Genomic DNA, 117,887 nt, shown 5'->3' with positions numbered 1-117,887 from the left:
TTTGTATTTTCAATGTCAAAAACTTGAAATGGAAGAAGTATTATTAGTATTAGCATATTAATTTATTTATTCTAGACTACATAGGCCAATATTGGTTTTAAAGTCAATTAAAGAAAGAGTTGAACCCTAATGGTGGTGGAAGAGTTGGTGGTGGAGCAACCTGGACTCAGGTGTAGACATAACATAGAAAATGTAAATCTGAGATACTCAAACTAGTATGATATGTTATGTTTCTTATGGTATATTAATTAGTGGATGTTCATCATCCATTTTATATGATATGTTATGAATTCCAGTTCGTGTGATATGTTACGAATTGCAATTGGTACAATATATTACTAATTTGGGAAACGTATGATATGTTACGAATTTCAATTTGTTGTGGCTAGGTGGCTAACGACAACTTTAGCTAGGCTTGGGGTTAATGTTAGGAGGTTAAAGTTGCTAATTAGCTAAAATACGAAAGTTGTCCATGATGAGATTAGAACATACAACCGTTTACTATGTTACGTCTAGTGTATTAGACCAGGCTGGGTGGAGTTGACTGTGTAATTAGTTTCACATTTGAAATGGGAATGTTTACAGATGTTTTTTATGCTTATGGTTAACTGAGGCTATCAGGTAGGCTATTGGTAGGAAGTGAGTAATTGGTTCCACAATTACATTTCTATAATGTATTGATCTCGACCAGGGCTCTCCAACCCTGTCCTGGAGAGCTACCTTCCTGATGGTTTTCACTACAATCCTAATCTAGCTCCCCTGATTCTAATAATTAGCTGGTTGATCAGCTGCATCAGGTTAGTTACAACTGGGGTTGGAGCAAAAACCTACAGAAGGGTAGCTCTCCAGGAACAGGGTTGGCGATCCCTGATCTGGACTAAAAAGAAGTTGAATTACCATTGAATTTGATCAGTCCTTTTGTCAATCTTTCATACAGAAGGCTAGTGTAGCCTACCTAGTTAGACTGATCAGCAATCAAGGAAGGCTGATAGGACCAATTTGATCAATTACAACCTTCTACATCAGAGACCCCAAAGAGATGCATTAGCTTTTAAATTAACGTTAAAGTTATGGATAAAAAAACTATGTGATTGTGCTGTTTATTATAGAGACCATTGACTCTGAGTAGGCAATGATAAGTGTGTCCTCGCTGACCTCATATTGTGATACCTCTCTGTATAGCCTAGTCCTTGAGTCCCCGTATTTAGTGCCCATGTGGCATCCTGTCATGCTTTCGGCACACTCCCTTTAGGAGCCCTGCCATATATACAGATGCCCTGGAACAATGGCAGTGCCATGCGTCAGGATGCTGTGTCTTTTATTATGGTGCTGCTGGCCCCTGCTCCCTGAAGCCTTGTGGTAGCTGAGCTGTGACCCCAGGGTAGCGCCTATACAAAGGAGTGGGACACATTCCACATGCAGACACAGGCAGGGCTGCAATCCAGCCGAGGCTGGGACTCTGGATCTGTTCACACAGGGTGCCATTTGTTCAAGGACTGTCTCACTGGCATGAAAGAGAACATGACTGAGACAGAGGCATTATGAAGAAGTGGGAAAGGGAAGGTCAACAAATATCTAATACTCTGTATCTAATAGGCTACTCTTCCACAGTTAGGCCAATTGAACAGCAATTTGATTTAGTCAGTCATTGAACAATAATAAACAATTTTCTAATTTGGAGGAAGATGTTAGGCTAGCGCACCTTTAATGCAAGGGGCAGTAACTGATTTGAATTGTCAAATGTATATGTTTAGGGTGGTACAAACAGACTTCGGGGAGGTAACTATTGCACAGCGATGCATCAGACGCGCAGGTTTAAGTAGGTGTAATGGATTCTCTGGGGACCAGCCTACTTTCACTCGCATCATACTGGAGACCGCCTTGTCAAACCACAGGTTCATTCGCGCACAGCCTGCGCACGGGGGCATAGGCAACTGCTAAATAGTTATTGAAATGGACCTGAATGACTGAGTTGACAAATATGCCACCATTTTTGTTTTTTAGATTTTAAATGTAATATATTATTATGTGGCTATTTCCATTAAATCAGGAAATATGGATCGACTTGGTGAATGGAGTTTCAAACCGAAGAAGATGAAAGTGGAATTGGAGGATGGTTTTTATTTTGATTATGATGCGGAAGGAATATCTGATTATCAAGACCCCAATCAACTTTTAGCTGCTTTAAAACAAAAGGAGGAAGAAGTCCTTTTGGCGGCCCAGCTGGGAAATGCATTGCTTTTGGAAAATCGTCAGTTGAAAGAACAGAGCGACAAACTTAATGAACAGTATGCATACAAACTTGAGGTAAGAGAGAAGTGTTAAAAGCAGCCCCTTGTGTTGTACGAGATGCAGGTTGTTGTGGTCGCTCCAGTGAATGTGTAATATGCGCGCTTGTTCCTATCTTAAATTTAATGAAAACATGATTCACAAGCGCATCTAATTTAGATCTTGAAAAGGAGGACTATGCAATGAGTCAATTTATAAACTATTGTTAAATATTTATTTCGATAGGGTTTATTAAAAACAACATTTAGGGTAGGTTTTTTCCGAATTTCTTTACATTTCTCATAGACTATGTGACAGCAAATGTAATTAATCACTGAGAGAAATATAACATAATAGTTAAGTAGGATACTGGTTTCTACTTACCTCACTACTCTGGCATGTTGATAATCATTCCAGACAGAGCAAGTCATAGTATCAACCAATGTTTTGACTATGTTAACAGCCATTGATAGAATGTGCATTTCGCTGAACCTGCTACAACATCTGCAAAATGTGTACATTCTTTGAAAAAAAAGGCGCTATTGTAACGGCTCTCTTTCGGTGAGTGAGTTGACCAAGGCGCAGCGGGTTGTGAATACATAATGAACTTTATTTAACAAGACGAAACTAAACACACGAAGAACACTTGAATAATTTTACAAAACGAACTAGACAGACCTAAACTATGAACTTACATGAAACGAGGAACACATAAACAGGAAGGAACGAACGAGACGAGACAGTACCGTGTGGTGCAACAAACAGACACAGTGACAATCACCCACAAACAAACAGTGAGAACCTCCTACCTTAATATGACTCTCAATTAGAGGAAAACGCAAAACACCTGCCTCTAATTAAGAGCCATACCAGGCAACCCAAACCCAACATAGAAACGGAAAACATAGACTGCCCACCCAAAACTCACGCCCTGACCATCACACACATACAAAACAGAAAACAGGTCAGGAACGTGACAGAACCCCCCCCCCCTCAAGGTGCGAACGCCGGGCGCACCAGCACAAAGTCCAGGGGAGGGTCTGGGTGGGCATCTGACCACGGTGGTGGCTCAGGCTCCGGACGCTGTCCCCACACCACCATAGTCACTCCCCGCTTCTGTATTCCCCTCCCAATGACCACCCGCCAACTAAAACCACCTAAATGAAGGGGCAGCACCGGGATAAGGGGCAGCACCGGGATAAGGGGCAGGTCCTGGCTGAGGGACTCTGGCAGGTCCGGGCTGAGGGACTCTGGCAGGTCCGGGCTGAGGGACTCTGGCAGGTCCGGGCTGAGGGACTCTGGCAGGTCCGGGCTGAGGGACTCTGGCAGGTCCGGGCTGAGGGACTCTGGCAGGTCCGGGCTGAGGGACTCTGGCAGGTCCGGGCTGAGGGACACCTCCTGACTGTGGGGCAGCTCATGACTGTGGGGTGGCTCATGACTGTGGGGCGGCTCATAACTGTGGGGCGGCTCATGACTGTAGGGCGGCTCCTGACTGTAGGGCGGCTCCTGACTGGCGGGCGGCTCCTGACTGGCGGGCGGCTCTGGCGGCTCCTGACTGGCGGGCGGCTCTGGCGGCTCCTGACTGGCGGGCGGCTCTGGCGGCTCCTGACTGGCGGGCGGCTCTGGCGGCTCCTGACTGGCGGGCGGCTCTGGCGGCTCCTGACTGGCGGGCGGCTCTGGCGGCTCCTGACTGGCGGGCGGCTCTGGCGGCTCCTGACTGGCGAGCGGCTCTGGCGGCTCCTGACTGGCGGGCGGCTCTAATGGCTCGGGACAGACGGGCGGCTCTAATGGCTCGTGGCAGACGGATGGCTCAGAAGGCGCCGTGCAGACGGATGGCTCAGAAGGCGCCGGGCAGACGGATGGCTCAGAAGGCGCCGGGCAGACGGATGGCTCAGAAGGCGCCGGGCAGACGGATGGCTCAGAAGGCGCCGGGCAGACGGATGGCTCAGACGGCGCTGGACAGACAGGCAGTGCAGAAGGCGTTGGGCAGACGGCCGACTCTGCCCTGCTGAGGCGCACAGTAGGCCTGGTGCGTGGTGCCGGAACTGGAGGTACCGGGATGACGGCACGCACTTCAAGGCTAGTGCGGGGAGCAGGAACAGGGCACACTGACCTCTCGAAGCGCACTATAGGCCTGGTGCGTGGTACCGGAACTGGAGGTACCGGGCTGAGGGCACGCACCTCAGGGCGAGTGCGGGGAGAAGGAACAGTGCGTACAGGGCTCTGGAGACGCACAGATGGCTTAGTGCGTGGTGCCGGAACTGGAGGCACTGGGCTGGAGACACGCACCATAGGGAGAGTGCGTGGAGGAGGAACAGGGCTCTTAAAACGCACTGGAAGCCTGGTGCGTGGTGTAGGCGGTACTGGGTCCTGGTGGTACTGGGCTGGGGCGAGGAGGTAGCGCCGGAAATACCGGACCGTGCAGGCGTATTTGCTCCCTTGAGCACTGAGCCTGCCCAACCTTACCTGGTTGCATGCTCCCCGTAGCCCGTCCAGTGCGGGGAGGTGGAATAACCCGCACTGGGCTGTGTTGGCGAACCGGGGACACCATGTGTAAGGCTGGTGCCATGTAAGCCGGCCCAAGGAGACGTACTGGTGGCCAGATATGTAGGGCCGGCCTCATGACATTTGGCTCAATGCCCAATCTAGCCCTACCAGTGCGGGGAGGTGGAATAACCCGCACTGGGCTATGCACCCGTACAGGAGACACCGTGCGCTCTACTGCGTAACACGGCGTCTGCCCGTACTCCCGCTCTCCACGGTTAGCCTGGGAAGTGGGCGCAGGTCTCCTACCTGCCCTCGGCCCACTACCTCTTAGCGCCCCCCCCCCAAGAAATTTTAGGGTAGTACTTGCGGGCTTCCAGCCTTGCTTCCGTGCTGCCTCCTCATAACGTCGCCTCTCCGCTTTCGATGCCTCCAGCTCCGCCTTGGAACGGCGACACTCCTCTGGCTCTGCCCAGGGTCCTTTACCGTCCAGGATCTCTTCCCATGTCCAATCCTCCTTTTCCCACTGCTGCTGTCGTTGCTGTCCGTTAACCCGCTGCTTGATCTGGGTTTGGTGGGTGATTCTGTAACGGCTCTCTTTCGGTGAGTGAGTTGACCAAGGCGCAGCGGGTTGTGAATACATAATGAACTTTATTTAACAAGACGAAACTAAACACACGAAGAACACTTGAATAATTTTACAAAACAACAAAACGAACTAGACAGACCTAAACTATGAACTTACATGAAACGAGGAACACATAAACAGGAACGACCGAACGAACGAGACGCGACAGTACCGTGTGGTGCAACAAACACAGACACAGTGACAATCACCCACAAACAAACAGTGAGAACCTCCTACCTTAATATGACTCTCAATTAGAGGAAAACGCAAAACACCTGCCTCTAATTAAGAGCCATACCAGGCAACCCAAAACCAACATAGAAACGGAAAACATAGACTGTCCACCCAAAACTCACGCCCTGACCATCACACACATACAAAACAACAGAAAACAGGTCAGGAACGTGACAGCTATCTAGAACCTAAAAGGGTTCTTCGGCTGTCCCCACAGGATAACCATTTGAAGAGAGGGTTCAAAGAGTTCTCCTCTCTGCTGCCAATGACTGGAACGACGTTAGACAATCACTGAAGTTGAAGACTTATATCTCCCTCACTAACTTTAAGCGTCAACTGTCAAAGCAGTTTACTGGTCTGTACACAGTCCATCTGTAAATAGCCCATCCAACCAACTACCTACCTCATCCCCATATTTGTTTTTGTTTTTCTGCTCTTTTGCACACCAGTCTATCTACTTGCTCATCTTCATCTGCACATATATCATTCCAGTGTAAATTGTAATTACTTCGCCACTATTGACCTATTTATTGCCTTACCCCCTTACATAATTTGCACACACTGTATACAGATTTTTCTATTGTGTTGTTGACTGTACATTTGTTTATCCCATGTGTAAATCCGTGTTGTTGTTTTTGTGCACTGCTTTGCTTTATCTTGGCCAGGTCGCCATTGTAAATGAGAACTTGTTCTCAACTGGCCTACCTGGTTAAATAAAGGTGAAATGAAAAAATAAAATAAAAAACCTATGAAGAATCCTTTTTGGTTCCTTTTTGGTTCCAGGTAGAACCCCTTTCTCACAGATGGTTCTGGAACCCAAAAGGGTTCTACCTGGAACCAAAAAGGGTTCTCCTATGGGGACAGCCGGAGAACAGTTTTGAAACCGTTTCTAAGAGTGTACACGACTAATAAAATTGCATTTTATTTGCTATGTGTTGACATATCATTCAAGGTAAACAACATCAAACAAATAGTTGTGGAAATTACCAGCAGGGACACCTGAAGTCAGTCTTAAATTAATAATTATTTATTATCAGCATTCTGGAGAGGTTCCAACAATCTTAATGCACCATAGTCGGTCAGGAGCTCTGCCGGGGAAGTCCAGTTAGTTCTCTTATATACTGCTTACACAGACAAGTTATATTTGCGTGATTTACATTATTCATAATTCATCATTAATTCGTCATTAACGTTTGGTTCCTGTCTGTGACCGACCAATACCTCACGAGGCTTTTTCTCTCCAAGCTGAGACCTTGAAACTGAGATACCCCTTTCGTTTCTCAAAGCAATGTTCTGGGCGTACTGCCAAATTACTTTTACGATAGTGAGGATTCCTCCCAGGCACGATCAATCAGTCACTTGCATGAACCCAATCGAATTGGTTATTAGAAAAGCACAAACGTAACATTTTCCCTCACAGTCTTTACATCATGCAAGTCTTTATAATACAATGTATAAATAGGCAATTATAAAGCAGCGCAATTTCACCCAAATTATTAAACTTCAGGTTCACCTGTGGCTTGAGAAAGAATGAAAGGTTTTTAGGTAGGCCTTTGAAAATATTCACAAACATGTCATAGGTGGATGGATGGATCTAGTATTCTTAGGGGTCTACAGCCTATATGACCATCATCTAAGGAGGCTAGCACTTTCCTCTTCAAAGGAGATGTCATAAGAATGTACTGAGTCTGAGCTTCCCCGTAAAACAAAGACCAATGTTATAACACTGCACGTTTTCTCTGCTCTCTGAATAGCTCTTTTGTGTTTGTGTGATAAGCCTGAGTTCCACGCACCCTTTTCCCCTCACTGGGTTGCTAATTAATATGGGCATCTCATTAAAACAGCACAGAGATGTATTCAATAAATTGCTCCCTCCATGTGAGGAAAAGCATATAACTTTAATCCAATATCAGGTAGGGAAGGGTGTTACACCTGCAGTCTGCATCTTCCTCAAATGTATGTCTAGCTTCTCAGGAACAAAACAAGCACATTCTGTTGTTTGTGCACCTTCTGTACTTGTTGAGTCCCTGACGGGTCTAGTTAGAGCCATCTGCAGTTTGTTGCACCCTCATTCCCATTAGGCCTGACCTTGTAGTAAACACCACCGGAAGCATATGATGCCCTGTCTGTATCTGGAAAGTATTAATTAATAAATAGCCGTGGGAAGTAGGGGTCCTGAGGGTGCTGCGGCACCCCCTGATAAATCAAAATAAAATAAGTCATAATAATCACAAAATGTGTGAACTAGGCCTTTATTGCTCCTGTATGAGTGGGGGGGGGGAAATGTATTGTCCCCCCCGCCCCATGAAGTAATGTAGTTACGGTTGTCACCCAGTCGCTCAGATTTACAATGTTTCTCTTACTGCTATGCTGTATGGAATTTTATAAGCTTCCCAGAGAGGGCTGTAGCTTTCCTAGATCCAATAAGTGTCTTTAACAGCTGGGGATGAATCCACATTAGGAGATGTTTCAGAGACAGTTTTACTGCTGTCTGTGTGGATGGATAAATCTAATGTAGGGCTGTCTAGGCATCAGAGGTGCAAAAACATGGAATATTAAATAGACCAGTCACCAAACTGATTTATTGGTTTACTATTATGAAATAATTATAGTTTCTATTACAGAAAGTATATTACACACTTGTCATTATGTCATAGTCTAACCAGTCTGGTCTTCGGTGCTGTGTGCTCTGTAGAGTTTATAGTTACAATAAAAAGATAACTGAGGTGTACCAGACTTTTTAAATACCAATTATGCATCACCTAGCTTCAATAAGTACACAGTAATAACACAGCAACAGCTACTGTACAAATACTCTTAATGTTCTCTTTCAGTAATATCATGGATTAGAATGAAATAGCAGTGGCATCAGTCTCCTAATCACAGACCAAAGAGACCCCCATTGGCACGCATTCACTGTGCCCATCTGTTTGTTATGTGTTGCCCACAGGAGTTGGAGCAGGGCAGGCATGATCTGCGGTTGAAGCTGGAGGGGTGCCAGTCTGGGTGGGTGAGCCAGGTTGGGGACCTGGAGAGAGACATGAGGGATTTGAGTGGCCAGGTGGCCAGGCTGACCCAGGCCCTGACCGACGCAGAGAGGGACAAGACCAGGGCCCAGGAGGAAGAGACAGAACACACCCAATGCCTCAGAGAACAGCTCAGCACCGTGAGTACATACCACCCCTTCACACCTGGGTCATGTTCATTAAGCACCAATGGAAGTAAACAGACTGAAACTACATTTATTTAATTCGCTAGCAATGAGCCCAGCAAGGAAGGCTAACATTTTATCTCAATCTCTTAATTCAAAGACTCAATCATGGACACTCTTACTGACAGTTGTGGCTGCTTTGTGTGATGTATTGCTGTCTCTACCTTCTTGCCCTATATGCTGTTGTCTGTGCCCAATAATGTTTGTACCATGTTTTGTGCTACTACTATTTTGTGTTGCTACCATGTTGTTGTTGTGTTGCTGCCATGCTATGTTGTTGTCTTAGGTCCCTCTTTATGTAGTGTTGTCTCTCTTGTTGTGATGTGTGTTTTGTCCTGAATATATATATTTTTTATCCCAGCACCAGTCCCCGCAGGAGGCCTTTTGCCTTTTGGTAGGCCGTCATTGTAAATAAGAATTTGTTCTTAACTGACATGCCTAGTTAAATAAAGGTTAAATAAAAGAAAAGAAAGAATGCTGTACATAAGACCCTTTGTTATTTTGGTCATATAAAGTGGCATGTGAAAATATTTCTCTATTAAGGCAGAAGTAAATAAAAGCCCGTCATTGTAGTAACACATTAACCTTAGTGAAACGTAACCACTCTATGCCTGGGGTTAGCGCCAACAGCGATGAGGTGGGGTGTTACCCAATCTACCTACTGAAAATAAATGTACTGTACTAAGACTACCGCTGTAAAAAGCAAGGCCACAGATATTAGGTAATACATAGTAATAGTAGCTAAGTAATACACAGACAGTACATATAAGCAATAAAATGTAGATAAAAAACGAACCTGTGATTAAGTGAACCCACTTCAGCAGTTCAGGATCAGGTGAAAGGTCAGGATCTTATTACATGAATGTCATTAAGGTACATTGCCTAAAGGAAACCCATCTAGCTGGGAGGCTATAGGAGTGGATGCCAACATTTTGTAAAGAGGAGTAGGGAGTGGGACTGAAAGAATATCAACTCAATTTGAATGTGGTCTAGGTCTTCAGGGCAGGGAGACATCAGTGGAAATTGGAAAAAGACTCATATCTGAAATTGGTCTATGAATTGTATCTGTCATCACTGGAATTAATTGTATACTGAGCCATGTGGCTCTGAGCTGTAGAAGACCTAGACCACGTGATTGGAAAACCACAGCTGTCAGGCTGTGTACTCATGCTTCAATGTGACTCATGTTTACTTTATTATAACTATATCCACAATGATACCTAATACTAACCCTACAACACTTTTTTGTTGTTAAGTTGAGGTCCTGGGTTATCCCTATAAATGCTGTGTAGGTGAAAACCATAATACCTAAGACTGGAAGCTTTCCGTTGCAGTCAATTAGGTATTTTATAGTCTCTTATCAGTTTTGTAAGTACAGTAGAAGAACTGATTGGCTAAATAACAGGCCATTGTGTACTAGGCTAGCAACCTTGATTGGGCCGCTAAACTAGTTCTCTGCCAACTAACAACAAGGGTGTTGTTTTGCATTGTTGAATTTTATGATTGTGACGTAAACTTACAGTTAGTGAAACACATGACTAACCACCTGGACTCTGTGCTTGTCTAAAGTGTGGAAGTTGAATATCTAACTTCATTCCAGTGCATGGACATAAGTCAATGGAAAAAAGCACAACCTCCCTTTGACTGCTCAGTATTCTTCAGTTCAGATAGAGGAACCATGATCGTCACCACCCTGTGGTCAGAAGATGTAGAGGAAGAAGATGTATTTATCACTCACAGTCTCCCAGAATTCCAAAAGGGGCAGAAAACTTTATATTTACAGGAGCTCTCTATCTGAGTTCTGGAGGAGGAGGAAGTTGAGAGAAGTGGGTTCATTCTGCTGACTGGCTTCCACCATGGATGACTCTGAGTTCTCTGGAAATGTTAAAGTAAAAGAACAGCTAGAGAGTAGTACTTCAGAAGCTGTTGTTGTGGAGAGGAAAGGTTTGAAGAGTGTTTCTCTCGGTCCGGTCACTGACGTCTTCTTACCGGACGTGGTAGTGAACGGTGGTGGTGGTGGCACCCCTCTCTCCAGGTGTGCAGCACTGCCTGGCACGGTGAGTGTGTGTGTAAGAGAGGAGGGGGGGGGGGGTCGATGTGTTTAATATGTGAATGGTGGTTTGTATAACTATACAATCAGTGTACCTAAAGAGAGATTTCAATAGGGTATGTGTACAACAGTGTCTGAATGGGATTGTATGTGTGGTTGAAGTGGTTGAGGTGGTTCTATATTACCAGGGTCTGATGGGCCTAACTGTAGTGTGAGAAATTAGACAGAGCATGACAGGAATCAGGGGGAGGGAGGTTACCACTCAAAGAGCTTCGATATATCACCTTGACCACCAGGTATTAAACTAACATCCACAAAACAACCTATGGTCACACTACTAGGAAAACAGAAATCCCTTTCAGCTAATAAATATCTCTGGAGACCACTAGATATGCTTACTGTTGCTGTTCACCTCAGTTGTAAAGGAAGTGTGAAAAGTATGTTGATCTTTGCCAGTCAGAAACTGGTTCGTTATCAGGTTTTGCTGCATCTATGAAGGTTATTCAAACATTTGAGTGTGAGAGGAAATTAGTATTTAGACATCTGTGACTGACTGGCAGTGTCATTGTTTTTTTTACATTCTCTATCCTGTCAGCAGTTTTGAATGTGAACATGGAGATGATACAAAATAATTGATGGATCTTGGCCTCACTATTCTACAGAATACCTAATCCGTATTCATCTGTGAACAATGCTTCACTCAGAGTCTAGCATTCACTTCTGTTGGTTCTAGTGTACTTCATACAGATGTTCTGTGGAAGCTCAAGTCAAACACTTGCATTGAAATAACATGATGTACACATACTTTTGGCAAAGGAACATGTTACTCTGAAGGGAGTACGGTTGCAGTTTGATAAGCTGGAAATGAGAACAACTCTTGGTTGATTAAACATCTCTCTGTTTGTTAGTACCTTTTCAGAAATGACGTAATTATCCAATCTACCTTACAGGAAAAGGCCTTCAAGGAAATCATTTATTTTTCCAACATAAGGAAAGAAACAAGTGCACATGTCTCAAACAAGGAAGTGAATAATATTGCTTTTGATCACTGGTGTGATGAATCATGCCATTCTACAGGTGAAAAAGACATTCAACCTAAAAGGGTTTAGCTAAGGTTTTCAACTTTAGATTTAGACACCAATAAATTTACTCTGTAACCTGAAACACCCGCACTTTTCTTTGGCATTTGGCCAACAGGATATACTTTGATTTCCATAGTGATGGCACCTGTTATATCCCTCACTCCCGATTTACGTTTATGTAGAATTAGACACGCAATTTGAGGCCTCCTTTTTTGACCTTTGACTCAGACAGCGTCACGCCGTTTAGAGAGGGAAGCGCCAGGAAGATCTATCATTGGAGAAGATATACATTTATCACTCTTTCCATTGAGGGTTTTACTCCCATGATGCGTGTGCTAATGTTATCTATGAGTCCTCCCATCCCAGGGGAATGCTTTGTCCCACCACTCTGAGAGGGCCCTTGGGGTCTACTACTGCGGTAGGAATCAGCTTCTATGTGCATCATAGTTTAGACAAGGGAAGGCCAAGTCTTGTAGCTCAGTAGGGGGGTATTGTATTTGATTTTGTGTCCCTAACAAATGGAGCGTCCCTCTGTGGATTCCTAGTGGGCCGCTTGCTCCATTGTCCGTATTCGTTCCAAGATAAGCCGTGGACGGGACTCTGGGGCTGACTGACACAAGCATGCATCCTTGCCGCTCCCCCTACAGTGTGTGTCTACATGCCCCCTGTTTTTGTTTCTGTCCGTCAGTGCTCATTCAACTACACAAAATTAGTTCTACTTTGGAACCTATGGCACATATCCTTTTTAGTAAGGGAGAAAACTTTTACTTTCCTCAACTCTTTTGGTACACTCTTAGAAAAAAAGGTTCCAAAAGGGTTTTTCGGCTGTCCCCAAAGGAGAACCCTTTTTGGTTCCAGGTAGAACTATTTTGGGTTCCATTTTGAACCATCTATGGTAAGGGTTCTGCATGGAACTCAAAAGGGTTCTACCTGAATCCAAAAATGGTTCTTTAAAGGGTTCCCCTATGTGGACAACCAAAGAACACTTTTAGGTTCTAGATATCACCTTTTGTGTAGACATATGTCAATAACAGCTTAGTAAGCCATCTGGTAGTTAATGGAACAATGGTCCCACAGAGAGATGTTTCTCGTTATTTTGTTATGACGAAAACATAAGCACATGTGCTGGAGGCAAGAACCATTCCTTTGACTGTATTATGTGATCTTAGTTTTCCATTTGCAGCATAGCTAACAGCAACCAATAATACAGATTCACTTATTTAATATTACACTTCCTCGTATTTTGTCTATATTTTAGATATTTATCTCTGGATCTAATATCTAGTGACTTAAATGTCTCTACTATTTTAGTCTCAGGTATCTCATGTCTCCTAAACCTGGTGCCTCTTTCTCTTGCCTCCCCTGTCTATCTATGTATATCTAATACCTGTCTCTGGTGTCTGTCTGTGCTGCGGTCTAGGCGATGGAGGTGGAGAGGGCAATGACCAGTCAACTGCAGACCCTGAAACTCGAGCTCCGTCAGAGAGGCCCCCATAACAGACCACAGGATGAGGAGCTGCTCAGTGCCATGAGTGAGCAGGTAGGCTACGCACACGCACACACGTACACACACAGTTTTGCATTGCTATCCTTGTGGGGACCAAATAATTGATTCCCATCCAAAATCCTATTTTCTCTAACCCCTAACCCTATATCTAACCATAACCCTAACCTTAATTCTACTCCTAACTCTACTTGTAACCCTAAACCTAAACCTAACCCCTAAGACCAGAAGACTTCTGGTCTCCACAAGGATTGTTAAACAAAAAAACACACACACACACTTTGTCTCGCTCCCTGTGTGTGTCCAGGTGGTGCGTCTGTCCCAGAGGGAGCAGGCTCTGGAGGAGCGGCTGGAGAGTGTGTGTCAGGAGAACGCAGACCTACGGGACAGACTGGCCTCCCTACACACACGCTCAGCTCTACAGGACCAACGCAACCAGCAGCAGAGCCAACAGGTATACACACATAATTTAGTTTTGGTATCTTTCTCCTTGTTTACTCACTAATATCACGTCAATAGTGCACACTTGTCTAAGTGACTGTGACCCTCGGATACACTGTTGGTAATTGGGGTGATGTGCACTATTGGGGTGATTTTGGGGTGATTTTACACAGAGTGATGTGTAAAAGATGTGTAAAATTGCAAGAAAATTTGCTTTAAAACGGCAACATTTTCTTTGCACCCCATGACAAAATGTGTAGAATTGCAGGAAATATGCTTTAAACCTGCAAAATGTTCTCTCTGCCAACAAGAGGGGTGTGAACAGTTTGTGTCATGAACAGTGCTTGTGCACATAGAAATAGACGTGGTGCGCGCAAGGGGGGCCGGGGATAAAATGTTTGGGAACCCCTGATCAATGGAAAACTTTGCTTTACAATAGACTCATCCCTCCCATTGTCACATGTCATTTCAACGTGCATTGCTGGATTCCACACTGGCCGTAGTGGAGTTTCTGCACCAGGCTGGACTCTGGCATGTCAGTTTACATTTTTGACATAACTTTACAATAGCACTGTATGTTGATATTGTGCACATGTTGTCTAATATGGGATTTATGGATGACATTTGCATGTTATGTATACTTGTGTGTTTCTAGAGCTAGATTTGCAATACTCAGACTGATTGGGTCTGAATCGCATTGTGTTTGAATAATGTGGTTGATTTTAGATAACACTGACCAGACCTTATGTATCTCTCTTTGTGTGTGTTTCCCTCTGTATGTTTTTCTGTGTGTGTGTGTGTGCCCCTCTCTGTGTGTGGGTAGCTGACGGAGGCATGGCAGGAGGCTGCGGCTGCGAGGGGGCGTTCACAGCAGCTTCAGGTCCAGGTGGAGGAGCTGCAGGAGGAGGTCTCCCTGCAGTACAGGAGTAGCCATGGAAACACATCCCTACTGTCTGAGCTGGAGACCAGTCTGGACACCATGGGCTTGGGCCATGACAGAGAACAGGTAACACTATAGAAACTAGGAGACATGGGACAGAGGACCTAGGACATAAGAGACAGGGGGCATAGGACATAAGAGACATAAGACAAAGGCAATGGTTAGCACACTTATACTGGGTTAATACCCTTTGGTGCATGCATAGTCTTAGTACGTATCAGAGTTAGATGCCTAGATTATTGTGATATTTATCTTTACACTCTTAGAAAAAAAGGTGTAATCTAGAACCTAAAAGAGTTCTTCGGACATAAGAGACGGGGTGCCTAGGACAAAGGCAAGATTTAGCACACTTATCCTGGGTTAATACTCTTGGTACGTACATAGTCTTAGTACATATAGGAGAACCCTTTTTGGTTCCAGGTTAAACCCTTTTAGGTTCCATGTGGAACCCTTTCCACAGAGGGTTTACATGGAACCAAAAAAACGGGTTCTACATGGAACCAAAAAGGGTTCTACCTGGAGCGAAAAAGGGTTCTACCTGGAGCCAAAAGGGTTCTACCTGGAACCAAAAGGGTTCTCCTATGGGGACAGCCAAAGAACCCCTTTGGAACCCTTTTTTCTAAAACGTGTATACAGTATGAGGTATTAGAAAGATAAAGTGAAATATGCATTCAAAGTCCATTCCCGGTATGTAAAAGGAATTTCCAGGTGCACAAAAAGGATAGTAGTCTTTCAAAAATCTATCTGGTTGATTACAAGTTGCAACAGAAGGACACCAACCAGCACAGAAGCAGAGAACATGTCTAACTGGCCTTTATATCCTAATCAGACAGCACCAAATGTTCTTTAAACACCAGCCTCTTGGACACAGGCCCTTTATATCCTAATTGTAGGAAGTCAAAACAAAAAGGCAGTAACTTTGCCAGCTTCTACAGAATCGCACAGTGTCCATAGAATGTCATCAATACAATAGTGAATAACCAGTGTCCTCTGCCCTTGTACCTCCAGTCTGGCGTCAATCACTATCAACAGATATGAGAATAATCCATAACATTCAGCGTCAAGTCTAGTGACCGTCAGTCTGCACCTTGAGTGTCACAAATTGAACACTGGAAGTGATGTGTATTACATAAACTCCAAATATGCTAAACATTGTGTTGATCACTTAAGTATTCCCACTACACTGTAATGGAAGAATGATTCATAGCAACATAACATTCTGGATATGTTCTTGGTGACTCTGTGTGATGGTACAGTACCTACCTCTGTAAAGGAACATGTCTTACCTCTTGTGTCCTGTCTTCAAAGAGAAAGAAACGACTAGGGGAACATTATTTGCAAGAGCTTTGCCACTAGCTACTGAGGTGTGAACGTATTACAGCTCCTGAGTACAGGGTACAATTAGTAGAAAACACTGTGGTAATGAATGCTTGAAACCAAGCATAAAAGGTAAGAAAGAAAGAGACAAATTATACCACATTTTGACTGTCTGATTCTGTCATTATTTCAGTTTGTTTTGTTCCATACCAGGAAACTGATGTTTTAGTGCACCCATGAGTCACTCGCTAGCCTACATTTCCTGTTTGGTTGAACCACATAAACTAGATGGATCTTTCCACCGCTCACTGTCAGAGAGCACACACATTCAGTCAGGTTTTGTGATAAAGTGGTTATACCTATGGAAGGTTTTTTCCTATAGAACTCAGTAGTCTCAAAGAAAGAAACTGATCTTTGACTCATAAAAGCTCTAGGGAAAGACCGATTAGGTAGTGAGGTGAGGTACAGTGCCTTCGGAAAGTACTCAGACCCCTTTACCTTTTCCACATTTTGTTATGTTACAGCCTTTTTCTAAAATTGATTAAATAGTTTTTTTCCCCAACTCATCAATCTACACACAATAACCCATAATGACGAAGCAAATTTATAAACAATAAAAAACGGAAATATTGCATTTACTAAAGTATTCATACCCTTTACTAAGTACTTTGTTGAAGCACCTTTGGCAGTGATTACAGCATCGATACTTGTTGTGTACAAGACTACAAGCTTGGCACACTTGTATTTGGGGAATTTCTCCCATTCTTCTCTGCACATCCTCTCAGGCTCTGTCAAGTTGGATGGGGAGTATCTCTGAACAGCTATTTTCAGGTCTCTCCAGAGATGTTCAGGTTCAAGTCCGATCAGGTTCAAGTCCGGGCTCTGGCTGGGCCACTCAAGGACATTCACAGACTTGTCCCGAAGCCACTCTAGCATTGACTTGGCTGTGTGCTTAGGGTTGTTGTCCTGTTGGAAGGTGAACCTTCGCCCCAGTCTGAGTACCTGAGCGCTCTGGAACAGGTTTTCATCAAGGATCTCTCTGTACTTTGCTCTGTTCATCTTTGCCTCGATCCTGACTAGTCTCCCAGTCCCTTCCGCTTAACAACATCCCCACAGCATGATGCTGCCACCACCATGCTTCACCATAGGTGCAAGGTTTCCTCCTGAGGTGATGCTTGACATTCAGGCCAAAGAGTTGGTTTCATTAGAACAGAGAATCTTATTTCTCATGTTCTGAAAGTCTTTAGGTGCCTTTTGGCAAAGTCCAAGCGGGCTGTCATGTGCCTTTTACTGAGGAGTGGTTGGTGGAGTGCTGTAGAGATTGTTGTCCTTCTGGAAGGTTTACTTTGACAGAGAGCTCTCTACAAAAAAAAGTAACATTTTTACAAATTAATACAAATTCAATTAAATTAATTAAAACTTAAATATAGTCATTGCATTCACCTCCTTTTGTTTAGGCATGCTTAAATTTGTTCATGAGTAAAATTTGGTTAAACAAATCTCATAATAAGTTACATGCAAATAATAGGGGTTGACTTTATTTTTGAATAACTACTCCTTCCTCTGTCCCCTATACATACAACATCTGTCAGGTCCCCCAGTCAAGTATAGAATTTTAAGCACAGATTCAACTGCAAAGGCCAGGTAGCTTTTCAAATGCCTCATAAAGAAAGGCAGTAATTGGTAGATGGGTAACAATAACAAATCAGACATTGAATATCTCTTTAAGCATGGTCAAGTTAATAATTATGCTCTGGATGATGTATTAAACCACCCAGACACATCAACGTTAGTCATCTTTCTGAACTGAGCTGCAGGAAAAGAAGGAAACTGCTCAGTGATGTCAACATGATGTCATTGGTGATTTTAAAACAGAGTCCAATGGCTGTGATGGGAGAACAATGTTGTTGATCCATCCTCAGTTTAGTGACTTTGCAACAATGATCTAAATAACAGAGTGAAAAGAAGAATACAAATAAACAGAATACAAATATTCCAAAACATGCATCCTGTATGCAACAAGGCACTGCAAAAAACACGGCAAAGAAATACACTTTCTGGCCTAAATGCAAAGCCTTTATTCAATTCCCCCATTTAATTAATATATGCTCTGTTGTTAGAGGTTGAAAGACAGAAACACCACAGTCTACCTTACCTGTAAAGGTGCTATTGTGTTTGTGTCATACAATACCATGGACCGGTATAAGGACAGATGACGTTGGAGTTATGTCAGTGCTGTGGTTTTTGGTTTGCGTCTCTGTTGAGACATTGTTGTTTGAAGCCTGTGGCTGCAATCTGGGAGAGGAGTGGTTGGGAATGTTGAATGCTTCACAGATCACAGCAGGTAAGGTTTATTATTCCCACTGGGAAACCCACTTTTCCAGGAAAGTGCCTGTCAAAACAATGCAAGTGTTGTTTCCCCTAGTTTTAGTGCCTACACTGGTCATAGAGAGGGAAAGGGAAACGAGACTGGTGAAATCATGATGTTATCAGACAAAAAATGAAATAACCAAAGGATGAAACGAGAAGCACGAACAGAAGATGAAAATGAACATAGTCTACAGGAGAACCGACCTGAATATGAGATGGACAACAGGTACAGCAACAAGGTCAACACTGATACATAGATAACACTAAATCACCTCCACCTCTTACAGTCGGCTCAGCCCAGCACACGAGGGCTCATTGTTCAGAGTCCTCAGTACAGTGCCCGGGTTCTCACATGGATTGCCGGCCCTGACAACAAAGACCTGATTCATCCCCTAGGAGACAGAGACATTAACACAGCGATCAGGTGTCAGTCAAGCCTGCGTTCCATGGAGATTTAGATTTAGACACAATAAATGCAGTGGTGTAAAGTACTTAAGTAAAAATACTTGAAAGGACTACTTAAGTAGTTTTTTTGTGGTATCTGTACTGTACTTTATTTATATTTTTGACAACTTTTACTTTTACTTTACTACATTCATAAAGAAAATAATGTACTTTTTACGCCATACGTTTTCCCTGACACCCAAAAGTGCTCGTTACATTTTGAATGCTTAGCAGGACAGGAAAATGGTCCAATTCACGCACTTATCAAGAGAACATCCCTGGTCTTCCCTACTGCCTCTGATCTGGCGGACTCACTAAACACAAATGCTTGTTTTTAAATGATGTCTGAGTGTTGGAGTGTCCTGCTGGCTATCGATAAATTAAAAAAACAAGAAATTGTGCCACCTGTTTTGCTTAATATAAGGAATTAATTAATTTATACTTTTACATTTGCTTTTAGAACTTAAGTATATTTGAGCAATTACATTTACTTTTGATACTTAAGTATATTTTTAACCAAATACTTTTAGACTTTTACTCAAGTAGTATTTTACTGGGTGACTCAGAATCATTTTCTATTAAGGTATCTTTACTTAAGTATGACAATTAGGAACTTTTTCCACCACTGAATAAAATTAGTTTATGTGTTGCTGGCCTATTTGTGTGGGGCTCTAGGGGCTGGGGACTGGGCTGGAGAGAGAGCGAGAGGGTTTTTTCGGTACAATGAGAGTCAGTTTACAGCTCTGAATGTCCAGTAAATACCATGAGCTACTGTTTTATAACACAACACTCACCTGTCCTGTGTGTTCACTCATAGAGTGGCAGGTCAATAGAACACCCCAGGCTAGAAACTATGCCATCTAATGTAATTTTAACCTAATTTGTACATAACTAGTACCACAGACACTGAATAGTCTGTTTTAGTCGTGGTTACATTGGCTCATCTCAGTGTGTGTGGTTTGTGCACCACCTAGTGGTCATTTTGGTTATGAGTTCTTGATACAGCAGGAGTTGAATCCAAGACATTGGAGTTGCTTATATTGGACTCTGGTTTCAGTTCACTATATTCTCTCTTGTCCTCTCCCCTCCTTTAAAATCTCCCAGCTCCAGGAGGAGAATGCTGAGCTGAGGCTGAGGCTCGGAAATAGACAGGATGAAGAAGAGTTGGCCCAACAGGCCATCAGAGACAGAGATGAAGCCATAGCTAAGTAGGTGTGGTTTTGCCTTTATCGTTTAGTTATTTTCTGTCTTTATCGTTTAATTATTTTTACTCTTTGTAATTTCCGTCAATGTAATTTTCACACAGCATTTATCATTCTTAAAATGACATGTTGCATTTATACGTAGTTCATGCCATGTTATGTGTAAGTGTAAGATATGTCCGTGTGCTGGGTTGTCGTTGGAAAATTGCCACATTTGTTTGCTATGAAACTATGATGATGTCACTGTGACCTAACATGTGTTTGTCCCGCTGTTACATCATGGCAGGAAGAACCTGATGGAGGCGGAGCTGGTGAGGAGTAAGAATGACATGATGTGTCTGAACAATCAGCTGCTGGAGGCTATACAACGCAAGTTGGAGCTTTCTCAGGAGCTAGAGGCCTGGCAGGTGGGTTTCCACGGTCTCTCTGTCTGTCTCTGTTTCTGTCACCCCCTCACTCTTTCTCTGTCTCTCTTTCGCTCTCTCTCCGTCTCTGGATCTCTCTTTATCTATCTCTGTCTCTCCCTTCCTCTGCTCCTCTCTTGCACTCTCGTAACATATTAGGGCACTTTCATAAGCTCTGTGAAAATATTATTAAGCCTATTATCTTTAAGGCACCTCCTATAGTCAAAATGTAATCTAATCGCTGGTCACAGAGTCAGAACTCTAGTGTTCCATAGAGACTGCTCTTTAACTGTAGTATCCTCACTGGTGTTAGGGACACAGCAACCTTTAAACAGCCCTCTAAGTTTGGAGTGAAGGGATCTGAACATAACGACAGGTGGCCAAGACTAGAAGAGTCTCTCTACTACTCTAGTCTACTGCTGAGTCACGGTGCTAGTGCCAGGCCATCTGCTTGGTGACTACTTCCCTCTAGTGGTCATATGAAGACATGGCAACATATTCACTGTAACTGACCAGTTCAATAGAGACGGTTGAAACTTTCCCACAATTTCAACCTCATGCTATTAGAAGCTTATTTAATCTCTCGTTATATCCAGCTTTTGCATTTAAAATGTATGTAAAGTGTAATCCGGCTCATTATCAACAGAGGTGTAATGTTCTTACTTATTTTCTACAGGATGATATCCAGATCATCATCAACCAGCAGCTGAGGACCCAGCAGCAGTTGGAGCAGGTCGAGAAGAAGCCTGCCTCTAACCCCATGTCCTTCTGGAGGAGACCCAGCACAGCTTCCTCCACCAGGCCTCGCCGGCCCTCCTCCTCCCCCGCTTCCTGGACCTCAGAAGCTGGGCAAGAGAAGCCCCAGTCCCCCTGGAGAGACTGGCTTCGACGGGGCAAGGTGACACAGCCAGGCAAATAGTAAGCTGGAATGTCTGTTGCTTCACCTTGGAGGACTGGCACATAGCACAGAAATGTCTTGACCAGCTGGCCATTGAAGAAGGCGAGTCGAGTCATCAAGGCAAGAACAAGCTGGTGGAAATAACATTACTGAGTGGAACTATCAGTCTTGGTAGATAGAGTACCAAGCAGAACAGGACAGGCCGAATACTCAGTAATGTTATATAGTAGACTTCAGTAGAGTATTTGAATTCAAGACCATGGTGTGACAAGAGCCCTAATGGACAAAGAGTTATCAATAAGTAGACAGTAGTTTCCCCACTGTCACTGAGAATAACCTAAGAACATAAAAAGCATGTTAGAGCAGGTTAAAAAGCCTCTAGCATGGTAAATACTAGAATGGCCAGGGAGTCACACACTAGGATAGTAACTACTAGCATGGCCAGGGAGTCACACACTAGGATAGTAACTACTAGCATGGCCAGGGAGTCACACACTAGGAGGGTGAGAGTCACGACAACGAAAGATGCTTAGAAGTTGTGCCGTCTTCTGCCTTATAATGAAGTCATTGATGCCCGAGATTGTAAATGTATGAGTGAATGTCAATGTTTGAAAGAATACTGACAGTATTTGGTCAGACTAATTATTTCATCCAACCTTTACTTAGGTCATGTGCAGACAGACTGAAGGGACATGAAGTTGATAGAGTGACTGGACTCATAATAACACATAATGAATGTTGTAAATATTTAGGTTTTTAGAAACACAGAGGATCCAGATCTAAGTGGTATTCCACTCACTACAGTCTTTTCAAAATATGTAATAAGATTAAAAGTTGCCTGCTGTCGATGCAAAATGTTTCCATTATGTATTCATAGAAAACAGGCCTTAGTAGAACATAACCAAATACAAAATTGGTGCTCATAAATAAACCAATCATCTACAGAATGTCATGAGTCCTCATGTGAAATGTTGTGGGAACTAGATACATTATGAAATATGTCCAAAATGCATTTCATGCATTGTATTCTTACATTATGTGCCTTAGTTTTTGCCACACTACTGAAGCGGACATTTTGGGGGAAGGGTGCAATATAGATCAACTCTAACTAGGATGGTCATATAAGGTATTTTGATCAAAGTACCAGAATAATCTAATGGACCGAATGCATGCAATATTTTGTGAATACATGATGTAAGTTTGTCCTGTTGTTCATCAACATTTGCTAATTGTTTATTTTCATTTAGGTTTTTATTGACAAAATCAGAATGTCCTCAGATTATTTGATTTAGTAAAAAACACAGAACAATGTTGATTGAATGACTGAAAACTTCTATTACTTGCACCTGTTATTACAGAAGAAATATAGCTTACTTACTGTTGTAATATATGAATGTTATCAAAGTCCATGCATGTTGTTGTGTATCATGATGTATGTAGTTTATGTATTCTGTATGTAGATGGTGTTTATGTAAATAGTAAGTGACTTGCCTAGTTAAATAAACAAAAAATATATACTTAAAAATATATATATTAGTGAACACAGAATGTCCTTTACACTGAAAATAAAGTCATTTTTCATACAAGTACTTAATATGCTATTGCCTTTGATTGATAGTTTGCATGGACTGCATAAAATACTTTGTTGCATACATCACGTAGGCCTACAAGATACAGCTGGTTATCCACATTAACTCCATATAGAAGCATCTTCACCTTGAAAAAACATTAAATCATTTCAGGTCAAACTTGAAAGGTCAAGAATACATTTTAAAACATAATATTGTAACAAATTAAATTTTCTCAAAACTATATCTGCTATTTGTAAGAAATGTACTGTAGAACTATTCATATTTGGAATTATTTATTTCATCGGCACTGCATACCGGTAAGGCCCGTCTGCTAAATATTCTGAAATAACTTTGTACTTTTTTGGAAAGATAAACTTGAAATGAGCATGGTTTATTGACTCAACAACCAAAAACATATATCTAAGTTTAACTTTCTTAATGACCCAGAAAATCAATAGTTATTTGTGGTTGCTTATAAAAGTTGGCTGGCTAATTCTTCATCCTGCTTTGAAGTATACACTTCTGGCCTGGCCAGGCTCATTATAAGGGTGTGTATTACGCTTGGTTTACGTCCATCTGGCAGTGCCAAACAACCTGGATCTATACGTCTTGTTCTATTCTGTTTTGACACCATCACTGATCCTTAAAACAGTTTTCATATTGTTCACAGTTTCACCTGAAATAGTCTGGGATCTGGGAATCTGTTCAATGGTCATTTCAATTCTTGATATTTACCTATTGATTCTTGAAGAAAATAACTTAGGAATGCCTTATGAGGTTAGCACACCTGTCTTTATCACAACCTAAAGAATTTGAGAGGCGTTAAACATTTCCCCAGCACCATCCCTCAGCCGAACACCAAAAGATGTCGCAGGGATGTTGTTGGGTTGTTTTCGAATCGCAGACTATACATTCAAAGAATGTGGGGTTCAACAAGTGTTCTGCTAAGATCCTCAAAGTTCTTTGAAGAACCTTAAGGTTCTAGGCTCTGAAAATTGCCCTCAAAATGTTATTCGAGGAACCTCCTTAGTTATTGGGGGTTCTTGCAGGAACCTAGCTAACCAACTGAAACATTTGGATTTGAATTTGAAAGGACAGCAGGTGCAGGCACTTAACTAAAAAATGTAAAGGTCTCAATTTAAGGTAAGGGTTGTCTTGTATGATCTAAATTGATCGTTTTTTTTATGATGATACGATCTATCTTTTCATATTTGTGCAAATCTTTCTAAAACAGAAAATTAACAAAATTCAATGGGTATCAATCAACAAAGAGGTAAGAATATGTACGCTATAAGAATATGTTGAAGGCTACCTGTATTGGGTGCAGATGACTGAGCTGCTCACTTTTGTGTCTGTGTCTGCAGGTGTACAGACGAGGAGGCATACAAATGCAGTTCCCATTTATGCAGATCACATTCACCATCCTCCTCCCTTACCTCGTCAATGAATATCCCATAGGCCTCTACATTATGGACAAGGTGTGTGTATTAAAACCATTGTCAAAACAGTTTTTTTCATTCACATTCACCACAGAAAACAAGGTATGAATACTGTCATGTGCATGTTTTGTTAATCATCTGTATAAGTACTATTTTTTGAGATTCACAGACTTCCCCCTCCCTACACCTCTGATGAATATAACAGGAAACCTGTTCAATCACCATGCTCTGCTAAATCATTCTGGCTATGGATACAGAGAACATCAACACATTAACATCAACACGCCAGAGGATATACCCAATGGACTTGAGGCTCTGCTGGGAGTTTACCTAATATTTGGATTTTTTATTCTGCTTTGTCACTAAAATCATAAACACTGACAACTAAAACATTTCTAATAATAGTGGAGTGGGCGTAGTTCAAAAATGAACCCCAAAAGGTTCTTCAAAAGGTTCTACAAGGATCCATTAAAAACAATTTTAATGGGTTCTTCAAAGAACTTATAGGGGTTCCCTCACAGTTTCAATTTGAAGAACCCTTAAAGAACACTCCAGGAACTTTTTATTTTTAGAGTGTAGCTTCAATGTTCTGGTATGCAGCTAATGGGGCATCTCTCTCACAATAAGAGGTGTTTAGACAGGAACATGATAGGCAGTAAACTTCTGGCTGTGTTTTGGAGTGGGATAAAAGAATGAAAGCATACATGGCCTGTGTGGTTGGGCTTCAATCTCAGTCCTTGTTTGCTATTCATAGATTAAGTCAGTTGGAAGACAGAACACAGGAATGTAGGGAGGTTAATAGCAACAAGAAAAACACTGATATGAGGCTACTGTTGTTTATTAAAGATGGGTGTCAGGTACAGGCCGTGCTCTCTGTCTCTGATCGTCCTTAGGTGAAGCTATTGGCAGAGGGTCTGCTTGGATATCAACCCCCAGGAGTGGACTTAATAAAGGGGCAATCAGCAGTTTCTACATCTATTTTTGGACATATTATTTAATTATTTGTACCCATTGATTCTTGAAGAATATAACTTATAAATGCCTCGTGAGCTTAGTTTAACTGTCGTACCCCATCAGAACCCAAAATGTAAGCTTGTTTCACTCCAATGTTTGTAAACAAAGTAAATATTAACAAACACTTTATGGCCTCAAAACATGGTTAAAACTCTAATTTTCATATCATGGATGGTCAGTCCTTGCATCCATAGCTCTGTCTATGAATTTGAGAGTGGACCATCCCTCAGCTTTTTACCGAAACAATGGCAGGGAGTACTCTTTAGTATTGTTTCAACTGCTGATTGGACCATTAAGACAGTTGTGAAACCACCACAAGATAGATCTAGAATGATTGGCTGTGTGTGGACGGACCTAGATAAAGATGTTATGCTTACCTGCTTCATGATATCATTATCTGTTGGCTGTTAGCTGTTAGCTGTTTGTTTATCTTCCATTTATTGATGAAGATAGAGGAAGAAGATAGACCAACATATTGAGAAATGGCTGGAAGTAGCTTCCGCAGAATAGTCACTTTGTTAGCCACACTTGGTTTATTGCACCAAAAATATTGTGCCTCATCTACAAAGCAACATGCCATTGGAACCATACTGTAGATCTTAGCATATTTTTTTTATTTTGGGAGCATGTGAGCCAACGGTAGTGTCGGTAGTATAGTAGTATGGTAGTATGTTTTTGTTCCGACAGAGTAGCCAGGACAGGACCCACAAAGGGGCTGTGTTGTTCCTTTCATGGTGGATGAATAAAGGAAGTCCTTTTCCCTGGCAACTCCAGCAGACTAGCAACTTCTCTCTCTGTTCTGTCCTTCACATAGCTCAGTATCGGTCATGTGATCAGCCAGGGTTTCGCTGTCCAGAGCCAGCAGAGAGAGAGAGACATCTAAACTGCATATGTAACACAGCAGGTACCACTAAACGTGATCAGTCTAATAATAGTCTCTTGCCACCTCTGAACTTCAATTTTATGACTCATGTCATAGAATGCTTTGTTTACTATGTCAACATTACTTTCCTTAGTCCTTTCAATTGAATATGTTGCAATGACTGCTGTACCCCCAAACCAAATATACTTTATGAGGCATAGAGATCTCCATTCCTCCATGGCAATACTGCTGAAATAACCCCGAGGTGGGATCAACGATTAACACCCTTCAAACACACTATACTGCCCGTCTTATATAGGAAAAGCCATCTGAACTTCATATGTAGCAGGTACCACTGAACATGGTCAGTCTAATAATAGTCTCTCGCCAGCTCTACATATGTTGAAACTGAAGCTTTTGGACATCACACTTCCAAGATATCCAACCCTCTTAGAAATATAAATTATATCCCATTATCCTGACTTTCGTTTAGTAGGACCATCAGTCAGCCAACCAAAACAACGCAAATTACAAATACAGTGGTTTCGTTTTTCAACTGTATGAAATGTTGAACACTTGTTGCAATTTCAAAAGGCTGCATTTGACTCAGTTGAAAAAGTAATTTGAATAATCAACTGAAAAATTTATGAACACCATGCATCAATAACCATAGAGACGCTTATTCTATTCATATGCATATCTTATCTTTTTAATGTACATTTTATCCCCCTTTTTGGAGGAAATAATCTGAACAATGGACTGTGTACTAGCTGAAACTGTACAGTAGTTAATATCAATGGATCCATTCATGGTGGCTACATGTCAAATGATTTGATAGATATTTTGTTAGAGTGACATTGATATGTGGAGGAAGAGACACCAGTTGGCTGGTAAGGTGCAGGTAAGGTGAGACTCCAGTCTCCAGGGACTATTCTCTCCCATATTTACTATGAGATCCCAATCAATATTTCAAATAGAGGCTTTTGTAAGGTGCTACAAGATGTGTTTTAAACATGAGACTGGAAGTCTTAAAGTCACAGCCAGCATGCAGGAAACAGACTTGAAATTACTTATAGAAACAATTGCACATTTGATTCCTGTGTATTTCTATTTCCTTAATTGAAGATGACATATACTCTAGGCCTGCTGCTACTGACTATAATTCTACCTTTTCCTTATTTCTTTCAGTCTTCTTTGTCCTTCTCTGCTGACATAACATTTGTCACCTGCACCTATGAGGTGATCTCTTGTTGGTAATTGTTTAGAGGTGTTGTGGTGAAGTTGCTGATTGGTGGCCGGTAACATGGCCTCTTGGATTGCATATCAGGCTACCTTTACACTGGCACATGTACTGATCCCTATCCCAACATCCATTACCTTCTCATTAGGTAAAAAAAATACATTACAAAACTGCTGAAGTCCAACAAATATATTGTTGATAGTGTGAACCTCTGTGTGCAGATGGTAATTCCATAAAACAAGAGGAAAATATACAAAATTGATTATTGCTTTCTGAATTAAATCAGTAGAGATGCAAACCTTTATAAAACAACAACTATCTTTATTAAAAAACAGGTGATGTGCAGAACCTGTTATGGCTGCAGCCCGACGCCGGTACACCTATGACAACATCCCCCCACCCCCCCCACACTGATTAGCATCGCTAGCATAGCGTCACAATTAAATAGTAGCATCTAAATATCATTAAATCACAAGTCCAAGACACCAAATGAAAGATACAGATCTTGTGAATAAAGCCACCATTTCAAATTTTTTAAATGTTTTACAGGGAAGACAAAATATGTAAATCTATTAGCTAACCATGTTAGCAAAAGACACCATTTTTCTTTGTCCACCATTTTTTCTCTCCACCAGTAGCTATCACCAATTCGGCTAAACTAAGATATTGATAGCCACTAACCAAGAAAAAACCTCATCAGATGACAGTCTGATAACATATTTATTGTATAGGATAGGTTTTGTTAGAACAATGTGCATATTTCAGGTATAAATCATAGTTTACAATTGCACCCACCATCACAACTCGACTAGAATAAATACACAGAGCAACGTGTATTACCAATTTACTCATCATAAAACATTTCTTAAAAATACACAGCACATAGCAATGGAAAGACACAGATCTTGTGAATTCAGACAATATTTCAGATGTTCTAAGTGTTTTACAGCGAAAACACAATAAATCGTTATATTAGCATACCACATATGCAAACGTTACCCGACCATTGATTCAAGCCAAAGAGAGCGATATCGTTATCATCGCCAAAATATATTAATTTTTTCACTAACCTTCTCAGAATCCTTCCGATGACACTCCTGTAACATCATATTGCAACATACATATAGAGTTTGTTCGAAAATGTGCATATTTAGCCATAAAAAAACGTGGTTATACAATGACAATACTAGCAAAACTAGCCTGAAAATGTCGGTCGCCATCTTTCACAGTGATCTTGTCTCATGGATATCTATTCATAAACTTGACAAAAAAAAATATAAGTTGGACAGCTATCGAAAGACAAATTAGTTCTTAATGCAATCGCTGAATTACATTTCTAAAATTATCCTTACTGTGCAATACAGGGTTCGCCAAGCGAAGCTATACCAAACAAAATGGAGGCATAAGCGTTTAACATTTTTCGACAGAAACACGATTTATCATCATAAATTGTTCTTACTATGAGCTGTTCTTCCATCAGAATCTTGGGCAATGAATCCTTTCTTGGGTCTAATCGTCTTTTGGTCGAAAGCTGTCCTCTTGCCATGTGGAAATGCCCACAAACGTTCGGCATGAACTGGAAACGTGCCCAGCGGTTCAAAGTGTCTCAGAAAGAAATGCCTCAAAATCGCACTAAACGGATATAAATTGCTATAAAACGGTTTAAATTAACTACCTTATGATGTTTTTAACACCTATAACGAGTAAAAACATGACCGGAGAAATATTACTGGCTAAACAACAGGTTGGAAGGAGGCGAGTCCGACGTCCTTCGTGCGTCAGGCGCAGGCAGCAAAGGGAAGCTACTTGCACATTTTGCTGTTTTATACAGGCCCTGATTGCGCAATCGACTCAATTCAAAGCGTCACCACGTACTGACACCCAGGGGAAGACGTAAGCAGTGTCTGTTTCTCCATAGCATTTACAGGGACCTTTAAACCGACCCCAGATCAGGGGCAAAGATGTCTGAAATCTGACTCCCTGTCATGAAAAGTGCTGTAGAAGGAGTTCTGTTCCACTCAGAGACAAAATTCCAACGGCTATAGAAACTAGAGAGTGTTTTCTATCCAATAAAAATAATAATATGCATATTGTACGAGCAAGAATTGAGTACGAGGCCGTTTGAAATGGGCACGATTTAGCTAGCTACTCAGTAACGCCCCCTGCAGCCATAAGAAGTTTAACACTGCAGGACTAACACAAACATTAGCACTGTTCTGGCTGGACACAGGTGCACAATGCCCCCATTACTCCTCATTGCCCCAAAACACTGAGGCCTTCAGTTTGTCTGCTCCCAACCTGTTCCCCATTCCCTCTGTGCACTGCTATCCACCCTCTGTTTAATACATCTGTCATCTGCCTGGAGTTCAGGTGACAGCATTCAGTACAGATACAGTACTCTGTATGTTAGCAGTATTTAGTATTTTAGTTACATATTTAGTATTTAGTATTTTAGTTACATTTACATTTAAGTCATTGAGCGACTTACAAATTGGTGCATTCACCTTATGACATCCAGTGGAACAGCCACTTTACAATAGTGCATCTAAATCCTTTAGGGGGGGGGGGGGGGGGGTCAGAAGGATTACTTTATCCTATCCTAGGTATTCCTTAAAGAGGTGGGGTTTCAGGTGTCTCCGGAAGGTGGTGATTGACTCCGCTGTCCTGGCGTCGTGAGGGAGTTTGTTCCACCATTGGGGTGCCAGAGCAGCGAACAGTTTTGACTGGGCTGAGCGGGAACTGTACTTCCTCAGTGGTAGGGAGGCGAGCAGGCCAGAGGTGGATGAACGCAGTGCCCTTGTTTGGGTGTAGGGCCTGATCAGAGCCTGAAGGTACTGAGGTGCCGTTCCCCTCACAGCTCCGTAGGCAAGCACCATGGTCTTGTAGCGGATGCGAGCTTCAACTGGAAGCCAGTGGAGAGAGCGGAGGAGTGGGGTGACGTGAGAGAACTTGGGAAGGTTGAACACCAGACGGGCTGCGGCTAATTGGATTCCAATTAGCTGTTGCCAAGGCAGCCACTACTCTTGCTGGGGTCCAAACAGATGAGTACATCACACAATCACACCCTTAACACTGATGATAGAACATCACCATCAAACAAATGCATCTCTCTCACAAATGATCTGGGAAAAAATATACAACATTTCCCAACATAAAAAAAATCTTACATAAAAAGAAACATAGTTCCTTAAAAAACGATGTGTACATACTGGATTTCTACTCTACTGTATTCTTGCAGTAAAATAAAAACCTTTCCACCTCTATCTTTTTGTGAAAGCATCAGTCAAATGTTGTCTTTTTAACAGTGTTCCTTAGTTTCTGAAGCCTAAGCAATGCCTCAGAGCCAATAACATAGAGATGTCAATGAGAAGATAATGATTGAATATTCTGCAAGATATCATTTGATGTAGCGTAGTTGCCTGAAGCTAGGAAAATAATTAAACGTTAGTGATTTAATATATTAATGGACTCAATGACTAACATCTTAGAGAGGAATATTCATAAAAGTACAAACATTATGTAAATAATTATATGAGGCTTGTGAATGTTTTTAAATGAGCTTGATATAGTTTCAATGAATATGCATAGTTTACCAATAATCCAACCCTTAAAACTTTTTAATAATTAATACATTTAATAACTACTGATCTTATTCTTCATTTCCTTTGTTCTCACTAAACTCAAATGGAAAGTACATGATCCTTCTAAAATATTTTTCTTACACAGCCAGAACTGCTATGCTTTCCTTTCAGAATAGATATTACAGAGACAAATAATGTACACACATAGACAAATCCAACAAAACAATGGTAAAAAAAGCCAAAACAAACACATCCCTTCATCACGGAGTCTCCTTGGGATTCAGGAAGCCCTTTCTTAGACACACCATTAGAAACAGGTGTAGAATAACGTTTTTGGCTGTTACATAAATAGTCCTTGTCCCATCCATCGTCCCATCACACATAGTCTTTTCTCTGGAACCCGGGCCCACTTGGGGCAGAGTATGCCATCTGTGAGGGGTTGTACTCCCGAGGGGAACAGGAGAAGCAGAGGAGGCTTCCCCCGAGGATCATGAGGGCTGGGGCCCCCCAGCCAATGTAGAGCGCTGCCCCTAGCTCTCTGCGCTGTGCATCAGTCAGCAGCGGGTTGTAAAAGTCCCTGATGATAGTGTTGGCCGACCAGGACACTGGGATCAGCTGCATGACTCCGGACACAATGAAGAACACCCCAGAGATTATCATGACTTTAGCTTTGGATGCCTCGTCCTCGATGCAGTTGGTGCACTTGGCACCGGCGATGGCGATGAGCACTGCCAGGATGGCCAGGAGGATGGAGATGACCGTGAGGGCCCTGGCGGCCTGGAGGTCTTGGGAGAGAGCCAGCATGGAGTCATAGACCTTACACTGCATCTGGCCTGTGCTCTGGACAACACAGGTCATCCACAGGCCCTCCCAGATGATCTGAGCCGTGACGATGTTGCTGCCGATGAAGGCCGTTACTCGCCACATGGGCAGGGTACAGGACACGATGGCAATGATCCATCCTAATACGCATAGAGCGATCCCCACTAACTCCAACCCTGCAGACATGGTGGTAATCCTGATGTTACTGGAGCTCCTTCTGTGTTCCGTTCAGTGCTCCATGTTCCGTCACACCTGAGAGACCTGAGAGGATCTGACAGAGGATCTGTGAGAAAGAAAGAGACCAGACAGAGCCAGAGACAATGACACCAACTAATTTAATTTAGCCTGAGTACCTGTGAGTGTGTGATGTGTAATGTGTGATGTTCTGGTATCCTTTATATCCCAGATCAGCTGACGGGAGGAGCCCTGGAAGGTCCAAAAAAATGCTTATCTGTGACATCACAGTGTGGGATTAAAAGTAAAAAACAATAATAATTTTCAAAATCTGCAAGGAGTTACTAGCCAGAGGGAGGGTATTATCTTGCTCCCCATATCACTGCGAATCTCACAGTGTTTGAAAGTCACTGTTTTTAAAATGCTTAAACTTTTGATGATGTCATTGGGTAGAACCGTTTAACCTTTTAAATAAATGCGCAGTTTTTACATAATGTGCTGGACATAATGAAAATGAGTGGTGGAATTGCCCTTTACTCATTAATAGATTAGTCCTAATCTTGTCTCCTCAGAGCAATCACTCTCTCACGAAATTATTTGAAGCAGATTGTAAAAGAAGAATCCCTGACCTCAGTTCCTTTGCAATAAGCTATCTTGTTCATTCTATTTGATGTGGTCTAACGGCCATGTATGTCTATCACTAACTCCAGTGCCCTTGAATTCCTTACAACTGGAGTGTCTCCCCTAATTATGCCCCAGAAACTGGGATAATAGTCTTTCCCCCCAACAGTTCATGACCCAGTGTTGATAACTCACTCCGACCTCCATCGTGCTATGAATCGGACCCATTGTTCTGGGGGCCATTTTGAAATGGCTGAATAGTGGGGGGCTGACAAAGCAAGGTTTCTTGTTATCTAAGGGTCAACAGATATGAGAGTCAGCCAGGTACATAGCAGCTATGAAAGACAATCCAACTCAACACATCATTACCATAGATACCCAAGGATCAGTGAAGGAAAATGCCTGTTATATCCTGATCTGGGCAGAATGAATGACACAGAGGCAGTTAGCCTACGTCTTTTTTTGGCAGTAGATTCAAACATATTTTTCTTAGAAACTGCATAGCTAGTACCACAGGACTAAGTGGCACTTCTCATGTAGCAAAGCACTTACTAATGTTAATGAAATATACTGTATAAAGTAACATACAGCAACAATGTATTTTTCTGTCATCGTATTAAAATATTTGAAGAAAAAATGCAAGTATTATGAACCAGTTTTTATTGTGAAATTGACACACTTTAAACATCAAAATACTTTATATTTTCACACTTAACGAAAGATGCTAAACTGTCAGTATTTGGCATATTGTTATCCAACATATGCACAACATAAGCTGTTATTAATTCACTCTATAGAATATAAAATCTAACAATGCAGATGGTTTTAATTAAACTCCTTTCAAATATTAAGATTCTAAAACAAAAACAAACCTATATATGTTTTAAATAGGCATACAGTATGAAATACAAGTACATCAAGTCCAGTTTGGTGTTGCTCCTCTTCAACAGAGCACCATCAAAAATGATCCACTAAAAAGCAGTATTTTCTTCATGTCAAAACATATAACAAAATAGTTTCAGTAGAAATCACCCCCATTTGATATGTTCTGGAATTCAAAGTTAGTATCAGATGTCCTTCATTCACTGTCGGAAAAACGTGAGCAGAAAGTAGCTGCTGCCAGATATCCAGGTCAGTTCAAACATAATCTCTTTTGTCATAGCCGCTAGGGGCCACAGACCTGGTTGGGGAGTACACCATCCGCGAGGGCGGCCCTGCATACCTCTTCTCAGGCTGTGGGGGGCAACTACAGCACAGGATGCACCCCCCGATGAGGAGAAATGCGGCTGCTGCCCAGCCCAGGTAGAGAGCCCCACCAATCTCCCTTTTCTGAGCCTCAGGAGTGATGGGACTATAGAAATCCATGATGATGCTGTTAGCTGACCAGGACACAGGGATCAGCTGGGTCAGGGATGCTACGATGAAGGCCACCCCCGCTGCGATCATCACCTGGGCCTTGGCCGTCTCGTCCTCAACACAGTTGGTACACTTAGCCCCCACCACGGCCACCAGCACCCCCATGATGCCCACAACTATAGAGACGATTGTGAGGGCTCGGGCTGCCTGCAGGTCGGAGCTGAGGGCTAGCATGGAGTCGTAGACCTTACACTGCATCTGGCCCGTGCTCTGCACCACACAGGTCATCCAGATGCCCTCCCAGATGGTCTGAGCCGTGATGATGTTGACCCCGATGAAAGCGGACACCCTCCACATGGGCAGGGCGCAGGACACGATGCTCAATATCCAACCCAGGGCAGCCAGGATCACCCCCAAGATCTCTAGTCCCAACACAGCCATTCTGTTGTTTTACCTTCCTTTGTAAGCAAGTCTACATGTGTCTTCACTCTCTTAACTGTCTCAACTTCACACACAAAAGGGTTTCACTGTCTGCGTTCGGCTTTGGAATTCTCAGAGCTATCTTTATAGCACTCCACCAACAGAAGGTAGAGTCTCATGGGGATTGGCCAAGAAGGTTTTCAACTGTTTTTTCTTTTCTTTCTTCTCAACAACCCCCAGAAAAGGCTTTGGCATGTGAACGGTTTGGCTGCACAGATTAATGATTGAACGGTTGGGCCATGGTTGTTCCCCCACTGTTTGGGCTGAGGGGGAAGGTCAATAAATGGCCAAAGTACCGATGCTAAATAGTTAAAGGATAACGAACAGGTTAAGAATAGACAAGTTAATAATTACAAGTGGAGGAATTGGGAATAACATTAACTCATGTGTTCGTTCAACAGGTGTCTACCAGTGTACAATTATTTTCAGGTCAACAGAAATATTTAGCTCTCTATGGAGCGTTAACCTCTGTGTCTTAATGCTAACCCTGAGAGAGAGCTGCCTAGGAACATCTGTGGTAGCCTACTGTATACAAGCACTATTGGCTAGTTTCCAACCCAAATACCCTGATGAAAGCATAAGCTGAATTGCATTGGTTTTAATAATCAATATATTTTTAAACAAACTTCCATTGACCTATAGAAAAAGTCGCTTAATATTGTTTCATCTGGTTTCCAACACCAGCAGCAGGGCTCTGAAGTTCATAGTAAATTATCTCTTGTTTCTGTCTGCCATTGAAGATTGATGACAAAAAGTGAGAATCCGTTATCTTTTGTCTTTGATTGGCTGACAGATTTAGGGATCAAAGTTAGACAAGTTTCTATCAGCACAGGAAGTTCCACACACAGGCACTTGACTTGGTTATAGACGAGTGCACAAGTGAACAGATTGACTATCACAATACAGCTATTGGAGGCTATGTTTGTTTGTACAACACTCTGACGTAAATAGGAAGTACTTTAAGTCTATGCTATAAGACTGTCTTAAAAGTATTTTCCCTTATCTTGTTCTTAGACTAGAATGTAAATAAAGCCATTGTCTTATCTTTAATAAATGGGAGCATTGTGAAAGAAATTGGTTCACCCTATGATTACAGTGTGGGTTTACTTCCCCTCCTTATCAAAATGGCTGTTTTTTGTCGGGCTCAGTTTCACTCTCCCAAATGGAACAAAAGGGACAATGTTGCTGCTCACATTTGCATTGAAATCATAAACCGTATTGTGCGGGGTAGAGGGGCTGAGTTTTCTAGATTTCAGGTGATATGGACCTGCAGGCATTCCTGCCCAATATTTTGGTCTATTTCTTTAGACCCTGTGTCTTCGATGGGATGTCCTGTCCTGTCTCAGTGCTCTGTTGGTAGACCGACCTTATTAAGCCAGATTTGTCCTTAAACGTAGGCAAGACTACCTCTCCTCACTCACATAACATTCCTGTGGTGACATCCTCTGCGATAAGACCTTACTTTCAGATGGGAATGGCCCTGCTATAAGCCAATTAAGCAAAGAAAAAGAAGTTGCTTGTATACTAACATTAGTTAGCGCAATGCATGATTTCCTCACATTATGAAATCAAGAGTGAACTTATCTAAATTTTGTATCACCATTTGCAGTCATGTGCAAGAAAATTCTGAGTGGGCAAAAATAACTTAAGGTTAAATGGAAATGTTATTTAATTTTTTTTATAAACTAAATTAACATTTTCATGATCTACATCGTCATCATTGAGTAACATTCATGTAAAATTTAGTACAAAAACTATTTCCGAACAGCAAAACATGAATAAGATATTTCTCTAATCCTACCATCTACATTTACTTGAATCTTCTATAAATGCATGTCTCAAACTCTACAGAAATCATATATATAAAACACAATCTAGCATTAATCGGCAATCGTTCATACTGTATTTATTCTTCGCTAACCCTATAGTGTGCAGTCAGGAAAGGGGGTTCGCTAACACTAGTTATCCCCTTAGTCCCATCAGTCTCAAGGTGCTGTCTCTATACTAAAGCCATTGGACACACTTTCTCTCACACATAGTCCCTCCTCACATATCCATTGACAGACATGGGGTATTTGACCGCAGAGTAGTTCACCACCCTGTTGGGTTCATACCCAGCCTCGCTAACACCCTGGGGTGCTTTCAGGGGGCAGGAGCAGCAGAGCAAAGCTCCCCCTAGGAGAAGCAGACAGGAGGCAGCCCATCCAAAATACAGCGAGTTCCCAAACTCCCTCTTCCCCGTCTCCTCCATCATCGGGTCATAGAAATCCAAGACGATAGTGTTAGCCGTCCACGATACAGCCGTCAGCAGCAACAGCCCTGCCATGATGAAGGTCACCCCGGCCCCCAGCACCATGCGAGGCTTGCTGCCTGCGTCTGAGCTGCAGTTGGTGCACTTGGCCCCGGCTACAGACAGGCTGATGCCCATGATGCACAGCACCATAGAGACGATGACCAGGGCACGGGCCGCCTGTAGGTCCACAGGGAGTCCAAGCATGGAGTCGTGGACTTTGCAGTGCATCTGGCCCGTGCTCTGGACAGAACAGTTCATCCACAGGCCCTCCCAGATCACTTGAGAGACGACGATGTTCTGGCCAATGTAGGCGGCTACTCTCCACATTGGCAGGCCACAGGCCACCATGACCCCTAGCCAGCCTGACACACAAAGGATCATACCCAGGATCTCCAGGCCGGCGGAGGCCATCTCTGGAACTAGTCTCTCCCTGTACCTAGGTGCTCTGGTCCTGGTCTGTGGCTGTCGTCTCTCTTTGTCCTTGGTGCTTTGATCTGGGGCAGTGGTCTGTCCCTGATTCTGGGCTGTCGTAGTCTCCCCTTGTCCCCTGGTGCTGGGCTGTTGTCTCTCTCGGTCCCTTGGTTCTCTGGGCTGGTGTTGGGCTGCAGCAGTCACTCCCTATCCCTAGGTCTCTCAGTTCTGGTCTGGATAGAAGGTGCTCTGTGTCTCAGAGCACAGCCCACTAAAGACGATATCAGATCTCCTTGGCTCAGAACGCCCTGGATAATACTTTAGTCAGTTATGGAGAGAGGGGGAAAGAGAAGAAGAGTGGGATAAACCGATTATTCCTTTCTTTATACTGCTAAGAAGACTGTAAGGTGGAGTCAGTTTACATTCAAATAACACCAAACGCTGAATCACCGTCTCTGCATAAGAGAGAAAATGACAGGCTTTGTTCAGTCAGTTAGACAGACACATTATACCTCTTGGGAAAAACTGCTCTGTTCAGAACAGGCCTGGCACTGAACATGTGTCTCTCTCTGCCTGTTTTGTTCAATAAAGTTTGTCTTAAACCATAAAAAACATGTGACCTGAACAGGAAAAACTCTAGTATCCCTATCACTATTTGCCCTTGTTTGTTAGTGTGCTCACTCAAGTTGTAATGGATGTTCTCTGGATGTAAATACAATTATAAAGGGTGGCTCTGTACACTACACTTATCAGACAAACAACTCTCCTGTCCTGGTAGGGTTGTTAGCATTGGCTGGGCAGCTCTATGTGATCTATAGCCCATTATAGGCCCTTGTCTCACTAACAAGGGTCATCATTGGGGTCATAGGTAAAAACAGGGGTCACTGCTTTCTCATACATGATAGTGAAATCCACACCTAAGAACACATACCATCTCACTTGGATGATCTCCACTACAGGTTGTTGGAAGGCTAGAAAATTATCATCACTGAATTATCACCGAAAGTCCCTGGATTACCAAATACCTTATGAAATCTCTGTTTTTTGTGAGATGCAGAATGTCCTTGTCAGATCAGAACGGGGAGGTTGCAGCCAGAGTTGTTTATGGGTGTGTATAATGTTTTTGCAGCCAGAGGGAGCAATGTGAAGTACTGGTACAGTTAAACTGTACTGAACATTATCATCCTGTGAGTGTCTTACTGAATAGCTGTCTGTCTGTCTGTCGAAATGGTCCAAAGAGGATCTGGTTTACACCGGATCTCAGGTTGACCCTATTGCTGTTTTGCTTCCAGCACGTTGTATAAAGCTCATTAAATGTGGTGTTAAATGCAAACTACAAAAATAACTGTACGAAGGGGAACTGAGGAGTAAAACGAGACAATTGATCTCTGTTTACTGAAGAATTCAGTGCTGTGTGAGGATAAGCATCAATAACACAAGCTTTGTCATGAAAACTGAAGCTACGATTAAGTTCAACATAATTATGTTGTATATATTAGCTCCGGTTACTGTAATTACTATAATATTCGCAAACAAAATATGTGTGAGCAGCTTTGTGACTCAAAATGAATCAGAAATGCATAGTTTCGTTGTTGCAAAATGCCTATTTTCCTAACAATTGGCAGCAGCCTTGTACCAGTCTGTGGTAGCGTTAGGGAGACTGGCTATAATCCTAGACTCATATTACAATACAAAAAAACTTGTCCAGGAACACCTAGAGAAGGCTCCCCACAGACAGAACACCTCCTGGAAACTGGTCTAACCTGCTCCCGTTCCCATGGCAGGTGAACAGCTGGGAAGTGTTTGTGCTTGTTCCCTTTCCAGGGAGAACTCTTACCAAATACCTGCTTCAAACATGATGACTCCCTAAATTATACCAATAGTAAACATTTCATTTCCACATAAATAAATGTGTTGGTCAGTCGCAACTGAATGGTCAGAAAATAACTTGTATCCTAGAGTACAGTCCTTCATAGTCAACAGTTAACTTCCTCCACCACATGATGTGGTGGAGGAAGTTAACTGTTGATGTGGTACTTCAGTTGCAGTCTGTTAGGGTGGGTTGCACCAACATGGATTAACTCCTAAACTAGGTTAAATCATGTTTGAAGCAGGTATTTGGTAAGAGTTCTCCCTGGAAAGGGAACAAGCACAAACACTTTCCCAGTTGTTCACTTGCCATGGGAACGGGAGCAGGTTAGACCAGTTTCTAGGGTTACAGGTGCCTGGCTAGCTCGTCACTACCTCCTGCTCATGTATAGATACACTACAATATACACACCAGGCAGCTGCCTGCCTTACATTAATAACTAACAATTATAAACTGGATGGTTCGAGCCCTGAATGCTGATTGGCTGACAGCCGTGGTATATCAGACTGTATACCATGTGTATGACAAAACATTTATTTTTACTGTTCTAATTACGTTGGTGACCAGTTTATAATAGCAATAAGGCACCTAGGGGGTTTGTGATATATGGCCAATATACCACAGCTAAGGGCTGTGTCCAGGCACTCTGCGTTGAGTCGTGCGTAAGAACAGCTCTTAGCCGTGATATATTGGCTGTGTACCACACCTCCTCTGGCTTTATTGCTTAAGTAGAGACTCGCCTTCTGGGAACAGGTAACTGCAAGGGGGAGGGAGGGAGAGTGGAAGGTACACTGAAGGAAAAAAGGGTTACAAAAGGGTTCTTTGGCTGTCCTTATAGGAGAATCCTTTTTGGTTCCAGGTAGAACTCTTTTGAGTTCCAAGTAGAGCCCTCTGTGTAAAGGGTTCTTCAAAGGATTGTCCTATTGGGACAGCCGAAGAGTGTAGGGAGTGTAGGAAGGGAAAATCTTCCATTTTCTTGGTGACTCTTTTTCTTCTAATATCTGAAATAATGAAACAACATAGAGGAAAAACTATAAGTAACCAAAAGTAAACAGAGAGAGAACTTTGGGAGAAATGTTTTTCTCTGACATTCCTGTACTCTAGTACATTCACAGTTAAGGTAAGGTTCCAGAAAATAAATAACAGAAAATCACTGGAGGCAGAATTCCTCACTCTCCCTGTCACTCCCTACCTATTGCACAACCCAGGCTGTAACTGTTGGTGTCTCTGATGCCACAACACACTATGGCACATCTCTCAGCATTAAAAAAAATGAAAAAAGTGATCACTGCCTCTAAATTGATCCCTTATAAAAAATATGAAATTACAGGGGGATACATTCAGCATGTGAGTTTAAAGGAACTTGTTAGTTGACTGTGTCTGGAGGATAGTCACCTACATCTTCTGAGAATGGTAAAGATTCTCTTGATAAGAAATAAAGTATTATATCAACTCTTATTACACCTGAATCGCCTTTGATTTAATTTACATGTCATGATGCATGTTATGCTCTGTCAATCTAGAACCACATGAGTCATTGAATGTCCCGTGCTTCTAATGGTTTCTAGGTAACGTGAGATCTTTGTTGCATGCTTGGATAACCCACTGAAACTGTGACTCTGTCCCCTTGAGCAAGACTCTTGGTCACAGAATAATACATCACAGATCACACACAACAACCTACCCCTAACTCCTGCCCAACCACCCTCCCAGATACACACACAGATATCCGTATTTGTAGGAGAAAATCACACATTCCAGTTTCATCAACCATTATACTGATACCAAATACAACTTCTCCCATAGTAGCATCAGGGGGGTGCAACATGCCTTCTAACCTTAAGTTCACACCCACAACAATGACAATATCTGAAAATAGTACTATTGAGCCTCTATATAAGCTAATTCACACTTTTAAGAATTATAAAATGTGTGGTTGGGTGATACCAGCTAGTATTATATAAAAGAAGCCTTGATTTTTGAATCACTCATTCAAAAAGGTACAGTAACGATGTTTGACTATCCAACCCCAGGCGTTATAGTTCTATGAGCACTTCACATAGGTTGTGTTTACACAGGCAGCCGAAGTCTGATCTTTTTATAATTGGTATTTTGACCAATCAGATCAGTTCTGAAAAATATCTAATGTGAAAAGATCTGATGTGATTGGTCAAAATAACAACTGGTGGAAAAAAATATCTGAATTGGACTGCCTGTGTAAACACAGCCATAGTGACCCAGCCAGTTTACTCGGTTGTACTTTTATAATCCAAAGCCAGCATCTGTTAGAGTGTGTGAGGCCCAGGTATGAGGCCCCAGCCTGCCCTCTGTTCCTGTTGAAACTTGTAATGTATTACCCCCCCCCCCCAAGACTTACTCACAGGTGGATTGAACTACCTGTAATGTGAAATAACTTAGCATTAGTTCCAAACTGTTTCATTCACAGTGGCAATTTTCTACTTAATCTGCACCATCACTGTAGAATCAGCTGGAATTTAGCTCAAAAACTATTTTCACATGCCAAAATGAGTTTAATTTCGATGTCACGTTCCTGACCTGTTTTCTTTTGTCTTGTATTTATTTAGTTGGTCAGGGCGTGAGTTGGGTGGGTTTGTCTATGTGTGATTTTCTATGTTGGGATTTTGTGTTCGGCCTGGTATGATTCTCAATCAGAGGCAGCTGTCAATCGTTGTCCCTGATTGAGAATCATACTAAGGCAGCCGGGGTTTCACGTGTGTTTTGTGGGTGTTTGTATCTCGTGTCAGTGTTCGTGCCACACGGGACTGTTTTCGGTTTTGTCACGTTTGTTGTTTTTTTGTATTTGTAAGTGTTCAGTTTCATTGAACAACCCTGGTTTAGACAAGAGTAGTAGTTGTTTTTGTGTCTTTGTGACCAATTGTCACGTTCTGACCATAGTTCTTTTGTATTTTCTTTGTTTTAGTATGGTCAGGGCGTGAGTTGGGTGGGTTATCTATGTTTTGTGTTTCTATGTTGGGTTTGTCGTTTGGCCTGATATGGTTCTCAATCAGAGGCAGGTGTTAGTCATTGTCTCTGAGTGGGAACCATATTTAGGTAGCCTGTTTTTGTATTGTGGTTTGTGGGTGATTGTTCCTGTGTTCACATTTTCGGGACTGTAGCGTCTTTGTAACAGTCCTGACCTGTTTTATGTTGTTTTTATGTGTTTATGGTCAGGGCATGTGTTTTGGGTGGGCAGTCTATGTTATCTGTTTCTATGTTGGTTTTGGTTTGCCTGGTATGGCTCTTGATTAGAGGCAGGTGGTTTGCGTTTGCCTCTAATTAAGAGTCATATTTAGGTAGGGCATTCTCACTGTTTGTTTGTGGGTGATTGTCTCCTGTGATGTCTTCGTCGTTGTCGATGTTATTCACTTTCGGAGCTGTTTGGCTGTTCGTGTGTTTTGATGTAACGTTCCTGTTCGCGAGTTTACGTTTGTGATGTGAGTTTATGTTCAGGTTCCGTTCTACGTCGTTTTGTTATTTTGTAAGTTTGTTAAAGTGTTTGTTTTTTCGTATTGCCATCTTCATCAGTTCATCGTTGTTATAAATAAAAAGATGGCTTATTTCCCTGACTCCGCATTTTGGTCTGAAGATCCTTCTCTCCTCACTTCATCCGAGGATGAGGAAAGCGACAGCCTTAACAGAATCACCCACCAACAAACAGAGACCAAGCGGTATGGGAATGCTCGACGGCGCAACAAGAACTTCTGGACTTGGGAGGAGATCTTGGACGGTAGAGGACCTTGGGCTCAACCAGGGGAATATCGCCGTCCAAAGGAGGAATTGGAAGCAGCGAAGGCTGAGCGGCGCTGGTATGAGGAGGCAGCGCGACGACGCGGTTGGGAGCCCGTGAGTCAGACCAAAAAATTTCTTGGGGGGGGGCACACGAGGAGTGTGGCAAAGCCGGGTAAGATACCCGAGCAAACTCCCCGTGCTTACCGTGGAGGTAGAAGGCGTCGTACTGGTAAGAGACCGTGTTATGCGGTAGAGCGCACGGTGTCCCCAGTTCGCCTGCATAGCCCAGTGCGGGCTATTCCACCTCGCCGCACTGGCAGGGCTACGGGGTCCATTCAATCTGGTAAGGTTGGGGAGGCTCGGTGCTCAAGAGCACGTGTCCTCCTTCACGGTCCGGTAGACCCGGTGCCACCTCCATGTACCAGTCCTCCGGTGGCAGCCCCCCGTACCAGGCTGTCTCTCCGGGTTCTCTCTCCTGCTGTTTCCTCCTCTCCAGCGCAGCCGGTGCCTAGACCACGCACCAGGCTGTCTCTCCTTCTCCTTCCTACAGAGCCATCCGTCTCCCCAGCGCCATCTGAGCCATCCGTCTCCCCAGCGCCATCTGAGCCATCCGTCTCCCCAGCGCCATCTGAGCCATCCGTCTCCCCAGCGCCATCTGAGCCATCCGTCTCCCCAGCGCCATCTGAGCCATCCGTCTCCCCAGCGCCGTCTGAGCCATCCGTCTGCCATGAGCCTGCAAAGCCGCCCGTCTGCCATGAGCCTGCAAAGCCGCCCGTCTGCCATGAGCCTACAGAGCCATCCGCCAGACAGGAGCCGCTAGAGCCGTCAGCCAGACAGGAGCCGCTAGAGCCGTCAGCCAGACAGGATCTGCCAGAGCCGCCAACCAGACAGGATCTGCCAGAGCCGCCAACCAGACAGGATCTGCCAGAGCCGCCAACCAGACAGGATCTGCCAGAGCCGCCAACCAGACAGGATCTGCCAGAGCCGCCAGCGAGCCATGAGCAGCCAGAGCCGTCAGAGAGCCATGAGCAGCCAGAGCCGTCAGAGAGCCATGAGCAGCCAGAGCCGTCAGAGAGCCATGAGCAGCCAGAGCCGTCAGAGAGCCATGAGCAGCCAGAGCCGTCAGAGAGCCATGAGCAGCCAGAGCCGTCAGCCTGCCATGAGCGTCGAGAGCCGTCAGCCTGCCATGAGCGTCGAGAGCCGTCAGCCTGCCATGAGCGTCGAGAGCCGTCAGCCTGCCATGAGAGTAGAGAGCCGTCAGTCTGCCATGAGCGTCGAGAGCCGTCAGCCTGCATGGACCTGCCAGAGCCGTCCAGCCAGGACCTGCCAGAGCCGTCCAAACAGGACCTGCCAGAGTCCTTCAGCCGGGATCTGCCCCTTGTCCCGGTGTTGCCCCTTGTCCCGGTGCTGCCCCTTGTCCCGGTGCTGCCCCTTGTCCCGGTGCTGCCCCTTGTCCCGGTGCTGCCCCTTGTCCCGGTGCTGCCCCTTGTCCCGGTGCTGCCCCTTATTCCGGTGCTGGTCCTTATCCTGGTGCTGCCCCTTGTTCCGGTGCTGCCCCTTGTCCCGGTGCTACCCCTTGTCCCGGTGCTGCCCCTTGTTCCGGTGCTGGCCGTTTATTTAGGGGAGGGTAGTGTTAGGGTGGTCATTAGAAGGGGTAGACAGAAGAGGGGAGTGACTATGGTGGTATGGGGACAGCGTCCTGAGCCGGAACCACCACCGTGGTCAACTGCCCACCCGGACCCTCCCCTGGACTTTGTGCTGGTGCGCCCGGCGTGCGCACCTTGAGGGGGGGGTACTGTAACAGTCCTGACCTGTTTTATGTTGTTTTTATGTGTTTATGGTCAGGGCATGTGTTTTGGGTGGGCAGTCTATGTTATCTGTTTCTATGTTGGTTTTGGTTTGCCTGGTATGGCTCTTGATTAGAGGCAGGTGGTTTGCGTTTGCCTCTAATTAAGAGTCATATTTAGGTAGGGCATTCTCACTGTTTGTTTGTGGGTGATTGTCTCCTGTGATGTCTTCGTCGTTGTCGATGTTATTCACTTTCGGAGCTGTTTGGCTGTTCGTGTGTTTTGATGTAACGTTCCTGTTCGCGAGTTTACGTTTGTGATGTGAGTTTATGTTCAGGTTCCGTTCTACGTCGTTTTGTTATTTTGTAAGTTTGTTAAAGTGTTTGTTTTTTCGTATTGCCATCTTCATCAGTTCATCGTTGTTATAAATAAAAAGATGGCTTATTTCCCTGACTCCGCATTTTGGTCTGAAGATCCTTCTCTCCTCACTTCATCCGAGGATGAGGAAAGCGACAGCCTTAACAGTCTTTGGTTGTTTTTGTCAGTTTATTGTTTTTGTTTGTTCTTTAAAAGTATTCAATTAAATATGAATACACACCACGCTGCATCTTGGTCTGACATTTCTTACTCCTCAGACAAGGAGAACGAAGACTATCGTTACACCAATGTCATGTGATCCTGGGAGTATTGTGGGCCCTTTATTTTAACTGCATGTGTCTCAACAAGCCTTTTACTTGTCACACCCAGAACAACAATAACAATCTCTGGAAATACTACTATTCGGTTTCAGCTGCCTCTTTTTATTAGGAGTTCCACAAGAATGAGATCAACATTACACCATAGAACCAGATGTATGCTGTTTGAAGCAGCACAGCTGATGTTTGACTACATGTTTACTACATGATCTGGTGTAGGACTCCTGATCCTAAAATAGTGGACCCTCTGAGGCCTATCTGATCCCCAGTGCTGGGAGTATAATCTCAGTTTGAAGGCGATACGCTCAAAAACAATCTCTCCTCCTTAATGAGTAGTACCTGAGTGTGGTACTAAATCTCCTTGGGTTGCTCCATGCCAGGGTATCTTTAACGTGCTACCTGCCTGGGTAAAATAGAGGCATTGTTCCTAAAGGTAATTTTAGCTCGCTAACAGTGGCCTCTTTCATATATGGAAACAATCTGTATCTCTCTCTCTCTTTCTCCCCCCCATTCTCTTTACAGTCCGACAACTGTGATCACCTTGGTGTTGTTTGTGGCAGGTTGAAGACAGACCCGTCCACAGAACTAACCAGTCAAACTCCTCGTCCGTCAAAGCAGACACGTCCTCCAGGCGAACGGAAGAACGACAGTCTATAGCCCTCCAACCCCCAAGGACTGACATCACCTTGTAAGGTCAGCTTTCAAGTATTCTTTTTTTCTCTTGGCTCTTTACAAAATGGTGGATGAACTGAACGACTTGTCAGCTGTGAATCTATCAACTGCTCAGGTGACATAAAGAAAGATTTGATTGATTGGTTGGTTGATTGATACTTTAACAGACATGGCTGGAGGGGAGTTCACTTTTTCTTTCTTGAGAATGAGTAGAGTAACAGGACAATCGTTCACTGACTCAATACGTTAGTCTTTATCAGACTGTACATTTATGTGCAATTGTAAGGTTCAAATTTGTGAAATAGCTTTAATGTAATGCTATTTTTTTGGTGTGGGATCGCCCCCAAAATGTTTAATTACGTCATAATTTCTAAATCAACGTTTGTACCGACAGATGTAGCCTATTGAATATTATTATAGAATATGCTAAAATGCATCCTCCAAATGCAACGTCTGCCTATGCCCACACGCATATTGTCTCAAGAAAAGTTTTATTTTTTATACCCTCAAACACCGTTACCCTTATCTAATTTCAAAATGGGCCATCATCACTGTCAATCATGAATGATCATTTTTCACATTTTACCAGTGAAATGTCCAAGCTGCATCTGCAAGCTCTCAATCAGTTTCATGGGAATATGCATTTACATTTTCTTGAATGACTGTTTTGTGAGTGAATTAGAACAGAGGGTGTTAACAAACAATTAGCCTTTCTTGCATTTTGTTTCAATCAAAGCATACTGTAAATCCTGCCTAGTGGTATCCACTGTTGAGTTTTGGCTGCATGAGAAAAGAAATGCGATTATTCAGCTTCAGCTAACCATCCTAAAATCTCACTACAAATGAGGAGGTGTTATAGGCCTACAATGCTATGCTATTCTATTTGGTTATGTTATTTAAAATACTAATTATTATGTGATCTTGCTAGTAATTGATTCAACTTAATAATTTTCAATAAATATTTTTACCAGCTCCGTGTATTCTCAAATTGAAAAAGGTGAGGGAGCGCTGTTTCCTTGTGTTCCTGCAACCCTACACCCCTGATGAAATGAAACTTTAGTTTAAATAGTTGTACTGTTTCTGTAAGGGAAAATAGATTATCTCTTGGAAAGGGAACATGTCTTTATTCTTTTGACAATGTCACAAGCCTGGGAAACCAAAGACCACCTTACATATTTGCTGTTGCAGTCTTCTAACATATCTATGTGAGGGATTGTAAAGTCAAGCAGGAAAATAATAAGTTACAGTAGGACCTATGTATTCAAGGGGATCTGTAGGATGATACACTGGTTTTTCACATAACTAAATAAGTGAATATCTTGGTGTATTCTGGCATTATTTCAAGTCAATATGATCTGATGGGAGTCCCAGAGCTGCAAAGGTTAGCCATGGGGTCAAAGGTGAAGAGTGAATGTCAAGTAATAGATAGCCAAAGTAAAATAACATTTTGTTAAAACTCTATAAACTAAAGTGTTGGCTCTATATAGAGCCAACCCTTTCATTTGAGAAATTAAAGGGCTCTGTTCATATTAAGAGGAAAGAGGTTGGAACTCATTTCAATATAATTGTGTAAATGTCAGATTCTAATTTTGATATTTGAGTTTGATGTAAAAGTAGAAAATCCTTATTCACAGATTTTCTCAGACATGAACAGATGCTTTTCTATTAGTTTCATTCCACAGAATGTAGTGGCAGCATGAAACAGGCAAAAGAGAGAGAATAATAGTGCAACCCTGATACTGAGTTGATATTTTAAGGGTGTTGGCACACACGATTCCTCTTAAGTTTGGCTAAAACTATTTGAACAATGGTGAGTCACAATGAGACTGTTCCACTTGTACCATTTAACTGACAAGAGAAGACAAAAACAGAATTACGACACATGCCTTGAGGGAGAAGCGGCAAGTCATGTCAAAGGTGTGTTGGAGCGTTTGTGTGCCAAGCCCCTCCCAAGTCAGGTGTATAAAAGCACCTGCTGCCACTATGGCTTAAATATTGACACTTGGATATTTTTCAAGCAAGACATACCAAGCAACTGATTTCTAAGAAGACACTCATTTTCGGCAGATTTCCTTCATCAACTCCTCCAGGACTTAAAGAAGAAGAAAAGATGGTATCTGCTGGGTTTCAGATGTTGGGCACAGCCCTGGGCATCATTGGCTGGATCGGGGCCATCGTGGTCTGTGCTCTTCCTCAATGGAAGGTCACAGCCTTCATCGGCGAGAACATAATCACAGCCCAAACCACTTGGCAAGGCATCTGGATGAACTGTGTGGTCCAGAGTACAGGTCAGATGCAGTGTAAGGTATACGACTCCATGCTGGCACTACCCCAGGACCTCCAGGCCGCTCGTGCTCTCATCATCATCTCTATCATGATGGGCCTGGTGGGCATCCTGCTCGCCGTGGCCGGGGGAAAGTGCACCAACTGCGTGGAAGATGAGAGGGCCAAATCCAGAATAGGCGTGGGCTCGGGTGTAGTCTTCATCATCGCTGGCGTCCTGTGTCTCATCCCTGTCTGCTGGTCGGCCAACACCATCATCAGGGACTTTTACAACCCCATGCTGACCAGCTCTCAGAAGATGGAGCTGGGGGCTGCGCTCTACATTGGATGGGGGGCCGCGGCCCTTATGATCATGGGAGGAGGGTTCCTCTGTGCCAACTGTCCCCCTAAAGAGGACAATTACCCCACTAAGTACTCAGCTGCCAGGTCCACAGCACCCAAGGACTATGTTTGAGGAGTGGGAGAAACGTCAGAAAGAGAAAGAAAAGCAAGAGAGATTATTAAAGACAGAGCGAGACTATGTATATTTATACAGGTGCTGTGCAGTGTGATCCTTACTGCCTCACATTGTGATTTTGTGATTGTTCGATCATGTTTGTATGATATCACAGCTTGGTTCCACTGCTAAATGAAAAAATTCCAATGTATTTCATTAAAGACAGACTTCCAGACATTGGCACTTGTATAAGTAAGAAATGACATGATGGCATGCAACACACCCAGAAAAGGGAGTGGATGGACAATGTCAGCTAATACTCCTTCTGACGTATATTCACAATACATAGAATGAATGGGAACTAGCCAAAGCTATTATTTGAAAACATGTATAAAATATTTCAAAATGATCTGAATGGGTTTCCCCTAACGTTTGCATTGAAAGTGTACATTTCATTCATCATTTTGACTAAATATATTTTTTAAATGTGTGTGATTCAGAAAATGTGAATTTCAATGGTGATAATACTGTAAATAAATATTTTTATTCAACTTCAAATGCACTGTCTCATGTTTTCTTTGACTGTACATGAGCAACAACCTTTGATCATATATCAAATGAATGAATCTCTATCCCCTCTCAGCGAGCCCCTCAGCGAGCCCCTCAGCGAGCCCCTCAGCGAGCCCCTCAGCATGGTCATGCTTATTCTTAGCTCTTCAGCCACACCCCACACCAACCGTCAAACTGACTATTTCATTGAGAAATCACAGAGTAGATAGATTAGACTACTATTTAGTAGACTATTTCACCTTAAGAGTAAACATCTCTATTCTCTTTTAAATATGTACCATATATACCCTCTAGCCATGCTGAAATGTAGGCCTAACATTTCCTACAGGAGCCTAGTTTGATAACACTCACCAAAATTGGTACATTTAACATAAGGGGAAGAAAAAAAAACATATTGATGGCTAGATAAGACCTGAGGTTGAGAAATGCTTTGCCTTTGGAATGGGACTGTTACCTGAGAATCCTTCATTGTCCAATGACTCCCCCTATAGGAATAGAAACATAGAACATTCTCATAAGAAGTAAAAACAACATTCTGTTACATGGTCCCCATCGCTGCTAACTACACCCCACTTCATTTTGTATTTTGGCAGTCTCAGTGAAAACATTGTGTGTCCTGATAGAAGTGTACATCAGTGTGCAGTCATAAAAAACGATAGTTTTAAACACCTCCAAATAACACATTTCCTAATAACCCAACTCTTTCTTCCCAGCCTTCTTGTTAAAACTCCATAGTCAGTTTCCAAGTCATTCTTTGATATCAGTCCCATAGTAGTGAGTCAGAAGGAATAGCTGTTTTGTTTCTGCGTCAAGTGGCCATATGACCGTGAAGCTGCTCTTTTCTCTTAGGTCAGCACTGCTAGAGGTTATTGGGCTTCTGTCTGTTTGTGTATAAACATCTCTCAGCAAATGGGAGCAGAGCAGGGAATTTTAGTAACACATACCTGCATCATATCTGTTTTTAACACATTACAAAATCTACCTTCTACAACACAACTCTAAAAATACTGGTCTCTTTTGTGTGAACCATCTCTGAACACTTTGGGAATAGCTGGACTCCTCGGGATCTGTCCGTACTCAGGTTGGAGTGTGTGATACTCAGGTTTGCGTGTGTGAGACTCAGGTTGGAGTGTGTGAGGTCAGGAACAATCAGTTGACAGTGTGTGTGTGAGGAACTATTTAGTCAAGATGGTTTCCCAGGGGATCCAGATCATGGGAATTGTCATGTTGTTGATCGGCTGTTTGACAGTCATCATCGTGTGTGCCCTGCCTATGTGGAAGGTCACAGCCTTCATCGGAGCCAACATTGTCACAGCACAAACCATCTGGGAGGGAATGTGGATGACCTGTGTGGTGCAGAGCACGGGCCAGATGCAGTGTAAGGTCTACGACTCCATTCTGGCACTACCCCAGGACCTCCAGGCCGCCAGAGCCATGATCATCATCTCCATCCTGACCGGTATCGTCGGCATCTGCCTGTCGATCGCTGGAGGGAAATGCACCAACTGCACAGCAGAGGAGGGATCTCAACGTCAACAGTGAAGAGGCGACTCCGGGATGCTGGCCTTTTAGGCAGAGTTCCTCTGTCCAGTGTCTGTGTTCTTTTGCCCATCTTAATCTTTTATTTTTATTGGCCAGTCTGAGATACGGCTTTTTCTTTGCAACTCTGCCTAGAAGGCCAGCATCCCGGAGTTGCCTCTTCACTGTTGACGTTAAGACGGTTGTTTTGCAGGTACTATTTAATGAAGCTGACAGTTGAGGACTTGTGAGGCGTCTGTTTCTCAAACTAGACCTCCCACTCCTCTTTCTATTCTGGTTAGAGACAGTTTGCGCTGTTCTGTGAAGGGTGTAGTACACAGCGTTATACGAGATCTTCACTTTCTTGGCAATTTCTCGCATGGAATAGCCTTCATTTCTCAGAACAAGAACAGACTGAGGAGTTTCAGAAGAAAGTTATTTGTTTCTGGCCATTTTGAGCCTGTAATTGAACCCACAAATGCTGATGCTCCAAGATACTCAACTAGTCTGAAGAAGGCCAGTTTTATTGCTTATTTAATCAGAACAACAGTTTTCAGCTGTGTTAACATGATTGCAAAAGGGTTTTCTAATGACCAATTAGCCTTTTAAAATGATAAACTTGGATTAGCTAACACAACGTGCCATTGGAACACAGGAGTGATGGTTGCTGATAATGGGCCTCTGTACGCCTATGTAGATATTCCATAAAAAATCTGCAGTTTCCAGCTACAATAGTAATTTACAACATTAACAATGTTACTGTATTTCTGATCAATTTGATCAGAAAGAATTTGCTTTTCTTCCAAAAACAAGGACTTTTCTAAGTTCTTGGCATTCTCTCAACCAGCTTCACCAAGAATGCTTTTCCAACAGTCTTGAAAGAGTTCAAACACATGCTGAGCACTTGTTGGCTGCTTTTCCTTCACTCTGCAGTCCAACTCATCCCAAACCATCTCAATTGGGTTGAGGTCGGGTGATTGTGGAGGCCAGGTCATCTGATGCAGCACTCCATCACTCTCCTTCTTGGTCAAATAGACTTTACACAGCCTGGAGGTGTGTTGGGTCATTGTCCTGTTGAAAACAAATTATAGTACCACTAAGCGCAAACCAGATGGGATGGCGTATCGCTGCAGAATGCTGTGGTAGACATGCTGGTTAAGTGTACCTTGAATTCTAAATAAATCACCAATAGTGTCACCAGTAAAGCACCGCCACACCATCACACCTCCTCCTCCATGCTTCACGATGGGAAACACACATGCGGAGATCAACCGTTCACCTACTCTGCGTCTCACAAAGACAGTTGGAACAGTTGGAACCAAAAATCTAAAATTTGGACTCATCAGACCAAAAGACAGATTTCCACTGGCCATTGCTCGTCTTTCTTGGCCTAAGCAAGTATCTTCTATGAAGCATTTATTTGGGCTGGAATTTCTGAGGCTGGTAACTCTAATGAACTTATCCTCTGCAGCAGAGGTAACTCTGGGTCTTTCTACCCTGTGGCGGTCCTCATGGGAGCCAGTTTCATCACAGCGCATCATAGCGATGTTTTTTGTGACTGCACTTGAAGAAACTTTTAATGTTCTTGAAATGTTCCATATTGACTGACCTTCATGTCTTAAAGTAATGATGGACTGTAGTTTCTCTTTGCTTATTTGAGCTGTTCTTGCCATAATATGGACTCGGTCTTTTACCAAATAGGGCTGTCTTCTGTATACCACCCCATACCTTGTCACAACACAACTGATTGGCTTAAACATATTAAGAAGGAAAGAATTTCCACAAATTAACTTTTAACAAGGCACACTTGTTAAATGAAATGCATTCCAGGTGACTACCTCACGAAGCTGGTTGAGATAATGTCAAGAGTGTGCAAAGCTGTCATCAAGGCAAAGGGTGGCTGGCTACTTTGAAGAATCTCAAATATAAAATATATTTTGATTTGTTTAAAAAAATGGTTTACTACATGATTCCATATAGGTTTGATGTCTTCACTATAATTCTACAATGTAGAAAAACCCTTGAATGAGTAGGTGTGTCCAAACTTTTGACTGGTACTGTATATAAAATATACATATATTTTTATATATTTTCCTTTATTATTTTCCCCTAACCCTACCAGCCCTCCCCTAATTGTAGTATACTAATGGACAACAACACCTAAGCTCCCACTTCCAGCTTATACATACTATATACATTTCACAGACACAGTATATTTTACAATAGTTATCTTTTGTTTGTTTTTAGTCTCATCCTTCAGCTCTACTCAACACCTCCCATCTATCTCTGAACACCATCCAGTTTTGATTTGTATTTTCCATATATTTTTCAACTGTGCTGTGATGTTTCACAAAAGTTCTGAACCTTTATATTCTCATAAACTCTGCATATTGTAAATGAAAGATAATCATGAAGCTAAGAGTATTATTATACTATTGATCAATTGACTATGACTTTTTTTTAAATCAGCCAGCAGTGCTATTTGCAGATTTTGCTCCAGGTAAATGTTGCAATTCTTCAGCCATTCCTGAACCTGCGACCAAAAACTACATATGGACAGTACCAAGACAAATGATCTAATGATTCTGTCTCTTCGCAAACAAAATCTGCACAGCTGGGATGGTTGTATCCCAAATATATATAACATTCTATTGGTTGCAAGACTTTTGTATAATAATTTAAATAGAAAAACTCAAAGTTTTGAATCCAGCATAGTTTTGTGTATCAGTTCATAAGCCACGTGCCTACTATTTCCAATCCATATGGCACAGCTTAAATGAAACTGGTATATATTTTGTTCATCACAATTTTCTTTAAACATTTTTGTCTATAATGTAGGGCCGACAGACATGTTCCTTACTTCCTCCCCCTTCCACTTGCCTCTTCCAGTTTTGTGATAATGCTGTAATTAGTTGGTTGTAATTTTGAGTAGAGCAGACATTTCCATATATTTATGTTAACTGCATGTGTGCCATAATGTCTGAGATGTTGTTTATGTCAGTGCAATGTTAAAGATCCACTTAATTCAATTCAATTTAAATTAGGACACTGTGCTCAAAGGACTTGTCTGACAGTTCTTATAGCGAAAACAGTGAGTGTTGTAATCACAAAGAACTTGAATGGGTTTGTTGAGTTAAAAGTAATAATGTTGTGAGTTATTTTATAAGTGTAATATTGTTGTTTTTTAAACACCTGTTTTCTCAACCACTAAAGTACTCTGTTTATATCCATCAATGTAAACTGAAATCCATTAGGTTAGGAATATATCAATGGAGTTATGTCTCCATTTTGGCACTGTTTTAACATTGTTCATGTGATTTAAAACAATTGTATGATCATTGTAAATAAACAGTACAATATCATCCGTCTGTATTATCCATCTATTTATGAAAGTGCAACAATTAATCCCTAAAATGTGTACTTTGACTGGAGTTTTAGTGAGGAGAATTATCTCTCTGTTGAGGTAAAACACTTGAGCCAGTACCAGTACATACACCACTATATGCTCTGCTCTGCTTGGTGGGTAAACCTTGACCTATTTAGAATGACTTGTGAGATGCTCGATAACAATCAGAGATGCAAGTTGACTTGGCAATAAAACAGTAAGCGATTTACACAGGCAGCCCAATTCTGATATTTTTTTCACTAATTGCCCAATCACATCAGATCTTTTCACATCAGATATTTTCAGAGCTGATCAGATTGACCAAAATACCAATTAGTGAAAAAAGATCAGAAATGGGCTGCCTGTGTAAATGCTGCCTCTAAAACATCTGTAGCCTATTGACATTGTTAGGCCTATTACATTAGGTTTCAGTCAGACCTACTGATTCGTCTATCACATCAACGGGCCAATCCGCACAGCACCAGATAATTGTTATCAAGTGCGGTTAATCTAGACCCCACAGGTGCATACAAACCGCTTTGCCATGGCATGGTCGACAGGTACAATCATAGGCTACACGCTTTCTGTCATACAGTACACACTTGTATTTTTTGTTATATTAGGCTACCTGGCAAATATCTTAGGCTAAAATGCTTGGCTAAAATGCTTGCTAATTTCCATTCATGAGCAATGTTAGCTAGTTAACATTAGCCTTCTACATCTAGCTACATATTGAACTTCCATCTCAGGCCAGGGGGACAACAATGTATGAATTAATGGTTGGATCAGAATTATAATCATTCGCCATTATAATCATTGGCCAGTATGGAGAATTAAGTAAAACCACAAGTCCAAATCCCCATCTCCAACCATAGCTAATTTAGGAAAGGTTCAATTTTAGCTAGTTGGCAAGCTAGCCACCGGAGAACAAAACAACAAGATGCATCAATTCATGTTTTTCTGTCAATGACGTATGCTCTCAATGGGATTTGATAGGGGCTCGCTGGCTTCGCTTGCCTTCAATTCTACGGGCGGCAACAATGTCATACTTGTTTAGACCAGACAGCATCAGATATATAAATGGCCTACACATAGAGAGATAGGGGCACTGTTTCTCTCGTTCGTATGCTTTCTCCTGTGAGATACATTCAGCCTCTTGCGAATTGAAGGAAAATTATGAAACACAGACACAATTATTTGGTTAGTTTAAAAAACAAACACCTGTCTTCCCTTGGAATCTGTGAATACACTCCACTGTATGGATATAGACTTGCTACAGTATGTTCTGTATACACATTTCTCCTCTAGCCACTCCCAGTTACCACACATTTAGATATTGTTCTGACATGCTTTGTTTTGCTTCTCACTTCGCTGCTAAAAATACATTGAAAATTTAATAAACCAGAATAGTTTTACTAGTGAATTCCAATAATTGATTATGCAACAGTGAGCCTGCAATGGAAGGTCAGTGATTCAGTCACTCAGTCACAACATTGAGATGTGATATATCTCGTTAACTTGACATGAGCTTGACTTTACTAAATAAAATGAGATACAAATGAAATGTATTAATTTCCGTGACTGAGTAGCTTTTCCCATCAATGTTCCTATTAGATAAATATCACGGGATGTTTACAATGGTAGGTGGCATTGTTAGATTTGTCATAGTTTTTGTCATGTGGGTGGCAGACAGTTCCTTCATCATTTGTCATAATAGAACTATGCTGAGAGAGGGCATAAGTATATACCACTAGACAGCAGTAGTGTGTCATCAGTGTATTTGATGGAGGGACATGACTGAGGTGTTGCACTATAATGCAGGTTTCTTTGAATAGAAAGAGAACAAACCGTGAAACAGTCATTCAGAGTGAAACAATTATGCTAAAGTTGATACTGGGCGGAATATTAGGATCATTTGATCATTCAATCTTACTGAATATAAATGAACTGTCTTTGTAACACAACTGAATATAACGTGACAATCAATGATTTAGATATTAGACTTTATCTTAACACAATAACAAAGCACCTAAGGCTAAGATAATTTACTGGTGAGACAAATTAGAAAAATCACTAAAGGAAGGGATGTCATTTTAAGCTCTTTCAACATTTTCTGCATGAGAACGGCATAACTCGAACCCCTCTCTCTCCCAGATCGACAGATCTGATAGCATGGGAACATAATACTGCTTTCTCACAGCTTAGTGTGAACCAACCAACTCACTCCAGTCTTTTCATAAACCATCATTTATTATTTAATTGATTTAGATGCTATGAGAGTGGATTGATTTAATTTCAAAGTTTTTACATTTCAAATAGTTTTTATTCCATGAGTGATATGAGTGAAATATGAGTGAAATATAACAGCTGTCCATGTATATGTAATGAATTTTTAAAATGTATGATATGTTTTGAATTCTAGCTAGGTGGCTAACATTAGTTAAGCTAGGGTTTAGGGTTAAGTTTAGGAGTTAGGTTAAAGGGTTAAGGATAGCTAAAAGGGTTAGGGGAAGGATAGCTAATATGCTAAGTAGTTGCAAAGTAAAATGCTAAAGTTGTCTGTGATGCGATTCGAACTCGCAACCTTAGGGTTGCTAGACGTTTGCGTTATAAGTCCACTTACCCTACTTTTGTTTTTGCTTTAAGTAACCATCTGTCTTATGTAACCATACCAAACGTAACATATCATACTAATATCAGTGTCTTGGATTTACATTTACTATGTTACGTTTAGTCTATGAGACCAGGCTGCTTAATCATATCTATCTCACATGTGCCCTCCTCCTCTCCTTCTTCACCCCTCCTTGGTAGGCTAGGTCAAAGCCTGACATAAATATTTCTAAATACTGTAGTGGTTTGGCGTCTCCATGTTTGAACCATTTTCCCAACACCATGTGCTCAATGTATCTTAAGCATAATCTAAATGGCTCTTGTGATTAGATGGGGGCTTTTGGGGTGAAGACATGTTCTTATGTGTTTTGAACATGTCACCAATACCATTTTCCCTAAATTACAAGTTGTTGACAGTTTATTGTAACCTGCAGATGATGAAATGCAACATGATCAGACTGCAGTGAGTCACTTGTGGAAACAAATAACACATTGACTAACTGGGAGTGGAACGTTACTGTCATCATAACACATCCTATCCTAGCATTTTTGAAGTATAGTATTTCCCAATGTTGATACACTGTGTCAGTAAAACCGATTTTCTAATTTGTAAAATATATAGGCCTGCCCATACGTGTATTCACATTTTCAAAGTCACAATGAAGGTTTGGGATTGAGCATTTTGACAGATGGTCATGCCTTCATGGAAGTGCCAGTTTCAGTGTCCATTGATGGTATTCGGTGGAAAGAAGAGTGACCATCTGAACTCCAGGTTGTTTTGAACCTGTCGCATATGAAAGAGAGCTTTCTGAAGATGACAGTATTGAGTTAAAGATTGTCACCACTCCTTCAGCTCTGTTTGAGTGTCACACAGTATCTACAGCGTGACAGTCTGACAAATCTGGTCTGTCCCGAACAACTCACCTCGTGACAGGAAACCACTCCTCATGCACATTCGTCCTCCTCAGCAGGCTCCAGTTGTTTCTGACCTAGGCAGCCAGACTTCTCTTTCTCCCACTCCAGACACAGACTCTTGCCATGGGGAGAATTGGCAAGGAGGTGTTGGGCCAACTGCTCAGCTTAATCGGCTTCGTGGGGGTGGCAGTGACCAGGGTGGAGGGTGACCACGTACATCGGTGATAACATTGTGACAGGCCAGATCGTGTGGGACGGCCTGTGGATGAACTGCGTGATGCAGAGCACGGGACAGATGCCATGTAAGATAAATGACTCAGTGATGAGGCAGCAAGGGCCTTGGTCATCATCTCCATCATCTTCAACTTTGTTGGCCTGATTGTCACCTTCATCGGGGGCCAGTGCACCAGCTGCCTGAAGTCTGATTCCTCCAAGAGTAAAGTGACGATCCTTGGAGGCATCCTGCTGCTCATATGTGCTGTTCTGGTTCTCTTCCCTGTTTGCTGGTCAGCGGCGTTCACTATCTCAGACTTTAATAACCCTCTGACCATCGAGACCCAGAGGAGGGAGATAGGAGCCTCCATCTACATCGGCTGGGGCTCCACAGCGCTGCTCCTCATCGGGGGGTTCATCCTCTGCACCTCCTGTCCGCCCCAGAAGATGTATGGGTACCCCAGCTATTCTCAAGGAGCGCCCATGTACCCCTATCCATGCCAACCAATGGTCCAGGCAGGGCCCTATGGGAGAGTTTACACCCCAACCAGCAGACCCTACTCAGGGACAGGGTCGTATGCACCAAGCAAGCCGTATGCAGCACCAATAGTATACGCTTTACCTGGATGGCCTGGACAGTATCTGTAACAAAGTGAAATGGAAAGAGGAAAGTTCTCCCTGAATATTGACTGGTATTCTCGACCTTGATGTTGTCAAGCTATTGTTTTGCTTAGCTTTGCCTCTGCAGAGTTTAATTGCACCACCAATATGTACTTATATCATGTACTTTTGTCCACAATGATATGTAGATATTGTTATTGATGAGAATAACATGTGTTTTTGCACCTGCACACAAGAGGAATAATCTGTTCTTTCAAATGTTGACAATGTAAATCCTTAAGTATTGACTTCTAGTATGTAAGCTATGAGAAATTGTTTGATAATGAGAATGGATGTAGCGTAAATGTTAATTTTAGCAGCAGTCTCTGTTTTTCTCCCACTGTGCAATTGATGCCGTTGTTTTGTAAACAGCTGTTTGGTCTATGAATTGTAATGTATCGGAACACAAAAACAACACATTTTTCTGTAAATATTTTTACCAAAAATAAACACACTTTATGATATAATGTGAAGTCTTAATGTGTCTTTGTGGAAAAGTTGGGAAACAACAGCTGAAATTTCAAATGTTCATGAACTATGAGCAATAATCATACCAATAATCAAAGCCTATGCATTTTCTAACTTACAATTCATGTTTTAAAAGTTGATTTTGAATTAAATTCTCCCTTAAATCATGAATCTAAAAGTCTAAGCCAATAGGGGCAGTGGCGGAAAAAGTACCCAATTGTCATACTTGAGTAAAAGTAATGATACCTTAATAGAAAATGACTCAAGTAAAAGTGAAAGTCACCCAGTAAAATACTACTTGAGTAAAAGTCAAAGTATTTGGTTTGAAATATACTTAAGTATCAAAAGTAAATGCAATTGCTCAAATATACTTAAGTATCAAAAGTAAAAATATTAACAATTTAAAGCTAGAAGGCAGAATTGTTATGTTTGGAAAAAATAACGTTCCCAATGTAAGCTGCCTATTTCTCAGGCCCAGATGCTTGAATATGCATATAATTGACAGATTAGGATAGAAAACACTAAAGTTTCCAAAACTGTGAAAATATTGTCTGTGAGTATAACAGAACTGATTTTTCAGGCGAAAACCTGAGGAAATCCAACCCGGAAGTGCCTCTTATTTTGAAAAATCCCTGTTCAATTGCCTGCCTTTCCTTCATTTAAAGCGATATCAACCAGATTCCTTTTCCTATGGCTTCCTCAGGGTGTGAACAGTCTTTAGACATAGTTTCAAGCTTTTATTCTGAAAAATGAGCGAGATTTATCAAATCGCGTCAGTGGATAGCTGAATGTCCTTCGATTAGTTCATGCGCGCGAAAGTTGTAGCTCGACATTTTCTTTATCTCTTTTATTGAATAGTTTACCGTCCAGTTGAAATATTATCGATTATTTATGTTAAAAACAACCTCAGGATTGATTTAAAAAAACGTTTGTCATGTTTCTACGAACTTTACGGATACTATTTGGAATTTTCGTCTGCCCTTCATGACCGCTCGAGCCTGTTGATTTCTGAACATAACGCACCAACCAAATGGAGGTTTTTGGATATAAAAATAATATTTATCAAACAAAAGGAACATTTATTGTGTAACTGGGAGTCTCGTGAGTGCAACATCCGAAGATCATCAAAGGTAAGCGATTAATTTGATTGCTTTTCTGACTTTCGTGACCAATCTACATTGCTGCTAGCTGTTCGTAATGTTTTGTCTAGTGATCGATAAACTCACAAACGCTTGGATTGCTTTCGCTGTAAAGCATATTTTCAAAATCTGACACGATAGGTGGATTAACAACAAGCTAAGCTGTGTTTTGGTATATTTCACTTGTGATTTCATGAAAATAAATATTTGTAGTAATTTCTTTTAAATTTGGCGCTCTGCAATTCAGCGGTTGTTTATGAGAATGATCCCGTTAAAGGGATCCGTGCGCCAAGAGGTTATTAAGCAAACCAGATGGAACAATTATCTTGTTTTTTACTTAAGTACTTTACACTACTGATTGGGGTGGAGTGGGTACTAAGCTAACATATTAAATATTTTTAAGATGTTGATACCATGGATCATGTAGTTATTTAAATTGGAATTTTAGGACCCCTTCAGGTATCAAAAAAAAATATTAGAAAATATTGCATTAGGCCTTTTTAACTATAGCCCATAGAAGCATATAGAATAACACATTCATAAATGGCAAAAAAAGACAGTAAAAAAGAAATCATGAATAAAAAAGTGTTGAAGTGTCTGTGCTATATCTAGAAGATATAAGAAAGCTCAGGAAATATGTATATATATATATTTTACACATATTTAACCCCTTTATTTTTGTTGCCACAAAACTACCTCCATGCTTCTTCTATTCTTTTGTATGGGTTACCTTAAGAAGAGTCCCGTGACACATAGTTTGAAGCCCAAACAGTTTGGACTCCCAAACAAAATGGCACATCAGCGTTACTGACATCAGACGAGTCCCGTGGGGCTTGTAGGGGTTGTAGAGCAAAACGGAGAAGTCTCATCTTTCCATATTAGTTTTGTAGGCCAAACCGTTCGGACGCTACTGACATTTTCATGAGAAGCCCAATTTTAGGGATGTCTCATGGGCTGACAAACACCGCTGTAGCTCGGCCACCTTCCACCGCAGATGCGGAAGGTCGACAAAATATATCTCTAGCTTAAACTGATGGATTTTGATGGGGTGGGATGTTTGTATATTTGGAGAGAGGAGATATGAGGTAGCTTTTGAGTAACCATGCTATCGCCAAAATCAACAGAAATGACCAGATACGTCATTATGTAACTAAAATAGACTCTTAAGGATTTTAAGGGATAAACATCTTTTAGTTACATGATGACGTATCTGGTCATTTCTGTTTATTTTGGCGATAGCATGGTTACTCAAAAGCTACCTCATATCTCCTCTCTCCAAATATACAAACATCCCACTGGGCACACACTGGTTGAATCTACGTTATTTCCATGTCATTTCCATGTAATTTCAATAAATGATCAATAGATGTTGAATTGACGTTCGTGCTCAGAAGGATAGTTTTGAGATTCTAAACTGTAACTCAAATAGGTTGTTTAATTAGATTACCAACAGCTTTCTTTAAAATCAAGGTCTCTTAAATCTGTATCGGCTTAAAGGCAATGTTCTGTAATGTGTTTATTTAATGTATTGGTTTATTACATGAAAGAAATGGGTTCAGGATCAAAACCAAGAAAACCAAGTGAATATAGGCCTAAACTTACTTCTGACTATGACAAATCACAATTCTGGTGGTATTAGCAACTTGACTAGAGGAAAACATTTTTTGCAATAAACAATGTCATCGTGAAAACGTGGAACAAAATTAGTAGCGTCGAACTTCCAGCCATGACTAATTCAAGTGGCATTGTTGACAGCTTATGTCTCTACCATAACCTGTGGGCAGACAGGCCTAACCTCCCAGCTATCCAGCGTTCACTACAGAGGCATTGGTTTCGTTAGCGTGTCCAAAGAGATTGATTGCGCATCTCATCGAAACCGGTCGTCAACCACACATACCGACCGGTGAAGTGAAAGAATCTGGTCCGGCTTGAAAATTACCATGTCAACTGGTTTCAGGTCTGGGGGAAAGAAGTTGACTCCACCCTTTCAGGAGCAGAGAGATCCATATAACTTCAGGGGATGTGACTGAGCCATTAGTTAACAACGATTACAACCAAGCTGAGCTGACCTGCGTTGACTCTCCTCTACAACCTCTGCCTGAGCTTCATTGATTTTACAACAAAAACAAGAAGTCTTCCAAATGGTGTCGATGGGAAGTCAGATGCTGGGCTTCGCCCTGGCTATCATCGGGTTCCTGGGGACCATCATTGTGTGTGCCCTGCCTATGTGGAAAGTCACAGCTTTCATCGGAGCCAACATCGTGACTGCTCAGGTCATCTGGGAGGGCCTGTGGATGAACTGTGTAACCCAGAGCACGGGACAGATGCAGTGCAAGATCTACGACTCCCTTCTGGCCTTACCCCAGGACCTGCAGGCTGCCAGAGCTCTGAGCGTCATTGCCATCATCGCGTCATGCTTCGGCATCCTCCTGGGAATTGCTGGAGGAAAGTGCACCAACTTTGTGGAGGATGAGGCTTCCAAAGCTAAAGTAGCCATTGCCAGCGGGATCATTTTCATAGTGGCTGGCGTCCTCATCCTCGTCCCTGTCTGCTGGTCCGCCAACACCATCGTCAGGGATTTCTACAACCCCCTGCTGGTCGAGGCCCAGAGGAGGGAGCTGGGGGCCTCGCTATACATCGGCTGGGGCACCGCAGGGCTCCTGATCCTGGGAGGGGGGCTCCTCTGCAGCTCCTGCCCACCCAAGGAGGAGCGTGACGACTACCCAGTGAAGTACTCACAGGCAAGATCCACAGCTACCAGCAGAGCTTATGTTTGAGCAGGAAACTGTTGCAAGAGAGACTATAAATTATTTGATTATCTTTGGTAATCCTCTGTGATTTGAAAATACCCTGCAAATTACTGCCATTTTCAAGTCTTGTTCTTCTGCATTTTACATTTTGAAAGTGATGTGAAATCAAAACAGAATGAATCTATGAAAACAAATGTACTGAGTACTTCAGGACTTTGCAAGAAAAAGACAAGACAGAACTCTTGCCCATAAGAGAAGTAGTGCTACTGTATATGCTGCCTGTAGGGATCATCTCATGAGTCATGAGGTGATGACTGAAGTGAATTGAAGCCATTCCCATAACCCCAACTTCTCTTTTGCTTTATATGGACACTGTACCAGAATGATAATATTGATATTCATGCAAGAACATGGGCAATATGATGTGAGAGTTAAACCATAGGTACAGTATATATGTATGATTCACTTGTCATAACTTTGTACTGTAGATCACAGTATGTTTTGCAAACATACAATATACGTTCATTGATTATGTCTAAAGAACTTATTCAATTATTTTTTTAATAAAAAGTTTCCTACAAAGTTTATACATTGGTCTTAACTGTCTTTTTTTAATAAATAGACTCCAAGTTACTGTGATTTCCTTTTTCTCAGCTGAAATCTTAGATGTCTAATAGCATAGTATTTAGGTGAAATGACCTGCTGATGATCCTTCCTCACTGCCTTCTGTTTGAATGACACCAAAAGTGGTTTTGGAAAGTGGGACTTTACATCCCATTGATTCGAGTAAGAAAGTGAGGAAAATATTTAGTCCTGTCACACAATCCTGAGAACACTGATTTCTTCTAAGGATTTGAAATAAATGTACCCCATTATACCCTCTGAGACATTTACGTAAGACTGGCAGTGACAGATTGACACCATTTAGTTTTCTAAATCTTTAAGGTGGGGCAAGAATGCACAGATGAACCAGTTACCCAACTTACATCCAGGGAGATAAGAAAACAGTTCTGCTATTTAAACTGGCTTCCTCTCAGAACCATGTAGAATTTAGGTCTGCCAGACAACATTAGTAAAACTGGTAGAACCTGGTTTGTTTTCATTGTTGAATAGACAATAGTCCCTACTTTCTGTAACTGTGAAGCATTAAGAACAGTATTACCTTTTCACCCCTGAAACTACATCGTAATTCCTTGTGACATGTTTTGGTATACTTGGCACATCTACTTCTTGTGAAATTGACACACTTTTTACATACTGTACATTACATAATGCTTTAGTTAACAGTGCACATGGAGAAATATGTTGTATGACTTTAAACAGATTAGATTATCTCTCGCTCTCCCCCCCCCCCCCCCTCTCTCTTCTGTCCATTGGTGTGCCAATGCAATGTGAATGTCTCCAAACCGGTTGGGGCATACTGCATGCTCTGGATACACTCTAAGCCAGTGAGAGTAAAGCTTGGCATAGGTGTGTCAGCAAAGTAAAACACATCACTGTTGTTTTTTAAGTAGAGAATGTGTAAACTAAGAAGGTATGATGAGTTATAAAATCCTCTCTTTTATTTTCTGCCCTCCCACAACTATCTATAAACTTAATTCAGCACTATTTGCCATCTATTGCTGATAATGTCAAATCCCATTGAAAGTTTATTTTGCAGTTTGAGCTTTTAAGCTGGTGAATTTTCTGGCACATACCTACATCCTCGTTCCTCATCGTGTGTTTGAACAATAACAGCTTTTGTAAACCGATCTACCATCTCCAAAAAGGAGAATAAAATGACACACTCACCTTTATTGTCCACAGAAAACAAAAAATCCTGTAAGGTTGGTATTCTTTGGCTGGCTCTCTGTTTCTTATAACAGCCAGTAACACTCTTCTTTCTCGTTTTCAAATGTACATAAGCACTTGATCACCTTCCAATATTAACTTGGAGACACAAAGAGTGAGTCGACGAGTAGAGCGAGACAGAATCACTGCATTCAGAATGGGTTCCATGGGCATGCAGATGCTGTGCAGTGCTCTGGCCTTGCTCGGCTGGGTGTGGACGATCATTGTCTGCGGCGTGCCCATGTGGAGGGTCACAGCCTTCAACGGAAACAACATAGTCACCTCGCAAACCATATGGGAGGGCATCTGGATGAGCTGTGTGGTCCAGAGCACGGGCCAGATGCAGTGTAAGGTAACTGACTGCTAGCCCTCAGCTCCGACCTGCAGGCTGCCAGAGCGCTGGTCGTGGTGGCCATCGTGGTAGGAATCGCCAGCCTTGTCATGGCGTTCGCCGGGGGGAAATGCACCAACTTTGTGGTGGAGGAGGTAGGCTAGGCACAGGTGACAGTGGGGGCAGGGGGGGTGCTCATCATCAGTAGGTTCCTGTGTCTCATCCCTGTATCCTGTATCCTATAGCTTCATCCAGGACGTCTACAACCCGCTCCTGGTAGATGCCCAGCAAAGGGAGCTGGGGGCCGCGCTCTACATCGGCTGGTGGGCTGGGATCCCTGGTTACTGCTCCCATAGTAGGATGAGAGGGGGCTTAGTCTTCAGGGGGCTAAGTCATCAGGTTACATCAAAGCAGCAGGTTCTGTGGTAAGCCTCTCCACCCCAACAAAGACCTACATTTAACATGACAGTTCATGGGACAAACTGGTCGGCATGAACATTTCAAAAGGTATTGGTGGTATAAGGTATATGGACAGACAGTGGAATATGAAGGTAAGGTTCCAGTGGAAGGATGTTGTATGCACAGACAGTATACTATGAAGGAAAATATGCACAACTTTGCTTAGCCAGGGAAACACTACACTCTTAGAGAAAAGGGTTCCAAAACAGTTATTCAGCTGTCCCCAAATCAAATCAAATTGTATTGGTGTAACGCTCTGGGTGTCGGGAGTGTGAAGTCAGGTACAGGAACAACAGAGAGTTCAAAATAGTGCTTTTAATGCACACACGGTAAACAACGGCCCCACGAAAACACTGGGTGTACAAACAAATGCCCCATACACGGGGGACGAAAAAACAGTCCAATACACTCTACGAACGAATAAACAATACGTTCGTCTGGTGTCGTAAAGGCGGGACAGTGCATCAGCCTTTACGTTTTGGGTGCCCGGTCTATAGGAAAACGTAATCCGGAACCGGGTGAAGAACATGGCCCACCTTGCTTGACGTGGGTTCAGTCTCCTAGCTGCCCGAATATACTCCAGATTCTGGTGGTCGGTCCAGATGAGAAAGGGATGCTTAGCCCCCTCAAGCCAGTGTCTCCACACCTTCAGAGCCCTGACCACCGCTAACAACTCCCGGTCCCCCACATCATAGTTACGCTCCGCTGGGCTGAGCTTCCTAGAGAAGAAAGCGCAGGGGCGGAGTTTTGGTGGCGTACCCGAGCGCTGTGATAGCACGGCACCCACCCCAGCCTCGGACGCGTCCACCTCCACTATGAATGCTAGAGAGGGGTCCGGATGCGCCAACACAGGTGCATCCGTGAACAGCGCCTTCAACCTGTTGAAAGCTCCGTCCGCCGCTGCTGACCACCGCAACCGCACCGGGCCCCCCTTTAGCAGTGAGGTAATGGGAGCCGCTACCTGGCCAAAACCCCGGATAAATCTCCGGTAGTAGTTGGCAAAACCCAAAAACCGCTGCACCTCTTTTACCGTGGTCGGAGTCGGCCAATTAGGCACGGCCTTAATGCGGTCACTCTCCACCACCACCCCCGAGGTGGAAATGCGATAACCCAGGAAGGAGACAGCTCGTTTGGAGAACACACACTTCTCAGCCTTGACGTATAGGTCATGCTCCAGCAGTCTACCAAGCACCTTGCGTACCAGAGATACATGCGCGGCGTGAGTAGCTGAGTAGATCAGAATGTCATCGATATACACAACCACACCCTGCACGTGCAGGTCCCTGAGAATCTCGTCTACAAAGGATTGGAAAACAGCTGGAGCATTCTTTAACCCATACGGCATGACGCGGTATGCGGTACTAAATGCGGTTTTCCACTCGTCTCCTTTCCGAATACGCACCAGACTGTATGCGCTCCTGAGGTCCAGTTTTGTAAAGAACTGCGCTCCGTGAAATGATTCCACCGCCATAGCGATGAGAGCTAGTGGGTAACTAAACCCCACTGTGATGGCATTTAGACCTCTATAATCAATACACGGACGCAAACCTCCCTCCTTTTTCTTCACAAAAAATAAACTCGAGGAGACGGGTGAGATGGAGGGCCGAATGTACCTCTGTCCCAGAGACTCCGTGACATATGTCTCCATAGCCAACGTCTCCTCTTTGGACAAGGGGTACACGTGACTCTTGGGAAGCGCAGCGTTTACCTGGAGATCTATTGCACAATCCCTTCCCGGTCGATGGGGTGGTAATTTCGTCGCTTTCTTTTTACTGAAAGCGATTGCCAAATCGGCATACTCGGGGGGAATGCACACCGTGGAACCCTGGTCTGCACCGATGGAAACTCCCAGACACCTTCCAGAACACTCCTCTGACCACCCCTGGAGAACCCCCTGTCTCCATGAAATACTGGGATTGTGCCGGGCCAGCCAGGGAATTCCCAGCACCACTGGAAACGCAGGCGAATCAATAATATAGAGACTGATACGCTCCCTATGATTCCCCTGCGTCACCATGTCCAGTGGAACTGTGGCCTCCCTGACCACCCCTGACCCTAATGGCCGGCTATCTAGGGAGTGTACGGGAAAGGGAGAATCTATCGGCACAAGCGGAACGCCCAACTTACGGGCGAGTCCGCGATCCATAAAGTTCTCAGCTGCACTTGAATCGACTAGCACCCTATGCTGGGAAGAGGGGAAAAATTTAAGAAAAAAAATCAAGACAAACATGTGACCAACAGGGGGTTCTGGGTGAGTTTGGTGCTGACTCACCTGGGGTGATCGAGAAGTGTTCCGCCTGCCATCTCGACTCCCAGACGGACCCCCCCAGCACTGATCGGCCGTGTGTCCTCTCCGACCACAGCTGGTGCAGGGGGGACCTCCTCCTCCGATACCCCTCGGCGCGGCCCCTCCCAACTCCATCGGAATGGGAGCCGAGGTGCTGGGTGGTGGAACGCACAGGACTCTCTCCGAACGCCCGCGGGCAGCCAGCAGATTGTCCAGTCGGATGGACATGTCAATTAGCTCATCAAGGGAAAGAGCGGTGTCCCGACACGCTAGCTCCCTGCGGACGTCCTCCCGGAGACTACACCGGTAGTGGTTAATAAGGGCCCTGTCGTTCCACCCCGATCCCGCGGCCAAGGTCCGGAACTCCAGCGCGTAATCCAGCGCTCCTCTTTTCCTGCCTGAGATGGAATAGTCGTTCTCCCGCCGCTCGGCCCTCTGGGGGGTGGTCAAACACGGCACGAAAACGGCGGGTAAACTCTGGGTAGTGCTCCTTCGCTGAGTCTGGGCCATTGCAGACTGCGTTCGCCCACTCCAGAGCACGACCCGTTAGGCAGGAGACGAGGACACTCACCCTCTCCGCTCCCGAGGGAGTGGGTCTTACGGTGGCCAGGTACAGTTCCAGTTGGAGTAAGAACCCCTGGCACCACGCCGCCGCTCCATCATAATCCCTCGGGAGCGTAAGACGGAGCGCGCTGGAGCCGGGTGATGGAGAGTCCTGAGCTGGGGGAGCCGAAGGTGGAGAGAGGAGCCCACTCCTCTCCCATCGGTCCATTCTCTCCATCATTTGATCCATGGCCGATCCGATCCGATGGAGGACGGTGGTATGGTGGAGAACCCGTTCCTCCATCGATGGGAGAGGGTTGTCCGCTGCTCCTGCTGACTCCATTTTCTAGGTGCGGGATTCTGTAACGCTCTGGGTGTCGGGAGTGTGAAGTCAGGCGCAGGAACAACAGAGAGTTCAATATAGTGCTTTTAATACACACACGGTAAACAACGGCCCCACGAAAACACTGGGTGTACAAACAAATGCCCCATACACGGAGGACGAAAAAACAGTCCAATACACTCTACGAACGAATAAACAATACGTTCGTCTACTCCCGATACCAAGGTACAAAATGATCAATCCCGCACAAAGAAACGGGCGGGCTGGCTGACTAATAAAGCCCAACTAATTACAATCACCTCAACCCAGGTGTAACCAATAAACACATAAGGAGGGGGAGGAAAAGAGTCAGTGGCAGCTAGTAAGCCGGCGACGACGACCGCCGAGCGTCACCCGAACGGGAAGGGGAGTCACCTTCGGTCGGAGTCGTGACAATTGGTCACATACACATGGTTAGCAGATGTTATTGCGAGTGTAGCGAAATGCTTGTGCTTCTAGTTCCGACAGTGCAGTAATATCTAACAAATACCTAATACACACAAATCTAAGTAAAGGAATGGAATAGGAACATATAAATATACGGATGAGCGATGACCGAGCGGCATAGGCAAGATGCAATTGATGGTATAAAATACAGTATATACATATGAGATGAGTAATGCAAGATATGTAAACATTATTAAAGAGGCATTATTAAAGTGACTAGTGATCCATTTATTAAAGTGGCCAATGATTTCAAGTCTGTATGTAGGCAGCAGCTTTTCTGTGTTAGTAATGGCTGTTTAACAGTATGATGTCCTTGAGATAAAAGCTATTTTTCAGTCTCTCGGTCCCAGCTTTGATGCACCTGTGCTGACCTCGCCTTCTGGATGGTAGCGGGGTGAACATGCAGTGGTTCTGGTGGTTGTTGTCCTTGATTATCTTTTTGGCCTTCCTGTAACATCAGGTGCTGTAGGTGTCCTGGAGGGCAGGTAGTTTGCCCCCGGTGATGCATTGTGCAGATGCAACACCCTCTGGAGAACCTTGTGATTGTGTGTGGTGCAGTTCCGTACCAGGAGGTGATACAGCCCGACAGAATGCTTTCAATTGTGCATCTGTAAAAGTTTGTGAGGGTTTTAGGTGACAAGACAAATTTCATCAGCCTCCTGAGGTTGAATAGGCGCTGTTTGACCATTTCAGTTTGGAATGGTTCCCTCTGTTGAAAGGGTTCCACATAGAACTCAAAAGGATTCTACCTGCAACCAAAAGGGTTATTCAAAGGGTTTTCCTATGGGGACAGCCAAAGAACCCTTTTAGGTTTTGGTTGGTAATTTTGTGTATGCCAGTGTATGCCACTATTTTGATGTATGTAAATGTTATTTGTTTCTTGAAGTATTGCATGGCAATGCAAATTATATTAGTCAGCACGTTTATACTGTTGTATGTCCTCTTTTAGTACAAAATCAATTTTTCCATATTTCAGGTGTGTGTGTTGATTCAGTACCCCCACTGATGTCCTTGTTTTCCCTACGCATTCATCATCATCATAAAACTCTCTCTGTGAGATAAAAAACAGTACACTGAGAAAACCTGTTTGACAGGATCTGGTGTCAAATAACTACACCCAGGCTTCAAATCCAATGACTACATCACAGCCTGTAGGGAGGAGGTCAGAGAACTGGCAGTGTTGTTCCAGGACAACAACCTCTCCCTCAATGTGAGCAAGACAAAGGAGCTGATCGTGAACTACAGGAAAAGGCCGAACAGGCCCCGATTAACATCGACGGGACTGTAGTGGAGCGGGTCGAGAGTTTCAAATTCCTTGGTGTTCACATCACCAATGAACTATCATGGTCCAAACACACCAAGACAGACGTTAAGAGGGCACGACAACACCTTTTCCCCCTCAGGAGACTGAAAAGATTAGGCATGGGTCCCCAGATACTCAAAAATTCTACAGCTGCACCATCGATAGCATCCTGACCGGTTGCATCACCGCCTGGTATGGCAAGTGCTCGGCATCTGACCATAAGGCGCTACAGAGGGTAGTGTGTACGGCCCAGTATATCACTGGGGCCAAGCTTCCTGCCATCCAGGACCTACAGTTGAAGTCAGAAGTTTACCTACACCTTAGCCAAATACATTTAAACTCCGTTTTTCACAATTCCTGACATTTAATCCGAGCAAAAAATTCACTGTCTTAGGTCAGTTAGGATCACTACTTCATTTAAAGAATGTTAAATGTCAGATGAATAGTAGAGAGAATGATTTATTTCAATTAGTATTTGGTAGCATTGCCTTTAAATTGTTTAACTTGGGTCAAACGTTTCAGGTTGCCTTCCACAAGCTTCCCACAATAAGTTGGGTGAATTTTGTCCCATTCCTCCTGACAGAGCTAGTGTAACTGAGTCAGGTTTGTAGGCCTCCTTGCTTGCACACGCTTTTTCAGTTCTGCTCACACATTTTCTATAGGATTGAGGTCAGGGCTTTGTAATACCTTGACTTTGTTGTCCTTTAGCCATTTTGCCACAACTTTGGAAGTATACTTGGGGTCATTGTCCATTTGGAAGACCCATCCTGACTGATGTCTTGAGATATTGCTTCAATATATCCACATAATTTTCCAGCCTCATGATGCCATCTATTTTGTGAAGTGCACCAGTCCCTCCTGCAGCAAAGCACCTCCACAACATGATGCTGCCACCCCCGAGCTTCACGGTTGGGATGGTGTTCTTCAGCTTGCAAGCCTCCCTCCTTTTCCCTCCAAACATAACGATGGTCATTATGGCCAAACAGTTATATTTTTGTTTCATCAGACCAGAGGACATTTCTCCAAAAAGTACGATATTTGTCCCCATGTACAGTTGCAAACCATAGTCTGGCTTTTTTAATGCCGGTTTTGGAGCAGTGGTTTCTTCCTTGCTGAGCGGCCTTTCAGGTTATGTCGATATAGGACTCGTTTTACTGTGGATATAGATACTTTTGTACCTGTTTCATCCAGCATCTTCACAAGGTCCTTTGCTGTTGTTCTGGGATTGATTTGCACTTTTCGCACCAACATACATTAATTTCAAGGAGACAGAACGCGTCTCCTTCCTGAGCTGTATGACGGCTGCGTGGTCCCATGGTGTTTATACTTGCGTACTATTGTTTGTACAGATGAACGTGGTACCTTCAGGCGTTTGGAAATTGCTCCCAAGGATGAATCAGACTTGTGGAGGTCTACAATTTTTTCCCTGATATTTTGGCTGATTTCTTTTGATTTTCCCATGATGTCAAGCAAAGAGGCACTGAGTTTGAAGGTAGGCCTTGAATACATCCACAGGTACACCTCCAATAGGCTAATTGACATCATTTGAGTCAATCAGAAGCTTCTAAAGCCATGACATAATTTTCTGGAATTTTCCAAGCTGTTTAAATGCACAGTCAACTTAGTGTATGTAATCTTCTGACCCACTGGAATTGTGATACAGTGAATTTTAAGTGAAATAATCTGTCTGGAAACAATTGTTGGAAAAATTAGAGTAGATGTCCTAACCGACTTGTCAAAACTATAGTTTGTTAACAAGAAATTTGTGGAGTGGTAGTTTTAATGACTCCAACCTAAGTGTATGTAAACTTCTGACTTCAACTGTATATGTATATAACAGAGGAAAGCTCAAAAAACTGTCAGAGACTCCAGTCACCCAAGTCATAGACTGTTTCCTCAGCTACCGCACGGCATGTGTTACCGGTGCGCCAAGTCAGACAGCTTCTACCCCCAAGCCATAAGAGTGCTCAACAATTAATCAATTGACCACCGGACTATTTACATTGACCCCCCCCCCCCCATTTGTTTTGTATACTGCTGCTACTCGCTGTTTATTATCTATGCATAGTCATTTCACCCCTACCTCCATGTACAAATTACATCGACTAGCCTGTACCTCCGCACATTGACTAGGTACCGGTACCCCTGTATATAGCCTCGTTATTGTTCTTTTATTGTGTTACCTTTTGTAATTTTTTTACTTTAGTTTATTTGGAAAATATTTTCTTAACTCTTTCTTGAACTCCACTGTTGGTTAAGGGCTTGTAAGCATTTTACGGTAAGGTCTACACTAGCTGTATTCGGCGCAGAGAAATAAAGAGAAATGAAGTTTGATTTGATTCAATGTGTTTTTCGACCAACATATACAATTGAAGGCATCCAGACATTGGGTTTACTGTATGTTTATAGTGACAGTTATTATTGTAAAGGGGCAATCAATCCACTCTTAAAATCTAAATCAATAAAATAAACAATTATGGTTGAGTTTATGAAAAGACTGGAGTGAGTTGAGTTGGTTCACACTAAGCTGTGAGAAAGCAGTATTATGTTCCCATGCTATCAGATCTGTCGATCAGGGAGAGAGAGGGGTTCGAGTTATGCCGTTCTCATGCAGAAAATGTTGAAAGAGCTTAAAATGACATCCCTTCCTTTAGTGATTTTTCTAATTTGTCTCACCAGTAAATTATCTTAGCCTTAGGTGCTTTGTTATTGTGTTAAGATAAAGTCTAATATCTAAATCATTGATTGTCACGTTATATTCAGTTGTGTTACAAAGACAGTTCATTTATATTCAGTAAGATTGAATGAACAAATGATCCTAATATTCCGCCCAGTATCAACTTTAGCATAATTGTTTCACTCTGAATGACTGTTTCACGGTTTGTTCTCTTTCTATTCAAAGAAACCTGCATTATAGTGCAACACCTCAGTCATGTCCCTCCATCAAATACACTGATGACACACTACTGCTATCTAGTGGTATATACTTATGCCCTCTCTCAGCATAGTTCTATTATGACAAATGATGAAGGAACTGTCTGCCACCCACATGACAAAAACTATGACAAAGCTCCTGACAATGCTACCTACCTCCCTCACTAACTTTAAGCATCAGTTGTCAGAGCAGCTTACCGATCATTGCACCTGTACATAGCCCACCCAACTATCTCACCCCCATATTGTTATTTATTTTTTTGCTCCTTTGCACCCCAGTATCTCTACTTGTACATTCATCTTCTGCACATCTATCACTCCAGTGTTTATTTGCTAAATCGTAATTATTTCGCCACTATGGTCTATTTATTGCCTTACCTCCCTAATCTTACTACATTTGCACACACTGTATATAGACTTTTCTATTGTGTTATTGACTGTACGCTTGTTTATCCCATGTGTAACTCTGTGTTGTTTGTATCGCACTGCTTTGCTTTATCTTGGCCAGGTCGCAGTTGTAAATGAGAACTTGTTCTCAACTGGACTACCTGGTTAAATAAAAGTGAAATAAAATTAGAAAATACCATTGTAAAAATCCTGTGATGTTTATTTAATAGGAACACTGATGGAAAAATCTGCTCAGTCATGGAAATTTATACATTTAATTTGTTTTGTATATCACTTTATTTAGTAAAGTCAAGCTCATGTCAAGTTAATGAGATATATCGCATCTCAATGTTGTGCTGACTGAATCACTGACCTTCCATTGCAGGCTCACTGTTGAATAATCAATTCTGGGAATTCACTAGTAAAACTATTCTGGTTTAGTAGATTTTCAATGTATTTTTAGCAGCGAAGTGAGAAGCAAAACAAAGCATGTCAGAACAATATCTAAATGTGTGGTAACTGGGAGTGGCTAGAGGAGAAATTTGTAAACAGAACATATTGTATCAAGTCTATCTCCAATAATCATTATGGTAGTACCCCAAGTTCCACTGTAAAATAGATTATCCATTACTGGAGTTTTCATGTGAAGTGGCAAAGATACTTCATAAAAGGTTTTCTATCAATGGACCATCCCCCCCTTAATGTCCAATAGGGAACAACCCCTTGTTTACTGCAGTTGGCAAGACATTGGCTAATGGAACCGGGCAAAGCCAAAACATAATTCAGACAGGGCATGTTGTAAGTGTCAGAGATACAGCATTATTCCAATTACAGAGTTTATTCATTTTAAAAGGAATTTCCTAAAAGGATATTGATGTGGGATCTAAAAGTGTGATAGGCAACAAACTGAGGGGTAAAATGAACGGTTTCTGCCTTATACAAGCTGATTGGCCTCTACTCCCCAAACAGCAACATCCCTACTCATCTCTGTCCTGTAGTGTGCCTGTTAGGAAGAACTGTAGGGTGGACAATGTCCAACCTAGAACCACACAATGCATCATTGCATTGGCGTTCCTTTCAGTCAAACAGACAAAGTGCATAAACCACAGTGCTTCAGCATGGACAATTGGGAATTCATGGACTTATTGACTATGGAACAAGCGGTATCTTGTATTGCAGCTTGTATTGCAGGGTTTTGGGTTCGATTCCCATGGTAGAGCAGTACAAAAATGTAGGGAATCAGTACTGTAAGTAGATCTAGATAAGAGCGTCTGCTAAATGACCAAAACATTTTTCGTTGTTGTCTTTGTAAAAAAAAAGGTGTGGTAATTGCTAGGTTGTAATCACAGCGATAAAAGAGCAAACAGCCATGTTGAGCATATTTTTCCCTTTCTTTTATCCCCAGTTCTGTGCAAGCTGTAGCCCCCCCCCCCCCCCCCCCCCCCCCCCCCCCCCCCCATGGCTGTGGAGGAGCTGGGCATCATCTTGTCTATGGTGGGCCTGACAGGCACCATCCTGATCTGCGCCCTGCCCATGTGGAAGGTCACAGCGTTCATCGGCACCCACCTGGTGGTCATGCAGGTGTTCTGGGAGGGCCTGTGGATGACCTGTGTGTCTGAAACCACGGGACAGATGCAGTGTAAGATCTACAACGCTCTTCTAGACCTGTCCCCTGACCTCCAGGCGGCCCGGGGCCTCATTGTCATCAGCATGGTACTGGGCTGCCTGGCGTTCCTCGTCTTCCTCCTGGGGGCTAGGTGTACCAACTGCCTGAGCCATCCCAGGGTCAAAGACTGCATGGTGCAGGCCGCAGGGGTCACCTTAGCCCTGGCTGGGTTAAGCACCATAGTGGCTGTGTCCTGGACAGCCCAGTCTATCATTAGGGAATTCTATAACCCGCGGGTCCCTGAGGTGCTGAAGAAGGAGATGGGGGCGGCCATTTATGTGGGCTGGGTGACCTCTGGGTTCCTGTTCTGTGGAGGAGGGGTGCTGTGTACCAGATATCCTCCAGGGGGGAGAGAGGGCAGGCATGGTTCCAACAATAGGTACACCCTGGCTAGGATGCCCACTCACACTCACAGCAGCTACGCCATAAAGAACTATGTGTGAGAGGGGAGTGCTTTATTTGCCTGTTAACTTCAGGTAAATCATGTTGGCAGGTGTTGGCACTCTGAAGAGACATGTCACAGCATGTCTTTCCATCAGAACATTGTAATTTTGAACATTGCATGTGCATGTCTGGTCGTTCAGTGTATTGTCTGACTTTGATGCATTTAGAATTGCCCTGGAACTATTTGATACAGTAGCTTTGGTGGAAGTTATTAAAAATAAGATAATATTAGTTCATTATTGTTACAAAATAAGTCTGGCTTAGGTCATTGTAGATATTCAAATGTTCACTATCACCATGAAAGATGTTTGTTGAGGAAATATCTGTTATTGAAATATAATCACTGAAAATCAAATCAATGTTTTTCACATTTAATTTTGTGACTAGAATCTGCGTTAAAAGAAAATAGATACAGCATTTTAGAGGGCAGAAAATCATGTTCTTTGAATGATTTGTGATATAATATATATAAATAAACATTTTGATTCTAAATTACTTTTGTTGCATCTTTTCTATTTATCTTATTGGAAAAAGGTGTATCAAAACTGATTAGAAGGGAGATCATTGAACATTCAGAATTAAGTGTGAAAGACTCGGTGAGGCACACAAGGCTTATTTCCTACAAGATCACAAAGTCAGAGGCTGAAGTCAACAGAAGACACAGTGGCATCTTTGTTATAGTGGCTGTGGTGAAACTGAAAAAGAGGGATTGTTGTGAAACCATGGCACAGTAAACAGAAGGAATCCCCTTTATTCCCCAGCTGTAGAGCTGCACTGCTGCCCCACGCCCTTTTCAGGAATTCGGGAGGAGTGGTTTCAAATCACACAGGCTAGACACACACACAAGCACACACTCACACAGACACCCCACCCTGCTGTGCCTGCAGCTGGTTAAACCCTGCTGTTAGGCCTCTTCCTGTGAGGAGCTAAGCTCAGCTCAGTCATGAAGCGGCAGTTGGAGCTAGCTGCATTGGGCCTGGGCATTACAGGCTGGCTGTGCGCCATCCTCACCCGCTGCCTGCCCCTGTGGAAAGTCAGCGGCACTCTGGACAACTCCACAGCCACGCTGCCAGCATACTGGGATGGGGTGTGGCTGGAATGGAACCACTGGGACCTCAACCATGACGGTAGCCTCCACTGCTCCTTCTACCAGTCTTTGTTATCACTCTCTGGAAACTTCCAAACATGGAGAAGCTTGATCATGGCTTCTATAGGTGCTGGAGCTTTTGCTGTGGTCATCAGTATCATTGGAGAGGTGTGGTTTCCGAAGAGGAATCAGGTGAAAGTTGTCTCCGGTGTGGTGTTTGTGCTGTCTGGAATACTGCTGCTTGTCCCTGTCGCTTGGACCTGCCACCACACTAATAAGCCACTGGAGGGCGCTGTGGTGCTGAGGAGAGACTGGGGAGCTGCTCTGTACATAGGATGGATCTCCTTCTCTCTGATGGTAGTAGGGGGAGGGTTTCTCAGTACTAGATGCCTCATGTTCCAGCAGCAGGATGAGTCAGAAAGAGGGAGTTACCCTCCAGGTTATCCTGGGGCAGAGCAGGAGCCAACCAACCCCCTGGATACTATCCACAGGACTGCTTTTAGACACAGCCAGTATGCTCGGGCAACAACACGGCCTTCATGAGAAGATGCAATCACTCTGAGGGCCTTGAGTGAGGAACCTTCCACCTTTGAATTATTCTTCTGTGAAATTCTACCTAAATTGCATGTGTACTAGGTATGAATGGATTTCTAGGTACTATAGACAATGTTAGAAGTAATTCTTCTACTGCAATGAAGCACTTTGAAAGATGTTGAAGAATTTATAATAGGGGTAAAGGAATAGCACTACCCATGGAGAGTGAATTGCGCTTTCAACTGTAATATTTGGGTCTGAAATGTCAAGTTGCTTAATTTTTGTATTGGTGGTAAGGGTTAAGCATCTAAATGTTACATTGCCTTCAGAAAGTATTCACACCCCTGGACTTTTTCCACATTTTGTTGTGTTACAATAACCCATAATGTCAAAGTGGAATTCTGTTTTTTACTAATTAATAAGAAATGAAAAGCTGAAATGTTTTGAGTCAATACGTATTCAACCCGTGTTACAGCAAGCCTTTCCTTCTTAATGCGTTCGAGCCAATCACTTGTGTTGTGACAAGGTAGGATTGGTATACAGAACATAGCCCTATTTGGCAAAAGACCAAGTCCATGTTATGGCAAGAGCAACTCAAATAAGCAAAGAGAAATAACAGTCTATCATTACTTTAAGACATGAAGGACAGTCAATCCGGAATGTTTCTTGAACGTTTCTTCCAAGTGCAGTCGCAAAAACCATCAAGTGCTATGATGAAACTGTCTCTCATCAGGACCGCCACAGGAAAGGAAGACCCAGAGTTACATCTGCTGCAGAGGATAAGTTCATTAGAGTTACCAGCCTACCGAAATCTGCAATTAACTGCACCTCAGATTGCAGCCCAAATAAATATTTCACAGAGTTCAAGTAACAGACACATCTCAACATCAACGGTTCAGAGGAGACTGCATGAGTCAGGCCTTCATGGTCGAAATACTGCAAAGAAACCACCACTAAAGGACACCAATAAGAAGACGAGACTTGCTTTGGCCAAGAAACATGAGCAATGGACATTAGACCCGTGGAAATCTGTCCTTTGGTCTGATGAGTCCAAATTGGAGATTTTTGGTTCCAACCACTGTGTCATTGTGAGACGTAGAGTAGGTGAACAGATGATCTCCGCATGTGTGGTTCCCATCGTGAAGCATGGAGGAGGAGGTGTGATGGTGCTTTGCTGGTGACACTGTCTGTGATTTATTTAGAATTCAAGGCACACTTAACCAGCATGGCTACCACAGCATTTTGCAGCAATACGCCATTTACATTTACATTACATTTAAGTCATTTAGCAGACGCTCTTATCCAGAGCGACTTACAAGTACATACATTCATACTTTTTTTGTACTGGCCCCCCGTGGGAAATGAACCCACAACCCTGGCGTTGCAAGCGCCATGCTCTACCAACTGAGCTACACGGGGCCGTGTATCTGGTTTGCGCTTAGTGGGACTATCATTTGTTTTTCAACAGGACAATGACCCAAAACACACCTCCAGGCTGTGTAAGGGCCATTTGACCGAGAAGGAGAGTGACGGAGTGATGCATCAGATGACCTGGCCTCCACAATCACCCGACCTCAACCCAATTGAGATGGTTTGTGATGAGTTGGACCGCAGTGAAAGAAAAGTAGCCAATAAGTGCTCAGCATATGTGGGAACTCCTTCAAGACTGTTGGAAAAGCAGTTCTCATGAACTGAGAGATTGAGAGAATTCCAAGTGTTCAAAGCTGTCATCAAGTCAAAGTGTGGCTACTTTGAAGAATCTCAAATATAAAATATATCTTGGTTTAACACTTTTTGGCTTACTACATGATTCCATGTGTTATTTCATAGTTTTGATGTTTTCACTGTTATTCTACAATGTAGAAAATAGTACAAATAAAGTTAAACTCTTGAATGAGTGTCCAAACTCCAAACAAAGGTGTCCAAACTTTTGACCGGTACTGTAAATCAGCTTGAAAATCTATGGCAAGACTTGAAAATGGCTGTCTAGCAATGATTAACAACCAACTTGACAGAGCTTGTAGAACTTTTTCAATAATAAATGTGCAAATATTGTATAATCCAGATGTGCAAAGCTCTTAGAGACTTACCCAGAAAGACTCACAGCTGTAATTGCTGCCAAAGGTGATTCTAACATGTATTGACTCAGGGGTGTGAATACTTACATAAATGAGATATTTCTGTATTTAATTTTCAATAAATTTGCTAACAATTATAAAAACATGTCTTCACTTTGTCATTATGGGGTAATGTGTGTAGATGGGTGAGAAAAACAATCAACAAAATGTGGAATAAGTCAAAGCGTATGAATACTTTCTGAAGGCACTGTACAATTTCTGCTCGAGTAATGTCAGTAACAAATTCTTGATATTGGCCCTTTACCTGCATAAACTTGGCATAGGGATATTGATTCAGTTTTTGGAGAGACTATACCATAGTAATCACAAAAATGAATAAAACAATGAAATTATTACATTTTTATTTGCACTTGTTTATAAGGAAAGACTCATTATGAAAAAAATATATAAATTAAGGGGTTATTATTATTAACTATTAATAATAAAATATGTCTTCATAAATATGGTGAAATGGCACACTGGGTAAAATGAAAGGCAGGGTCAAAACCATAGTAATTAGTTGAGTAGAAGTTGCCTCACAAAAATAACTTAATTCAATTATATAGAGCCATTTTTTGTTCATAAGCAAACGTCACATTCAAGTGGTGCACACGCATGATCGCAGCAAAAAGCCCTGGCAAGATAGCTATACACTGATGTCAGGTCCTTGACAAACTTAGCAGTGAGTGATGACCATGAAAAAACACAAGACTGATGGCTATAGCTATGTTCAACAAGTACATTATTCTTCTGGCTTTATCTAGCTCCATTTGTGATATTTTACCTTGCCTCGATGACTTGCTAGGTAATCAATCCTCCGATGATGTAGACGTTAACCATCTGATTACGTGTTTATTAACTTGCACAAGCTGCATTAGATGTTGCATGGGTCAATATAATGATTGCAAATGGTTTGTCAGTGTTTGCCAAAACTCATAATATGAAGTGAAAAACTGGTCAATACCTGACAAGTCTCAAACTTGTTTTGTAAACTAAAGAAATACAGAGCATCTCATTGTTTGAGTTCAGGTTTCCATCAACTTCCAGCTAAAGCATCATGCAACTTGCAAGAGGTCACATCCAGCAATCGACACCCAGAAGCAAATCAGCTGTCACGAGAGACTATACATCCAGTAGTTGTACGTAGGGCAGGCTAAAATATATTCTTTTCAGTTAAATAATTATCTTCAAATAAACAGAGGCTGGAAATAAGAAGGGATCCATTGATATTAGAAATAGAGGTCTCTTTAATGAAGGGTTTGCAGTTTGTGTGGCAACGGTGGTGGTAAGATAGTGTATGTATGTAGTCCTATAGTGCTCTGTGTGAAGGTTATTCCAGCCTCTCATCTCCCTCTTCCACATCCTTCAGACTGAGCACCTCCAGGGAACCTTTACCTTTCGTCTCACAGCGGATCAACTCATCTATCTCCCTGAAGCAGCCTGGGTCCACCAGACATACCTGGAGGATGGAGGGAGGGGGAGAGAAATATATATAGAAAGAGGGGGGAGGGAGAGTGGTTGTTGTTGCATTACTTGAACTATTTACTACTCATAGCGTATACAATGTATTACATATTCGTTTGTATATGTCTAGATAAGACATAACCATTTTAGTTAGGAGCAGGGGTGTCAAACTCATTCCATGAGGACCTAGTGTCTACATGTTTTTGTTTTTTCCTTTCAATTAAGACCTAAACAACCAGGCGAGGGGAGCTCTTCACTAATTAGTGACCTCAATTCATCAATCAAGTCCAAGGGAAGAGCGAAAACCCGCAGACACTCAGCCCAGCGTGGAATGGGATTGACACATGCGCTTTAGAGACACACGGTGTAGGACAGTATACACCAGAGGGATCTCTCTCACCATCTCTAGCTGGTCGTCAAAGTCTTCACTTTCCACCACCTTGAGGAGAGGTTTGAGTTTCTCCTTCAGCCTCTTGCCCTCCTTGGCCGGCAGCACCAGCCTCAGCCTCATGTGGGCCCTCTGGATCTCTATGGAATCCTTCAGCTGCCTGATCACCTCCAAAGCCTAGGAACAAACAAACAGCTGTTAGATTCATTTGCATTAGCATACCAAAGACTGTAATTTGTTGGTACGTACTAAAAGCCATCCATGTAAGTATTCTGGTTTATGTAGCTAAACAACATACAGGTTCAGAATGTTTGATATGAGAGATCAAACTCTTCACATTTGAAGGGAATAATTTATGGCTAAATCTTGCCACTGCTTGTATGCACAGTATGCACAGTGAGTGAGCATTAAAAACAAAGCCGTTCATTAATGTTTCATTGCCAATATTAAAATAAGGAAAATGTCTAGACTCCAGTGTACTGTAGCAACAACACTGTGTCCCAGCTCTACCTGCTGCTTGGTGCTCTTGTTGGCCTTGACAGAGTAGTGGATATCCTTCATGGCCCTCTCTATGAGGTTGACTGTGTATGGTCGCTTGGTCTCTGGGTTCACACACTTCTCCGCCACGATGGTTGCAATGTCTCTGAAACTCGTCTCTAACAGGCTCTGCCTCTCCTTGTCTGAAACCTGGAGTTCTCCTGTAGCTAAAATCTGACCGACAAAGAAAAAGACAAATACAGAATAGGCAAATATCACAGCAATACATAATGTTGAATGAATGTGTGTAATATTAGTTACTGGTGGTTGTATTTGTCAATGTATTTACTTGTTTGCATATCTCTGTCAGGTCATCTGTTCCAAAGGCTTTTGACAGATCATCTTTCTTGGCAACCTGACCCTTGGAAACATTATTGAAAACAGAGCTGGTCTGCAACACTTCATCCAGGTCCTTCTCTCTGTGTAATTGGCAAATGGAAATGGCATGGAGATGCATGAAGTGTTTAAATTAAGTTTTGCTATCACTGTCTCTTAATCCTGGTCTTGGGGACCCAAAGGGGTGCACATTTTTGCCCTAGCACCACACACCCGAATCCACAAATTAAAAGGTGTGACAATGAGTTGGTTAGTGGAATCAGATTAATAGTGCTAGGGCAAAAATGTGCACCCCTTTGGGTCCCAGGACCTGGATAGAAGCACTGTGCTAAATGCTTTCAATACCTAAAACCAAATATTGTATGAACTCTGACCAGCTACTGGATTTGGTTTTGGGGGAGGTCGATGGGGTGTCCCATTTTTTTATTCAAAAGATGCCAGGTGTAGGCGCTTCAAAAGTCCAACGAATCAGTGAAGCAAAACACATGGCACATAAGACTGTTCGTCAGATCCTCATTATTCTACAGCCTCTCGACACTGGGTAAGAATGATGCACGATACAAGGCCAGTGATAGGTCATGACGCCTCCGAAACAGCACAATTTGTTTATATACATATTTAGTTACATTCGGAGCTCATTTAAATACATCAAAGATGAAAACATACTACCATTAGTCTGACATACTCGTAGTGTTTGATATGTGCCTCGGTGGGTATCAAACAGATCAAGCTAGCTAGCCAAATTCCTTAAAAACACTTACGCTCCAGATCTCCAGCTCATCACTTTATTTTTGTAGCAGGCGATTTCAAATCGTTTTCCTCCCTTTTTCATCCTCACCACCGCCACATTTGTGAGTCGGATCTGGTTTGTTGGTGTAAATATAGACATATTTCTGCTTTACAAAACAGAGTAATCTGTCAGTAAAGCGATAAATTTCTTGCAGCGTTGGTGTGATATGAGTTTCACAACAATTCCGCCGGACTGAAACACATACTAGGTACAAAGGTTCCGACTTTTTGTTGATCTTCGATGAGGTTTAATATGTTGCATTGCCGTCACCTACTACACTGGAGTACAACTCCCTTATACTTCACTTGAAAAATAAATAAACAAATACCCCACCATCTAACTTTACCCTCACAAAAAATACAAAAATAACAGCACCCTACTCCACTATTTAAATCTATTTAGTCCTACCTCATGCCAACAACCTCAAAAGGATGGGACATCACCACTTAACACACCCTGTAACTCTTCTGATGTCAAGTCTCGCACACTCAAATACTTCTTCTGCAGCTGCCACCACAGCTTCAATTTTCTGCGACTTACGTTCTCTCCCTGCAGTACAGTTGATAACCATTGCTATATATGCTAAACATCTAATTTTACTGAAACATATCACTTGTTGGCCTATCCCTCTGTACTGGTACTGGTCTACTACTCATACCACTCCTCTCAGGATTTCTCCCCCTTGACCCATATTCCTCTACTTTCTTCACTGCCTCAGCATATGACAACTTCTGCACTACTCTAACCCTAAAAACCTCAACCTGCCTCTCTCGCACGGGACATTTCTGATCCCCAGCCCCATGGGCGCCCCTACAATTAACACATACAGTACCACTACTTTCCCCAATGCTACACATTCCTTTGTCTCATGCCCTTCTGCACACTTCTCACACCTAGAAACCTTCCTCCTACACACTGCTGCCACATGCCCATAAGTAATGTATTCGGTACAAAAGCTCGTACAGGAAAACTTATATCCTAACATCACTTTGTCAGGCAAATACTCAACATCAAAACTCAAAAGAACAGCCAATGACTCTTCTGTTTCACCACTCTCGCCACCCTGTTTGCGTCACACCAAACGACAAGCATCACGAACACTGGGAATCTTCCCCTTCAGCTCATCAACTTTAACATTTACTGCTACCCCAATAATCACGCATTTCAATGGCGCCCTTTTCTTGAGAGCGAAACAATTCACATTTCTTGCGCCCATTTTTTTAAAGCCGAGCTCCTTCTCCCTCTGATCAGCAGAAACAAATAATTATCACAAGACCACTTCTGGTTACCCTCACCGATTCCACAGTACCCAACTCTGTTTTCATCCACCCTGAAACCACAAATGGATCAGCCAAAATGTAAGGGTCCACTTTTTCAAAAAGCTTCACTCCTACTGTCACAGACTTTATTCTGACCCTCGAAGCAAGCCTCGGGCTCCGAAAACTTCACCACACCTACCACCTCCGATACTTCGCACTCATTCACTTCCATTTCTCCTCCTGTCTTCAGCTCACTCTGCTTACACTGTCTACCATTCTTCTTTAACATACCATCTCTTGTTTCCCCGACATTTTTAAGACTCAAGCTCACCATCTTCCTCCCTTTCTCTCTTAGACCTCCTCTGCCTCTTGCTTTCCCTCCATTCCACCTCCATATTCCAAGTGCACGTCTCCTAATGATAATACAGCACTTCTCCTGACATATATCTTATTCTTGGTTTCTCAAGGGATGCCATTTAACCTGCTGTCACAATCAGCACTAACCCTTCGGGATGTAGCGCTCAATAGTGCATCTCACTTATAATACAGCTGCTTGGTCTTGTTGTTATTCTTTATCAAAAGCTACCGCAACACTTTTCAATTTCAAACAAACGCGTTCTCAGCCTTCCTTCTCCGACGTGCTCCTTCAACGTCCTGTCTCCCTTTGCCCCTCTCTCCTTACCGTTTTGGTTATTTTGCGGCTTCACTTCAAGAAATACACTTCCACCATATTTGCAATTGTCTCACATGACCGAAACAAGGTGGTGCGCTATTTTTGTTGGTGTCTGAAGGAAGCTGTTTTGTAATTGTTGTTCTTCTTTGAGACTACACTCATAAGGTGCATTGCCGCCACCTACTCTATGGGTTTTAAAAACTACCCAAAAAACTAAATGTTTTAAATGAACAAATTCATACTAATTACCAAAAACCTAAACACGAGCCAAATTCAAACAAAAACTAAAAACAGTCCGATTTAAATGTCCCTACGCACGCCTGTTTTGTATATATTTTTTTACTTTTACATTTTATACGGTACCATAACGGCTGCTACTGTTAAAAATATGATTACTTTTAATGTATTAGACAAACTAGATACTTTGTATAAAATAACGCTTATAAATTAAGGGCGCTTCATAAATTCACTCCGGCTATCTACTCCGATTTCAGAGCACTCGTCTGAGTATGCCAGAGCACAGAATAATTGATGAATTTACAAATGCCCAACACCACTTCAATATGGCCAGTGTCAGTAAACATCGGCAAAACAAGCCTATTTAAATTGTTGCCAGCAGCAGTTAAGTCACCAATGCTCTGGATAACATAAAAACAGCATAATCAGCTCTGCTAGGGTGACTAAAATGGTCAGTGAGGTGTTCTCTCATTTATGTCTGGAAGCAGCTAGCAAGCTAGGCAATGTTAGCTTGGATGCTTGACTGCCGTTGACTGCACTCTGGCAGTCAAGATTGAATATATGAACTCACCCTAAATTGTGTTCATTTTAACAGATTGGATTTTGCCAGCTAATGAGAGAGGCAGACTATCCCAGCGTTGTAAGTCTGCTTTAACTCGTGTGACTAGGCTTGCAAAGTTAGTTTCATGGAGGGTAGCCAGAGTGTGTTATATTCACACCTAAATAGGAAAAGCCAGAGGGCGACAGACAGAAAGGCAGAGCTCCATGGGGCCTTTTGCTTGGCAGCAGGGTTAATTAGAAAACATTCACTTTTCTGAATGTTCAATTTGTAACCTGAGAATGATCCAAATGTGTTTCAAATATGCATTGTTATCAACAGAGTTCACAGGGTTAGTGATATATAATAGTAGATAATCTGAAATACAGTTACACTTTGTGCTCTTCACCAGCTCGATGGAGTCCAGTGAACGATGATGATAATTTTAAGGCCAAGGAAAGTGGTTCTATCGCAAGAGCAAAAAGGAGCGGGGACATAGGTCAACCTTGACGGGTCCCTCTGGGGAGGGGGAAGTATTTTGAATGTTGAGAGTTGGTGTGTACGCTAGCCGTAGGAGCAGAATAGAGCAGTCGTATCCATGAGATGAAATTAGACCGAAAACCAAATCTTCTCAAAATCTTAAATAAATAATCTCACTACACCCGGTCCAAAGGTCTATTGCCAGAATTGAGTCCACCAGTTCCTGAAGTTTCAGTTTTCTTTGTTTGACATAATGAGCATTGTAATAAATTATCTTTCCCTGTAATACAGCTTTGAAAGTCTCCCGAAGAAGAGGGCGAGGTATCATAATTTTTATTTGTTTCAATGAATACATCTATGTTGGTCGAAATAAAGTTACAGAATTCTTTGTTAGACGATAAGGCCAATCTCCAACTCAACAGTTTTTTTTGCATTCGGAGTAAGAGCTAAGTCCAGAATGTGGGGGGAATGGTCCAAAATTACTATCGCAGAATATTCTGTAGTTTTAACTGAGGGGAGAAGGGCTCTATCTCAGAAAAAAGTAGTCTATGCGCGAGTAGGCTTGATGAACATGAGAAAAGTAAGAGAAATCTTTTGTGACAGGGTGGAGGAAGTGCCATAGATCAACACAACCCATTTGGGTCATGAATGTAGTACCAATCTAGTATAGTTGTTAACACGTAGGTGCGTTTCTTGAAGAAATGCGATATCAAAATTCAGGCTGTTCAGATGTGAAAATACTCTGGCGTGCTTAATTTGCCCCCCACAACCGCGAATGTTCCATGTCACAAGTCTGACTGGAAGCCCCAAAATACCATCCTGACTTGTTGTTGAGCTAGACATTAATCTTCATAAGAGGTGGTCAAATGAAAAAGAGAGATTGAGAGATGAGCAGCATAAAAAAAATCCCCCCAAAAAGCAGAGGACACGAATCTTTGGATAATGCAAACATAAACCACCCCCCACCATCCCGAACATTCCAAACATACACAAAAATAAAAATGATAGTACAATACACTTCAACAGAGAAAAAAAGGAAAAATACAAATCCTAACCCTTCATTATGAACGAGACGAGCAGCAGGAATTCTCTCTTACTCAGCATCCATTGATTACTCTACAGGTGAGGTCAAACCGACCTAGGAAAGAAGTTACATACGCCTTTGAAATGAAATGTGTCAGTAGGCAAGTCTACAATTTGGGTTTCGTTCCCACTTTAAACAACAAATATAACCTTCAGCTTCAGTTATTGATAGACGTGAACAGCGATCGGTGGCATTTCAATGACCATAAAATGAATGTAGTCCACTAGGTGTCGCCACAGGGCTGAGTAATGAGAAACACTTGAAATGAACCAGTAGGCTATGAAAAGGATCGGCCCCTGTGTTGGTAAATTGTTAAACGTCCTTAGGAGGAAACAATTCAATAAAAGTATACAAATGGATATGTACAATTTAAGCAAACGAACCGTGGGTCTAAACTCTTCAGCTAGTGCAACAATGAAACAATAGCACAGTTGGATGAGAAGTGATAGTATTAGACTCCAATTTCGATGTGGAGTCAAAGATAAAGTGAATGTAACTGAGGACCGTCTGTGACCAACATCATCAATTATGGCCAACTTCAACCACAGTAGTTCAGAATGTCCATTAAAAAAATTTGAGTAAAAAATAAAATAAAAAAAACAATATTAATCAAGCAGATCCCAAATGGAAAATGTATATACACAATTATCGGTGGACAGGATCGGTCTCTAACTAGCTAGTAACATCAGTATCCAAAATGACCTAAAGGCTGCCAAACTGAAATGTAGGCTATAGATTGCCATTAGTGGTGAAGCAAGTTCAAAGAAATCAAAATGCTGCGCTTTTAACAGCGAAGTGACACAGAGACGGGGAGGATAAATCAGCCCAAAGCTGATTTTTTATTTTTTTTTAAGGGGTGGATCAGCTTAATATTGCGGAAAGATTGTTGCTTCCATCAATGTAATTGTCTGCATCATTTCCAATCCCCCATATATTTTTGTGTAAATATATATCCATATACATACATATACACATATATATATACACATATATACATACACATACCTATATAGACATACATACTTCTTTTAGAATATACCTTTATTATTCCCCGCAAACCCTACCCCCAATTGGAGTAAACTAATAAACAATAACACTTAGGCTTCTACCTTCAGGTTATATATCTTATACACATTTTACAGACACAATCTATTTTACAATAGTTATATTTTGTTTGTTTTTAGTCCTTCCTCTATTTCTGATGTACATCCAGTTTGATTTCTATTTGTAACTGTGCTATTTCACAAAATTTCTGAACCTATATACATTTTACAGACCCTGTATGTTTTACATTGGTTATCTTGTTATTAGTCCCACCCTTCAGCTCCATTCAACCCCTCCCATCTATCTCTCAACACCATCCATTTTGGATTTCTATTTGCCATATAGTTTTCAACTGTGCTGTGATGCTTGACAGAAGTACTGAACCTTTCTATTCTCATAGCTTCTACAGATTGTAAATTAAAAATAAACATTTTTGCTAAAATAATGATTATATTATTGATTGATTGACTATGGCTTTTCAAATCCCCCAGTATTGCTATCTGCAGTGTTAGTTCTAGGCAAATGTTGCAATTCTTCAGCCATTCCTGGACCTGTGACCAAAAACGAGCTACATACGGACAATACCAAAATAAATGATCTAATGACTCTGCCTCCTCACAGCAAAATCTGCAGAGCTGGGAAGATTGTACCGCCATATGTATAACATTCTATTGGTTGCAAGAATTTTGTATAGTAATTTAAATTGAAAAATTTGAAGTTTTGAATCCGGCGTTGTTTTGCGTGTCTATTCATAAACCATGTGCCATGGAATGGGTACATCAAAAATCTCTTCCCAACTATTTAGCAATTTATATGGCACAGCTGTCAGTTTTTTGGTCCTTAAATGAAATTGGTACATGTTTTTATTTATCACACTTTTCTTTAACCATTTATGTTCTTTAATACAGGGCCGACATACAAGTTCCTTCCTTTTTCCCCTTCTACTTTTCTCTTCCATTTTTGTGGTACTGCTGCAATTAGTTGGTTGTAATTTTGAGTAGAGCAGACATTTCCACATGTCTGTGTTAACTGCATGTGTAACATAACTCCACCAGTCCTATTTATGATATCATTCACAAAAACTATACCTTTTTTTTGTTTTTTATTTATTCGAAAAATACGTTTTCTTTAATCAATTAGTATATTTGAGTTTAACCACAATATTTGTTGTATTATTTGTTCTGCAGGTGGATTAAACTGAAATTGCAACCAACTTTCTAAGGCTTGTTTAAAAAATAACGATATTTTGGAGATTATTTCCTTTTCAAACAACCGAAAGTGAGCAGGTGTAATCTGAACAAAGGTGTAGGCAAAACCATAAGCAAATGGGTAAACTCTGATATGACTAAAGAGGTAATCAGGGTGATTTTTTCCACAAATAGACAGCTATTTTCCTTTCCATGGTAGCAAGATCTTATCTATTTTTGCTAACTTTCTATAAACATTTATTGGAGTGAGATAATTTCTTTCTTTTGGGATTTGTATACTGAGTATGTCCACATCTCCGTCAGACAATTTAATTGGTAAACTACACGGTAATGTAAAATTTGAATTTTTTTGTGATACAATACGTGATATTTATCATAATTTGGTTTTCATCCAGAGAGGTTAGCAAAATTATCTAGATCCTCTATGAGGCTATGGAGAGATTCTAATTGTGGTTTTAAAAGAAAACCTGACTCATCAGCATACAATGACACCTTAGTTTTTAAGCCACGGATTTCTAGTCCTTTAATATTATTGTTTGATTGTTCTAATTTTAACAGCTAACATTTCGATGGCAATAATAAATAGATATGCTGATAGTGGAAAACCTTGTTTTACTCCTCTAGATAGTTTAAAACTGTCTGACATGTAGCCATTATTTATTATTTTACACCTAGGGTTGCTATACATAACTTTAACCCATTTTATAAGAGATTCCCCAAAATTGAAATATTCTAGGCATTTATATATAAACTCCAGTCGTACTTTATCAATAGCCTTTTCAAAATCAGCTATGAAAACCAGGCCTGGTGTCTCCAATATTTCATAGTATTCTATTGTTTCCAGTACTTGTCTTATATTGTCCATGTAAAAAACCTGTCTGATTAGAATGAATAATATCTGACAATACTTTTTAAATTCTATGCGCCAAGCATTTTGCTAGGATTTTTGCATCACAACACTGAAGTGTAAGAGGTCTCCACTTTTTTTAAATAGACTGGATCTTTATATATACCACTTGGGTCCTGTTTCAGTAATAATGATATCAGACCTTCTTGTTGCGTGTCCGATAATTTACCATTTATATAGGAATGGTTGAAACATGCTAATAATGGACCTTTGAGTATATCAAAAAAAGTTTTGTGTACTTCAACTGGTATGTCATTCAGCCCTAGAGTTTTCCCAGCCTTAAAGGCTTTAATTGCATCAAGAAGTTCCTCCACTGTAATTTGGCCTTCACATGAGTCTTTCTGTACAGATGTTAATTTTACATTATTATTAGGGGGGAAAAACATACAATTAGTTTCAGTTATTGGAGATGGAGGAGAATGAAACAAAAACATATTCTTAAAGTACTTTACTTCCTCTTTCATAATACAATTTGGTGAATCATGTGTGACTCCGTCATTTGTAACAAGTTTCAACACATTTTTTTTGGTAGCATTTCTACATTGATGATTGAAAAAGAATTTGGTGCATTTTTCCCAATATTCCATCCAGTTCGCTTTATTTTTACTATATATTACACTGGATCTTTCTTGAATAAGTTCCTCAATTTCTTTTTGTTTTTCCTCTAACTTATTCTGTGCCTCTATGGTACAGTTTTTATTGCGATCTAACTGTACTGTTAGTCCTTCAATTTCCTTTGTTAATATGGACTCTTTTGATCTGAATTGCTTTTGTTTTATAGATGAGTACTGAATTGCATGGCCTCTAAAGGCACATTTAAAAGTGTCCCATACAATAAGGGGATCTGCTGTACCTGCTGCTAGCCCCTGCTAACTGCTTGCTAACCCGGTCTGCTAACTGCTAGCTTGTTAGCATCGGCCTGCTAACTGTCTGAATCGCCGGGTCCCCAGTCAGCCCAACCACTCACTGGACCCATATGTTCACTTGGCTACGCATGCCTCTCTCTAATATCAATATGCCTCGTCCATTACTGTCCTAGTTAGTGATTACTGTCTTATTTCACTGTAGAGCCTCTAGCCCTGCTCAATATGCCTTAACCAACCATGTTGTTCCACCTCCTACATATGCGATGACATCACCTGGTTTAAACGTCTCTAGAGACTATATCTCTCTCATCATTACTCAATGCCTAGGTTTACCTCCAATGTACTCACATCCTACCTTACCTTTGTCTGTACACTATGCCTTGAATCTATGCTATCGAGCCCAGAAACCTGCTCCTTTTACTCTCTGTTCCGAACGTGCTAGATGGCCAGTTCGTATAGCATTTAGCCGTACCCTTATCCTACTTCTCCTCAGTTCCTCTGGTGATCTAGAGGTTAATCCAGGTCCTGCAGTGCCTAGCCCCACTCCCACTACCCAGGTGCTCTCATTTGTTGACTTCTGTAACCGTAAAAGCCTTGGTTTCATGCATGCATGTTAACATCTTATATGTATATACTGTACTCTATACCATCTACTGCATCTTGCCTATGCCGTTCTGTACCATGACTCATTCATATATCTTTATGTACATATTCTTTATCCCTTTACACTTGTGTGTATAAGGTAGTAGTTGTGGAATTGTTAGGTTAGATTACTCGTTGGTTACTACTGCATTGTCGGAACTAGAAGCACAAGCATTTCGCTACACTCGCATTAACATCTGCTAACCATGTGTATGTGACAAATAAAATTTCATTTGATTTAGAAGCCTACTCCCTAAGTTTGTTTTATTCACTGCTTTAGCACACTCTGCCAACCCGGATGTCTTAGCCGTGTCTGAATCCCGGCTTAGGAAAACCACCAAAAACCCTGAAATCTCCATCCCTAACTATAACATTTTCCTCCAAGATAGAACTGCCAAAGGGGGCGGTGTTGCAATCTACTGCAAAGATAGCCTGCAGAGTTCTGTATTACTATCTAAGTCTGTACCCAAACAATTCGAGCTTCTACTTTTTCACCTTTCCAGAAACAAGTCTCTCACTGTTGCCGCTTGCTATAGACCTCCCTCTGCCCCAGCTGTGCCCTCGATACCATATGTGAATTGATTGCCCCCCATCTATCTTCTGAGCTCGTGCTACTAGGTAACCTAAACTAGGACATGCTTAAGACCCCGGCCATCCTACAATCTAAGCTTGATGCCCTCAATCTCACACAAATTATCAATGAACCTACCAGGTACAACTCCAAATCCGTAAACACGGGCACCCTCATAGATGTCATCCTAACTAACTAACCCTCCAAATACACCTCTGCTGTTTTCAATCAAGATCTCAATGATCACTGCCTCATTGCCTGCATCCGTAATGGGTCTGCGACCAAACAACCACCTCTCATCACTGTCAAACGCTCCCTAAAACACTTCTGCAAGCAGGCCTTTCTAATCGACCTGGCCGGGGTATCCTGGAATGACATTGACCTCATCCCGTCAGTAGATGATGCCTGGCTATTCTTTAAAAGTGCCTTCCTCACCATCTTAAATAAGCATGCCCCATTCAAAAAATGTAGAACTAGGAATAGATATAGTCCTTGGTTCACTCCAGACCTATCTGCCCTTGACCAGCACAAAAACATCCTGTGGCGTTCTGCATTAGCATCGAATAGCCCCCGTGATATGCAACTTTTCAGGGAAGTTAGGAACAAATATACACAGGCAGTTAGGAAAGCTAAGGCTAGGTTTTCCAAACAGAAATTTGCATCCTGTTGTACTAACCCAAAAAAGTTCTGGAACATTGCAAAGTCCATGGAGAATAAGAGCACCTCCTCCCAGCTGCCCACTGCTCTGAGGCTAGGAAACACTGTCACCACCGATAAATCCACTATAATTGAGAATTTCAATAAGCATTTCTCTACGGCTGGCCATGCTTTCCACCTGGCTACCCCTACCCTGGTCAACTGCCCAGCACCCTCCACAGCCACCAGCCAAAGCCCCCACCATTTCTCCTTCACCCAAATCCAGATAGCTGATGTTCTGAAAGAGCTGCAAAATCTGGACCCCTACAAATCAGCCAGGCTAGACAATCTGGACCCTCTCTTTCTAAAATTATCTGCCGAAATTGTTGCAACCCCTATTACTAGCTTGTTCAACCTCTCTTTCGTATCGTCTGAGATTCCCAAAGATTGGAAAGCTGTCGCAGTCATCCCCCTCTTCAAAGGGGGTGACACTCTAGACCCAAACAGCTACAGAACTATATCTATCCTACCCTGTCTTTCTAAGGTCTTCGAAAGCCAAGTTAACAAACAGATTACCGACCATTTCGAATCCCACCGTACCTTCTCCGCTATGCAATCTGGTTTCAGAGCTGGTCATGGGTGCACCTCAGCCACGCTCAAGGTCCTAAATGACATCATAACCGCCATCGATAGACATTACTGCACAGCCGTATTCATTGACCTGGCCAAGGCTTTCGACTCTGTCAATCACCACATTCTTATTGGCAGACTCGACAGCCTTGGTTTCTCAAATGAGTGCCTCGCCTGGTTAACCAACTACTTCTCTGATAGAGTTCAGTGTGTCAAATCGGAGGGCCTGTTGTCCGGACCTCTGGCAGTCTCTATGGGGGTACCACAGGGTTCAATCCTCGGGCCGACTCTCTTCTCTGTATACATCAATGATGTTGCTTTTGCTGCTGGTGATTCTCTGATACACTTCTACGCAGACGACACCATTCTGTATACTTCTGGCCCCTCTTTGGACACTGTGTTAATAACTAACCTCCAGACGAGCTTCAATGCCATACAACTCTCCTTCCGTGGCCTCCAACTGCTCTTAAACGCAAGTAAAATTAAATGCATGCTATTCAACCGATCACTGCCCGCACCTGCTCGCCCGTCCAGCATCACTACTCTGGACAGCTCTAACTTAGAATACGTGGATAACTACAAATACCTAGGTGTCTGGTTAGACTGTAAACTCTCCTTCCAGACTCACATTAAGCATCTCCAATCCAAACTTAAATCTAGAATCAGCTTCCTATATCGCAACAAAGCATCCTTCACTCATGCTGCTAAACATACCCTCGTAAAACTGACCATCCTACCGATTCTCGACTTCGGTGATGTCATCTATAAAATAGCCTCCAACACTCTACTCAAGAAACTGGATGCAGTCTATCACAATGCCATCTGTTTTGTCACCAAAGCCCCATACACTACCCACCATTGCGACCTATACGCTCTTGTTGGTTGGCCCTTGCTTCATACTTGTCGCCACACCGGCTACAGGTTATCTACAAGTCTCTGCTAGGTAAAGCCCCGCCTTATCTCAGCTCACTGGTCACCATAGCAGCACCTACTCGTAGCACGCGCTCCAGCAGGTATATCTCACTGGTCACCCCCAAAGCCAATTCCTCATTTGGTCGTCTTTCCTTTCAGTTCTCTGCTGCCAATGACTGGATCGAACTGCAAAAATCTCTGAAGCTGGAAACACTTATCTCCCTCACTAGCTTTAAGCACCAGCTGTCAGAGCAGCTCACAGATTACTGCACCTGTACATAGCCCATCTATAATTTAGCCCAAACAACTACCTCTTCCCCTACTGTTTATGTATTTTGCTCATTTGCACCCCATTATTTCTATTTCTACTTTGCACATTCTTCCACTGCAAATCTACCATTCCAGTGTTTTACTTGCTATATTGTATTTACCTCGCCACCATGGCCTTTTTTGCCTTTACCTCCCTTATCTCACCTCATTTGCTCACATTGTATATAGACTTATTTTTCTACTGTATTATTGACTGTATGTTTTGCTTATTCCATGTGTAACTCTGTGTTGTTGTATGTGTCGAATTGCTATGCTTTATCTTGGCCAGGTCGCAGTTGCAAATGAGATCTTGTTCTCAACTAGCCTACCTGGTTAAATAAAGGTGAAATAAAATAAAAACCTATGTTATGTCTGAAAAAGTCAGTTATAAATTCTTCTGTCCTAGTTCTAAACAATATATCATCTTGTAGTCTTTGATTAAATTTCCAATATCCTCGCCCACGTGGAAATTCTGTAAGAGTAATATATATGCCAATTATGTGATGAGCCGACCGCATTCTATCCCCTATCAACACTTTTAAAACTTTTGGTGCCAGAGAGAATGGCATAAGAAAGTAGTCAAGACGACTTGATTAAGCCTCCGCCATGTATATCTCACTAGGTCAGGGTATTTTAGTCTCCATATATCCACTAATTCCAATATATCCATGACATTCATGATTTCCTTAAGTGCCTGAGGGTGATAGTTTGTAGTGTGGATTTCCTTTTCGGTCCATATAGGTATTTTAAGACCGTATTAAAATCTCCCACCATAATAATAGAGTCTACTGTTGCTTGTAGAGTTGATAAATTCTTATATATATTTTCAAAGAAGCTTGGATCATCATTATTTGGACCGTATAGGTTAATAAGCCATATCTGTTTATTGTACAATAACATATTTAAAATAATCCATCTACATTGATGATCTGTTTGGACAATTTGCACATTTGGATCAAAATTACTGTTAATTAAAACCATCACCCCTTTTGAATTTCTTTGCCCATGGGAGAAATATATTTCACCCCCCCAGTCCCTTTTCCACAAAACTTCATCTAAAAATGTTGAATGAGTTTCCTGTAAACAATAGATATTATATTCCTTCTTTTTTAGCCAGTTAAATACTGATAGTCTTTTCTTATTATCTGCTAAGTCATTACAGTTGTAACTGGCTATGCTTATTTCACCACTTACCATAATGAGACACAACTTTCATTTCTGTTTATCAAAATATATGTTTGTAAATGTACCATTAAAAATTAACATGATGATTGAGTGTCTATATACTGTAGCTGTTCCATGATATTTACATTGCTGCTAAGTAAACCTCCAGTTGGTCCCCACTATTCCATCCGCTAAAAGCCCTCCTCATCCCGAGATGGGTTGTCATCCCAATGTCCGGCAGACCACCCCCGACCCCCCCGTATCCCATAGCCCTGAAAAGACTGGGATCCATCCTTCGAAAAGAGCACACAGTTCCATTTACAGAACAGAATGCCAAATGCATTTCAATCACCCTCACCTTGATTTGTATTATATATATATATATATATATATATATATACATAGCAATAAAAAAAATAGAATAAAAAAGAAAAAATATATATATTTTAAAAATCCTGTTTCTTAATTTCCATAATTAGCTATTAATATTTGTAGTGATGTAGGCAATTTAAGCAAAACACTTGACCTCTCACCAGTCTCGTCATTACCAAATCTACATTATTGCAAGCAATTATTTTATTATCAAACGATTATTGTGAATCATCCTATATTGTCCCTAACATCTTTTACTCCTTCGCAACAGTTGTGGGATACTCCCACCCACCCACCCACCCACCCACACTCCCACACAACCATAGACTCAGATTCTCAACAGTTGCACCATCCCAGAGCCCAACTCAAGAAAGGTCTTGATTTACGAATGCAAATAAAGTTGCAGCTGTATGAGACAACCTGCAAGACTGTGCAGAAAGAATGGACAGAAATGGACAGATTTTATTCAACATTGTCACGTCCTAGATGATGGAGGTCAAATGTACACCTTTTCCCTGAAACACCCACAACACGGTCCCCCGTATTGACCATATTCCCAAGCATCTCCATGTAGTCAGACTTTTGATTTTGTGCCACCAGGGCCACATCCCAAAGCAGATTACCTTCTTGTACAGAGTGGACTTGATATCGTTGAATGTGGCCCGTTTCTTCGCCAGGCTAGAACTGAAATCCTGGTAGCACTTGAACTTGTGGCCTTGAGAAGTGATGTCGCCATGTTCCCTTGCCAGGAAGAGCTCCTTCTCCTTATATCGATGGAACCGCATTATGATGGGACGCAGTTGGTTTCGGTGTAGAGGTTTCGGTGCAGGGAGATTGGGAAAAACCTCATGGCACAAAACTTACTTGAACAGCTCAGCAATGAACTGGGTTGGAGATCCTGTCTCAGAATCCTCATGCAGTCCAATCACGCGGATATTCTGGCATTTTGAACGTGAAATCAAATCTTCCACTCGTAGCTGCAGAGTCTTGTTGGCGGCGGCCACATCGTCAAGTCTGGTTTCCAGCTTAGTAAGTTGGTCGGTGTGGCCCGGCCTCGAATTCAGCCAGTGTGGTAGTGTGAGTTGCTACAGAAGACCGGATGGTTTCCATGGTTGCCTGAATTGTAGCCAGTGCAACCGCCAGTGAGTTATTCAGCAATTCGGTGAGTTCTGCTGCCAAACTTTCACACAATATCGCCAGCTCTCTGATAAGGATCTCCAGTGTTATCGGGTTAGCCGTATGTCTGGAGTGGCTATTGAAGCTGTCAATGAAGGTGGGATGGTAGCCATTTTAGCGGAAGTTGATTTGGTGGAGTGTGAAGTTTTTCCGTCAATTTTCCAAAGCGTGTGACTGGTTTGCTCATGCTAACTTAGGTATACTCTATTACTGGGTAACTAGAATGACTTTGAGGTCATGAGAAGTATGAATTTAGGCGAAATTGAGGATTATTTACAAAAGTTGTTGGAGAGGAGACCTTGTGCGACTTCTTTCTACATTGTTCAACCGGAAGCCCTGAGCGTTTGTAAATTCATCAGTTATTCTGCGCTCTTGCACACTCAGACGAGAGTGCTATGAAATCAGACTAGATAGCCAGAGTGAATTTACGAATGCACCCCAAGAGTAAAATCGAGCGCTTGGGACTATAAGGTTCTATCTGCATTTTTTGTCAAAATTTAGTTCTACCTAATATAGTTATCTAGATACCCCAATTCATGTTGTTAAGTTCAAAAGAATACAATATAAAGATAGCTGAAACCGTTCAAATCAATGAGGGTTTGGAATTATCAAACCAATTATCTCAGAATCATATTTCTGCAGATGTTCAGGTCTTGCCAAGCTCTCCAAATGAATGACGATCACTGGGACTGAATCTATGTGCCTCACACATGTTATTTTTTATCTGTACCCCTTTAGAATACTCTTACCAATCCAGTGAGCACCTGGCTCTACAAAGCTGTGAAGAAGAATGGTTACAGTGTTGAGAAGGAGAAAGTGGTTCATGTATCTGAAATAAAATTCTATGAAAAACAGACTGGGAATGCAAAGGTAAGAGGTTGATTCTGCATCTATGGACCTTTTGTTGTCGTACAGGGGCCGATTTTTAAGAGAAACAATAGTTTTAGGGATACATGGTTTTTATTAGTGCTCAAGAACCCAAGGGGTCATACCCAGCTCTTGGGTTCTTATTGGAACTTAAGAACCACAGCATGGCCAATGTGTACTACAGTCCCAATGCTTAGAAATGTTAATAATCTTCCCTTGAAATAAGGTTTTGGAAACCTTTAAGCCTAACTTTCATATTACTGGGAAATAATTGTACAAATGCAAAATATTAACTTACTGTATGCAGTTTTAGCACAGATGCACATGGCTGTGTTTGAATAATACATGCTTCCAGCCAACATAGCACACTTCCCACTTATCCTGACATTTCCATTGGAGCGCAAATGGGAAGGAAGTGTCATACATTGGCTGGAAGCGTGTTATTAAAAACAGTCGTGTGCATCTGTGATAAAACTGCGTACAGTAAGTATATTGTTTATATTTTTAAAATGATTTCTCTGATATGAAAGTAAAGTTCCAAAGGTTTCCAAAACCGTATCACAAGGGAGGATTATTAACATTAGACAGAGCGTCGGGGCGCTTATCATATTCCCCCCGCAAGGCAGGTGCAGTGCCTTCAGAAGGTATCTATACCCCTTGACCTATCCCACAATTTGTTGTGTTACAGCCTGAATTCAGAATGGATTCAATATTTTAAAAATTCACCCATCTACACACAATACCCCATAATGACAAAGTGAAAGCATGTTTTTATATATTGTATCACATTTTATTGAAAATGAAATACAACAAATATCTAATTTACATAACTATTCACACCTCTGAGTCAATACTTTGTAGAAACACCTTTGACAGCGATTACAGCTGTGAGTCTTTTTGGGTAAGTCTCTAAGATCTTTCCACACCTGGATTGTACAATATTTGCACATTATTCTTTTCAAAATTGTTCAAGCTCTGTCAAATTGGTTGTTGATCATTGCTAGACAACCATGTTCAGGTCTTGCCATAGATTTTAAAGCAGATTTAAGTCAAACTCGGCCACTCAGGAATATTCACTGTCTTCTTGGTAAGCAACTTCAGTGTAGATTAGGCTTTGTGCTTTAGGTCGGTTATTGTCCTGTTGAATGGTGAATTCATCTCCCAGTGTCTGGCGGAAAGCAGTCTAAACCAGGGTTTTCTCTAGGATTTTGCCTGTACTTAGCTCCAATCCATATATTTTTTATCCTGAAAAACTCCCCAGTCCTTATTAATGATTGCAAGCATACCCATACATGCTGCAGCAACCACCATGTATGACAATATGGGGAGTGGTACTCTAATGTGTTGTATTTGATTTGCCCCCAAAATAACAAACACATAACACAGGACAAAAAGTAAACTGCTTTGCCAATTTCTTTGCAGTATTACTTTAGTGGTTTGTTGCAAAAAGGATGCATGTTTTGGAATATATTTCTCTACATGACTTCCTTTTCACTGTCAATTAGGTTAGTATTGTGGAGTAACTACAATGTCGTTGATCCATCCTCAGTTTTCTCCTATCACAGACATTAAACTCTGTAATTGTTTTAAAGTCAACATTGGCCTCATGGTGAAATCCCTGAGAGGTTTCCTTCCTCTACGGCATCTGAGTTAGGAAGGATGCCTGTATCTTTGTAGTGACTCGGTGTATTGATACACCATCCAAAGTATAATTAATAACTTCACCATTCTCAAAAAGTTATTCAATGTCTCTTTTTTTTACCCATCTACCAATCAGTGCCCTTCTTTGCTAGGCATTGGAAAACCTCCCTGGTCTTGGTGGTTGAATCTGTGTTTGAAATTCACTGCTCGACTGAGGGACCTTACACATAACATAAGGGACCTTACACATAACAGAGATGAGGTAGTCATTCAAAAATCATGTTGAACACTATTTTGCACAGAGTGTGTTCATGCAACTTATGTGACTTGTTAAGCAAATGTGTACTCCTGAACTTACTTAAATCAAATTGTATTTGTCACATACACATGGTTAGCAGATGTTATTGCAAGTGTAGCGAAATGCTGTGCTTCTAGTTCTGACAGTGCAGTAAATTCTAACAACTAATCTAACAATTCCACGACAACTAACTAATACACACAAATCTAAGTAAAGGAATGGAATAAGAATATATCCATATAAATATATGGATGCGCAATGACCAAGCGGTATGGGCAAGAGGCAATAGATGGTATAAAATACAATATATGTACATATGTGATGAGTAATGCAAGAAATGTAAACATTATTAAGTGGCATTATTAAAGTGACTAGTGTCGTGGAAAATTCAGTACTGAGAGAGACTTGGTCATTCCTTCAAACAATCATCTTTATTTAATATTGATTAATTATTGCAATATTTTTATTTTTATTTTTTTTATTTCACCTTTATTTAACCAGGTAGGCAAATTGAGAACACGTTCTCATTTACAATTGCGACCTGGCCAAGATAAAGCATAAACATACAGTCAATAATAACAAACATACAGTCAATAATACAGTGAAAAATAAGTCCATATACAATATGAGCAAGTGAGGTGAGATAAGGGAGGTGAAGGCAAACAAAATATATATATAAATAAATAAAAATATAAAAAGGCCATGGTGGCGAAGTAAATACAATATAGCAAGTAAAAAATAACACTGGAATGGTTGGTTTGCAGTGGAAGAAGGTGCAAAGTAGAGATAGAAATAATGGGGTGCAAAGGAGCAAAATAAATAAATACAGTAGGTAAAGAGGTAGTTGTTTGGGCTAAATTATAGATGGGCTATGTACAGGTGCAGTAATCTATGAGCTGCTCTGACAGCTGGTGCTTAAAGCTAGTGAGGGAGATAAGTGTTTCCAGTTTCAGAGATTTTTGTAGTTCGTTCCAGTCATTGGCAGCAGAGAACTGGAAGGAGAGGCGGCCAAATGAAGAATTGGTTTTGGGGGTGACCAGAGAGATATACCTGCTGGAGCGCGTGCTACGGGTGGGCGTTGCTATGGTGACCAGCGAGCTGAGATAAGGGGGGACTTTACCTAGCAGGGTCTTGTAGATGACCTGGAGCCAGTGGGTTTGGCGACGAGTGTGAAGCGAGGGCCAGCCAACGAGAGCGTACAGGTCGCAGTGGTGGGTAGTATATGGGGCTTTGGTGACAAAACAGATGGCACTGTGATAGACTGCATCCAATTTATTGAGTAGGGTTTTGGAGGCTATTTTATAAATGACATCACCGAAGTCGAGGATTGGTAGGATGGTCAGTTTTACAAGGGTATGTTTGGCAGCATGAGTGAAGGATGCTTTGTTGCGGAATAGGAAGCCGATTCTAGATTTAACTTTGGATTGGAGATGCTTGATGTGAGTCTGGAAGGAGAGTTTACAGTCTAACCAGACACCTAGGTATTTGTAGTTGTCCACATATTCTAAGTCAGAGCCGTCCAGAGTAGTGATGCTGGACAGGCGGGCAGGTGCAGGCAGCGATCGGTTGAAGAGCATGCATTTAGTTTTACTTGTATTTAAGAGCAATTGGAGGCCACGGAAGGAGAGTTGTATGGCATTGAAGCTCGCCTGGAGGGTTGTTAACACAGTGTCAAGAGAAGGGCCAGAAGTATACAGAATAGTGATAATGAGGCTGGTCGACCCCACACCCTTGAGTGTTGGACCGAGTAACCTAACCTTTAGACAAATGCAGAGTACTATATATAGCTGACACTAAAAATGTTTAGTCCTGATTGGTTTTACCCATCCCATGCAGATTGGAGCATCATAAGCCACTCTGGGTTCATCCTGTCATTATCTGCACGTGGGTTGTTGTCTTAACCCCGCCCTGGCTTAGTTTCCCAGATGCAAGGATGATTTTGAGACAACAACGGATTGTTCTACTCCTAAACTATCCCTAGTAAAACATATTCTTGTCTTTAACTAATTTGTCAACTCAAGCCATCTCTGGTGACCATAAACCCAGATTAGCTGCAGGGAACTAGAGTGGAGACCATAACAACACAGACAGAAGTGTCCTACTATTAGTTAACTATTCATTGTTAACCATTAATATTAAAATAATCGCGTAAATATGTAGTTTTCCCCTCACACTAGTGATCCATTTATTAAAGTGGCCAATGATTTCAAGTCTGTATGTAGGCAGAAGCCTCACTGTTCTTCACCACACCATTTCAGTTTGTCCGTGATGTGTACGCCGAGGAACTTGAAACTTTCCACTTTTTCCACTGCTGTCCATAACACGGGTTGAATAAGTATTTACTCAAAGCATTTCAGCTTTTTATTAATTTGTAAAAAATAAATGAAAATCATAATTCCACTTTATATTTTCTGAAGGCACTATAGGTTTGTGAATGGAGTGATAGTTGCTAGCGTTACAGTACATGAATGGGCTAGGTTTTTATGAGCAGAATTTCACACTGGATTTAACTTTAATTGATAATTAATTTGTCCCAAGGCTTTTCTACAGAGCTAGAAGAGGAGGTGAAGGCTTTGGGCTTTCCAGCTGAAGTGATCGACATGAAAGATTATGACCCAGATCAGTGGTGGACAAAATACTCAATTGTCATACTTTAGTAAAAGTGAAGATACCTTAATAGAAAATGACTCAAGTAAAAGTGAAAGTCACCCAGTAAAATACTACTTGAGTAAAAGTCTAAAAGTATTTGGTTTTACATGTACTTAAGTATCAAAAGTAAATGAAATTGCTAAAATATACTCAAAGTAAAAATAATTTCAAATTTCTTATATTAAGCAAACCAGACGGCACAATTGTTTATTTTTTATTTACAGATAGCCAGGGGCACAGTCCAACACTCAGACATCATTTACAAACAAAGCATTTGTGTTGAGTGAGTCTGCCAGATCAGAGATGACCAGGGATGTTCTCTTGATAAGTGCCTGAATGGGACCATTTTGGACCATTTTTCTATAAAAATGTTACGAGTACTTGTTGGTGTCAGGAAAAATGTATGTAGTAAAAAGTTTATTATTTTCTTTAGGAATGTAGTGAAGTAAAAATAAAAGTTGTCAAAAATATAAATAGTAAAGTACAGATACCCCCAAAAAACGAATTATGTGGTACTTTAAACTATTTTTATGTAAGTACTTTTCACCACTGACCCAGATGACAGACTAGCTGATGAGGTATATGATGTTTCCTTTAACCTGTAAGAAAATTATTCTATAATTTCTAGTATCTATCTGGGCAGTCCTGTTTAAATTTGTGACCAACTATAACATATAATAGTATGGTAACAAGTTATCATTCACATACAGTGCCTTCGGAAAGTATTCAGACCCCTTACTTTTTTCTGCAGTTTGTTACGTTACAGCCTTATTCTAAAATTGATAAAATCAAATAATCCTCAGCAATCTACACACAATACCCCATAATGACAAAGTGAAAACAGGTTTGTAGAAATGTCTGTACATTTATTAAACTTCAAAACCAGAAATACCTTATTTACATAAGTATTCAGACCCTTTGCCATGATTCGAAATTGAGATCAGTTGCATCCTGCTTCCATTGATCATCCTTGAGATGTTTCTACAACTTGATTGGAGTCCACCTGTAGTAAATTCAATTGATTGGACATGATTTGGAAAGGCACACTCCTGTCTATATAAGGTCCCACAGTTTACAGTGCATGTCAGAGCAAAAACCAAGCCATGAGGTTGAAAGAATTGTCCACAGAGCTCAGAGACAGGATTGTGTCAAGGCACAGGTCTATAGAAGGGTAGCAAAACATTTCTGCAGCATTGAAGATCCCCAAGAACACAGTGGCCTCCATCATTCTTAAATGGAAGAAGTTTGGAACCACCAAGACTCTTCCTAGAGCTGACCACCTGGCCAAACTGAGCAATCGGGGGAGAAGGCCCTTGGTCAGGGAGGTGACCAAGAACCCGATGGGTGACCAAGAACCCGATGCGCTCCAGACTTCCTCTGTGGAGATGGGAGACACTTCCAGAAGGACAACCATCTCTGCAGCACTCCACAAATCAGGCCTTTATGGTAGAGTGGCCACTCCTCTGTAAAACACACATGACAGCCCACTTGGAGTTGGTCTGATGAAAGCAAGATTGAGCTCTTTGGCCTGAATGCCAAGCATCACATGTGGAGGAAACCTGGCACCATCCCTACGGTGAAGCCTGGTGGTGGCACCGCCGTGCTGTGTGGATGTTTTTCTGCGGCAGGGACTGAGAGATTAGTCAGGATCAAGGCAAAGATGAACGGAGCAAAGGAGAAAGAGATCCTTGATAAAAACCTGCTCCAGCGTGTTTAGGACCTCGGACTGGGGCTAAGGTTCACCTTCCAACAGGACAACGACCTAAAGCACACAACCAACGCAGGAGTAGCTTCGGAACAAGTCTCTGAATGTCCTTGAGTGGCCCAGCCAGAGCACAGACTTGAACCCAATCGAACATCTCTGGAGAGACCTGAAAATAGCTGTGCAGCAACGCTTCCCATCCAACCTGACAGAGCTTGAGAGGATCTGCAGAGAAGAATGGGAGAAACTCCCCAAATACAGGTGTGCCAAGCTTGTAGTTTTATACCCAAGATGACTCAATGCTGTAATCGCTGCCAAAGGTGCTTCCAACAAAGTACTGAGTAAAGTGTCTGAATACTTATTGAAATGTGATATTTCATTTTTTTTGTTATTATGGGGTATTGTGTGTAGATTCATGAGGGGGAAAAAAGCTATTTAATCAAGCACTACTTGATTTTGTGCAGTAATGAGGTGCAACTATCGTAGCTTCTTGGGAATTTGTCTTGTATTCGCTGACAGATCAACAGATGAAATAGCAAAACTATACAGTCTTAAAGCTTTGCACTTGCATAATTTACCATCCCCAAGTTTTTTTATTATACCTTTTTTTTTTTTAACAAACCAATGGCTGGCGCAGGTAAACATACAGTGGGGCAAAAAAGTATTTAGTCAGCCACCAATTGTGCAAGTTCTCCCACTTAAAAAGATGAGAGAGGCCTGTAATTTTCATCATAGGTACACTTCAACTCCCTCCAAAGATTTTCTATGGGGTTGAGATCTGGAGACTGGCTAGGCCACTCCAGGACCTTGAAATGCTTCTTACGAAACCACTCCTTCGTTGCCCGGGCGGTGTGTTTGGGATCAGTGTCATGCTGAAAGACCCAGCCACGTTTCATCTTCAATGCCCTTGCTGATGGAAGGAGGTTTTCACTCAAAATCTCACGATACATGGCCCCATTCATTCTTTCCTTTACACGGATCAGTCGTCCTGGTCCCTTTGCAGAAAAACAGCCCCAAAGTATGATGTTTCCACCCCCATACTTCACAGTAGGTATGGTGTTCTTTGGATGCAACTCAGCATTCTTTGTCCTCCAAACACGACGAGTTGAGTTTTTACCAAAAAGTTATATTTTGGTTTCATCTGACCATATGACATTCTCCCAATCTTCTTCTGGATCATCCAAATGCTCTCTAGCAAACTTCAGACGGGCCTGGACATGTACTGGCTTAAGCAGGGGGACACGTCTGGCACTGCAGGATTTGAGTCCCTGGCGGCGTAGTGTGTTACTGATGGTAGGCTTTGTTACTTTGGTCCCAGCTCTCTGCAGGTCATTCACTAGGTTCCCCCGTGTGGTTTTGAGATTTTTGCTCACCGTTCTTGTGATCATTTTGACCCCACGGGGTGAGATCTTGCGTGGAGCCCCAGATCGAGGGAGATTAATCAGTGTTCTTGTATGTCTTCCATTTCCTAATAATTGCTCCCACAGTTGATTTCTTCAAACTAAGCTGCTTACCTATTGCAGATTCAGTCTTCCCAGCCTGGTGCAGGTCTACAATTTTGTTTCCGTTTCCTTTGACAGCTCTTTGGTCTTGGCCATAGTGGAGTTTGGAGTGTGACTGTTTGAGGTTGTGGACAGGTGTCTTTTATACTGATAACAAGTTCAAACAGGTGCCATTAATACAGGTAACGAGTGGAGGACAGAGGAGCCTCTTAAAGAAAAAGTTACAGGTCTGTGAGAGCCAGAAATCCTGCTTGTTTGTAGGTGACCAAATACTTATTTTCCACCATAATTTGCAAATAAATTCATAAAAAATCCTACAATGTGATTTTCAGATTTTTTTCTTCTCATTTTGTCTGTCATAGTTGAAGTGTATCTATGATGAAAATTACAGGCCTCTCTCATCTTTTTAAGTGGGAGAACTTGCACAATTGGTGGCTGACTAAATACTTTTTTGCCCCGCTGTATGTTAAATAACATCCTGTTCCACCAGGAAAAATGTATTCTTTTCATCAATATTCCATTTTGTTGGACAATAATCCACTCCATCTGAGTGGATTGGTCGCCTGGCGCAGCAACCTGATAGGAAATGGCCATTTATTCAACAGGGCTACTTTAAAGTTTGGAGATAAAAAATCCCTTTTCCCTAAGATAAATTACCACGGGTGCTCGGCCTCAGTGCATTGACTCTCTCTACCCAGTGAGCAGTCATGATGCTTTCTCCCTTGAGCAGCATAGATTGCTGCAGGCAGCTCTTTGCCGTAGGAAACCATGGGGCTAAGGGCACCATACACTGGCTGCCCTGTAGGGCTTAAATAATTTACAATGTTGCTTTGCATTGGAGATTTGTTCTGCATTCAAAATGTTGTCCTCATACTTTATCATAGTGCTCCCAATGCAGCTGATCTTTTATTGGTTCCTACTTTCACTCTGGCTGCATGCAATGCAGTAGGTTGTCCATAGCTGCATCCTGTTTCATATGAAGTGCACTTAATTTGGCTCTGCGCAAATGTATTACACTTTATAAGGAAAGGGGGGGCATTTCTGTCTCTCACTGGAAATATATACCAGAGATATCCTTTATCCTTATTCTATATGTCTATGCTACATAATCAGCATTTGTTTACCTTGTCATCACAAAATGTGGAAAGTGGCACATCTTTCTCTCCAGTGCTCCAACAAGTCGGTCTGTGTGTTCCTATTGGCTACGTACAGTGACGGACAGCCCACAGAGAATGCTGAATGGTTCTGTAAGTGGCTGGAGGAGGCATCCACTGACTTCAGATATGGGAACACCTACCTGAAAGGACTGAGATGTGCAATGTTTGGCCTGGGCAACTCTGTGTATGGCAGCCACTACAATATGGTAAGAGATCTGACTAAAAATGTCTCCTATCGATATGTTTCCACTATCTGTGGTGCTGCTACTTACACTTATGAAATGCAATCTGCTTCTTTGCTTGTCTGATACTTTTATGGATTTTTTTTGCACATTATACATTCTTCTTTGTGTACATACTAGAATACTAAGCTCATTCAGTGGATTATCATTACCACTATGACTGTTATCTCCTATACAATAGCTAACCATCCATTTTCTCTAGACTCACTGAAAACACATGAAAACACTTCCCTCTCCTTTTGGTGAGTAAGAATGTGGACAAGTGGCTGTGGATGCTGAGCGGCATCTGTGTTCTGTCCAGAGGAGATGGCAACTGCAAAGTTGTGAAGACCCATAATGGCAGCGTGCAAGCTGACTTCCTGGTCTGGAAGACCAAGTTCCTGAACTGTATGCAGGCCCTGGCTGCAGGACAGAAGAAGGCCTGTAGTGGACGGGCGGCTCCTGTAAGACCAGGAACAGGAAGAAACCACAGGAGAAGACTGAGGATGACTAGGCATATCCAGAACAGCTCAGCTCTGAGGTAACACTAAACTTAACTACTCTTAACATGCACACCTCCCATTACTAATGCTATCTCATAGAGCTGATTCATGGTTCACGTAGCTCAATGTAGGTTTATTCTGTCCACAATGGGGTATTTCTTATTACACTTTTATCTGGAGTGGATTCCTTGACACTACTGCTATACTGAAAACACATGCATGCACATATCCTCTTTCTCATATTGTCATGATAATGTGAGTTCCCTGCGCTACTTTCTCCTCCTGCTGTCCCCGGCACTCTATGCAGCAGGGGTGAGAGTGTAGAAATAAACTAGTGTGAAGGCTAATCATTATGATTTATCTACCGTGCATCCAGTTAGGCTTTATTTAAACTTGCCAACGCCGATGAACATGTCGTTGGCAACATCATTTTAATCATCCACGTACCCCGAGGAGTTCCCAAACTCCATGCATATGCTTATCTTTATTTAATCAAGCAGCTCCAACAAAATATAATGACTTTTAATGAAATGTATCCCATATTGGATCCTGGATGTGTTTAATCATGGATGTATTTAAGATTAGTTGTGGATTTATGCCTTCATAAATCTGAAGGACGTTCAACCTCTTTAGGAGATGCTTGAGGTAAGTGATGCAGGTCTCTCGTGTACAAGGTGTGAGTAATCTCTCCCTATTTTTCTCCCACTTACTCTCTCTGTTCTCACCTACCTTTCTTATTCTGTCCATCTCTCTCTTTGTGCCATCACCTTTCACTATCTTCTCCTCTCCCTCTCACCTGCTGCCTCCCCTCCTCCTCTTTCTCCTTCTTCTCTTTCCCTCTCCCTTCTCCCTCTCTCTGCAGGAGGTGCTGGTAGAGTCCAGTAGGGATGAGGAGACAACTGGATCAAAGGAGAAAGACCCAGGCTCGGTCATCGATGTGGAAAATCTAGGATACATGAACGGCATCAAGAAAGCCAAGGCCATTCAGACACAAACCACACTCTGGGTTTTACACTAGCATACTACTTAGAATTATGCAATGTAATGGGCATGTGTTATACGAGGTTTGCTAGTATGGACACTTGATTGGAACATAGCCATGGTTTCAGTTTCAACATAGTTCATGGTACTGTATCTGTGAGGCTGAAGGGTAACCGTAGCATTTTCTAACCTCATACCATTGCTCCATAAGCCATTATGTTTTATTTGTTTTAAAGCTGCTTTACAACTTCTCCTGGCTGTTTTTGACATAGTATTGTAGCACAACGCAGTCAAAGGCCTCCCATCCTCTGATTTGCCGACAAGCACATGCTCTATTTGTCATCTGTGAACTCAGGCGCCATGGGGACACCAGAGTGAATGGTGTGAAGCCTCCCTGCCTTGCTTTAGCAGCTAACACATAAGCTGAACATGTGACTGTGGAGTAAACGTGGTTTCATTGAAGGAAAAGCAGAGCGAGTGGCAGATGGTTTGGTAGACACCAGCCTGGGCAGGCGAAGTGGGGACTTGTGTAAAAGTGAGCTGTGGACGCCCACTCCCCAGACTTCTGGGGACGAGTGACTCAAGATGAGAAGAGGGAGAGGAGACATTTATTTCCTCATCTCTTTTTAGTCACACTCACTGGAGGAGAAAGAAGGGATGGAGAGAAAAAGTAAGAGCTGCAAGTATCCATCTCCTCTGTCTACCTGCCCATTTGATTGGCATGTCCTTTACATCTGCACCAGAATGGGAACGTTTTCAACATTATTTAGCGAGGTTGGATTCCTCAAAGTTGACTACAGATCATTATTTATGTACACAAAATAATGTACAATGTGGTGCAAAATGTTTTTAAGAAGGTGTTTTTCTATTGTGTGATTATGAGGTGAAATCTGCATGCTGTATAGTATAAAGGCTTTGAGTGTAACAGTCCTGACCTGTTTTATGTTGTTTTTATGTGTTTATGGTCAGGGCATGTGTTTTGGGTGGGCAGTCTATGTTATCTGTTTCTATGTTGGTTTTGGGTTACCTGGTATGGCTCTTGATTAGAGGCAGGTGGTTTGCATTTTCCTCTAATCAAGAGTCATATTTAGGTAGGGCATTCTCACTGTTTGTTTGTGGGTGATTGTCTCCTGTGTCTGTATGTATGTATGTTCGTACCACATAGGACTGTAGCGTTTGTTTGTTTCGATGTCGTCTGTTTCCTGTAGGTAAGTTTATGTTTAGTTATGTAAGTTTATGTTCAGGTTGCGTCAACGTCGTTTTGTTATTTTGTAAGCTTGTTAAAGTGTTTTGTTTCGTTTCGTGTTGCCATCATAATTTATAATAAAGATGGCTTATTTCCCTGAGCCTGCGTTTTGGTCTGAAGATCCTTCTCTCCTCACCTCATCCGAGGATGAGGAGAGCGTCACCCGTTACATTGAGACATTTCGGCCATCAGGAACTGATACTGGTGTGTTGTGCAGTGCAAACAGAATGAACACATTTAACAGGACTTTGCCGCTAATGATAAGGGTGTGTGTGTATGTATTGCAAAGTTAGTATCTTTACTACAGTACTAAACTTTAAAAAGTCAGCACAGCAGTGTTTTAGTTTTCTGGCATCCTTCTTGTTTAGGCACCATGGGATTGATCCAGACCGATGTTGTTGGACAGCGAAGGAAAGGACAGCAATGTCATTGTCATCTCTGTTTGGGACAGCCGGTAGTCAAGCAGAGTTTTCTGCTCTGTTCTGGTCTCTGTGATGTCACTTTCCCTCAGTGTCACCTCCGTGCTCTGACCCCATCCTGACCTCGATAACCAGGAAGGAGCACTTCTGTCCCAACTGTCAGTCTTTGTGTTTGCCCGCAGGGGAAAGTGTGTGTGTGTGTGTGTTTGATCAAGACGCGGTGTGAATGAAAGTTTTGTGTGTTTTCAGCATCTCAGGATGGCTGAAGGGCAGTAAAGGCCATGACTTGAGATTCTCTTTGTTCACAATGTGTTCAGTTGAATGAATGTATGACGTCTCTAGGTGTCAGTGATGGATTTGAGGAGAAAGATACATGAAAATGAGTGCAATGTGTTCAGACAGATTGAGAGCCTGCATCAATCTATTCAGTGTATCTAGGGAGATATGTGAGGAGGAATGTAGAGCGTATGGGAGAGATTAAAATAGACAACAGAGTTCTGAATAATCTTTTTTTTCTCCTTACAACCTTTCCATGCTTGTCAATGTTCATCCACATTCAAAGAGAAGTTTATTTTGTACCAATAATTAAAACCTATATGAGCATTTAGTCCAGGAGAGATCTTTTCAATTCATGACTGTTTGCTTCCTCATTGTCAAGAGATATGTCTTGAGTTTTGTTCTATTTTAAGTTTGAGTTCCCTCAGGCCCCTAGACGGACATATAAAAAATAAATCCGTCAATTTACCACAATGCTACAGTCTACATTCACTTAAATACCGGAAGATTAATTTCAGAACATTGACCCAGAGGGAACTATACATATGGAATATAGAACACTGAGCTGAAGAAGTTCCAGAATGCTAAAGAGAGTTTTTAATTGGTCTCAACACAATGCAGTCATTGCTACTCATTCAAATTCATCACCCATTTTGTGAGCTGGGTGGAGAAAAAATACAAACACTTTCAGGTACGTTGGCTGGCTGTGAGTGAGCAGGATGTTTTGGGTCAGGATGTCACACATTAGATTTAGAAGCTGAGTAGTTTGGAATTAGCTGGTTCTATCCAGAGCCATATACAGTGGATTTGGAAAGTATTCAGACCCCTTGACTTTTTACACATTTTGTTAGGTTACAGACTTATTCTAAAATTAATTAAATTGTTTTTTTCCCTCATCAATCTACACACATTACCCCATAATTACAGTAAAAACTGATTTTTAACAAGAAATAACTGAAAAATTACATTTTACATTACTCAGTACTTGAGTTGAAGTTGAAGCACCTTTGGCAGCGATTACAGCCTTGAATCTTTTTTGGGTATGACGCTACAAGCTTGGCATACCTGTATTTGGCGAGCTTCTCCAATTCTTCTCTGCAGATCCTCTCAAGCTCTGTCAGGTTGGATGGGGAGCGTTGCTGAACAGCTATTTTCAGGTCGCTCCAGAGATGTTCGATTAGGTTCCATTCCAGGCTCTGGCTGGGCCACTCAAAGACATTCAGAGACCTGTCCTGAAGCCACTCCTGCTTTGTATTTGCTGTGTGCTTAAGGTCATTTTACTTTTGGGAGGTGAACCTTCGCCCCAGTCTGAGGTCCTGAGCACTCTGGAGCAGGTTTTCATCAAGGATCTTTCTGTACTTTGCTCCGCTGAAAAACACTCTTACAGAATGATGCTGCCACCACCATGCTTCATCGTAGGCATGGTGCCAGGTTTCTTCTAGATGTGGCGCTTTGCTTTCATGCCAAAGAGTTCAATCTTGGTATCATCAGACCAGAGAATGCTTCTCATGGTCTGAGAATGCTTTAGGTGCCTTTTGGAAAACTCCAAGCAGGCTGTCATGCGCCTTTTACTGAGTAGTGGCTTCCGTCTGGCCACTCTACCATAAAGCCATGATTGTTGAAGTGCTGCAGAGATAGTTCACAGAGGAACTCTGGAGCTCTGTCAGTGACCATCGGGTTCTTGGTCACCTCCCTGACCAAGGCCCTTCTCCCCCAATCGCTCAGTTTGGCCGGGCGGCCAGCTCTAAAATCAAATACATTTCATTTGTCACATACACATGTTTAGCAGATGTTATTCAGGTGTAGCAAAATGCTTGTGTTTCTAGCTCCCAACAGTGCGGTAATATCTAACAATTCACAACAATACACACAACCTAAGAGTAAAAGAATGGAATCAAGAAATAAATAAATATTAGGATGAGCAATGTTGGAGTGGCATAGACTAAATACAGTAGAATAGAATACAGTATATACATATGAGATGAGTAAAGCAAAAATATGTAAACATTATTAAAGTGGCCAGTAATTTCAAGTCTATGTATATGGGGCAGCAGCCTCTAAGGTGCAGGGTTACTTAACTGGGTGGAAGCCGCCTAGTGATGGGTATTTAACAGTTTGATGGCCTTGAGATAGAGACTGAAAAACAGCTTCTTCGTTGTCCTTGATTATCTTTTTGGCCTTCCTGTGACATCGGGTGCTGTAGGTGTCCTAGAGGGCAGGTAGTTTGCCCCCGATGATGCGTTGGACAGACCGCACCACCCTCTGGAGAGCCCTGCGGTTGCGGGCGGTGTAATTGCTGTACCAGGCGGTGATACAGCCGGATAGGATGCTCTCAATTGTGCTGTAAAAGTTTGTGAGGGTTTTAGGTGCCAAGACAAATTTCTTCAGCCTCCTGAGGTTGAAGAGGTGCTGTATGTGTGGGTGGACCATTTCAGCTCGTCAGTGATGTGTATGCAGAGAAACTTGAAGCTTTCCACCTGCTCCACTGCGGTCCCGTCGATGTGGATAGGGGTGTGCTTCCTCTGCTGTTTCCTGAAGTCGACAATCAGCTCCTTTGTTTTGTCGACATTGATTGGTTGGTTATTTCCCTGGCACCACACTCCCAGGGCCCTCACCTCTTCTCTGTACGCCATCTCGTCATTGTTGGTAATCATGCCTTCTACTGTTGTGTCATCTGCAAACTTGATGATTGAGTTGGAGGCGTGCGTGGCCACGCAGTCATGGGTGAACAGGGGGTACAGGAGGGCGTTGCGCATGCATTCATGTGGGGCCCCGGTGTTGACGATCAGCGAAATTGAGGTGTTGTTTCCTACCTTCACCACATGGGGGTGGCCCATCAGGACAAAGTTGCACAGGGCGGGGTTCAGACCGAGGGCCCCGAGCTTAATGATGAGCTTGGAAGGTAATATGGTGTTGAATGCTGAGCGATCAATCAATCAAATGCATTTATAAAGCCCTTTTTTACATCAGCCGATGTCACAAAGTTCTATACAGAAACCCAGCCTAAAACCCCAAACAGCAAGCAATGCAGATGTAGAAGCACTGTGGCTAAGAAAAACTCCATAGAAAGGCAGGAACCTAGGAAGAAACCTAGAGAGGAACCAGGCTCTGAGAGGTGGCCAGTCCTCTTCTGGCTGTGCCGGGTTGAGATTATAACAGTACATGGCCAAGATGTTCAAACATTCATAGATGACCAGCAGGGTCAAATAATAATAATAATAATAATAATCACAGTGTTTGTAGGTCAGCACCTCAGGAGTAAATGTCAGTTGGCTTTTCGTAGCCGAGCATTCAGAGTTAGAGACAGCAGGTTCAGTAGAGAGAGAGTCGAAAATAGCAGGTCCGGGACAAGTTAGCACGTCCGGTGAACAGGTCATGGTTCCATAGCAGCAGGCAGAACAGTTGAAACTGGAGCAGTAGTCAACAAACAGCATTCTTACATAGGTATCCCTCTTGTCCAGATGGGATTGTGCAGTGTGCAGTGCGATGGCAATTGCATTGTCTGTGGATCTATTGGGTCGGTAAGCAAATTTAAGTGGGTCTAGGGCAGTGTTACTCACAATGTTTTGTAAGGGGGGCACTTTGGGTTGAGACAATCATTCAGAGGGCCGCACATATCTTTAATATTTTGTACTTTTTCTTCCAATATTATCAATTATAAATTGAGAGAGAATTCAGAGCAGTAGAGCACATGCAATTTATTTAATGTACAGCACATCACAAATCAATACATACACACATCAAATAGGCTACATCACATGTATAAGACCCATATTAAGGGTTACCTCAGTAGTTGGATGAGCGAACATGTCCCTTCTGCTCCTTGAGTGAATTCATTCTAAATGTATAGTCTGTTGTTGCTATCATTGTGAGGCAATCCAGGTGTGCATTGGTCAGTCTGTTTCTCTGTTTTTGTTTCACAATGTTCATTGTTGAAGATGTTGCTTCACATGAATAGGTGCTGACACCTTTTGCACACACTGCTTCAGAAGTGGATCCTCTGTGTCTGACAGAAGTCTCCAGAAATGGGTAACACCTGATCTTAGTTTACACACCTTGCAATGTGTAATATGCCTGCAGCTCCACTATCTTACTCTTTATTCCAGCACGGCCAGGCGGAGGGCTGTGATGACTGGGGTCAGAGATGAAACTGGCACATGAAAGGGGTTCTCAATGAAGTTGAAAAACTCCTTCTACTCCATGATACAGTGCCTTGCAAAAGTATTCATCCCCCTTGGCTTTTTCCTATTTTGTTGCATTACAACCTGTAATTTAAATTGATTTTTATTTGGATTTCATGTAATAGACATACACAAAATAGTCAAAATTGATGAAGTGAAATGAAAAAAATTACTTGTTTCAAAAAATTCAAAAAAATGGGAAAGTGGTGCGTGCATATGTATTCACCCCTTTGCTATGAAGCCCATAAATAAGATCTGGTGCAACCAATTACCTTCAGAAGTCACATAATTAGTTAAATAAAGTCCACCTGTGTGCAATCTAAGTATCACATGATCTCAGTGTATATATACAGCTGTTCTGAAGATCCCCAGAGTCTGCAACACCACTAAGCAAGGGCTACCACCAAGCAAGAGGCACCATGAAGACCAAGGAGCTCTCCAAACAGGTCAGGGACAAAGTTGTGGAGAAGTACAGATCAGGGTTGGGTTATAAAAAAATAACCGGAACGGAACGGAAGAGTGGCCAGAAAAAAAGCCATTGCTTAAAGAAAAAAATAAGCAAATATGTTTGGTGTTCGCTAAAAGGCATGTGGAAGACTCCCCAAACATATGGAAGAAGGTACTCTGGTCAGATGAGCTTTTTGGCCGTCAAGGAAAATGCTATGTCTGGCGAAAACCCAACACCTCTCATCACCCTGAGGACACCATCCATGTTTTTCATCGGCAGGGACTGGGAGACTGGTCAGAATTGAAGGAATGATGAATGGCGCTAAATACAGGGAAATTCTTGAGGGAAACCTGTTTCAGTCATCCAGAGATTTGAGACTGGGACAGAGGTTCTCCTTCCAGCAGGACAATGACCCGAAGTATACTGCTAAAGCAACACTCGAGTGGTTTAAGGGGAAACATTTAAATGTCTTGAAATGGCCTAGTCAAAGCCCAGACCTCAATCCAATTGAGAATCTATGGTATGACTTAAAGCTTGCTGTACACCAGCGGAACCTATCCAACTTGAAGAAGTTGGAGCAGTTTTACCTTGAAGAATGGGCAAAAAACCTAGTGGTTAGATGTGCCAAGCTTATAGAGACATACCCCAAGAGACTTGCAGATGTAATTGCTGTAAAAGGTAGCTCTACAAAGTATTGACTTTGGGAGGGTGGATAGTTATGCACGCTCAAGTTTTCAGTTTCTTTTGTCTTATTTGTTATTTGTTTCACAATAAAAATATATTTTGCATCTTCAAAGTGGTAGGCATGTTGTGTAAATCAAATGATACAAAAACACATTTTTATTCCAGGTTGTAAGGCAACAAAATAGGAAACATGCCAAGCGGAGTGAATACTTTCGCAAGCCACTGTATCCTTGAATCTTGACTCAAACTCCAACTTCAACTCTTCCATCACACGCACAAATGCAACATAGCTAAAATGTTGCAGTATGTCTGGGTTGGATGTGGTGACTGCTCTGAGTTTTGGGAAATTAACAAACTGTCTGTCAGGTATGAACAGTGTGGTGATTTTATTTTGAAATGCTGTGACCACACGCAGATTTTGCCTGGAGTTTTAGCTTTCCCTTGGAGCTGGAGATTCACTGTGTTCAGGTGGCAGGTGACGTCAGTTAAAAAAAAAAGCCAGCTTTAACCTGTTAGGCTGGCTGGCCCGACATCGGTACACTTATGACAACATCCAGCTCAATTGCAGGGCGCGAATATCAAAATCTATTTTTTTAAATATTTAACTTTCACACATTAACAAGTCCAATACAGCTTTTGAAAGATAAACATCTTGTGAATCCAGCTAACGTGTCTGATTTTAAAAATGTTTTACAGCAAAAACACCACGTATATTTATGTTAGTTCACCACCAAATACAAAAGAGGACAGACATTTTTCACAGCACAGGTAGCATGCACAAAGCCAACCTAACTAACCAAGATCCAACCAAACAAACCTAGAAACAACTTCCTCAGATGACAGTCCTATAACATGTTACACAATAAATCTATGTTTCGTTCGAAAAATGTGCATATTTGAGCTATAAATCAGTTTTACATTGATGCTACCATAGCTACAGTCAGAAATAGCACGGGAGTAGCCAGAGTAAATACATACACCAACGTCAACTACCTAATTACTCATCATTAAACATTTCAGAAAAATATATGGTGTATAGCAAAATGAAAGACAAAGATCTTGTGAATACAGACAAT

General features: G+C 42.2%; 8 protein-coding genes and 1 pseudogene across 8 annotated transcripts; 6 read left to right on the top strand and 3 right to left on the bottom strand.

The window, feature by feature from the left end:
• Positions 1 to 1,856: 1,856 nt before the first annotated feature.
• LOC129832036 (BICD family-like cargo adapter 2) lies at positions 1,857 to 23,066 on the top strand. The gene is made up of 8 exons (XM_055895751.1): positions 1,857 to 2,307; positions 8,565 to 8,780; positions 13,378 to 13,497; positions 13,769 to 13,915; positions 14,726 to 14,908; positions 20,078 to 20,181; positions 20,462 to 20,582; positions 21,256 to 23,066. Exons 1-8 carry the CDS (start codon positions 2,056 to 2,058, stop codon positions 21,496 to 21,498), a joined length of 1,386 nt encoding a protein of 461 aa, XP_055751726.1. The 5' UTR covers positions 1,857 to 2,055; the 3' UTR covers positions 21,499 to 23,066.
• An 8,377-nt stretch (positions 23,067 to 31,443) lies between these two features.
• LOC129832035 (claudin-3-like) lies at positions 31,444 to 36,185 on the bottom strand. Its single transcript, XM_055895750.1, has 2 exons — positions 34,118 to 36,185; positions 31,444 to 32,182 (listed from the first exon to the last, which is right to left on the bottom strand). Exons 1-2 carry the CDS (start codon positions 34,596 to 34,598, stop codon positions 31,560 to 31,562), a joined length of 1,104 nt encoding a protein of 367 aa, XP_055751725.1. The 5' UTR covers positions 34,599 to 36,185; the 3' UTR covers positions 31,444 to 31,559.
• Positions 36,186 to 36,282: 97 nt separating this feature from the next.
• LOC129832034 (claudin-4-like) lies at positions 36,283 to 37,540 on the bottom strand. Its single transcript, XM_055895749.1, has one exon. It carries the CDS (start codon positions 37,339 to 37,341, stop codon positions 36,667 to 36,669), a length of 675 nt encoding a protein of 224 aa, XP_055751724.1. The 5' UTR covers positions 37,342 to 37,540; the 3' UTR covers positions 36,283 to 36,666.
• A 10,559-nt stretch (positions 37,541 to 48,099) lies between these two features.
• LOC129831578 (uncharacterized) lies at positions 48,100 to 63,634 on the top strand. Its single transcript, XM_055894932.1, has 4 exons — positions 48,100 to 48,691; positions 50,645 to 50,916; positions 58,253 to 58,631; positions 62,416 to 63,634. The coding sequence occupies exons 1-4, from the start codon at positions 48,226 to 48,228 to the stop codon at positions 63,087 to 63,089; spliced, it is 1,791 nt and encodes a 596-aa protein (XP_055750907.1). The 5' UTR covers positions 48,100 to 48,225; the 3' UTR covers positions 63,090 to 63,634.
• A 1,415-nt stretch (positions 63,635 to 65,049) lies between these two features.
• LOC129832033 (claudin-4-like) lies at positions 65,050 to 65,634 on the top strand (annotated as a pseudogene).
• Positions 65,635 to 75,423: 9,789 nt separating this feature from the next.
• On the top strand, positions 75,424 to 76,497 carry LOC129832032 (claudin-4-like). The gene has a single exon (XM_055895748.1). The coding sequence runs from the start codon at positions 75,424 to 75,426 to the stop codon at positions 76,072 to 76,074; it is 651 nt and encodes a 216-aa protein (XP_055751723.1). The 3' UTR covers positions 76,075 to 76,497.
• Positions 76,498 to 76,916: 419 nt separating this feature from the next.
• Positions 76,917 to 80,112, top strand: LOC129832031 (claudin-4-like). The gene has a single exon (XM_055895747.1). The coding sequence runs from the start codon at positions 77,019 to 77,021 to the stop codon at positions 77,703 to 77,705; it is 687 nt and encodes a 228-aa protein (XP_055751722.1). The 5' UTR covers positions 76,917 to 77,018; the 3' UTR covers positions 77,706 to 80,112.
• A 46-nt stretch (positions 80,113 to 80,158) lies between these two features.
• On the bottom strand, positions 80,159 to 83,728 carry LOC129832030 (ribosome maturation protein SBDS-like). Its single transcript, XM_055895746.1, has 5 exons — positions 83,300 to 83,728; positions 82,492 to 82,621; positions 82,176 to 82,376; positions 81,678 to 81,842; positions 80,159 to 81,272 (listed from the first exon to the last, which is right to left on the bottom strand). The coding sequence occupies exons 1-5, from the start codon at positions 83,425 to 83,427 to the stop codon at positions 81,144 to 81,146; spliced, it is 753 nt and encodes a 250-aa protein (XP_055751721.1). The 5' UTR covers positions 83,428 to 83,728; the 3' UTR covers positions 80,159 to 81,143.
• A 19,597-nt stretch (positions 83,729 to 103,325) lies between these two features.
• Positions 103,326 to 109,594, top strand: LOC129831577 (S-adenosyl-L-methionine-dependent tRNA 4-demethylwyosine synthase TYW1-like). The gene is given in 6 exon segments (XM_055894931.1): positions 103,326 to 103,465; positions 104,801 to 104,816; positions 107,864 to 108,056; positions 108,335 to 108,614; positions 108,837 to 108,888; positions 109,442 to 109,594. Coding segments are annotated over 6 exon segments (834 nt in total).
• Positions 109,595 to 117,887: the final 8,293 nt, after the last annotated feature.

The sequence above is a fragment of the Salvelinus fontinalis genome, chromosome 33 (genome assembly GCF_029448725.1).
Source record: "Salvelinus fontinalis isolate EN_2023a chromosome 33, ASM2944872v1, whole genome shotgun sequence".
NCBI lineage: Eukaryota > Metazoa > Chordata > Actinopteri > Salmoniformes > Salmonidae > Salvelinus > Salvelinus fontinalis.
This window is presented reverse-complemented; position numbering and strand designations above follow the sequence as displayed.

Coding starts and splice junctions, on each gene's coding strand:
- LOC129831578 (XM_055894932.1), top strand. CDS start 48,226: ATGGTATCTGCTGGGTTTCAGATGTTGGGCACAGCCCTGGGCATCATT. Junction 48,692..50,644: donor CCCCATGCTGACCAGCTCTC/AGAAGATGGAGC, acceptor TGTTGATCGGCT/GTTTGACAGTCATCATCGTG. Junction 50,917..58,252: donor GGAAATGCACCAACTGCACA/GCAGAGGAGGGA, acceptor AGCTGCCTGAAG/TCTGATTCCTCCAAGAGTAA.
- LOC129832034 (XM_055895749.1), bottom strand. CDS start 37,341: ATGGCCTCCGCCGGCCTGGAGATCCTGGGTATGATCCTTTGTGTGTCA.
- LOC129832031 (XM_055895747.1), top strand. CDS start 77,019: ATGAAGCGGCAGTTGGAGCTAGCTGCATTGGGCCTGGGCATTACAGGC.
- LOC129832032 (XM_055895748.1), top strand. CDS start 75,424: ATGGCTGTGGAGGAGCTGGGCATCATCTTGTCTATGGTGGGCCTGACA.
- LOC129832030 (XM_055895746.1), bottom strand. CDS start 83,427: ATGTCTATATTTACACCAACAAACCAGATCCGACTCACAAATGTGGCG. Junction 82,622..83,299: donor ATGAGCTGGAGATCTGGAGC/GTAAGTGTTTTT, acceptor CCAATTACACAG/AGAGAAGGACCTGGATGAAG. Junction 81,273..81,677: donor TTGACGACCAGCTAGAGATG/GTGAGAGAGATC, acceptor TCCATCCTCCAG/GTATGTCTGGTGGACCCAGG.
- LOC129832035 (XM_055895750.1), bottom strand. CDS start 34,598: ATGGCTGTGTTGGGACTAGAGATCTTGGGGGTGATCCTGGCTGCCCTG. Junction 32,183..34,117: donor GGCTCAGAAAAGGGAGATTG/GTGGGGCTCTCT, acceptor CCATGTCTGCAG/GGTTGGAGTTAGTGGGGATC.
- LOC129832036 (XM_055895751.1), top strand. CDS start 2,056: ATGGATCGACTTGGTGAATGGAGTTTCAAACCGAAGAAGATGAAAGTG. Junction 2,308..8,564: donor AGTATGCATACAAACTTGAG/GTAAGAGAGAAG, acceptor TGTTGCCCACAG/GAGTTGGAGCAGGGCAGGCA. Junction 20,182..20,461: donor AGAGATGAAGCCATAGCTAA/GTAGGTGTGGTT, acceptor ACATCATGGCAG/GAAGAACCTGATGGAGGCGG.